The sequence below is a fragment of the Rhinopithecus roxellana genome, chromosome 18 (assembly GCF_007565055.1).
Source record: "Rhinopithecus roxellana isolate Shanxi Qingling chromosome 18, ASM756505v1, whole genome shotgun sequence".
Taxonomy (NCBI): Eukaryota; Metazoa; Chordata; class Mammalia; order Primates; family Cercopithecidae; genus Rhinopithecus; species Rhinopithecus roxellana.
In genome coordinates this window covers 54,898,201-55,042,379 of record NC_044566.1, presented here as the reverse complement: position 1 = coordinate 55,042,379, position 144,179 = coordinate 54,898,201, and the positions used below count along the sequence as shown (strand labels likewise).

The following is a 144,179-nucleotide window of genomic DNA, read 5'->3' as shown; positions in this document are numbered from 1 at the left end:
TTGTCAAAGAAAAATTGCAATAGACTAGTTAACCAGGCCAGGAGGACTTTATTCAAGACTATTACAATAGAGAGAACTAAAAACTCTATTGAAACAAAAGGAAAACTAACATAGGAACAGAAAACCAAATACTGTGTGTTCTCAGTTGTAAGTGGGAAGTAAATGATGAGAACACATGGACACAAAAAGGGGAACAACAGACACTGGGGCCTACGTGAGGCTAGAGGGTGGGAGGAGGGAGAGGAGCAGAAAAAAGAACAGTTGAGTACTAGGCTTAGTACCTGGGTCACAAAATCATCTGTACAACGAACCCTTGTGACATGAGTTTACCTATATAACACACCTGCATATGTGACCCTGAAACTAAAATAAAAATAACCATAATAAAAGAAACAAAAGGCAAGAGAATTTTCCAGCACTGAAGTGGGTTCCTGGAAAAGTCCTGGATGACATCAGGAGGGAGGTTGTCAATGCGGTTATCTGTGTTTGCTGACTATTGCTTATTGAAGTCAGACTCCAGAGACTAGGGTGTTATCACTATTGATGATTATACTTCAAAAGGATGGCCTTCAGTCCTTAAGGAAGACATTCCTGGCTTGTAAAACTGGCAAGTGGCTAGAGAAGATTTACATGTCAAAAGGGCATAGAAAGAATTCATACATTGCAAGTTTGCTAAAGTAAACACCTAAAGAAAAGGGAGGCCAGGGGCCAATAGTCAGGAAGAAATCTGTCTAAAAGTTTAGTCAAACTAAAGGAAACATTAAGGCCATCTTGGTCAGAGTAACAATGGGATGGAGAGAGGAACACCCTGTTTTAATACTGAACAGGAATCTTGTGAAGTAGATACTTTTATTGCTTTTTTCAGATAGAGAAATTAAGTTTTAGAGAGATTAAGAACCTTAAGTTACATAACCAGTAAGTAGAGCAGTCAGTATTTGAACTCAAGTATCTCAGATTTTATTGTACAAGGTGGATCATCTTAAATCTTATACATTAAAAAAAAATCCCATCTTTGTTTTCTCATCTAAATATAATAGATAATTTCTGGATATTATATACATATGTATGTATTCACACTCACTTTTTATTACTTAATTTTTTTAACATTTCTGAGTCGTCTCCCACTCATACTTGTGGAATACACTGGTTGAGTATTTATGAATACTTACAAAATATGCTCCTATCCAATACAATCTATGATCAGCATCTAGGATATTGTATTTTCTCACTCTATAGATCAGGGAAAGAAGACAGTGACTTCAATTGAAAACAATACTCTGATAATATAAGCATGAGTCTCATGATTAGCCTATTGTAGATGACATTCAATGATGATTGTTCACAGCAGTGCACGCCACAGGAACTCACATAATAGCATGAATTTCAAGCAAGAAAATCTAATTATACCTCCAGGCAAAAAGCTTAAAATGGGAAGACATATGCATTTCATCTAACATTACTATTGTATTTCATGGGGCAAATGAAAAAAAGTGCAGCCAACATTAAGAAAAATTTCCTGCAGGTGTTCTAGAATAAACTGTTTACACATTTTAATTTTACCCTTTCACAGTTATTTAAATAGAAATAAAGTGAGAGAAAAGCAAAGAATTTCACAATAACCACAGGTCATGTCTAATTTGTATCATGGTATCACCTAGTTTGGAAAGAGTATCATAACCAGACACAGTTGTCTTTACCCAATCAATATGCTATTCCTAATGATGTCCTGAATTGTAAATAATACAAAAACGTATAATTTCCACAAATATTTTAACAGAATTTCAATAATTAAGAAGGATACATTTGACATTTTAGATCGTGATAAACAGCCAAAAGTTATTTCCACCTAATTTTAGATAGATGCGTGCAGAACACACCATTTTGTAAAAGTTGTTTTTCTTTTATCTAAACTAAGTTTTATATTTATTTCTATTTTAGGTGTCAGTACTTATATAAATCCTTTCTACTTCTAACAGGAAATTCTCCACTTAATCCATTTTGTTAATTCATAATGCTTTAATGAAATGACTGTAGTTTTAATGTTTTTGAGTGATCATACCCCATTTTTGTATACCGGCTTTTGACGAGAAACATTAGGGGTGTGTGGCCTGTAGCTTTTTCCATTCCTTAATCTAGTCCATTAGCAGTTTGCATACTCATAAACTGTGGCAAAGTGCTGCTCAAGAGCTGCCAAATCCCCAGGCTCAGATTAGATGCCATGGTCTCAGTGCTCACGAGAGAGGAAAAGCAGAGGAGCTGTGAGCCATGGAAGAAGCACAGAAGCCGGAGGACAGGCTGGCTGTGGAGTCATTAGCGATACACAGACACCAACAATAAATAAAGGAATAAGATGAGATTGATCTAACCTCAGAGGATTAGCTCATAGTTAAATCTTGTTTACATTTTCTGTTAAAATATAGACTGCTGCATTTTAGAAATAACGTTTATTTTAATAATGCTGATATGATCGAGAAGACTGGATACAGAGAGAAGAAATGGAAAACTTCACTCTGCCCAGCAACAGCTTTCATGTTCATGAAATAAACTTATGATGGAGTTACTATAAAGTCACTTCTCATGTCCAACTTTTATCATTCCATATCTATAATAATTTATACTTATGTACAAAGATACATCTTACAAAGAATAGATAAAGTCAGAATCTGAGCTCTGAGTTTTTTGGCACATTGTCCATTTTTCTCACTCTACCTCTGTTTTACCCCCAAATTTCCCTTCTCTATTTCTCAGTCTTTCCAAATACTGAACAAACCTTCCATTTCCTTGTCACTCCTGGCACTGAAGAAGATCACTGTATTCAGAAAATTCTGTCGTACGGCACTGCCTCCAGAAGGAACTCTGCAGTGAAGTTCACTCAGCCTATGTCTCAGTAAATGTCTGGGATGTTGCTATTCTTTAAAGTGTTGCTAAGAGCAAGATTGAGGAATCATTTAAATATAAATATTGCATATAGAAACAGGGCTCAGTGTGAACTTTTAATTGTCAACAGGCAGATGCACACACAATTACAATATCATTTTTACAATGAAAATAAAAGACACAGAAAATAGAAACCATAGAAGTGTCATGTTTGTAAAGAACAGAATGCTGACCTCAGGCGATCCACCTGCCTTGGCCTCCCAAAGTGCTGGGATTACAGGTCAGCCCGGTCAACGTGGTGAACCCTGTCTCTACTAAAAATACGAAAATTACCCGGGTGTGGTGGCGCATGCCTATAATCCCAGCTACTTGGGAGGCTGAGGCAGGAGTATTGCTTGAATCTGGGAGGCAGAGGTTGCAGTGAGCCGAGATTGCACCACTGCACTCCAGCCTGGGCGACAGAGTGAGACTCTGTCTCAAAAGAAAAAAAAAAAAAAAAAAAAAAAAAAAAAAAAAATAGAATGCTTAGCCTTGCATTGTTTTAAATAAATAATTTACTGTTTTAGGCCGGGCGCAGTGGCTCAAGCCTGTAATCCCAGCACTTTGGGAGGCCGAGATGGGCGGATCACGAGGTCAGGAGATCGAGACCATCCTGGCTAACACAGTGAAACCCCGTCTCTACTAAAAAATACAAAAAAACTAGCCGGGCGAGGTGGCGGGCGCCTATAGTCCCAGCTAGTCGGCAGGCTGAGGCAGGAGAATGGCGTAAACCCGGGAGGCGGAGCTTGCAGTGAGCTGAGATCCGGCCACTGCACTCCAGCCTGGGAGACAGAGCGAGACTCCGTCTCAAAAAAAAAAAAAAAAAAAAATTCCTGTTTTTATTACTATGTTTCAGTCAGTTTTATCTTGGTTTTACTTATTGTAGCATTTAGTATCTAAGTACAGCGTTAATCTGAGTACAGATTACAGCGTGGAATCAATTTGGCGTTCTTAGTTTGGCTAAAAGACACATACATGTTGAGTGTTTACTTGGAGTTTGCTGTGGTTTGAATGTTTGTGCCCTCTAAAACTCATGTTGAAATGTAATCCTCCGATGTGGCAGAATTGAGATGTGGGATCTTGAAGAGATGATTCATGGATTAATGGATTGATGGATTATTATGGGAGTGGGGCTGGTGGCTTTTTAACAAGTAGAAGTTAGACCAGAGCTGACATGCTCAGCCTCCTTCCCAGGTGATGTCCTGTGCTATTTTGGGATACTGCAGAGATCCCAACAGCAAGAAGAACCTCACCAGTTGTGGTCCCTCAGCCTTGGATCCTCGGCCTCCATAACTGTAAGAAATAAACTTATTTTCTTTATAAATTACCCAGTTTTGGGTATTCTGTTATAAGCAACAGGAAGCAGACTGAGACAGGGTTCATTGACTCTGATGTATATGTTTCTTCTTTTTATCATTGTTCATATTGTGAACAGAGCACCCTTTTGCTGAGTTATTCTTCTATACTGAATAAGGGAACTATTCATCATGTATGTTTAGTACGACTTTGCCACTGGCTTGGCTCAATGAATTCTGTATTATTTTTGAATTGCCTTTCTTTTTACTATTTTCCTGAAATTTCAGTAACTTCTTATTTAGAAATTAGAATAGGGTGTAAATCAACACTGTGAAATAAATTTAAAAGAATAACTTAGGTTCATAAATCAGTATCAATGATATCCATGAAATCAATTTAAAAAAATAACAGGTTTAGAGTGGAACTATGCTCTGTCTCTCTCTGTCTCAATCCAAAGAAGTTGTCAAATCCTGGATTTTTTATATTTCCTTGTATCCATCCATCTCCTCCATTCTGCTCCTATGCCTCTCTCAGGCTTCCTTTGCCTATTATTTAGGTTAGTATAGGGAATAGCCACGCTATCTCTAATTTCAATTTTTTTCCCTTCCCATTCATTCTAGATATCTGTCAGATTAATGTTTCTGGATACCTCTGACTTACTAGAAAACCATCAATAGCTCACCATTTCAAAATAAATAAAATCTATACAATGTAGCCCAATATTACAGACCGAAATTTGTCTTTTACATTTGTTTCTCTCACTCTCCTCCTTCAGGTTTCTACTGCGTTAGAGAAGCCAGAACTGTACGAATTATGACATCTCTGCACATTTTTGTATGCTTTTCTACCTTCATTACTTTGTTCAACTTCTTTCCTTCCTCTGGAAAATCTCTCTCCTCCCATGTCTGTTTTCTCAAATTGTAACTACATTGGGCCCAGATCACATGCAGTTCCTGAAACTTTTCAAGTTTCTGCTCTTCTTTAGTGGCTTTAATGATATGTCTCTTGATGACACCCAGAACTTCCTGTATTCCACATTAATGATTTGTGTACATGAAGACTTTCTCCTGAGAGACTATAGCTCCTTGAAAATAGATAGGAGACTCCTTTATTTTGTATTTGTGGTTGAGAAATACTTATTTTTTTCCTAAAGTGCCTAAATAATAACTATCTAACAGATGACAGAAATACTCTTTGAGTAGACAGATGAAAAAAGAAATGAGGGAGGGCATTTTTAAATAGAATTTGAGAGTGTTTTGAGCTGATGGTCTTTTTATCTCTGAAGCAGTTATGAGATTGTTACTGTTGGGAAAGAAGAAAGATAATGGAGGAAAAGTCTTAGGCAATACATGAACAATTTTAAGAACAGATGTAGCTTGTGGTCACATTATATTTAATAAGAGAATAACAGTAAATTCTGCTTTCCCATGTGGTTAGGGAAGAATTGGAAATGGAAATGGGCCATGTTAACTCGGCGTATAAATTTTTTTCCAACAGCGTTTTGCTCTTTAGGCTCAGAATTTGAGGCAGTGTATGATAGAAAAAGCCTGTAAGTTTAATTCAAAAACTGTTTTGCCATACTTGAAAAATAGTTTTTGTAAAGTCTTAAAATAATTGCAGACACATAATACAGGGGAATATGGAATACAGCCAGGGACCAAAATAATATAAATGATTCTATTAAAATAAAAAAAAACAGCCCTCACAATTGTCAAATAGACAATGGATGCTGAATTTGACAGTATAAATCTATATGGCTATCTTCTATGTACTTAAAAAATGGTCAGAGTATATAGTGAACTGTTCAGATCAGGCAGGGAGCCAGGTTAAATTATTATCATTAGGAAAACAAATTCCTTGAACAAAGGAAGAGAATGATCTCTTCTGGAGAATCAAGGTGATTATTTGATAAATTGTGTCTCACTATTTCTTTTTCCTTCTTTTATTTGTTTTGAGACAGAGTCTCGCTCTGTCACCCAGGCTGGAGTGCGGCAACATGATAACAGCTCACTGCAACGTCTGCCTCCCGGGTTCAAGCAATTCTCCTGCCTCGGCCTCCCGAGTAGCTGGGATTACAGGTGCCCGTCACCACTCTCGGCTAATTTTTTGTATTTTTAGTAGAGACGGGATTTCACCATGTTGGCCAGGCAAGGGCCACTTTTGAATCATGGGACTAGTTTTAAGTAGAAAAGATATTCAATAGAAAGTTTAGTAAATAAAGAACGGACAAGGAGAAACACAGCTAAATAGAAAATAAGAAAAGGGAGAAGCTAGAAAAAATATCTCAGGTACATATACTTAAGATTTGGTTTCTGATAGTTCTTTAAGAAGGATGAAACATCAGGAGAAGGATCCCTGCACTAGGTTGAGGTTCAAGAGACCTTGGCTTTTGTCCCTGGTAAAACTTGGCAAAATGTCTCATGTGATTCTGTGATTATGTCTCTGAACTGACTCTGGTCCAGCACTCAGACGCTCTCTCAGGCCCATTTCCATCTCCTTTTTCTTTGTGTACTCCAGTAATATAATCCATTGGGTAACACTGAAACAGTGATTTTAGTTTTCAACTTGAAGGTCCAGATGGTTTAGCCAAAGTGTAAGTCAGTTCCTGAGAGCTGTAACAGCATGGGGTTATCAGAACTGTGTATGCTGTTACTCTCAGATGTCTGAAGGCTGTCATGCGAAAACCGGCTGTTCGTGGAAAGAATTAGCACATGGCTACAACTACTTATAACGTTGACCTAAAATAACAGTCTCAAACAAAATAGAGTTTTATTTCCTTCCCATGTAAAAGTCAGAGGAGAGCAATTCTACTCAGCTCTCAGATACCTAGGCAATTTCATCATGTGCTACACCATCTCTCCAGTGCTGTCCTCATCCTTGTGGTTTTCCAGGGCTTGTCACCACATTCATTTTTCAGGTAGCAGGATAGAGCAAGGAAAAGGAGATGATACATCCCTCCCACTTTAAGTTTCAGACATCTCATTAGCCAGAACTTGGTCACGTGCCACATCCATCTGCAAGGAAAACAGAAATATAGTCTCCATCCTGAGAGTTCAGTGATCTATAGAAAAACTTTATTACTATGAAAGGAAAGAATGGATTAATGAGGTAAACAAGTGTCTCCGTGGAAACATGGCCACCCATGCATAAGCACACACTCCCTGCCTGTATCTCTCTCTTTTTACTGCTGTAATTTTCAATAAAACCACACTCACTCCAGTCATTGTTTCATTTGGCCAATTTATTAAAGTCAGACACATTTGGGGCAGGCCATATGGGTGTGTTTAGCTGCAGTCAATCAGTCATTTTGAGTAAAGGAAATATTTTTGGAAGGACATTGCAGAGAGAGCCCAGCATGGGCTCAAAGTGATGAATGCTTTGTTTCGTAGACTACATTAGACCAGGTGATTTCGGGGGTGAAAGAATAAGGTGGGGAAAATCAACTATTCTAATTAGACAGCTGATGATGGATTATAAATTTCAAATAATTCTCTTAAATAGGCAAAGAGGAAAGGCTTTTCTTGATATAATCAGGAACTACCACAGTCCCAATGGCAACTGATAATGATTAAACTGACTGGGAAATGATGAGGAGACGTAGAAGGGAATATATAAAAATATCAGAAAGAAGCATCCATCATTAGCCAGGAGAAAAACCTGAAAACCATGGCAATAATAAAAATGAGAAAAACCAAGTGCTTCACTAAAGAGTCTGAGGTTGGCACAAATACCAAAGTATTCTCCACAAACTTCAATCTAGTAATATGCACTGATGAAGTGATATTCCAACCCATACATTTCACAATATTTTAATCTTCTCTTATTTCCACATTAGAAAGTAAGAATATCCATATTCAGAACAACTTTTCATCCTGAGTCTAGTCTTATCTTTGGCAATTATATTCAGCAACATTTTTAGGAGAATGTTATGTTTCACCATGATATCAAAAGCTGGAGATTATTTAAATTCTTCTTGACTCAATCCTTTGTACCTCTGAACATTAAGAAAGAGCTCTTTTTCTTGCCAGTGAAAGCACCTGAGAAAATAAGGCCCTTTGATTTTTATATATGGGCCTTTCCAAATATTCTACTGCACTTGACATTTTATTAAACTTGGGTTCACTAAAAAGGAACTTTCACACAAAGGTAGCTTTCATTCCTTGTACATCCATATGTGTACATCATGTACTTATGTGTGTGTGCATGTGTGCAGATGCCATGCAAGAGAGAAATGTAACTAATTGTTTAAGGATTGTTCCACACAAACTTTGCTGAAAGTACATATAAGTGCTGCTTTTACAGATTGTCTAATGAGTTGGTTTTTGTTTCATTATAGAAAGCAATGAAGTCTGCTGTGACATTTGAAGAAAGCCAGCAGGGTTTTCTTCTCAAATGTTTTCAGTTTTAAAGTCCAAAGAACTAGGATGAGAGTTGTGTTTGCCTCCAGCTATGAGTATTTTAAATGAACTGTGAGTAAGTAATATTTTGCGATGAGATTTTCTAATAAGCAGTAATTAAAATTTTCTCATTTATTTCTTAAATGATGACAGAAACAACTCCAATTCTAGTTCGGTTTAACTCTGTTGTATGTGTGAAATGCATTTTTATTTTTCATATTCTTTAAGGCACAAGCATTTACTATCAGCATTTTGTTTTTTATACATCTTTTTAGTCAAAATTTTATAACAGTGGTCACATAATTTTTTGGAATAAAGTAGTAGTCAATTTTTTTAAAGAGGCATTTGAGAGTTCACTGTGGATTATAATCTATTTCTGGAAGCACTCAGCTGGGAAAAAAGAAGTGAAAGCAATTCTAAGTTTTGACCAGCATCTCTAAAATATAAGAACATCATTTCCCAGGGAAACAATGAAAGCAACAAGTGGCAATGTCATTTAAAAAAAAAATTCAAGTCAGGCACGGTGACTCACGCCTGTAATCCCAACACTTTGGGACGCTGAAGCAGGTGGATCATGAGGTCAGAACTTTGAGGCTATCCTGGCCAACATGGTGAAATTCCGTCTCCACTAAAAATACAAAAATTAGCTGGGCTTGATGGGAGGTGTCTGTAATCCCAGCTACTTGGGAGACTGAAGCAGGAGAATGGCTTGAACTCAGGAGGTGGAGGCTGCAGTGAGCTGAGATCACACCACTGCCCTCCAGCCTGGGTGATAGAGTGAGACTCTATAAAATAAATAAATAAATGGAGAACTTCCACAAACATTTAAATGATCAAAATCAACTTTGACAAATGTTATTCAACTAAGTCTGTTTTACCTTAAAAATGAACCAAGGTAGTATGATATAATTTATGAGTAAAATCTGTTGAAATCTTGAGCTTTATGTAATAAGAGTTTGAGAATGCACAAGAATGAGGCAGCAAGAATGAACAAGCCTTGAAAAAGCACAGCCTCACTTTTGTAGGTTGATTTACTTCATGGCCCAAAACTGCTTTCAGAAAATATTCTGACAGTAACAAGAATGCTTTAAGAACTGAGATTTTTGTCTATTGCATTCATACTTACCAAATCAACCACTTGCAATGCTGTGTTGAGAAGCAGTAAAAATAAGTCGGGATTAGGAGTCTTAACAACTGGCTCACTCCCTTTTCTTCTTTTTGGCCTTCTGAAGTCACTAGTGTATACAAACAAAAACTTAGAAAGAAAAAAATCTCTTGTGAGAGTTAAATACAGTGTTGCCCAACAAATGCAGTATTCTCACCTCCTCACTCTTCAGAAAGTCCTCTGATTACCTCTGCTCACAAGCGCTCCTGTGGGAAGGGTGGCTCTCATCACACCTAGGCAGGGGACAGGCCATGTTTAGCAAACACTACTTCTTTCCTGTTACAAATCTTAAAACCACAATACCCAGCTGTATGAGTCCGTTTTCACACTGCTGATAAAGACATACCTGAGACTCGATAATTTATAAGGAAAAAGAGGTTTCCTGAACTCACAATTCTATGTGGCTGGGGAGGCCTCACAATCATGGTGGAAGGTGAAAGCCATGTCTCACATGGTGACAGACAAGAGGAAAGAGCTTGTGCAGGGAAACTCCCCTTTATAAAACCATCAGATCTTGTGAGACTTTTTCACTATTATGAGAACAGCACAGGAAGGACCCACCTCCATGATTCCATTACCTCCCACCAGGTGCCTCCCACCACATGTGAGAATTCAAGATGAGATTTGAGTGGGGACACAGCCACACTGTATCACCATTCCTATATGTATTTGTCATTGAAATGCTGATTCTTTTGTCAAAATTACCTAATTTTACCTTTTTTTCCTGATCCTTGATTTTGAAATAAGAGCTATGAATCTGTAAGTTATTAGCTCTTTACTTGAGAGCCACCTGCTTGTTTCCTGGTTGCAGAATAATGCAGCAAAATTATACAGGACGGAATCCCCTCAAAGACAATGCCTCTGGAGAGAGATCCAGCAACTTACAGGGATGGGCCCACCTTGTTCAGGGCAGCCTATAGTTGTGGAAAACCATACAGAACTTCACTCCAAACAAATTGATAATTAATGTGTTTGAACTGAGAAAGAGAACGCAAGTCTGTATGGTGACCATATTAGCAACATGGTTTTCAGAGAAAGAATGTGCACCCTAGCTCCTTTGGAGGGAGTTGCTTGACATTTTCCAGTATCTGAAATCAAAGTGGGGATCCCACTTTGAGGGGGATTCTGCCCAATCCCCCTCAAGGGGAGCACCTTTGCAGATGATCACTGCCAGCCAGAAGCAGCCTTGTGTGTTCTGTCTGTGCTAGGACAAGAAAAAGTTTGAAAACATGGCCACAAGGTATTAGAATACCTCTGTCAAAAAAGAAGTAGGGTCACTTACGATTGGAAATGTTTGAGCTGTAGAAACTGTTGAAAAACTAAAGGATGCTGCTTTTGTTTTTGAGGTATCACTCTTTTGTTGTCCTCAAAACAGAATGGAAAATAGACACCTACATGGGCATGCACACACACTCTCACACGCATGCATGTACACACACACATCCTTGTTTTCTCACCAGAAAAAAATGTGGTGTTGGAGAATAATGCAAACAGGCAAGGAACAAGCAGACCTTAGACAAGACATTCATTAGTTGTTACAAAGTGATTTGTGGCTACTCATTGCCAAATGACGGGAGCATGCAATAATGGAAACTTGGGAATTTAAAAAAAAACAAAACCTCAAAACACCAAAACCTACCTCCAAGTCCACTGATCAACAGTACACGTAATATCTCAACCCCCTACTCCCCACCAAAAAAACAAACTTTGACTCGGAAACTTCCTTTATATCTTTGAACATGGAAAAACAATGGGCTTTGCTGTTTTATTGGTGTTTAATTCCCAAGCACTGGTCCTTACTCAGGGATGGGGTTGCTCATGCAATTTAAATGTCCTCACATAAGTAGATTTTTGGCGATTGCCCCTGAACTTTTCATTTCAGTCAGCTGGATAGGGTTTCTACATCCTATTTGCCTCCCTCAGAGAAGAGGAAATTTCTGCAAATTATTTTCCGTTTATTCTTGTGGTAAAGGTAATTCACTTCCTCTAAGGCTCAACTTTTTGATTTGAAAATGAAGTGAAAGTCAGTGTGAATATTGACACGACATCAATGTTTTGGAGACTGAGGGAAGTTTCCCTTTGGCCAGTGGCTGACTGAAAGATGTAAAGAGTCCAGTGTGGGGCAAACCGAGTCCTGGTCCAAACCAACCTTCCCCTTCAGATGGTTTGGAGACTAGGCTGTGACACATGCTATCTGATTTAGAGGTTTTTCTTAATCCTGCTATTTCCTGTTATACATCAGGGGCTGTCAGAACATTGCACATGTGTCTAGGAAAAACTGTAAGTGACACAACCAGGGCAGATCTAAAGACCTAAGAAAATGGTGAGCAACTTTTTATTTTTTCATCTTGCCCAATTATCCAAAGTGCCTCTCCACCAAAAAAAAAAAAAAAAAGATTAGCTGTTCACTTTGACCACATTTTTTTTCACTCAAAATGAGTCATTGAATTCCATAGATTAACTGTGAATTCTTGTATCTTAGGCTGCCTTCATTGAATAGGCAGATTTTAAAGAAAAAATTGGCACTCACTCAAGCAATAAAATGGTAGCATTAAAGAACCTTTAAGAATTAGGATCCGGGAGGCAATGGTCCATTATTTCATCATTTAAATTTATTTGGGTTTTTGCGAATGTATGAGTGAGTTTACACCCATTTTCATTTTATTTTCAAATTAGATGATTGAGCCCTACAAAGAGGTAGTGATTTAACCTCAACTCACACAATGAACTTCCTCAAAGAGGTGTGGTTGGAATTAGAGCTTGTTCTACTCATGCCAGTGTTCACATAGCAAGTGTGCTCTCTAATAGCTTATATTCCTATAGTGTTTTGTAATGGCCAGTTTCCACATACATCTATCTTTTCTTTTAAGTACACTCATACTGTGTGACAAACATATTCTCTTTTACAGACTAGAGACCATAGGTTATAGGCTACTGCAAAGCAGGGATCTTGTCTACTTTGTGCACCATGCTGTTCATATGGCCTGCTGTGTTGTAAGTGCTTAGTGTCATCTGTTGATTAGACAAGTAAATAAGGGAGAACTTGTCCCACAGTTGAGAAGGGGTGCTACGGCCTCTTATCTACAAATTGTTATTAGACCTCTGCTCAAACATTTTCAGTGATGAGAAATTCATAACCTTCCAAAGCAGCCATGGTACATATCCTTTCTTATTTTAGTATAGTTTAGTTTTGTCTGTTTGTTTTTGCTTCACAGCTCCTCAGTGTCTTCTCTTCCACTCAGAGTGGTTCTGTTGATGTCAGTTATGGTTGCTGGGCTCTTGGGGGTAGATACACAGCCTAGGGTAAGCCTTTCACAGCATCCATCCCCCATCTACAGTCACTGGTCCAAGCAGTGACCACTTTGGGAGCCAGTCATGGTTGTCCATCATATCTGTCAAATGGATGATGAAGGAGAAAGGGTCGCTTTCTTTTTTTCTGATTTCAAACTCTGGTAAACCTGGTGCTTCCAGTGGCCCTCTTTACTTTTGTGTATCATGAGGCTGCCTGAGAAAGAAACCAAATGCAAGACAAAAACCAAACAGAAATGGAGAGCATGATGGCAGCTATTGAAACCTCTAAATCCTCTGTTCCTAGAGCTAGCTCCACCTTTGGGTTTCTCAATTGTGTGGCTAATACCTTTCTCTTTTTCTTTCTTTTTTTTTTTTGGTTTTACTACTTATAAGCAAAGGAGGTCTAACATGACCACCCATTCCATGATGACACAGTTTTGACTTTTGAAATATTCTTATACGGGGCCCAGATCCCCTTTATAGAGACAAGAACAGTTGTAACTCTTTTGTATAACAGTGTTTCTGACACTCGGAGAAAGCTACCCTCTCTTTTCCTCAGCTTTTGCTTAAGTCTTCTGTCCAGATTCTGCATACTATTTTGTCAACTTCTCTTCACATTATGTAGTGTCCTACACCATTTGGTTGCTAACATTTCATTACATCTCCATTTGCCCACAGCTATCTTAACATGAGGGAGGATTAACACAATGTTCAGCAACATAACATAGGATAATAATTTTCTTTCTTTCATACATTGTATTTTTTCACGCTCCTGAAGATCTCATTGGCCTTTATAAATATTATAATATATAATTGACTTGAAATACAAGTGTTATCAATTAAAACTCTCAAGCCTGACACATTTTTTGATAATCAAGTATGTCTCCCATAGCTTTTAATAATTTTGTTCTTTTTAACTGATTTTAGCTTTATTTCGAATTAGATATGTTCCACATTTTCTACTCATTGGTTTTTATTTTGGGTCTATCAGAAAATGAATTTGTTATTTCCTTTCATTTTATATTTTCAGAAAATTATGTTTAAAGATTGTGTTTTTTAAATTTTTATTTGTTTATTTATTTGTGATAGCATCAAGGAAGTTAAACATTTCTATGGTAGAATGCTATTTAGAAGTCCAAGATAGTTATTCAATAGTTTTCTTACATGAATGTAATGTCTATTTTTTTGTGGATCTTTTACTTTCCTAAATCTTTATTCATCTTGAAGCTCTGGTGACTATTCGTGTAAAGAATGTGATTTTCATTCAGTTCCTGTCTGAGACACTAGAAAAAAAAAAAAAAAAGGTTTCTTTGCTTCATTTGCCAAATGTTCTGCACAGTGCTTATTTTGTATTTTTTCCCATATTAAGTGTAATACAAGACTCATTGGCACATTATAAATAAGAAATTAATGCTGAAAAGGAAGCCACTTCCAAAAGCAGCATTTCCCCAGGAAATAAAGAAGAGGTGAGATCAGTATCCCCAGAGAGTCTACAACTGTCTTCTGTCTGTTCCCCTTCTTCTTTTACAGGATAAAATGAAAATTGAGAAATAATTCAGATAATTGAGACTAAAACATGCTGCCTTAGTTATTTCAATTTTTCATACAAAATATATGCTTGGCTTGAGGTATTATTATTATCTTCCATGTTTTCGTTATAGTCTTACTGAATTTTACAAGAAGGAAAAAGATTAAAAAACTAAAGTGGGCTGTGTGTATATGTGTGTGCCTACAAGTTTATTGATAACATAGAAACATAAATATTTTATAGAAAAATTATACCATGAGGATCAATTAATGTATCAAAGGGAAGGTAATGTTATGATAATCAGATTCATTTCACTGTGACCCAGATTAAAGCTTTTTACTCTTAACCCATGGTTTCTGCATTTACTGGGGTGGATTTTCCCTTTTTGTATAGCTGAATAGGAACATGTTCATGTCTTTTCACTTTAAACTTGCTCAAACAAAGCACTAAACCAAAAATGATACAGATTTAAATGAAGATTCTGTAGGAGAAAGAGAGAGGGTGACACCATGTACTACAAACCCTCGTCTTCATTAAATATTTTTATTTTCTGCAAGTTCTCACCACCGTCATACCACCACTGCTGGTTTTCATTATCCTCCCTTTGGTCACTCTGTATCCCTTCTTACTGGATCCTTTATTTTGTCATCCTTATTTTCCTCAGAACCTCGAATCCCCACGTTTTCATATACAGGGCAACTTCTTCACAGCCTTTTGTTAGTCAGGAAGTCCTTTTCACCATAATTGGTTTATTTTAGCTTAGAAATCTTTCTTCTAAATACGTGCAAGGCTTTCTCTGAAAAGGACTTTGTTTTATTTTTCTATCTTGTTACAGTTTCTTCCATCACAGTACATAATTCTGTAGTTGGGGATAGTTGTGAATAACAATTCAGAAAGCAGGAACTGAAACCTATTTCTCCAAACTCATTGATATTATTATCCTGTAACTAAACTCTAAGAGTTTTAAGAAATGTATCTGTATGGGGTCATCTATAGCAGTAAAACATCAATCATCAATAACTTTTATGTAGGCTTTGCTTAATACATGGTAAACTTTGATCTGATATTATTTTCTAGGTATAAGGGTTAAAAATAAGTGCCAGTCCAGATTTTGCTGAAAATAACTTCTGTTTTAACATCTTGTGATTTTCACCACAATCGTTCCCTTCATTGCCAAACAATGAATTGGCAAAGATTCCTGTTTAATTGAGGTTTAATGGAAACTGGTTGCCTTAAGAAGAAATAGACTTATGTGCATGATGTGTTCATTTGCAGGCAGGCTCAAAGATCACCAACTGTAAGAAACAGGAAGTGACTTTGAAGTAGATAACTTCTTGTGTTTTTTTCACATATTCCCTGGTGGAATTTTAGTTTTGTATTATGCTTTTCCAAGTTTTTCTCCAGATGTTACATAGTTTTGTTTTTGTTATTTTTTTCTGGAAAAGTTTAGACATCTTGTACACAGACATCAAGATCAAAAAACAGAGGCATCAGCTTTATTTTACAAAAATATCTCATAGAATCTTATTGAAGAATGTTGGAATCATTTGAGTGACTGCTTCTGTCCAGTTTCCTCGCCATCTAAAGATCCTCCTTGAAATCCCGTATAACCTTTAGTGTAATGCCCATGTTAAGAAAAGTGAGTCAGTAATTAAAGACATATTCAATCATGTTTCTGGCTTTTTGTGTTTATAAATTATGTATATAATTATAAATATAGTATTTATATAGAAATATAAATGTATACGTATGTTTATGTTTATAAATTATTATAAATAATCAGTAAAACATCAGTGGAACAAACATTCTCTGTACAATTAATTATGCAGATAATAGAGTACCTAAGAATCTCTTAAAAAATGAGTGAAACATATGTTTGTTTAGTACACAGTCTGTAGAACAGAGTTGTTGGTAATGTACTGTGGACTGGGGTCATATTACCCATTCCCATGCATTTTCCTTGGAAGATAAAGACAGCTTTCAGGTTTCAAGTCATTCAAGACAGAGACACAAGCAAAGGCACAGATATTTGAAGGTAAATAAGTAGGCAAATTTGACTAAGGAGGATGCTATGCTAGTAGATGTTGTAGCATTAGTATTAATATAAGGTTGATGCATGTTAGTTAGAAACAAATAATGCAAAATTAATCTTCCTCTCCCATTTGAACTATATAATTAAATAGTACATTCATCTTAATATTCAGGTAATATTTAACCAGCTCATGTTAGGTTAGTCATATTAATAAAACTATCACAAAAAGCTGCAAACAAAATCAAGAGAAACCAAAACAATGACTTTTAACTCCAATCTTATACTTACTTTAAAATATTCAAACAGGAGGCTTTGGGAAAGAGAGTGACTTGTATTTAAATAGGGGTAGGAAGAGTGAAAGAAAAGAGTACTGCTCTGCCCCAGGCACTATGCCAGTCATCATGCCCATACTAACTAGCTTACCACCTCATTTAGAAGTGACATTAACCAACATGAATGGGTTCTAACCCTTGGTGCCTACCTTTGCCTTGCCAGGACATGATGGACAGGGCCCCGGGAAGCCTCTGAGAAGATAGTGAGGACACAACACACTGTTCACTCTGAAACTATAGACAAGGTGTAGGATATGGCTTTGATTTATTAGTATATGCTTGTAGTCATAAACCTAAAGCTTGTAGTCAGTGGCTTTAGGTTTCAGAGAGGACAGTTTCAAATGTATTTCTGTGCTGATTCCAAGGTGTTTTCAATTAATGCCCTGAAAAGCCTTCAGTTTCTCATTAACTTGGCTGATGGATGGCTCCTTAGACGTGTATTGGCTCTTGAAGGGTTTCTCTGTCTCTGAACAAGGGTGAAATTAAAGAAGCATTTTGTAAAGTGGAATTTTTGCCCTGGCAGGAGGCACCAGACATTTCAACAAATAAACACATGCATCTGTGAATCTGTAAATGGATTGATTATTGTTTTTTCTCTCAAGTGACTAAGAGCCTAGGGCTAGTTAATTAGCAGCTAATGAGAGAGAGAGAGAGTGTGTGTGTGTTCTACGGTGAATCTCTCATTGTCAAACTAAAAGAGGTTTGAATCTCTCATTGTCAAACTAAAATAGGCCTAAGGGTGTTGATGCAAAAAGAAGGTACATGCACTGGACTTAGAGAAAGAAACAATAATTCTTGGCAAGAAAACAGAAGTCTCGCGTCTATGAAAACATTTTGATCAGCTGAGATCAGGCTGTTAAGTTCAAAATACCATCTTCACCAACAAAATCCTAATAATGTTAGCCAAAAATGGGTAAGGTTTATGTTTAAGAAAGAAATAGAACAACTTTGTGGATCCTGGTCTGCCAAACGTGGTTCATTTGTTAATTCATTCATTCAACAAATCTTATCGCATGTCTCTATGTCAGGCACTCTTCCAGGCAGTGAAGACACACAGAATAATGAACAAGACTAATAAGAACCGTATTTGCCTTGAAAATTAATGTAAAATTAAAAACGTAAATTAAAATTTACATTTTACAAGAGGATTTTTATCATCTTTGCTGAAAAATTCCCCGAAATATCTCTAAAAAGTAGTGGCAATCTACATTTTTTATTTCTTTTCTTCTTTCAACAATTTTTTTCTATCGCCAATTTTAATGCCATTTATAAATATATTTAAGAGAGAGAAAGGTGATTTTTAAGTTAAGTACCAATATTGAAGACCTCTGACTTTTCTGCTTAAGGCATAATCCATCTTTTGTCGAGGGAAGAAGCACTACGTTCCTGTGGTCCTGGTTGACTGCTGAAATGCTTTCACAGGTTTGGTGGCATCCAGCATTAAGAGCTAGTGCTCCTTTTTTGGTCTGCATGACTTATCTCCCTGGGCAATCTTGTACAGGCCTTGACTTCTGCCTCCTTAAATAGGCTGCTGGGTCCAAGCTCAATTTCCAGTCTGGAATTCCCCTTCCCATAGCCATGAAGTGTTTCTAAATCTTTCCCAAACACTGGGAGAACTCAAAGATAGAGGGAAATGTTGGCTCGAAATGATAGTATCTGTTGTCTTACAATTAAATATCTAATGCTTACCATTTTTCTTAATAGTATTTACATTGGGTTAGACCGTAGTTTAAATTTATCATCAGAGACTTTGTATTTTTCTTTGTACTTGAAGTAGTGTTTATGCTACTCAAATCATGGAGAAAAAAATATTAAAACAGGTTGGATGCTGCTCAAGCCAAGAATGAGTTGTAAATTAGAGGCAATATGATATCACAGTTAAGATCATGCCTCAGGGGCTGTGCTGCCTTGGTTTAAATCCCAGCTGACCTTGGGCACACAATTTGCTCCCCTATCAATGAGAATAATAATACCATCTGCTTCACATAATTGCTGTGATGGTCAAATTAGTTGTCACATGTGAAGCACATAGAACATTGCTTGGCATATAGCAAGCTCTATATTACTTTCATTATTAGGGATAAGTGATTTGCTTTAATGCGACTCCCAGAGCAAATGCCAGAGAAAAGGCAAGTAGGCAAGGCAAAAAAAACTTTATTAACTTGCCAATGTGAAGGAGGGGCGAGGTTCACCGGTCTCCGGCGGTGGAGGCCTACGAAGTCGCTCCGGCGTTCTCATGCAAGGTTCCTAGGTCCACACACTAGCAGGGGCCAAGGAAGTTGGCACCGCGCACCCGCCTGGAGCGGTTTTTATGTCCTGGGCCCGGGAGTGGGAGGGCAGTGGGCGGGACATAGGCGGGTCAGGGGCGGGGCGGTAGGCGTGGCTAGGCGGGTTCGGGTTTTTCTCTGTCAGAGGTCGGGTTGCGCCTGCGCAGTCGACCCTGTCTTTCCCGGGCGCGGGGAAAGTTGACTGTGAAGAACCCGGAACTGCGCCATCTTGCCTCCATTCGTCCAAACAGTAAGATTATAGTCAGGGATAGGGGAAGGACATTGCTAAATTAAGAAGATAGGCCGGGCGCGGTGGCTCAAGCCTGTAATCCCAGCACTTTGGGAGGCCGAGGCGGGCGGATCACAAGGTCAGGAGATCGAGACCATCCTGGCTAACACGGTGAAACCCTGTCTCTACCAAAAAATACAAAAAACTAGCTGGGCGAGGTGGCGGGCGCCTGTAGTCCCAGCTACTCGGGAGGCTGAGGCAGGAGAATGGCGTGAACCCAGGAGGCGGAGCTTGCAGTGAGCTGAGATCTGGCCAGTGCACTCCAGCTTGGGTGACAGAGTGAGACTCCGTCTCAAAAAAAAAAAAAAACAAAAAAAAAGAAGATAAAAGTTTAAGCCTTGACAGAATAGGTTAAAGTCTGGAACAGACTTGTATGTTACTTGTGATTGCATTGATCAATTTAAAAAAAGAATTAGTATGACACCAAACAGAAAACTAACTGTCATTAATAATATGATCTCATAAAAAGAAATGGAATAGTGAATGAGCATGTTGAACTAGGAATTACATAACTCATAATTTGAATTTCTTCTTCTGTCAACTGCCTCTTCATATCCTTGGGGAAGTTTCATTTAGTGTTATCTTTTTCTCATTGGATTAAAAGATTTATTGTGTGCTTGGCTTATTAGGGGAAAGTCTCGGCCTCTCTGGCTTCATTTTTCCATGCGGTGAATTGTCCCCAGAGTTGACGCTCTTGGTCTCTTGCCCACCTCCTATTCCTTCCTCCAAATGAATTATTTCACTGGTAAGATTAGGAGTATCTGAGCACGTCCTGTCCAGCTCTTTTTGAGCTACTCTTTTCTTGGAAACAGGAAGAATACAGGACAAGTGCCTGGGTCTGCTCTGTGCCGTGGAGCAAGGACCCTGCTCTTGTAGGGGAGACCCATATTTATCCAGCTGTGTCAGTGTCACATGGCTAATTCTAATAAAAGATGAAGTATTAAGAAACGGCCGGGCGCGGTGGCTCACGCCTGTGATCCCAGTACTTTGGGAGGCAGAGGTGGGCAGATCATGAGGTCAGCAGATCGAGACCATCCTGGCTAACATGGTGAAATCCCGTCTTTACTAAAAATACAAAAAATTAGCCCGGCATGGTGGCGGGCGCCTGTAGTCCCAGCTACTCGGGAGGCTGAGGCAGGAGAATGGCGTGAACCCGGGAGGCGGAGCTTGCAGTGAGCTGAGATCGCACCACTGCACTCCAGCCTAGGCAACAGAGCGAGACACAGTCTCAAAAAATATATATATTGTAAATGGAGTATCTGGCACACATTTTCAAAGCATCTGAAAAGTATTTGAATACGTTTGTTACATTATTTATCATAGTATTCTCTTTTCTCTTGCTGTCACTTAGGAAAAAAAGCCATATTTAATGTTGATTTTCTCGACTATCTCTTCCATTAATTTGATTTAGCTTGAAACAAAATAGGGTTATTGAACTGACTGTTTCATTTTAAAGTACGTAAGAAAATTATGATTTACGAAAACTCTTCTGTGAATCACACATTTTTCCAGAAAATTTTGATAGCTAAGTTTCCAAATATCACCCACATCTTTGAGAGCGGGAAATGACTAACAAAAGATCTTCATATCTAGATTAGAGTCTGTCTATTGAATGAAAGGATAAATTTTAATGTTTATAGTTTTACGCATTTTTTACTTGTTAGCTAATGAACATGAAAAACTGCATAAAACAAATGTCCTGATGAAATTCTTTTCATGGAGTTTACTATTTATTTATTAAGAACAAGTGTGCTGTTAATGGTTATTCATTTTTTTCTCTCATTCCTATGGCATGTTATAGTCAGACATTGAACATGCAGAAAAAGTTCTATTCATTGTGAATCTTGTTTTCACTCTCAAAGTCCAAATAATCTTCTACCTAAAGTTGGAGACATGTTAATACAGATAAAATTCTCAGTAACACTTGACTTTTGAGTAATTAAACATCATTAAAAAAATCAGTAGTCCTTCCCATCACTGGAGCTCTAGCTAAAATAATAATAATAATTTATATATACTAACACCTTATGCTTTTATCTTATTATGTTTAGGGATAGATAAGCGACAATGTCAAGTTTTTAATCCTCATTTTTAATAAAAATATTTCTAATGATGTAGACATGTTAAAATTTTATAATTTCTTAAATTTCCTCTGATTCTCTAAAATTAGTTAAATCCAAATTCTCTAAAATTATATTAGAATTCACAAAACAAAAATTTCAAAACCCCAATACACAATTTTTTTAAATTAAATTTTATTTAGTGCAAGATTGATGTATCAAAACCTGAAAACTTTTATATTGCTGTCAGTGACGTTAGCCAGCCTGATATTTAAAAAATTGCATCAAAAGCCAAAATCAACAAATGGGATCTAATTAAACTAAAGGGCTTTTGCACAGCAAAAGAAACTAGCATCAGAGTGCACAGGCAACCTACAGAATGGAAGAAAATTTTTGCAGTCTGTCCATCTGACAAAGAGCTAATATCCAGAATCTAGAAGGAACTTAAATTCATAAGAAAAAAAAAAAAAAACCATCAAAAAGTGGGCAAAGGATATGAACAAACACGTCTCAAAAGAAGACATTTATGTGGCCAACAAACAAATGAAAAACAGCTCATCATCACTGGTCATTAGAGAAATGCAAATGAAAACAATGAGATACCATCTCAAGCCACTCAGAATGGTGATTATTAACAAGTCAGTAAAGAGTAGACACTGTAGAGAAATAGGAATGCCTTTACACTGTTAGTGTGAGTGTAAATTAGTTCAACCATTGTGGAAGACAATGTGGTGATTCCTCAAGGATCTAGAACCAGAAATACTGTTCGACCCAGCAATCCCATTACTGGGTATATACCCAAAAGATTAGAAATCATCCTACTATAAAAACACATGAACAAGTATGTTTATTGCAGCACTATTTACAATGGCAAAGACTTGGAATCAACCCAAATGTCCATGAACGATAGAGTGGATAAAGAAAACGTGGCACATATACACCATGGAATACTATCAGCCATAAAAAGAATGAGATCATGTCCTTTGCAGGGACATGGATAAGGCTGGAAGTCATCATTCTCAGCAAGCTCACATAGGAACGGAAAACCAAACACTGCATGTTCTCACTTATAAGTGGGAGTTGAAAAATGAGAATACATGGACACAGGGAGGGGAACAACACACACAGGTGCCTGTCAGGGGTGGGGGCAAGGGAAGGGAGAGCATTAGGACAAATACCTAATGCATGTGGGGCTTAAAACCTAGACAACAAGTGGATAGGTGTGGCAAACCACCATGGCACATGTATAACTGTGTAATAAACCTGTATATTCTGCACATGTATCTTAGAACTTAAAGTTAAAAAAAAAATTCTAGAATGGCTTACCAAATGTTGGTATTGCAATGATTTCATGATTTGTTTTTCTTACTCTAAGGAAATAAATGCAATTCATACTTAACAAATAAATCAAAATAGCTGACTGATTCTATGAGAATTTTTAAAAAGATGGAAAGGACTAAATCCATTTTCACTTTAAGTAGATTGCTTAAGAACAGCAAATCGGAGACCTGTTTCTTAACTTTGGCTCTGTTATTTACTGGATATGACTTTAAGCAACTTAGAATTTTCCTATGTATAAAGTGCACTAATAATAGCTTCATCAAAACGTTATCAAGATCCTTAAATGAGCAGTATATTTAGTTCATAGCGAATACTCAAAAAGTAAGCAGTATCTATTACTATTGTTGCTACTTTTATGTTAATTTCTGAAATCTGGACACTTATAAAAAGGTGGTGATCAATAAAACCTATGGTGTACACAGGTTTTTTTTTGGAAGGTAAATATACTTTATTTAGAAACAGAAATATTCCCAAATACACAAATTCTAAATATAAAGCTTGTTTTATATTCACTGACTAATTAATTAAGAATATGTTGAAAATTACATAATTCCAGATCCATGTAAATGAAGTTAACACGAACATAATTTCAGAATGGCTTCTTATTTTTTATTTTGCATTTTAATTACTTCATTTACATGCATGCAAATTCTTTACCCTGTTTTTGGGTATCTTTATGTTAACGTTTTTTATGCCTACTTATATTTAAGTTTGTAAAACTTTAATCAAATGCTATGAGCGCATATATCTATATTTTTGGCTCAAGATTCTGATTTGTTCTGGGACATTAAGAAGTAACTTCTTTAATGAATGTTACCATTTTGAAAAGTGTTCAGAGTAAATTTTCCTTTGAAAAGAACACCAAAGGAACCACAGACCCTGAAGACAAAAAGGCAAGGATTAGATTTCCAGCCCACTGGCCTTTTTTCTTACTTTAAAAAGATGGGATTGCCAAGATCTGAAGAAGTAGTATTTAAATAGTTTAGTTTCTGTTAATACTCATGAAAAATAAAATAGCCTTTGATGACATGGAAATGCTTCTCCATATACCTTGTTTTCCAGACATGTTTACCTAATCCAAATTTTTCCCAGGAAAGAATATTGAGGCATGGAAATGTTGTCTTGTTTACTATTTCTCATGTCCCTTTCTATTTGGTGTGACCTCTTCAGTTTTGGACATATGACACAGTCCACATTTGGCAGCCAGAAGTACTTGGGAAGGATTATTTCCAACTGTTTGCTTTTATACATCATTTTAATACATGGAGCAGAGGACTCAGCCTCATGCAACTAAGTACTGATGTCTGTCTTTATATATATATATATTTTGTTATTTCCTCCATTCTCCCATTTGCCATGTATTGTAGTGGAAAACTTTTTATATACACAATTTTGCATTGATTTTAAGATCCATAAAGACCTTCTTTACCAAATTTCAACTTCATATAAAGGGTTCTGTTCTGCAGTGCAGTTTTCTCTTCCCTAATAAAAATTTAATCAACTTGACTTTGGGAGGCCAAGGCCAGCAATCCCAAGAGACCCACAGACCCTCCGAAGGAAATGAACTGCTCCTGCAGGACCCGGGAGACACCCCAAATACTGTGAGTGCCCCAACTGCGGAAGTGGGAAAGGGAGACCCCCTCCCTCCCAAACACAAACCCACACTGGAGAAGCTGAAGGTCTGTTTACCGGGGAAGTTTTCGACTTTACCTGGAACTGAGTCAAGTTAGAGAACCAAGATAAATACAGGGGTAGAGGAAGCAGCAGAAATACCCTGGGAGCTCACCGGGTCCCCAGACAGCCCATTCCTGCCTGGCGCCACAGGAATCCATTAGTAGTGTGGCCCAGAGGAGCAGGGGATAAAACTCCACAGGGAGAAAAAATTCTCTCCTGAACTTCATAACAATTTGTAACAAAGTGAGAAGCCTCCTGGTCAAAACTAAGGGGAGGGTACAAATCAGCCCTGCAGATTTCACAGTCAGTGGAAGGACTAAAGCCCTTTTCCTTTGCAGCTGGGAGACAGATAGCCTCAGGCAAGTTTTCAAGCCCCTCTTGCCCTCTGCCTGGAAACAGACTTGGGGTTATTGGGGGGTCACCAGGGGAGTGAGACTGGCTCTTCAGTTTGCATGGGAGCTGGATGAGGCTTGTGACTTCCGGCTTTCCTCCACTTCCCTGACAACCTGCATGACTCAGTAGAGGCAGCCATAATCCTCCTAGGTACACAACTCCAGTGACCTGGGAATCCCTCCCTCATCCCCCGCAGCAGCTGCAGCATGTCCTGTCCAAGGAGAGTGTGAGCTCAGACACGCTGAGCCCTGCCCCAATCTGATGGTCCTTCCCTCCCCACCCTGATAGTGGAAGACAAAGGGCTTATAATCTTGGGCGTTCTAGGGCCCCGCCCACCACCAGTCCCTATCCACACTAGTACAGCTGATGCTTTCTGGAAAGTGCCACCTCCTGGCAGGAGACCAACCAGCACAAAAATAGAGCATTAAACCACCAAATCTAAGGAGCTTCATGGAGTCCTCCACCACCTCCACCAGAACAGGCACTGGTATCCATGGCTGAGAGACCCATAGATGGTTCACATTACAGGACTCTGTGCAGACAACCCCCAGTACCAGCCTGGACCCAGCTAGACTCACTGGGTGGCTAGGCCCAGAAAAAGGACAATAACCACTGTAGTTCAGCTCACAGGAAGCCACATCCATGGGAAAAGAGGGAGAGTACTGCATCAAGGGAACACCCCATGGGACAAAATTATCTGAACAACAGCATTCAGCCCTAGACCTTCCCTCTGACAGAGCCTACTCAAATAAGAAGGAACCAGAAAACCAACCCTGGTAATATGACAAAACAAGGCTCTTCAACACCGCCCCCCTCTTCCCCCCGCCAAAATCAGACAAAACAAACTTTAAAGCAACAGTGGTTAACAGAGACAAAGAAGGACAGTATAAAATGCTTAAAAACCTTGTCTGACAGGAAAATATCACAATCCTAAACATACATGCACCTAACACTGGAGCTCCCAAATTTATAAAACAATTACCACTGGTTCACCAGCAATGGATCCAAACCAAGAAAAAATTCTTGATTTAGCTGAAAAAGAATTTAGGAGGTTAGTTATTAAGCTAATCAGGGAGAGACCAGAGAAAGGGGAAGCCCAATGCAAAGAAAAAAAAAATGATGTAAGAATTGAAGAAAGAAATATTCATGGAAATTTTTTAAGATAGCTTAAAGAAAAAAACAATAAAAATTCAGGAAACTTTGGACACACTTTTAGAAATGTGAAATACTCTGAAAAGTCTTAGCAAATAGAATTGAACAAGTAGAAGAAAGAAATTCAGAACTTGAAGACAAGGTCTTCAAATTAACCAAATCCAACAAGGACAAAGAAAAAAGCATAAGCAAATATAAACAAAACCTCCAAGAAGTTTGGGATTATGTTAAATGACCAAACCATAGAATAATAGGTGTTCCTGAGGTAGAAGAGAATTCTAAAAGTCCAGAAAACATATTTGGGGGAACAATCCAGGAACACTTCCCTGGTCTTGTGAGAGACTGAGACATCCAAATACAGGAAGCACAAAGAACACCTGGGAAGTTCATCGCAAAAAGATCTTCACCTAGACACAGTGTCATCAGGTTATTCAAAGTTAAGAAAAAGGAAAGAATCTTAAGAGCTCTGAGACAGAAGCATCAGGTAACCTATAAAGAAAAATCTATCAGATTAACAGCAGATTTCTCAGGAGAAACTCTACAAGCTAGAAGGTACTGGGAACCTGTCTTCAGCCTCCTCCAACAAAGTATCATCCAAGAATTTTGTATCCAGTGAAACTAAGCATCATATATGAAGGAAAGATTCAGTCGTTTTCAGACAAACAAATGCTGAGAGAATTCACCATTACCAAACTACCACTACAAGAACTGCTAAAAGGAGCTCTAAATCTTGAAACAAATTCTGGAAACACAGCAAAACAGAACCTCTTTAAAGCATAAATCACACAGGACCTATAAAACAAAATGCAAGTTAAAAAGAAAAAAAACAAAACAAAGCAGAAAACCAAAATACACAGGCCACAAAGAGCAGGATGAAAGCACTAGTATCTCACATTTCAATACTAATATTGAATGTAAATGGCCTAAATACTCCACTTAAAAGATACAGAATCGCAGAATGGATAAGAACACACCAACGATCTGTTGCCTTCAGGAGACTCACCTAACGCATGAAGACTCACATAAAGTAAAGAGGTAGAAAAAGGCATTTTACGCAAATGGACACCAAAAGTGAGCAGGGTGCACCAAAAGTGAGCAGGACACCAAAAGTGAGTCTGATTCTTACATCAGACAAAACAAACTTTAAAGCAACAGCAGTTAACAGAGACAAAGAGGGACAGTATATAATGCTAAAAAACCTTGTCTGACAGGAAAATATCACAATTCTAAACGTACATGCACCTAACACTGGAGCTCCCAAATTTATAAAACAATTACTAATAGACCTAAAAAATGAGATAGACAGCAGTGCAATGATAGTGGGGTGCTTCAGTACTCCACTGATAGCATTAGGTCATCAAGACAGAAAGTCAACAAAGAAACAATAGATTTAAACTATACCCTGAAGCAAATGGACTTGACGGATATGTAAAGAACATTTCATCGAACTATCACAGAATACACATTCTATTCAACAGCACATAGGTCTTTCTCCAAGATAGACCATATGACAGGCTATAAAATGAGCCTCAATAAATTTAAGAAAATTAAAATTTTATCAAGCACTCTCTCAGACCACAGTGGAATAAAACTGGAAATCAACTACAAAAGGAACCTTCAAAACCAGACAAATACATGGAAATTAAATAACCTGCTCCCGAATGAGCATTGGGTCAAAAACGAAATCAAGATGGAAATTAAAAAATTATTTGAACTGAATGACAGTAATGACACAACCTATCAAAACCTCTGGGATACAGCAAATGTGGTGCTAAGAGGAAATTTCATAGGCCTAAATGCCTACATCAGAAAGTCTGAAAGAACACAAACAGACAATCTAAGGTCACACCTCAAGAAACTAGAGAAACAAGAACAAGCCAAACCCAACTGCAGCAGAAGAAAGGAAATAAGTAAGATCAGAGCAGAACTAAATGAAATTGAAACAAAATACAAAAGATAAATGAGACAAAAAGCTTGTTCTTTGAAAAGATAAATAAAATTGACAGACCGTTAGCAAGAGTAACCAAGAAAAGAAGAGAGAAAATCCAAATAATCTCATCAGGAAATGAAACAGGAGATATTACAACTGACACCACTGAAATGCAAAAGATCATTCAAGGCTACTAGGAACACCTTTATGCACATAAACTAGAAAACCTAGAAGAGAAGGATAAATTCCTGGAAAAAATGCAACACTCTTAGCTTAAATCAGGAAGAATTAGATACCCTGAACAGACAATAACAAGCAGTGAGATGGAAATGGTAATTAAAAAATTACAAACAAAAAATGTCCAGGGCCAGATGGATTCACAGCAGAATTCTACAAGACATTCAAAGAAGAATTGGTACCAATCCTCTTGACACCATTCCACAAGATGGAGAAAGAAGGAACCCTCCCTAATTCATTCTATGAAGCCAGCATCACCCTAATACCAAAACCAGGAAAGGACATAACCAAAAACTACAGACCTATGTCCTCGATGAACATAGATGCTAAAATACTTAACAAAATACTTGCTAACCGAATCCAACAACATATCAAAAGATAATCCACTGTGATCAAGTGGGTTTCATACCAGTGATCCAGGGATGGTTTAACATACACAAGCCAATAAATATGATACACCACATAAACAGAATTAAAAACAAAAATCACACGATCATTTCAATAGATGCAGAAAAAGCATTTGACAAAATCCGGCATCCCTTTATGATTAAAACTTTGAGCAAAATCAGCATACAAGGACATACCTTAACGTAATAAAAGCCATCTATGACAAACCCACAACCAACATAATACTGAATGGGGAAAAGTTGAGAGCATTTCCTCTGAGCACTGGAACAAGACAAGTATGCCTACTCTCACCACTCTTCTTCAACACAGTACTGTAAGTTCTAGCCAGAGCAATCAGACAAGAGAAAGAAATAAAGGGTATCCAAATCAGTAAAGAAGAAGTAAAACTGTCACTGTTTGCTGAAGATATGATTGTTTACCTTGAAAACCATAGGACTTCTCTAGAAAGCTCCTAGAACTGATAAAAGAATTCAGCAAAGGTTCCAGATGCAAGATTAATGTACACAAATGAGTAGCTCTTCTATACACCAATGACAACCAAGCAGAGAATCAAATCAAGAACTCAAGTCCTTTTACAATAGCTGCAAAAAAAAAAAAAAAAAAAAAAAAAAAAAAAAAAAAAAAAAAATTTAGGAATATACCTAACAAAGGAGTCGAAAGACCTCTACAAGGACAACTACAAAACATTGCTGAAAGAAATAATAGATGACACAAACAAATGGAAACACATCCCATGTTTATGGATAGGTAGAACCAATATTCTGAAAATGACCATACTGCCAAAAGTAATCTACAAATTCAATGCAATCCCCATCAGACTACCACTATCATTCTTCACAGAATTGGTAAAAACAAATCTAAAATTCATATGGAACCAAAAAAGAGCCCACATAACCAAAACAAGACTAAACAAAAAGAACAAATCTGGGGGCATCACCCTACCTGATTTCAGACTATACTATATGGCCATAGTCACCAAAACAGCATGGTACTGGTATAAAAATAGGCACATAGACCAATGGAACAGAATAGAGAACCCAGAAATAAACCCAAATACCTACATTCCACTGATCTCCAACAAAGCAAACAAAAGCATAAAGTGGGGAAAGGACACTCTTTTCAACAAATGGTGCTGGGATAATTGGCTAGCCACATGTAGGAGAATAAAACTGGATCCTCATTTCTCATTTTACACAAAAATCAACTCAAGATGGATTAAGGACTTAAACCTAAGACCTGAAACTATAAAAATTCTAGAAGATAACGTTGGAAAAACTCTTCTAGACATTGGCTTAGGCAAGGATTTCATGACCAAGATTCCAAAAGCAAAGGTAATAAAAACAAAGATAAATAGCTGGGACCTAATTAAACTAAAGAACTTCTACATGACAAATGGAATAGTCAGTAGAATAAACAGACAACTCACACAGTGGGAGAAAATCTTCACAATCTATACATCTGACAAGGGATTAATATCCAGAATCTACAATGAACTCAAACAAATCAGTAAGGAAAAAACAAACAATCCCATCACAAAGGGGGCTAAGGACATGAATACACTATTCTCAAAAGAAGATATACAAATGGCCAGCGAACATATGAAAAAATGCTCAATATCACTGATGATCAGGGAAATGCAAATCAAAACCACAATGTGATACCACCTTACTCCTGCAAGAATGGCCATAATAAAAAAAAAATTGAAAAAAAACAGTAGATGTCAGTGTGGATATGGTGAACAGGGAACACTTCTACACTGCTGGTGGGAATATAAACTAGTACAGCCACTATGGAAAGCAGTGTGGAGATTCCTTAAAGAACTAAAAGTAGAACTACCATTTGATCCAGCAATCCCACTACTGGGTATCATGTCAGGAACAGGTCCCCCAAAATCTGGCCATATACTAGCACCAAAATTGGCCATAAACAAAATATCTGCAGCACTGTGACATGTTCATGGTCGTCATAACACCCACGCTGGAAGGTTGTGGATTTACCAGAATGAGAGCAAAGAACACCTGGCCCACCCAGGGTGGAAAACTACTTAAAGGCATTCTTAAACCACGAACAATAGCATGAGCGATCTGTGCCTTAAGGACATGCTCCTGCTGCAGATAACTAGCCAAACCCATCCCTTTATTTCGGCCCATCTCTTCATTTTCCATAAGGGATACTTTTAGTTAATCCTCATTCCCATAAGGGATACTTTTAGTTAATCTAATATCTACAGAAACAATGCTAATGACTGGCTTGCTGTTAATAAATATGTGGACAAATCTCTGTTTGGGACTGTCAGCTCTGAAGGCTGTGAGACCCATGATTTCCCACTTCACACATCTATATTTCTGTTTGGTGTTTTTAATTCCTCTAGTGCTGCTGGGTTAGGGTCTCCCAGACAGAGCTGGTCTCAGCAAGTGGCGTCCATCGTGGGGGCTCGAATCCAGGTCTAAGGGTCGCCGGAGTGATGGTTGGAGAACGTGGAACTAAGCTGGAGGACACCCAAGTACTCTTAAAGCAATCCCCATGGTAAGTAAGAAGGGGAGCTTGGAAGTGTCAGGGGAACAAGGGGACAAGAGTGGAGTCTGGTTCATTCCACCTTGGAACTTTTTCACACTGATGATGAGGAGGAAGGAGAGTATAACAAAGTAACAGAAGAAGTTACAGAGCATGTTTATTTGCCAGCTAAAGCTAAAGAGGCAAAGGAGGGAGAGGTTCATTCCTACCCTTCTGCACCTTCTCATTATTATTTTGAACAAAAAGACCCTCCAGATCTTTCTTTTCCAGTGGACACTGGGCAAAAATTAGTTGTCCCAGTGACTGTTTGAGCAGTGCCTCAAGCGACGACTGCTCTTAGTTCTATTTAGGCAGGAATTCAGCAAGCTAGACGAGAGGGTGATTTAGAGGCTTGGCAGTTCCCTGTTAGAATACACCGCCCAGATCAACAGGGAAACATTATAGCTACATTTGAGCCTTTTCCTTTTAAATTCGGGAAAGCACATTTAGTTGATTATATCAAGGCCTATGATGGTATCGGAGGTAATCTGTGTAAAGCTACTTTTTTGGCACAGGTAATGGCAGGACTGAGAGTGGATAAAGGAAATATGCCATTTCCTGGAGCTTGTTTTAACTGTGGGAAGCAGGGTCATACTGTAAAAGAATGTAGAAAAAATCAGCGAGTCAGGCCGCCAGATAGGGGAAAAAAGAAAACTGCTGATCCTGAAATATGTCCAAAATGTAAAAAAGGAAAACATTGGGCTAATCAGTGTCACTCTAAGTTTGATAAAGAAGGGAACCTAATTTTGGAAAATGCCATGAGGGGTCTGTCCTGGGCCCTGTTTTCTTAAACTGGGGCATTTCCAGCTCAGGCCATTCCCTCACCTCTGTACAATGTCTGTCTCCCACCACAGCCAGAAGTGCCACAGTAGATTTATGCTGCACAAAAGCTGAGTCTTCTCCCTGGGGAACCCCTGCAAAAGGTCCCAACAGGAGTCTGTGGACCCTTGCCAGCGGGGATGATAGGATTACTTTTATGAAGGTCTAGTTTAAATTTAAAAGGGGTGCAAATACATACAGGAGTCATTGATTCAGATTGCAATGGGAAAATTCAAATTGTTATATCTACTTCTGTTCCCTGGAAAGCAGAACCAGGAGAGCGCATAGCACAGTTCCTGATTGTGCTGTATGTGGGATTGGGAAAAAGTAAAATTAAATGAACAGGAAGATTTGGAAGCACAAATAAACAAGGCAAAGCAGTTTATTGGGTAAATCAAATTACTGATAAACCTGTGAAATAACTATTCAGGGAAAGAAATTTAAAGGTTTGGTAGATACAGGAGCAGACATTTCAATCATTTCTCTACAGCAATGACTGTCCACATGGCCAATTCAACCCGCTCAATTTAACACAGTTGGAGTTGGTAAAGCCCCTGAAGTATATCAAAGTAGCTATATTTTGCATTGTGAAGGGCCCGATGGACAACCTGGGACTATTCAACCAATTATAACTTCTGTACCTACAAATTTATGAGGAGAGATTTATTACAACAGTGGGGAGCACAAGTTCTAATTCCAGAACAATTATATAGCCCTCAAAGTCAACATATAATGCATGAAATGGGGTATGTCCCTGGAATGGGGCTAGAAAAAATTTGCAAGATTTGAAAGAACTGCTTCAAGTGGAAAGACAATGTTCCTGCCAAAGATTAGGATATCATTTTTGATGGCAGCCATTGTTAACCCTTCAGAACCTATACCTTTAAAATGGTTAACAGATAAGCCAATTTGGATAGAACAATGGCTGCTAAGTAAAGAGAAACTGGAGGCTTTAGAGAAATTAGTTACTGAACAAGTAGAAAATGGGCACATAGCTCCAACATTTTCCCCTTGGAATTCTCCAGTTTTCATAATTGAGAAAAAATCAGGTAAATTGAGAGTGTTAACTGACTTAAGAACTGTTAATTCAGTTATACAACCTATGGGAGCATTACAGCCAGAATTGCCTTCTCCTGCTATAATTCCAAAAACTTGGCCTTAAATAGTCATAGATTTAAAAGACTGTTTATTTACTATCCCTTTAGCTGAGCAAGACTATGAACAGTTTGCTTTTACAATTCCTTCAGTAAACAACCTGCAGCCTGCTAAGCGTTTTCATTGTTTTACAGATGGGTCTAGTAAAGGTAAAGCTTCTTATTCTGGCTCGAAAAGTAAAGTTTTCCAGACGCCCTATACTTCAGCTCAAAAAGCGGACCTTGTAGCTGTAATTGAGGTATTTTCTGCTTTTAAGCAGAAAATTTCTGATTCTTCATACATGGTTCATTCCACACAGTTAATTGAAAATGCTCAGTTATGATTTCATACAGATGAACAACTGATGACAAAAACAAAAAAGGGGGAGAAATAGGGATTACAGGACAGCCCATACACAATTGAATCTAGCATTATTAACTTTAAATTTTTTGAGCCTGCCCAAAGACCAGATGTTATCAACAGCTGGGTAACATCTCCAGAAACAAGATGCAAAGACAGAAGCAGAACAACTGGTTTGGTGGAGAGATCCAATAACAAAAATTTGGGAAATAGGTAAAATAATAACTTGGGGTAGAGGTTATGCTTGTATTTCTCCAGGTCAATATCAACACCCGATTTCGATACCATCAAGACACCTAAAACCTTATCATGAGCCAGATGCCAAGAAGGAGATTCCAAGAGGATCCCGAGGACCCCCTAGTTGCAGCCATGTCGAGACTGACACTGAGGAGGACTCCAACTGTCAAGAGCAACACCCATTGAACACAGCCACCCACCTGGGGACAGATCAAGAAGATGTCACAGATGGCAGAAGAAAACCTGAGGAAAGCAGGACAGCCAGTCACAACGAGTAATTTAATGGTAGCTATGATAGCAGTGATCACCATTGCTGTGAGAATTCCTTCAATAAGGGCTGACACAGAGAGCAATATACTTATTGGGCCTATTTATCAATGTTGGCTGGTAATAATGCCTGGATGTAATCACTCTATGACACAGTTACACATGCTTTCTGATCTCAGTATTTACCATAATAAATCTGCTCCTATAATTGAGGAATACCACCCTCAAAACCTATTTGTAAACAAAATTGAACCTGGCCAGAAAAAATGAACGTATTTGTTTAGGAAGATTGCATTGCAGAACAGGCAGAGGTGCTGCACAATGATTCCTATGGAATCATTATTAATTGGTCCCCTAAGGGGATGTTTAGCTTAAATTGCACCTCTCAGTCTGCGTGACACGGCCACACCATGTTCAGATGATCTGAACAAAATGGTCAAATGATAAAAATGGTAAGAAGTACGGCAAAAGTTCCTATTATCTGGAACCATGGCAGTATAGTGGCACCTCAACCTCAAATGATATGGCCCACTGTAGGAGCTAAGCATAAGGATTTGTGGAAACTATTAATAGCTCTTAATAAGATCAAAATGTGGGAAAGAATAAAAAAGAATAAAAAAGCCTAAAAAAAGAATAACAAAGACACTCTATAAACTTGTCTTTGGATATAGTAAAATTAAAAGAACAAATATTTAAAGCATCCCAGGCACACCTGACCTTAATGCCAGGAACTGGAGTGCTTAAAAGGAGCCGGAGACAGATTAGCAGCTAGTAACCCATTAAAATGGATAAGAACACTTGGAAGCTCTGTTATTTCAGTGATTGTGCTTTTAATCTGTGTTGTTTGTTTCTGTCTGCAGATGTGGATCCCGATTACTGGGAGAAGTAGCTTACCATGACAAAGCTGCCTTTACTTTTATGGATTTGCAAATCAAAGAAGGGGAATATGTTGGGAACAGGCCCCCCACCAAATCTGGCCATATACTGGCCCCAAAACTGGCCATAAACAAAATCTCTGCAGCACTATGACATGTTCATGATGACCATAACGCCCACGCTGGAAGGTTGTGGGTTTACTGGAATGAGGGCAAGGGACACTTGGCCCACCAAGGGCGGAAAACCACTTAAAGGCATTCTTAAGCCACAAACAATAGCAAGAGTGATCTGTGCCTTAAGGACATGCTCCTGCTACAGTTAACTAGCCCAACCTATTTCTTTAATTCAGCCCATCCCTTCGTTTCCCATAAGGGATACCTTTAGTTAATTTAATATCTATAGAAACAATGCTAATGACTGGTTTACTGTTAATAAATACATGAGTAAATTGGGTAAATCTCTGTTCGGGTCTCTCAGCTCTGAAGGCTGTGAGACCCCTGATTTCCCACTTCACACCTCTATATTTCTGTATGTGTGTCTTTAATTCCTCTAGCGCCGCTGGGTTAGGGTCTTCCTGACCAAGCTGGTCTCGGCATACCCAGAGGAAAATAAGCCATTATTCCAAATAGATACTTGCACACACATGTTTATAGTGGCACAGTTCACAACTGCAATACTGTAGAACCAACCCAAATGCCCGTTAATCAATGAGTGGATAAAGAAACTGATGGAATACTATGCAGCCATAAAAAGGAATGAATTAACAGCATTTGCAGAGACGTGGATGAAACTGGAGACTATTATTCTAAGTGATGTAACTCAGGAATGGAAAACCAAACATCATATGTTCTCACTGATATGTAGGAGCTAAGCTATGAGGATGCAGAGCCATAGGAATGATACAATGGACTTTGGGGACCTGGGGGGTAGAATGGGGGGTGGCGAGGGATAAAAGACTACAAATGTGCTGCAGTGTATACTGCTCGGGTGATGGGTACACCCAAATCTCACGAATCACCACTAAAGAACTTACCCTTGTAACCAAGTACCACCTGTATCCCAATAACTTATGGAAAATTTTTAAAAATAATTTTAAAAATAAATAAATTTAATCACCTTAAGAGTAAAGACTGTATCTTACTAATATTATGTGAAAGGCCTGACACCACTGCCCAATGTATAGTTGGTCCTCAGTAAATTACAATTTAATTAAGGATGGAAGACAATCTTGGCAGCATCCTCCATTTATCAGCCTGTTGTCTATGGAATTACACATGGCAAAGCAATATTCTATGTACAGGATGTAGCAAGCAGAAGTTGAAGAGAGAGAAATATCCAATAATATGAAACATATGCATTAGCATTGGCTTGAATGTACATAAATATTCTTGTGGAAAGATGACAAATGGGAGAATCTTATAGAATGACTTCAGTCTAAACATACAGAAAACTTATTCCTGACTTTTTGGGTATGTGAAAATGCCTATAGCCCACCAACTGCTTGGAATTCCAGGACAGATACTATTACAACTTTTTCTCAAAAATCATAAGTTAAAGTTAGAAGTTATGATTGTATGATTGTACCTGTGATATTTTATTCCTTTCTTCTTACCCAGTTTGACCTAATTTCAATGTCTCGTAATCAGATTACTAGAAATAGTGAAATAATAATTTTCATTAATTCTATGATGAGCAAGGAGGGGAAGAGAAAGATTATCCAGACTTTAGACAAATTTAAACAGGAGTCTGCGTGATGCATTAGGAAGCTCTGGGAAGAAGCCTGGAATTTGAAGGAAAAAAATCTTTGACCACGGGAGATAAGATAAGTTAGATATATGAAACTTTAGATAAAAATAAGGATATTATCTAAGGAGAGTTTTATTTTCACCAAAAACAAGAGATAAGGAACAACCTCCTGCAACATGCTTAAACTTCGGAGGGAGTAAACAATGACTTAAATAGAAAAGGTGAACCTAACACTCTTTCCTTTTGTGGAAATTCATGGCGTTATGATGACATTTCAATGACTTGTCTGGAGGTATGTGTGTACTAAAGAAATTTATGTTTCTTAATCTCCTGTGCTTTTTCCTTTAAAGATTCTAATTTGCTATTCTTGGTTCAAATAACCTGGGCATACCCCCACTGCGTCTCTCCTAGTGATGCTCCCTTCTTTGCATTGTTCTCAGTTCTTTACTGTGATTCTTCCATCTGTTATCCTCCAACTAACTGGGAAGTTTCAGACCACGGCAGAATCAGATGTCCAGAATCTGCCAGTGGTTTGAGCAGCCCCTGAGATTAAGAATGAGAAGTTTGCACTTTCAGGTTCTTTATGAAGAGTAGGAAATTTGATCTTCTTGGCTGAAAAGGGACTCTAAACTTTTAAAACTTTAATGATAGCTGTAGCATTCTGACTCTCGCCGCATTTGTTGTTTGCTTCGTGCAGTGTAAAAGATACCAAGGAAAGAGAAGTTGCAGTCTTGCTCTCTAAGGAATTAAAATCTTATTGTGAATAACCACTTTGCTTTTATGGATTTGCAAATCAAAGAAGGGGAATATGTTGGGAACAGGCCCCCCACCAAATCTGGCCATATACTGGCCCCAAAACTGACCATAAACAAAATCTCTGCAGCACTGTGACATGTTCATGATGACCATAACGCCCATGCTGGAAGGTTGTGGGTTTACTGGAATGAGGGCAAGGGATGCCTGGCCCACCGAGGGTGGAAAACCGCTTAAAGGCATTCTTAAGCCACAAACAATAGCAAGAGCGATCTGTGCCTTAAGGACATGCTCCTGCTGCAGTTAACTAGCCCAACCTATTTCTTTAATTCAGCCCACCCCTTTGTTTCCCATAAGGGATACTTTTAGTTAATTTAATATCTATAGAAACAATGCTAATGACCAAATTAATAAGGTGAAATCTGGTATATGAGTGCTGAATATATGACCCAAGATTAGAATGAGCTGCAATGAAGAGGTAGAAAGATGTGCTCAGCAGCACCCTATGTTATAACAGGTCCACCCTACTGTTACAGTGAATGTGAATAAACTCAGGAGCATAGAAAACAGTAAAATCTAGTAAAATAACTAGGGAGTAATGAATTTTTTGTATTTATTAAATTTGACATTAATATAAGTTAACTTAATTATAGATTTATATAATTTACTTGTTATTAATGCCTGTGTTTAACCACCAGTTCTCAAAACTCCTGAAAATGTGGTAATTAATTGATTCTCCTGAGCTGCTATGAACTAGTTTCATCATGTCCCTGTGCCATGTCTACTTTCTGGTTTTCACTGGTTATGCAATGACAAGTGTGCACCTAAAGCTTTAGATTTAACATGTTCAGAATGGATTAAGTTAGTAAAACTTTTAAACTACATGCTACACTGCTTGAACGCTGCATATAACAGACATACTGGAACCTAATTATGTTAGTGATACAATATTTTTCAATGAAAGGGAAAAACATCTTTGCATAAGGAAGCAATAGTAACAAATCAGCCACAATTAGGTCATCAAATCATGGCATTGATTAATATATTAGGAAAAATAGATACACAATTCTGTAATATTACATATAAACTATTGAAGATTTGCTTACTAAAAGTAAAATCTAATACAAAGTCTGGCTAACAATTCCTTTTCTTTCATTTGTTCAAAATTTTTAAGTATATACTTTATCTCAGGCACTCTGCTGGACAGTGGTTTAAAAGGATTATATGAGTTTAGTAGGAGAAATAGGAAACATTTAGCAAGCAATTGCAGTATTACAGGTCCTTTGAATGAGGGATACAGGTGCTATAGAAGCACGAGGACTTGGTGTAGTAAGTCCTGCTAGTGCGTTTTCCCAAAATCTTAATATTCATTAAAACCCACCCTCATCACCATCACCACAGACTCAACCTGGACTCTAATATCAGGAGGAAACCTATGGTCAGAATAAGACTGGAGTATCAGAAAGCCAGAGAGTAAGAAAAGAAATGAGAACACTTCACATGGAGAGAGCTCCAGGTGAGGCCAAAAATGAAATGTCCTTCAAAAATAGATCTGAGCAAGCAATTCCCTGTTTGCCAGCAGATAATGATCAAGAGTCAGTGGTGATCGCAAGATGAAATGCCAGATCCCAGGATGAGGCATATTTGCTGCAAAGTTAACAAAATTTAAGCTTTAAGGCCCCTCATTTGTGCAGACTTCTAAGACCCTGTCCTTATTATTATTACTTTTTACAAAGGATCACAAAATATTTTGAGCATTTTCATGCTCCTAAATGTCATTGTTTTCCCCTTGCAATTGATGGGTGGTTTGTTAGGATATGGCTTTTTGGGTTGAAAGACATTTAACTACTGATTGTGAAAACACTGGTCCATTGTCTTTTAAATCTTAATATTCTTTTTGGGACATTCAAATCTGTGCTCTCATTACTCAAGTCTTTCTGGGCTTTTGTGACCCAATCAGCCTGCTTCTAGCATTCCCTAATTGATGGCATTTGGCATTCTCTGATAGGATAAGCAGAACACCACTGTTCAATGGTTTCACAGCTTCCAACATTTGCTGAGAGGTCTTCTCCTATTGCCTTTGATCTCATGCCTCTTCCACAAAGGCATCAATCTGCAAGGACAAGGTGGATTGAAGAAACAGTATAGAAACCACAAAGAGGAAAGAACGTTGAAGTTTTCAGGAAAGAAGGGATCTGCCCTGAGCCTAAAATGCAACTTTGGTGCTATAAGTCTGTCATGTTTCTTAAGAGAAGAAAAGCTAACATTTTTGAATAACCATATGCTGGGTTCTTTACATATGTAATTTTATTTAGTCTCTCCAATAATTTTAATGAAAGAAACAGGTGCTCAGAGAGATTTATCAATTTACTGTAAGAAAGAAAATGCCAGAATTTGGATGCAGATTCCTTTCCCCAAAGACTAAAATAAAAGATCCTCAGTCCAAATAAAAATACAATGTCTAGAACACAGAGATGAAGTCCTAACTCTGCTGTGTCTAGTCATGGCTCACATGTGTTCTGACCAACACAAAAGGGGTTTTTGCACCTTTACCTGTTGTTACAGGTGATTGAAAGCTTTGTGACAGAAAGTATTTTTTTTTGTCTTCAGTTTCATAGACTAGATACATGTCTAGTCTAGAAAGACTTGAGTAATGAGAGCACAGATTTGAATGTCCCAAAAAGAATATTAAGATTTGAAAGACAATGGACCAGTGTTTTCACAATCAGTAGTTAAATGTCTTTCAACCCAAAAAGCCATATCCTAACAAACCACCCATCAATTGCAAGCACTGAATCTTCTTTCGAAAAATCCTTATAGGTTTTTTTTCTTTACTATAGTAATATTTTTCTATGGCACCAGTGTGGTGAGGTTTGGGAATGTGTCTATTGGATAATATGTTACAACATTTTCTTACTCTTTCCCAATACTGCATATGAATCGACATTCCCATTAGCAGCCATCAGCAGTGTGATGTTTCTCAGAGAGAACTTTTACAAAACAGGAAAAAAATATCACAAAATGTAACAGCGTCAGAAGAGCAAGGCAGCAGAAACCACATCCTTAATTCAGAGTAAAGATGACATCTGAGAAATAAAGAAAAAAAAATTCTTCGTTATGGGTGGAGAAGTTGGGAAAAGTTCATTCGTTGTATGTATAACTCATTAATGGGAAAAAAAAAATCTATAAATGGTGTGATAGTCCAACTATGGACTGTCATCAGACACATGTAGTCATCTGGTAAACACTTGTGGCTGGACAGAATGTGTTTCATTGCTGGGTGGGACTCTTTGGGGTTTATGGCCAACTTATGATTCTCTTTCAGGTTTCAAGTTCTGTTCCACAATTTTCCAGTGACTCTACAAGCAGCAAAATCCATAAGCAAAAGGTTTCAGCTAAAATCATCATCACCAATAAATATTTAATATGTATTAATTTTGTGTTGTTTTGTTTTCTTCCTGCATGATATTTTAGGTAAAGAAAGTCTGAAAATTTTAATTTCACTATGTTCTTGAATGATAGGGTATGTCTGAGTTTTACTTCTAATATATTGATTATTTGGGAAGGTATATTCTGATTTTCCTTCTCTTGTGCCATTTTTCACCATGATACTAGTAGGGAAAATAAAATGTAATTTCCATTGGATATAAAGATAGACTACATGTAAGTCAACAGACAGAACATAGCTTTTGGCCTCTTTCTCATGATATGACTGTTCTGTGCCTGATTATTTTTTCCCTTTGGTGGACCCCACTCCACACACAAAAAATCTGACCTCAAATAAGAAAAAAGAACATTTCGTATAATCTACTCCAGAAAAAAAAATTACTGGAAAAATTTGTATGAATTTTTTTAAAACCCCTCAACACATGATTAATTCATGCATGTGAGGAGAAAATTGGGGAAAAAAGTGATTTGTCCAAACCACATAAGAGGTACTATTGAAATCTTGAATGTCATAATCCAAAATGATAGCTTCATCAGAAAATATGGAGACTACAAATTATACATTAAATAAGGAACATATTAAAGGTATAAAATAAAATTATAATATTAATTTTAAGCTAAAAATGTGGTTTTTTTCAGACTGTAGTTGCAGAAGCAACTAGTAATTTGACAGTCTTCCTTGGGATAGTTGATTAATCTGAGTGAAAATTCAAGTAACTTAGAAACCTTAGTGAAAATTCAAGTGACCTCTGCCCTCTTGCTTCAAGTCCCAGGATGACAATGTCTCAATGGACACCTTGGAGAATTTAGAGTCTCTTTCAACTTCAATATACTCTGCAGTTAAGATTGAGTATTAAGATGCTGATCTTTGAAAAAGGGATGACATTAAGAGTATGAATGAATAAGTAGATGGGTGAATATACTATGGAGTCTTTGGCACCAAGAAGAAACTATGAGATCACCAAAAATAGCAATAAGATGATCCACTTCACAATTCGTACAAGGCTTAAGCACTATGACGGACTGATCATCTCCGATTATTTGAGAAGGAAGTGCACATTTATTCTGCTGCTTAACTGGTTTACAGTCCTGGACTGTGAAAACATGTGATCCATCTGGGCAAAACCAGGAATTTGGAGGTCAACTTGTTCTATAAGGTAGGTTAGGAATAAAATTAATTTCATCTTCCTCAGTATGAACATAAGTTCTGATGATGTCACCATGGGGTTGGTTGCAACTTTTCATTCATGCCACCAGGGATAACAACTAAATCACTCAACTTTGGTGAGTCTGTTCTTTCACTGTTTAGGTACAGATATAGGAAATGTAATAACTCACATGTTTGCTGGGTATTGTGGAGATCCCCGATGTCTATTCCAGATGACTGTCAGCCAGTCCTCTATTAGCTCAGCCATCATTCTTTTCCCTCTTTCTCTCTCTCTCTTTTTTTTTTTTTTTCTTTGATGGAGTCTCGCTGTGTCACCCAGGTTGGAGTGCAGTGGTAAGATTTCAGCTGACTGTAATCTCCACCTCCCGAGTTCAAGAGATTCTTCTGCCTCAGTCTCCTGAGTAGCTGGGACTACAGCTAATTTTTGTATTTTTATTAGAGATGGTGTTTCACCATATTGGCCAGGCTGGTCTTGAACTCCTGACCTTGTGATCCACCCGCCTCAGCCTCCCAAAGTGCTGGAATTACAGCCATGAAACACTACGCCCAGCCCTCTTTCTTTTCTTTGTTTTTCTTTTTTTTTTTTTTTAATTTAAGGGGCATATACAATTACATCTTTAGGGGACGTTCTCATTCTTAGGAACTGTTTTTCTGTTTAAAATTAAGTATTGTACCAATTTTTGACCATCAATTATGAATGGAATCACAGTGATATGCTGCTTATTGAACCTGATCTCATCAGCACCTTGAGCTTTGGCAGTATAATTTTGAGCCATGTTGAAGGAAAATGGGATTTTATCAATTTTTTTAAAATTAGGCCAAGCATGGTGGCTCATGCCTGTAATCCCAGAGCCTTGGGAGGCCGAGGCAGGTGGATCACCTGAAGTCAGGAGTTCTAAACCAGCCTGACTAATACGGTGAGACCCCATCTCTACTAAAAATACAAAAGTTAGCCAGGTTTGTGATGGCTAACGCCTGTAATCCCAACTACTTGGGAGGCTTAGGCAGGAGAATCGCTTGAACACAGGAGGTCGCAGTGAGCTGAGATCGCATCATTGCACTCCAGCCTGGGCAACAAGAGCGAAACTCTGTCTCAAAAAAAAAAAAAACAAAATTTAATAAAATGTATAATGGTACTTTTCCTCCAATGGAACTACATGATATGAGAGATTAAGTGTATATTTCTGAGATACTGATTTTTGTCACTTTTATAACAGTCTGCTCGACACAAATCTGTCATACCAGCCAACTAAGAAAAATTGTTTTTACCCCTCTGAGGACAGGGCTGGATTCAGGTTTTGTAGGGCCCACAGATTCATAATATGGAGTGATCCTTTGTAAAAACTAATAATAATAAGGACAGGGTCTTAGAAGTCTGCACAAATGAGGGGCCTTAAAGCTTAAATTTTGTTAACTTTGCAGCAAATATGCCTCGTCCTGGGATCTGGCATTTCATCTTGTTTTTTTTCTGCAATCAGAATGAAATGAAGATTCTAATACATGGGCATTTTCCTCACTTTGGGTTCTGAAACGATTTTGTTTTGCTTTGCAAGAAAATATTGAATGGTGGCTTTTCCTCCTACAATGTTATTTGCTTTATTAATATCAAATTTACTCCCTGCTGTTTTTTCAATGACTCTAAGAACAAAATAACAATAAGTACAATATTTTGAAGATATTTTAGATGCAATTATACCAAGTATGTGTAGGACAGCAAATCACATAACTAAAGGCATAGGGATGAGCAAGTTCACACATGTGAGATGTGAGACGGTGACAATTTCATCACAAGAGCTGCCTAGGTGATAATGATTATAGTCATCATTGGCTATAAGATGCTTCCTGATTTCAGAGATGTTAAAATATTGAAGAACATGTACAAGTTAGAATTGATAAAGTATGATCATTCTCTTTGTGTTGGATTTATAGTTTGACTTTTCAATTGAAACTTTTAAGTGTTAATGACTTTTTAGAGCTTCATTGAGATATAATTTTCAACTCATAAAGTTCACTTAAATGTTTATGATGTGATCATTTGTAGTACGTTTACAGACTTGTGCAAGCATCATCGTAATATAATTTTAGAATATTTTTATTATCCATCAAAAAAACCTCGTATCCATTAGCAATTGCTCTCCTTTTCCCTGACTTTCTCTCGTAGATTTAATGACTATTTTATTTAAATATTTTAAATTGTTTTATTTACATATACACTTGTTTTATTCTGCCTGTTTTCATTTTATAATTTGTTGCTTAAATTTAAAAAGACAGCTATTTGAGGACCCTAAACTCTGATTGATATTTCATGTCCATTTGAGAAGAGCGAGTCTTCTCATTGTTAATTTCGTTGGCTTTCTCAGCATTAGTTTTCATCACATGTTTTGGGATACGGATGAGTGCGGGACTATGTTGTGTTAAAGTTTGTTCTTCCCTCTCCCTTTTTCTTTAAGCTTTTTCTCACATCTCTGTTGGTCTTAGAAGTTACCTTTTTGATTGCCAGCTTCATGCCCCATCTGAAAGTGATAACAGTATTATAGACTCAGGCACTGAACTAGTGGGTAGGTTGGCTCAGGTGTGTGTTGTGAAGTTACTTCTGCTTCTTCTAGTTTATAGATGTAGATTTACTTACGCCATAGCCTAGAAATAATATAGCCAGTTGGTTTAGCAACTTCTTATGAAGAAGGAAGCTTTACTTCAGTCCCTAGTGTTAAACACTGGGCCTGATTCTCACTCCAATTTTAGTACTGTTATCCATAGAAAATGAATTTCTGGCAGCTATTCCTGCCTTCAGAGCTAGAACTGACCTCAGTGGACATGGATGCAGCCCTGCCTACCATATTAAATGTTTATTCCATTTCTTGTCATGATTAGATTTATTGTATTTTAAATCATATTTATATCTCTTTACTTTTAAAGATGCCATCTATTAACACTATGTGTGTTGCCGTGTGTGTGTATATATGTGTATATGGGGGTTATGTATATCTGGTGCCTCAAAGCAAGACATTAAAAGACTATTACAACTCTAAATCAGAAAAGTTTCTAAGCTGTCACATGATCCTGGAGCTACAGGCTTCTCTCTGATTACCTCTGGAATGTTTTAGATCCACTATACTGTTGATATGTTTAAACAATTTTGTCTTTGATTTTTTTTTAAAGTCTAATTTTTAGTTTCTGGTTTTGGTTTGTCAAAAAATAAAAATCTGATAAAATTTTTTATGCGGGATTTAGCAGGCAAAATTTTGTTGCTTTAAAAATGACTATATCAATAGTATGCTGGATGCCTTGAAGTTGAAGATGTAAGGTTAGAAAACTTGCAAAGATGTTGTTATATTAACCTGAATTACTAAAGATATGGAAAAATTATTAGCAATGAAAGGATGACACTGAATATCAAGAGAAATGAATGAATTATTGGCTATCCTAGGACTGGAAAAGATGATGACAATTGTCTAATTCCCACTTTCTCTACGATTTAATTCATCTCTCCTAGTTTATGAATCTAATTATATTGAGGACAAAAAAAAAAAAAAAAGACCCAGCCCACAGAAGGTAATCAAGATTAGAGAAACTCAGAAATAGACACATAGGATCCAGGATTGAAACCAGGTAATTGTGTTTCAATGCCCATTTCATTTTGCTATTCGATGAGGCTTTAAAACATTTTTACTTTTTGAATAGAACCTCCATGGAAAAACCTAAAATGCATTCTTTATTCCATCACATTATCCTGTTACATATGAACTATTCCCACGGCCCTTATCAAGTTATTCTCTGCCTTAGATGGTTTCCCATTTTAGGACATTGATGTCAGCTTCATGGGTGTAAGAACACTGAACAGACATGTTAGAATATTTTATACCCAGGATATTTTCATGTCTTGCAGAGGTATAAGTCAACCTTGCCCTGGAGACTAGTTTTAGAATATTTTGTGTTCTGGTTTGTTTTGTTTTCAGGAAAGTGAGATAAGTGGCAAAGTTATTAAGCTTTGCTCATTATCGAACAAAAACTGGAACTCAAGTCTCTGCACACACTTTCTACAGGGTTTTCCTCCTTGAGTTTTGCTGTTCCCTCATGGGGAATGTCTTCTCCTTTCCAACTAAATCATTCATGTAACTCATCCTGATAATGGTAACCCAAATTGCTTTTTCTCATTCTTTCCTATTCGTAGGTAACTAATGAATATTTTGGAGTTTCATTATGATCTCTCCTATAGTAGACTTTCACATTTGTCTTGTTTCCACTTAGACTGTCATACACATTAACTTTAGGTATCATTGCATGCATTAAAATGCACTGATTTTAGCATATAATTTCATGTCTTTTGACAAATATATATACCTTAATCAAGATAATGAACAATGTGCTCACCCTGCAAAGTTTTCTGTGCCGCTATTTAGAGCATTCTCCCTAATCCCATTCACAGGCAAGCACTAATCTGTTTTTTTGTCACTGTAGATTAGTTTGCATTTTTCATAAATAGAATTAGACTATATTCTCTTTTAAAAAGTCTGCCTTCTGTTACTCAGCACAATGTTTTCAGAGTTATTTATATTGTTGCATGTCAGCAGTTTCTTTCTTTTATTGCTGAGTGGTATTCCATTGCATGGCTAGACCACATTTTGTTTATCCACTAATTTGTTCATAGACATTAGCTTGTTTTTGACTGTTACAAATCAGGTTCTGTGAAGTTTATGTTCAAGTTTTGTATGGATGTATATTTTTAATTCTCTTGGATAGGTAAATACCTGAGTGAAATGGCTGGATTGTATGATAGGTCTATCTTTAATTTTTAAATAAATTACCAAGCAACTTTCCAAAGTCATTTACCATTTTACAGTCCCACAAGCAGCCTAGGAGAGTTCCAGTTGTTCCATATCCGTAAACTTGTTGTTGCCAGCCTTTTCGATTTTAGCCATTTTAATGGTGAGTAGTTCTACTCATTGTCATTTTATAAGTTGCATTTCCTTGATGGTTACTGATTCTAAGCATCTTTTCATGTGCTTACTGGATGTTCATATATGTTTTTAAGTGACATTTCTGTCTGCATCTTTGGCCTATTTGTTTACTGAATTGTATATTTTCTTACTGAGTTTTGAGATTAATACATTTTAACTACAAGTCTTTTGTCATGTATGCATTTTGCAAATATTTCCTGGAAGTTTGCGGTTTTTCTTTTCAATCTCTTTCAAAGATAAGAAGTTTTCAGTTTTGATAAAGTCCAACATATTGTTATTTTTTTCTTTTATGATATGTTTTCTTATTTTCTTTTCTCTTATTTTCATATTTTCTTTTATGATATTCTTTTATTTATTTTTTCTTTTATTTCATGTTTTTGGCGTTGTATATGCATCATAATTTTTCTCTTACGTTTTCTTCTAGTAATGGTTCCAACTTTATTTGTTGAAGAGATTTCTTTTTCTATTGAACTGACTTTGCAACTTTGTCAAAAATCAGTTGTCTATATTTGTGCTGTTGGGTGAACATTCATTTATACTTGATATATCTTCTTGACGATTTGATATATTTATCATATCATTATGAAATGTTCCCTTTCACCCCGGTAATATTTTCTATTCCAGTATCTTCTTTGTTTAGTATTTTTTAAAATAAATTTTGTTGTGCATATTTAAGCTTTGGTTTGGTATTATTATAGCTGCTGCAGAGCTCTTACCATTAATGTTTACATGTTGGAGCTGATTATTTCCCTGTGTTTTCACCTAAGTCTGTGTGCGTGTATGCATGCACACACATGTGCAGAGTTTAAATTTATATTACAGCAAATACTTGGGCCTTGCTTTTATGACCTGACTGATGTTCCAGAGTTTACAATTTGCATCTTTAAATTATCACTGTGTATCTCCAGATAAGAATGTACCATTTCACATATATTGTAAGAACCTTGTAACAGCAGTCTCCTGTTTCTCCCTCTCTTCCTTTGGGCTGTTGTCATCATGTATTTTACTTCTTTATATTATAAAAATGACACAATACAATGTTTCTAACTTTTAAGCAAGCAATCATATTTTAAAGGATTTAAAAAGCAAGAAAGTTAATCTGTTGCATTTATCCACGTATGCACCATTTCTAGCACTTTAAATTTCTATATATAGATCCAAATTTCTATTAAGAGTCATTTTGCTCTTGCCTGTATAGCCGTTTTATTATTCATTGTAGTGTAAATCTGGCAACAAATAATCCTAGCTTTCGTCAGTCTGGAAGTGTCTTTATGCAGTATTCAGTTTTGAAGGATATTGTTTTTGGCTACACAATTCTAGCTTTGCTTCCTCATTTTCTTTCTGCTTACAAAATTTCTCATGAAGATTCTGTGGTAATTTTTAAAAAAGTACTCAACTTTAAAGTTCAGGGATACATGTGCAGGATGTGCAGGTTTGTTACACAGGTAAACATGTGCCAGGGTTTGCTGCACAGATCATCCCATCACCTAAGTATTAAGTCCAGCATCCGTTAGTCATTCTTCCTGATGCTCTGCCTCCTCCAGCCTTCCCCAGAAGACCCCAGTCTATGTTGCGCCCCCCGCCATGTACCCATGTGTTTTCATCATTCAGCTCCCACTTACAAGTGAGAACAAGTCGGTATTAGTTTGCTGAGGATAATGGCTTCCAGCTCCATCCATATTCCTGCAAAGAGCATGCTCTCATTCCTTTTTATGGCTGCATAGTATTCCATGGTGTATATGTGCCAGATTCTGTGGTCATTCTTATAACTGTTTTCTTTTTTTAAATGATTTTGACTGATGTAAGACTTTTTTCATTACCACTGGTTTCCAGCAGTTTGATTGTAATGTGTGCTGGTGTGAATTATTTTGTCTTTATTCTGCTGTGGTTGATTGATCTTATTTGATCTATAGGTTGATAGTTTAAATTTTTTTAAAAATTACTATTATTATTATTAATTCAAATAATTTTTGCCTACCTCTCTGTCATTGACACATACAGATTTTTCTGAGGTGCCAACTACATGCATGTTAGGCCACTTATTTTCCTACTGGTCACTGAAGCTCTGCCCATTTTTTCCCATTGTTTTCTCCCCTTTTTAAAATTTTGTTGGTGTCTACTGTTATGTCTTCAAATTCAACTATCTTTTCTTCTATGATATCAAATCTAGTGTTTATTCCATCCAGGAATTTTCCATTGTGGACATTTGTTTTCATTCTTTTATTTTTAAATAGCTTGCATTTCCTCATATTTTTCTTTTCAATCTTTAAGATATTTTGGCTAATACTTTAACAACTTTCACTTTGGGGTCGATTCTATTGGCTGATTATTTTCCTACTGGGCAAGTTACCTTTTCCTGGTTTGTGGTATATCTAGCAATTTTTGATTTGGTACTATATATTGTAAATGTTATGCATTTCAGTGTCTGAATTTTTACCTTTTTAAAAAGAATGTTAGACTTTGATCTGGTCAAAAGATAAGTTACTTACAGATAATTTTTATCTTTCTGCATCTTGATGTTAAGTCTTTACAAGACAGGTCTATAATAAGCTTATTCTAGAGATAATTAAACCTCATGACTATGATGCAATGTTTTGGGGGTTTTTACTAAATGTTCTGGGTAACCCATGAGATCTCTCACTCTGGTTAGTGGGAGTTCAAATGTCTTCTTGTCCTTTTCTACCTCTGAAAATTTGCACCTTAATCATAATTTTCTTGGTCTTGTGGAGTTTAAGCTATTCATACCTGGGTCGGTATTTAATGCAGATTCAGAGATAACTCCATTCTAATTAATTTTTGTATCTTGTTTGCTGTGTACTCTCTTGTAATTTCATCTGTCAAAATTTTGATTTTAAACATTGTATTCTGAGTTATAACATTTCCATTTGATTATTTTTAATAGTTTTTATAGCTCTCCTTTAATTGTCTATCGCTTTACAAATCCAATGTTTCCAAATCATTTGGTAGAACATAGAGTTACCATATGACAGCATGTTTAGGCTATATTTGCTTTTTTTTTTTTTTTTTTTTTTTTTTGTCTCATTTTGTTTTTTTGAGGTAGGGTCTCACTTTGTCACCCAGCTTGGAGTGCAGTGGCACGACCTCAGCCTATTGCCACTTCCACCTCCTGGGTTCAAGCAATTCTCCCACCTCAGCCTCCCAAGTAGCTGGGATTACAGGTATACGTCACCACACCCAGCTAATTTTTGTATTTTTTGTAGAAACAGAGTTTCACCATGTTGGCTAGGCTGGTCTGAAACTCCTGACCTCAAGTGACCCGCCGTCTAGGCTTCCCAAAGTGCTAGGAGTACAGGCTGAGCCACCGTGCCCAGCCATATTTAGGCTACATTCATGTCATTGCATGTGTTAAGGGTTATGGTTGGAGGAGGCTGATTAGTCGTATCCCTTCTTTTCAGGTTCCAACAAAGTGAGAAACAGACAAGCAAGCAGATTAGGGTGAAAATTCAGCTTTAACAGTGGCAAAGCTTGGTTGAAGAATATGGCTTCAACTAGAAGTAAAAATGGGCTGCATACTATGACCCATCCTGTCCTAGGCTGTACAACTGGAGAGTTCTTCGTGTCAATGGGAGCTAATAAAATGCAAGGGGGTGGGCAAGGAGGAGAGGCAAGTTCCTTGTAGAACCAAGGGACTCTGTCAGACACTAATATCGTCCATTTCCTTAGGTCACACTTTCATGAAAAAGAATGAATGAATGGTGGAGATGGAATAAAAGCTTCTTCCCAAGGATTTTACCAAGACAGTGGAAGACTGAAGAGAGACTGAAAGGAGTGGAAGGAAATATTGTCTCTTCTAATATCCATCTTGCTCAAAGTTGGTTGAATTAAGGCTCTGCTTGTTAACTGTCAATTACAATCTATTATGAAATATAAGAAAGAAAAACACCAATAAAAAGTGTCATGAAATTGTGTTGAAATTCAAGTTAGTAACTTTTGTTTTAATATTTACATGTTTGAATTTTTCAAGTATCTTCGAGTTTTTAAGAAGTTAAATCGTCAGAATAATTAGTTGCTATATTTATATTGTAAAAGTAAATATAATGGAATTTTTTCTAAATTGCTTGTAATTTAAAATTATGGATTCTTATAGTAAACTTTGTTTTATTTTATTAAATTTGCATTTTATTATATATTTATATTTAGTTATATATTTAATTTACATTAAATTATGCATTTATTTTTTATTATCTTAGTATTATTTTTTATTGGCTGAAGGGAGAAGAAATAAATATTACAAATCTGAAACCTGTCTAACAATAAAATTCAGATATTAACATGCATATATTTATATGAAGTTACAGTTCAATATTGGGCTCATTTAAAGAACAATTACTAGACATGGCTGAAAGAGCGATGATCAACTTCCACCAAAGATAACACAAATTATCTAGTGTTAAGAAGAGTATACACCAAGATCTTGAAAAATAATATTGAAATACATTTTTTAAATTACAGAAAAAGAAGAGTGGAGTCATAATTATAGTAAAGATGTAAATCTACAACTGCCTGTTTTTTCTTTAACATGGGTCTGGAAATATATAAGAAGTGTATATACTTCAATATCCTGTGCTTCAGTTTAAATAATTCTAAATTGAAATTCAAATACCATGTTTACTGTCATGAAAAGTTTTACAGTCTACAAGAATTTACCTTAAATAGGAACAAGGCCAGTCCTTGCATTAGAGAAGTAGTAATGGTCTAGACCAGTTCCACTGCCCTGAGATATCCACAGTAGCACCTATTTTTTCACGATTATTGTTCCAGTCTTTCAGGACCTCAGTGTCTTCCCTTTTTATAAAATCCCTTTTAAAACAGAAATAATCCTTGGAGGAGTCCTACATTCAGATATTGTTAGGTAACTTAAATGATTAAGCAACATTTTGGAAAGAACTGACTAGATGGTTTGGAGTAAGAAGGGCCAAAATAGCTTTCCAGAGAAAGGCACAAGGGCACTAACAGAACAGGCAAAAGTGCCAATTCATTTTGATATGAATTGTTCCATGAAGAAGAAAATGACAACCCAAATAAAATGATAATATGACCATATACAGAAAATCGATAAAATGCCATTTAGAAGTATCATTATCAGTGAAAAAATGTTTGTTTACAATATGTAATAAAGTGAAAAAGGTATTATTAAAAAGTGTCACATTGTGATTGTATATTTTGTTGAAATATGTGTATACACATATGAATAGAAAAAAATGGAAAATATATACACTAAAAAATGTGTGTTAGCACTGGAGTTGAATATATTTGTGCTTGATATTTTAAAATTTTTGAAGCATGTATTACTTTTATCATGTAAATGTTTTAATTGAACTATAATAAAAATTTACAAAAGTACATAAATCATAAGTGTATAGATCAGTGGCTTTTTAAAAGTTAACTATACCAAAGTACTCAACACCCAAATCAAGAAACAGACTTTATCAGCACCTCAGAAGCGACTCCCTCCTCATCCCTGACCCCTTGCAGTTGACTGCCCTGTAATAATGTTATTAAAGGTTTTAACATCTGTCTTAGGTAGATGTCTTACGTGAACATGTGGTACTATGTTTGTGTGCAAATCACTATATTCCCTTTGTGGTTATCCTCATACATATGGAGCGCACAAGATTTCAAATATTTAATTGAATAAGTATTTGTGAATGTATTTTGTGAGCCCTAAAATACATCATACAAATACAAATGCTAGTAATTATTATTTTAAACTTCTGTGACCTGTTACACAAAGCCCATTAACTGTCTGTATGATTTCCTTCCTCGCTCCTTTCTCTCTCCCTCCCTCCCTTACTCTCTCCCTCTCCCTCTCTTTCATTCTCCCTTTTCTTTCCTTCCTTCCTTCCTGTCTTCCTTTCCTTCTTTCTTTCCTTCTTTCTTTCTCTCTCTCTCTTTTCTTTCTTCTTTCTTTCTTTCTTTCTTTCTTTCTTTCTTTCTTTCTTTCTTTCTTTCTTCTTTCTTTCTTTCTTTCTTTCTTTTCTTTCGTTTCTTTCTTTCTTTCTCTTCTTTCTCTCTCTTTCTTTCTTTCTTTCTTTCTTTCTTTCTTTCTTTTCTTTCTTTCTCTTTCTTTCTTTCTTTCTTTCTTTCTTTCTTTCTTTCTTTCTTTCTTTCTTTCTTTCTTTTTCTTTTTTCTTTCTTTGGTAGTTGACTAAAATACATTTCAAATAATCTCAGCTTATTCATGTAGCTCAGAGAACCTACCAGAATGTGTAGCTCAAGGCTCCTCACATGATGGCTTTTCTCTGTTCCAGCTCAGTGACCACATTTGGCCATTTTTGTCCAAGTGGTTTACTAGCCTGGAAGGATTACAGTTTAGTTTGGATGCTCTTTTATTAAAGAATCTGTGTCTGTCAGCTTCCCAAACCAGTCAAGTCAGACCAAATCCCCACGAGACTATGCACACATGCAAATGATATTTGTAGAGGCTTTCAGAGCTAATGGATATGAAATCCACAACAGTCTCTCAGCTGGGTAACTAGTTTTCTGTCTAGTTTATGGATGCCAGTTTTAACCTAGTAATTACTTCTCCATATTTCTCCCCATTCCTCTAAAGGCAGAGGATTTTCAAAACTGGAAGACAGCCATACATTATTTGAAATCATGGTTCTCAAACTTTGAATTAATAAAGGAAACAAAAGAAAATTTTGCCAATTTTGAAAATGCATTAAATTATTATATATGGTAAACATGAAAAGAAGTCAGTTATGGGACTGTGGAAGATACTCACCAGCAGCTAAACAAGTGCATTTTTAAATATTCCTCTTTGATAAAAAAGTTTATGGACAAACTATGAGAACACATCGTGACAAAGAAGAGATCTACAGAGCTTAGGAGGATTAAAACAGAGTGAAGTAGCTCTGTATATACTGATACAAAAGATCTTCATAATGTATTACTGTTAAAAAAGATTGGCATGAGAAATAGGTTTAATATCCTACCTTTTATGTATAGGATGGATTAATCAATCAATTGATCGATAAATAGGCCTACATACGCATTATATATTTGTTGAAAACAATGCTGAAACTTGGAAAGAATGAGTAGGGATAGAGAGCAGATTTATGTTTTAACCGTATGTTCATGTGTTCTCTGTATTCTATACCATGTTTATTCATTACCTCTACAAAATCATATTTTTTTAAAAAAAAAGAGTGCTCCGTACTATACAAGTTAGGACTGTAAGCTCAAAACCAAACTGATAACCCCTTTGTTGTCAGAAAAGAGAGTCCCGATCCAGACTTCAAGAGTGTGTTCTTGGATCTCATGCAGGAAAGAATTTGAGGTGAGTCACAGAGCACAGTGAAAGAAGCAAGTTTATTAGCAACTACTCCGTTAAAGGTAGAACATCCTTGGAAAGCAGGAGGGGGGACGTGCCGTCCTTTGTTACAAGTGTCTCTACTGATAAGAAACTATAAGGGGCTATAATCAAACTTAAATGTGCGAATGTGCTCATTAAAGGCAGTGGCTATTAATGTTACCGATGACGATTAATTCTTCAACCTAAGCTTGCTCATTAACATTAGTTTCAGGTAAAGTGGGCAGTAGTTTAGGACATCTGGACATTCTGCCTGGTTGTGGGAGATGTCCTGTATGGCCATGTATATTCTGTAGTTACAATTGGTGGTCAGTTTGGGATGTGGCTATTTTCAGACCATAAGTATTAACCTTACAGATGTCTTGTGAGTACCTAGTTCTTCACTTCAGGATGGAGTCACTCTGGTCAAGTTTTATTAAAACAGAGACCTGATAAGCAGGGGTTCCTCTAACACCTTGATTCAAATATTTAAACCTTGTTTCCTGATGAAATTATCTTCTTTCCATTTCATCACACTGTGATGAAACTAGATTCTTTCACTGTGCTCTGTGACTCACCTCAAATTCTTTCCTGCACGGGATCCAAAAACCCACTCTTGGAGTCTGGATCGGGATTCTCTTTTCTGGCAACAAATAAATGGTTTCCATTTTTACTTGTTTCTTCCCAAGTGTTTTTCCTAATACATGTTAATTATTGTCTGTGACCAATCACCCATGATAGAATCAGGCATATGGAAAGACAGTGGACCCAATTAATGAAAGAGCTTTGGACTCACAATAGTTTTTTATTTTATCACAATTGATGTCAGAGGCTACATACGAAAGTCAATAATCTATTGCTTAATCACTTTATAATCTTTTCCATGCGTATTATATTGCACAAACAAATGGTCAGTATTTCCATATCCTATAGACTTTGTTCTGCATTATTCCATGGTAAAAACTTTGGTATTGTTTGGTGTTTAGTATTCTGCTTTTTAGTCCCTATTTCAAACAATCAAACTTATTTCCAGCCTACATTTTATTTACTATTTCTAGATTGTTTGTGTATCATCTAAAAAAGATTTAATAAAATATAAATTACCTAATCCAAACAAAATAATTAAAATCAAGGTTTCTGTTTTTCCACTTGCTTACTCTTGTGAATCTTATTTTTCTATGCCAGTGAGACCTCTTTATTTGGTTTCTTATTTAGCTCTTAGCTTTTGATCAATTCCACAGAGGCTTTAATCTGCTTTTCTAGCACTGTTAACTCTCAAACTCTGACATTTTCTTTTGTTTCTGCTATCTTAATCACCCAAATTATACAATAAACTTAGTCCCTCCTCCTGGCTGTTATGAGCTAATGAGAACATCACAAAAGCTTTGGAACTGTTTCCAGGATAAATACATGTTCTAAACTGGAAAGGGATTACCAACAGCAGAGGGCATGTGGAGGAACCCTTAAAAGGAGGATGGATACGGATCTTGAAGGCTGATGTGGCATATTTCATAAAACGTAATTAAATATTCAGAACACTAAAAATTATAAATTTTTATTAGCTTGGTTTGATAATACAAATCACAAGAGTCGGGGTCAAAAAATTTCAAAGCTTAAACAATTCGGAAAGATAATTCCCACTTCTTGGTAAGATGAAACAGCTGATGTCAGAGCAATATTTCTATTAAAACACACACACACAAAATCCTCAATAAATTACATAAATCATTTTCCACAGAGAACTTTATAAAGAATGAGTACGGGATGAAATAATGTTCCAGAGAGTGAAGAACTATCTGTGCTCTAATGGATTTTCAACCCCACCCACCCCACCCCACCCCCACCCCAGGGGTTATTTGCTGATTTAGTGGGCAAGCTAATGGCTGAGCTTAGTCCTGACAGACAGCTTCTGTTGGGAGGAGAGGAAGCTAAAGTAGCAATTTTAGTGGTCATGTTAAACTAGAATAATACTTTGGAAACTTGAGGCTGATACTACCCAAGGGTCATTTGTTGAATCTGGGGCTCTGTGGAATGTGAGAGAGTTGGGATTAGCCTTCTAAAAAAGCAGAATGAAATCTCTGGCGATTTTACATAGTTTAGGAAGCCAGCCTTACAGGAGAGGAGGACAGCCTGGATCTCAATGCCAATTTTCTTCTCAAAATATTTGCCAGATTTTGAAGCCATATTGGTAAGAAGTTGGAAAGCTGACTGGAAATCTGATATTCAGAGGTTAATCTTCTGCAGAATTTAGAGACTGATGAGATAGATACTTGCTAATTTCTTTTTCTAAAACAAAGGAGGTATATGGTAGAACAACAGTGCTGACTTGGGAGTAGATAGATCCAAACTAAATCTCTAAGCCAATCTGGAGATAGTTTATCCTTGGATTTAATTGATAGAATCAGCAACTCAAATTATTGCCTAACAAAGAAAAAGAGAAATCCTCTGGTGGAATATAACATCATACAGAGTCTTTGATTTTTTTTTTTTATACACAGTGTTTGTCCTGTGATCAAATATCTATAATAATCAGATAATTACAAAAATGTGATTACCAGTGGGAAAAAAATAAACAATAAATAAAAAAATAAACAAAAAAATTTACAACAGTAAAGACACAGGTAATAGAGATGTTATAGTTAGCAGTCAATGACTTTGAAATAAACGTTTAAATATATTTAAGAAATATGTTTGAAATTTATTCAAGAAAATGGAGAAAAAGTTGTACAAAATAAATGAGAGTATAAAAATATCATTAGATGTTTATTGATGGAATGAATCAAATTGATAATCCGCAAATAAAAAAATCTAAAATTATCAAGTAAATAGATGAGTTTATTTACTTGTTTATTAGTAGATTGTGAAATTGCCTCTGTAAACTTTACAAACTGAGGGAGGAAGGAAGGGAGATAAATGAAAATAAGCTAAGCACACTCACCATTAATTGTTAGGTCAGCTTGCTCTTGGACCCACTTCCTCATAGTTGTTTTCCTACTATCCCAGAAGCACGAAAACCTTGTTTACAAGGTTATAGATCATCTTAACTGCCCTATAGACAACAACTTGAACATTGTGAAATGTAAAGTTTTCCATTTCAGATATTCTTTCAGGTCCTGCATACCAGTGAAACTATTGAAATAAGCTGGTCTGAAGGATTCCATGAGAAGCCGACTCACCAAAGAATGCAGTTTCCACATGCTGAAGATTTTATCCCCTTTACCCTGATCGATCAATGACCCCAATTTTCCAGCCCCTCACCCTACACAATCCCCTTAAAAATCCGAGCCCAGATCTTCTCAGGGACATGGAGTTGAGGGTCTCCTCACATTTCCTTGCTTAGGTGCCCTTGGATACTTACACTCTTTCTTTGCTGTAAACTCTGCTGCCTCAGTGTATTGGTTACTACACAGCAGATGTAGGAAACTGTTGGTCCTGTAACAACTGGGTGCATGAGAAGACAAGATTAGTAAAGTGGAAAAGTGAAAAATAAAGAACATAACTGAATAGAAGCACAGAGAGTAAAAAGCACGGAAACCACAGAGCGGAGTTAAAGCATCAGACATTACATTATTCTAGTATTAGAATAATGTAACATACATCTTACTGATGTGCCAGGAAAAAAAGAGAGAATAAATCATAAATAATATTGAGGAGTTTACATCCAAGAATTTCTCCAAACCTTTGAAAGATATCAACCTTTATATCCAAAGCTCAGGAAACCCAGAGTATTTAAAAAAGGTAACCACACCTGGATATAAAGTGATAAATCAATGAAAACCAAAGACAGAGAAAAATCTTAAAAACAGTATGAAGACAAGCTGTATTTCTATTAAAACTAAAATTATTAATTTCTCAAGAGAAACATTGAAAACCAGAAGATAATATAATGACATTGCTAGGTGTTGAAAGAAAATAATTACCAAATTATAATGTAATATACTGTCAAGCTATCTTTCAAAACTGCAGGTGAAATAAAGCATTTTCAGACAAACAAAAATGAAGAGAGTTTATCAGCATTCAGCTTGAACTAAAGAAAATAAATGAAGGGATTTTTTAGGCAAAAAAAAAAAAAAGTTCAAAACACAGAAGAGCAGAAGAGAATAAAGAGCAAAATGAGAGTAAATTCCTGTAATTCCAGCACTTTGGAAGGCTGAGGCAGGTAGATCACCTGAGGTTAGGAGTTCGAGATCAGCCTGGCCAACATGGTGAAACCCCACCTCTACTAAAAATTAAAAATTAGTTGGGCATGGTGGCACACACCTGTAGTCCCAGCTGTTTGGGAGGCTGAGACAGAAGAATCACTTGAACCTGGGAGGCAGAGGTTGCAGTGAGCAGAGATCACGCCACTGCACTCCTGCCTGGGTGACAGAGCAAGACTCCATCTCAAAAAAAAAAAAAAGAGTAAGTATGTTGGTTGATATAAATGAATATTAACTATAAAATATTACTGATATGCCTAAATTATATGTAGAATTTAAATGGCTGACAACTATAATGCAAGAGGTCACAGTTTGGGAAAATAAGACTTACAGCTTCTAAGTTTTTAGCTGTATGAAGAAATTGGCAGCTTTCTTTGCCATTATCTCTGTGATTCTTCTAAATATCCATTATTGTTTTCTCACTGTCTGCCCAATGCCTTTTAGGTGATACTCGATGACTCTTAACCCCATTCCAATAGATGAACTTGCTTTCTATTAATAAAGATTATTTTGCTGCTTCCACTTTTATAGCTACAATTAAATTATAGACTATGTATAGTTTGAATATGTCCCCAAAAAGCATGCATTGGAAATTTAATCCCTAATGCAACAGTGTTAAGAGGTAGGGCCTAATGAGAATCAATTATGTCATGAGGCCAGAATGAATGGATTAAGGCCATTATTGCAAGAGTGGGTTTGTTATAAAAAAGGGGAGCTCAACCTCTTTTGGCTTTCTCTCTTCCCTCTCTTTGCCCTTGTACCATGAGATAATACAGCGAGAAAGTGTTTGCAAAATCCCAACACCTTTTTATTGAACTTCCCAGCTTCCAGAACTGTGAAGCAATACATTTTTTCATTATAAATTACTCAGCCTGTAGTCTTCTGTTATAGTTGCAAAAAACAGACTGAGATAGATTATTACCAAAAAAAAAAATCTGTTTTTCTTCAGAAATGGCATATGGTAGACATGCATTATTTATACTGCAGTAACTTATGATGTGCCATTGCATTGTAAACTCTTAGCAGGTTCTTTTTCTTTATTCTGTATTAAAGCCAGACACTTCCTCAATTGATATTGGCTTTCTTGATGTAGTTTCTAGACTTTTCACTTTTTGTTTGTTTTTCTCATCTGTGTATTATGAAAATATTGATGGCTGTTGATATAGTCTTCCACATCTTCTCAAGGTTTAGCTGAAGTATACTACTTCATATCCTCTGAAACTTGAAAGTGGTTAATCTATAACCCTGTACAGATGGTATCAACTAACATTTAGATTGTTTTGATCCCAAAGCAAAGATCTCAGAATGGAATGGCTCTTTTGATCATGGTTCATTTAATTTGTGGATGTTCAAAAGCAATATGGTTATTTTTTCAGATAACTGAAAAATGTTGTCCTTGCATACGAAAAAAACCATGGTTAGAAAACACTTTACAGAACTTACACTACAGCTACAGGGAGATCAATGCACTATTTTCTAACATATTTTCTTCTGCTTTTGGTTTTTCACTCTTTCTTCTTGTCTTTTAGTACCAATGAAACAGAAAACTGGATTTAGTCTTGATTTTTTAATATAATTATTCCAATTATCCATTTTACTTCATTAAGTGTCACAGATAAAGATTTAGTATAATTTTGATCAGAAAAATAGTATTTAAAAAAACCAGAGTGTTTGAATAACTTAGTTTAAAAGTGCTTGTGTTTGCCTAAATATTCCAAATGAAGATCTTGTCTGTCTCAAATAAGCCTGACCATAAATAAAATAATGTTAAAAAATAAATATCAAACATATAAAAGGAGAAATAAAAGCAAATCACATATCCAAAACAAATATTTCAAAAATACACATCTAGCCAGAGGAAATTGTTCTAGGAAAATTATTTTATGAATTTAATTTTAATAATTTTAATATCCTTAATGTCCTTCCAGTAATGAGAAACCTATTTTCCATATGGTTTCTAATTTTTTTTATATTCAATTACATTCTTGGAGGAAAGCTTCATTTGTTGTCATTTGTGGAATAATGCAGTCTCATCGTGGTGGCAGTTCAGAGTTCTGTGATTTCGACCTGACTCATTATGACACAGTTGTTTTAAAGAGTATCAAACACGATATCCCTCAATTCACTTCTCATTTATGTCTGCGCTTGGCTTAGCAATAGGCTCAGATCTGAGTATGCGATGTGAGTGCGGGTTGAGATTCAGGAAGGCTTAGATATGGAAGGGGAGTGAGACAAGGACAGAGGTGGGTAAATAAATGAGGTGGCCTCAAGGTGAGACGTGGATTAGACATGAAATCATTGACGCATTTCAAAAGTGGAAAGGCAGGAGAAAATAAAATTCAATTTGCTTCATTTTAAAAATTGTAGCTGTAGAATTGTATTATCCAAAAGGCATTAAAAATTCTAAATATTTTACTGTGGTTTTATTCTGTTTTTCTGTAAAAAGATGGTCTGTCCTCTCAAAAACCAACAATTTAGTAAGCATAGTATCATGACAAATAATTCTGAAAATGACAATCAAGTAATCAAGTTCTGTAAGTTTATGACCTATAAACAAATGAGAATGAGAAGTAAAATATACTCCTTGTTTTCCCTTGCTCTTACAATGTAATCTGAATTTCAGGAGTAACTTCTGAATGTATTTATAGCAGACAGATGGTTCTGTTGCCTACTATTACTTTGAAAAGAATAGAAGAAGGTATAGATAGGTGACTGGAGAAGGAAAACACTTTACTAAGCAGACATTAATAGAATGCAGATTTTTAAAGCAGATTTTAAATGCAGTTTTGAAAATGTTTACATAAAACTGTGCAAAAGAATTTCTCTAGTTTTTTCCTGTATTATTTAATGGTTGAAGCCTGTAGACTTTTAATTTAATTTAATTTTTTTTTTTTTTTTTTTTTTTTTTTCCTGAGACAGAGTCTTTCTCTGTCGCCCAGGCTGGATGCAGTGGCGCGATCTCAGCTCACTGCAAGCTCCGCCTCCCGGGTTTACGTCATTCTCCTGCCTCAGCCTCCTGAGTAGCCGGGACTACAGGCGCCCGCCACCTTGCCAGGCTTGTTTTTTATATTTTTAGTAGAGACGGGGTTTCACCATGTGAGCCAGGATGATCTCAATCTCCTGACCTCCTGATCCACCCGCCTCGGCCTCCCAAAGTGCTGGGATTACAGGCGTGAGCCACTGCGCCCGGCTGTAGACTTTTGTTTTGTTTTGTTTTAACGGTAAAAATACACCACTTCAAAACTTGCAGTGACAATTCCAACTGGATTAGCCAAACCATATGGAATAACGTGTTTTGTTTTCTTTGGTTTGTGTTTTTAAAAAAACCGTGCCGTTTATTTTGAAGAAAATATGGTTATCATTAATGTTGTTTTTTATTTTCTTTCAATCTCCTATCTGATTCAAGTAATGAATTTTAAGTTTCTGTTTAGTAAGTTTATTGCAAATGTGCCAAAATTTGACATCTGCAATTCTTAGTATATGCTATGTTAAGAAAAACAAAGTGTTATTTTAATTAGGTATGATTTCAGCTTCATAAACAAAATCATGAAGTATTGTTTTCCTTTTGCTTCCCAGGAATAGATGTTCATCCAGATTATAGTTCTCAAATAGGTAAGCATATTAGAACTGACATTCACTTGGGAAACTTCTATAAATTGTAAATCCTTCCTTTCTCTCTTCAACACTCTTTCCAAGTTTCTTCCAGGTGTTTTGCTATATCTTATGTTAAGCACAATTGCCAGCCATTGCAGTATGTTCTGCAGATACAAGGTCCGGGGACTACTACACCTACCTTCAAAGACTTTTAGTTTCTTTCAATTCTGATAAGAAAATAAATGACATGATACAGTGGGATAAGTGCTATGATGGGTAAAATGAACTTTATGAAGACAGCCTCTCAAACAAATTTATGCGATAAGGCAACTTATCAAAGGAAGTGAAAGCTAAGTTGAGGGTTGAAAGATGACTATAACTAGTTATAAAAGGGGATTTTATGTGTGAGGGTGTATGTATTTAGGAGTGTGGTTTGAATTTGAAGATTGTTGTAAAGAACATTTTAAGCAAATGTGTATTCTAAGAATATGCAAAAGTATGAAGGAAAGAGTCAGGATATATTGAATACCTTATTGTAGTTTCAAAAAATGGTACATGATTAATGAAGTGAGAGAAGATATTTAGGAGATTGAGGCTGATTATAAAGAGCTGGAGGAAGGAGTTCACCCTTTATCCCGAGAAGATAAAGTGAAAACTTTAAATAACAGACATCATATTTGTGGTTTTGAAAAAATTATTGATAACAGAAGCAAGAGGCTGGAGGCAATAGCCAGTAATGTAGTATCTTAGTCAATTTGTGTTGTGATGACAAAATGCCTGAAAGTTAGTAGTTTATAAAGAGTAGAAAATTATTTTCTCACCATGTTGGAGTCTGCAAAGTTCAAGATCAAGGTGCCAACAAATTCAGTCTGGTGAGAGCTGCTCTCTGCTTCCAAGGTGCCTTGTTGCTGTGTCCTCACATGGTGGAAGGTGGAAGAGCAAGCTAGCTGAACACTGTGTAAAGTCTCTTTCTTTTATAAGATCTTTAATCTCATTCCTGAGGAAGGAGCCCTCAAGGCCTAATCAACTCTTACAGTCCCCACTTCTTAATACTTTCACATTGGCAACACCTGAATTTTGGAGAAGACACATTCAAACCATAGCATGTGGTAATCCAGGTGATAAATTATGGTAAAAAAAAATCATGAGAGTGTTAATGAAGAAAAGATTATGGAAACAAAATATTGAGCTCATATTTGTCTCATCTGGATGTGTGGAACATTTTAATAAGGTATTTTAGATATATTTTTACTCTGTCTACCACCCAGAAAATTTTCCTGAACAGTTTATAACATGAAGTATCTTGCTTCATGTAATACTTATAATTAATGTATTTTAATAAATTATTTCAATAAAAATATTCATATGTTTTTCTTTAAGGAAACACCTCTCATGATTCCTTAACCCTTTCCAAGTACTTCCCATGTTCTATTCCCTTCAAAGGCAGATTTCTCAAAATTTACACTACCTTAATTGTCTGACTTTTATTTACTTGTTAATCTACTCTTGGATTCTGCTCCCAATACTTCTCTTGCCCATAATTGCCCATAATGACATCTACATTGGAATAGTCAGTGGATGTACTTCTGCCATCATTTGATCACTGTTATGGAAACATTTCCTTCTCTTGAAACTATGACCTTTTTTTTTTTACCTATCTCTTTTGCTTCTCTGTCTCAATCTCTTGTCCTAGATGCTCCTCTTCTTACTAACCTCCAGCTACTGAAGTTCTTCAGGGCATGCATATGTCTTCCTTCTTCTAATTTGTCTCCTAATCTAATTAATTTTATAATTCCAAAAAATATCAGTGTGGCAATACATGAACAGATTTTAGCTATTCTAGTTAAATTTTCTTATTTGAATTGTAAATTCTTGTGTTCAAAAACTTATTTGATATATCCATTTGATTGGTTATAAAGATCCCAAGAGTTTACAGAGGCACTAATCCTACTTATGAGGGCCCCTTCCCTATGATTTACTCACCTTCGAAATGTCCCACCTCTTAATATTATCACATTGGGGATTGGATTTCAATATATGAATTTTAGAAGGACACAAACATTCGGATTATAGCAAGAAACAATAGTATTGTACTAAGCAGGTAACAGCTCATATATACCTCAGTTTATGACTTAATATAGATGTAGTAGTCCTTCAGAAATTTGTCTTTGGATAAGAAGTTAAATCATATGTTTTGGGTGACTATTGCTAAAAATAAATTCCAAGTACTTTCTAAATTAGGAGGGATAATTCTTTTTTGAATTATATACTCCATTAAAACACTTTAGAGCTGCAAAAATAAAAGAAATTGATAACAATGAGTTTTTTTTTAGGTCACCCAGGCATAAATAAAGGATACTCAGCTATAAAAATGACTAAACAAGGACTTGATGATTTTTCATAATTGATATATGCTACTTGTATTTTCATTGCTTCATACGCTACTTGTAATTTCAGGAATGCTGTGTTCTAAGAGAATAAATTTTGCTTTAAAAGATATGAGAATATGACTGGGTGCAGTGGCTCACGCCTGTAATCTCAGCACTTTGGGAAGCCTAGGTAAGAGGATAATTTGAGCCCAGGAAATCAAGACTAGACTGGGCAGCATGGTGAAACTCTGTCTGTGCAAAAATACTTGGTGACATGTGCCTTTAGTGCCAGCCACTCAGGAGGCTGAGATGGGAGAATCACTTGAACCCTGGGAGGTTGAAGTTGCAGTGAGCTGAGATTGTGCCACAGTACTCCAGTCTGGGTGACAGAGTGAGACTCTGTCCCAGCCCCAAAAAAGAAAAAAAAGATAAGAGAGTAAGAAATTAAAATAAAAGCTTTTATGACTTACATTTCCTTCCCTGGATCAAGGAAAACTGTTTAAAAAAGCAGGGTAGGCAGATATAAGGGACGTTAGGTGAAGAGGCTATTGCTGCATAGGAGGGGAACATATCTACGGTGACAGATGAGGTGGCAGCTACATTTCACCTCTCGAGAGAATATCTGAACTATTATCAACCCACTTGATACCTAAGAACTCAGTTTTACCTAACCATATGTGTTAAAATAGTATCACACTATTAAGGTCCCCTGTTGCTCATCCAAACCTCACTATCCCCATGAAGGACTCTCCTAATTACTCCTCTATATTATCATGCACCGCCTCTGATGACATTAACACAGAAGTCCTCAACATGTTACAGATTGTTGTGCACTGCAGTAGCTGTTTTATGTGAGAGATCTAGGTCTTGGTAAGTTATGTGCATTCTTATCACCACGTACTCTTGCCCAGAATGACTGGTCCGAAGAGTGAACACGTAACTGGTGGAAGATAATTGCTCTCCCTTTTTTGGCATTGACATATAAAACAATGTTTTCATCTAGGATTTGTGGACTGAGATTATCAGTAGCCATGTTCCACACCCTAGGAACATACAGAGACAAAACAAAACAAAACAAAACAAAACAAAACAAAAATCTAACTAGAAAGAGATAGAGTCCCCAGTCCCCAGTCCCAATTCCTAAATTCCTGGTATGCAGCTCTTCCTTGACACCTGTCAGCTATTTGAGTGTATTTACTTGTATATAAACTAATAATTTTGTTGTTTTGTTCCATTTGTTATGGGTTGATTTTCTGTTGTTTGCCAGCTAATGGATCCTAATAATACATTAAAACGTAATGTGTCATATCCAATTAGATGATGTGAGAACATAACATTTAAATTATTTTCTTTATCTCCTATATGTCATGACTCATAAAATTGAGAGAAATAACATACCACAATAAATTTGGAATAAGTCTGAATTCTGTGTCCAAGCACTTTGGTGTACTCTGTGCATATATGTGACAATAATCTATTATTATGCTTAAGAATAGGTATTAATTGCAGTATTTGAAGAGTAAAACTCTACAAGTTGATGAATTATCAGTAACTTGTATTTGTAGTTGGATCTGCACTAGGAGATCAGTTTCATAATGGGACTATCATTTTGCGAAATGCAATAACAGTTATTAACAACACATTATTAAGAGCCAAATAATCCTTAACAAAACAAAAAAATCTGGTGTGAATTTAAAGCCTTATATCCATGTGAAGGGAAAATACAGTTCTGGAGTTCTCAGAAGTGTGTTCAATCTGGGATTGATGATAGTTTCTCACTTCACCAGTATAAAGAATGAGCAGGAAGATTTGAAGTAGGAAGCGACGTGTGTGTACATGAAGTGGGCTGGTACAGTCAGGGGCTAATCATGGTTGGCTAACATGGAGAGACTTTGAAGGAGAACTGACTAAAATACAACTTGTAAGCTCTTAGGCATTTTCCTGTGACTAATAACCACCACCAGATGTGTCCAGATGACAACAGCTTGAAAAGATTCTGAGACCATTTTTTTCCCCCTCTAAATGTGTTGTTTACAGCCTTATTGTCTACGAATGATTATTACAAATGGAGAGAAATTGGATGGAGTCACAATTGGAAACACTACAATTCTGATTCAGGAGAAATATTTGAAAGGCCTTTCAAAAATTTTTAAATAAATCTATTTCAGTCATTCATTAAATGTAATCCATATGAAACGTTAGGAGCCATGGGGATACAAGGATGAGAAGAAAATGTGGCATTTTATCTAAAGTCTGAAATTTTGTAGGAAAGATGACATAATACAGCTTCATGTTTGCTGAACAAACTAATTCTGGAGAGAGACAAGATTAGCTAAAATACGTGACAAAAGAGAGAGGTTTCACCAAAGCACTCTGTGAGATCAGAAGAGAATGAGATGCTTTTCTGGGCACATCCACATCCACATGGGTACCTGGGACGATGTGGGACTCGAGAGGAGTCTTCAATATAAAGAGGAAAGAAACATCGGAAATATTATGCCAAGCTCGCTGGGAAATGGGGAGTAATACAATTTATGTCAGCATGTACAGTATTTGTCAACTCTTAGAATGTCTGAATAGAAGTGTAGACTTTCTTCTATAGTTAAGTGAAAGTGTTCAAAGTCACTGAGCAATGGAGTGACGCTATCAGAGCAGGTTTTAGAAATAAAAATGAATTGAATTTTTAAAATGAAATAAGAGCAAGAGACACTCTAAGTAGGAAGTCCAATTGGGAAATTTGCCATAGTCTAGAAAGCAAATCATAAGGATCCAAAGGATAGTAATGGGAGCAAAGGCCAGATTCAGGGAAAACTGAAAAATAAAACAAATGCAGCAAACAGCAGGACAGGACTAGAAGGCAGGCTCTTCACTAAGACACTCTTAAAGTCTTCATGTGTATGCCCATGTGTTCCTGATACCACTGGACTTTTCATCCTTGTCTTGTGCCAGTTTTCAAGGGAATTCTTCCAGCTTTTTCCCATTCAGTTTGATATTGGCTGTGAGTTTTTCATAGATAGCTGTTATACTTTTAAAATATGTTCCTTTAATGCCTAGTTTGTTGAGGGTGTTTTAACATGAAGGAATGTTGGATTTTATTGAAAGCCTTTTCTGCATCTATTGAAATAATTATGTGGTTTTTGTTTTAATTTTGTCTATGTGACAAATCACATTTAATGATCTGCATATGTTGAAGCAACCTAGTATCCCAGGAGGAAAGCCTACTTGATCATGATGCATTAGCTTTTGATGTGATGCTGGATTCGGTTTGCTAGTATTTTGTTGAAGATTTATGCATCAATATTCATCAAGGATATTGATCTGAATTTTTTTTTTCATCGTTGTGTATCAGGATGATGCTGGCCTCAGAGAATGAGCTGGTGAAGAATTAATCCTCCTCAATTTTTGGTGTAGTTTCAGTAGGAATGGTACTAGTTATTTATTCTTTTACTTCTGGTAGACTTTGGCCATGAATCTGTCTGGTCCTGGGCTTTTTTGGTTTGTAGACTTTTTATTACTGATTCAACTTTAGAACTCATTATTGGTCTGTTCAGGGATTCAATTTCTTCCTGATTTAGCTTTGGAAAGTTGTGTGTGTCCAGGAATTGATCCATTTCTTCTAGATTTTCTAGTATGTCTGCATAGAGGTGTTCAAAGTAGTCTCTGATACTTTTTTTTTTGTTTCTGTGGGGTCAGTGGTAATGTTCCCCTTTTTATCTCTAATTGTGTTATTTGGATCTTCTCTCTTTTTTATTAGTCTAGCTAACAGTCTGCATATCTTATTTTTTTTAAAGAACCAATTCCTGCATTCATTGATGTTTTGTATGGTTTTTCACATCATCTCTCTTTCACTTCCGCTGTAATTTCGATTAGTTCTTGTCTTCTGCTAGCTTTGGGGTTGGTTTATTCTTGCTTCTACAGTTCTTCTAGTTGTGATGTTAGGTTGTTAACTTGGAATCTGTCCAACTTTTTGATGGGGGCATTTAGTGCTGTAAATTACACTGTTAGTACTGCCTTACCTGTGTCCCAGAGATTCTGGGGTATTGTATCTTTGCTCTCATTAGTTTCAAATAATTTCTTGATTTCTGCCTTAATTTCATTGTTCATCAAAAAATCGTTCCAGAGCAGGTTAGTTTCCATATGATTGTATGGTTTTGAGTGATTTTCTTTGTGTTGATTTCTATTTTTATTGTGCTGTGGTCCAAGAACATGGTTGGTATGAGTTTGGTTCTTTTGCATTTGCAAACGATTGTTTTATGTCCCGTTGTGTGTTCAGTTCAGGTACTGAATGTTTGTTAATTTTGCTTCTATTATGTGTCTAATACTGTCAGTGGGGTGTTGAAATCTCTCATTATTATTGTGTGGGAATCTAAGTCTCTTCATAAATCTCTAAGAATTTGCTTTATTAATCTGGGTGCTATGTTGGGTGTGTATATATTCAGGAGAGTTAGATATTCTTTTTGAATTGAATCCTTTACCATTATTGGTGCAATGGTCACTGTGGCTTCAGACCGTGAATTTTAGATCAGTATAACTAAGCTCAAACACATCTTTACTAATCAAAATAGGAACCATTATAATCAACACATTTTTGCCAATGAGAAATAAGTTTGTTTATTCCTGTAGTGTAAAAATCTGTGCTTTGGGATTTGACAAAGTCTTGGAAAGCATTTTCTGCATCTTGCTTGTTGTGAAAGCATTTTCCCTGCAAAAAGTTGTTGGGATGCTTGAAGACGTGGTAGTTGGTTGGTGAAAGGGAAGGTCAATATGGCAGATGAAGCAAATTTCATAGCCCAGTTTGTTCAACTTTCGAAGTGTTGGTTGGAAAACATGCAGTCGGATGTTGTCATGGAGAAGAATAGGCTCCTTTCTGTTGACCAATGCTGGCTGCAGGCGATAGAGTTTTCAGTGCATCTCATCAATTTACTGAGCTTACTTCTCATATAATGGTTTCAGTGGGATTCAGAAAGCTGTAGTAGATCAGACTGGCAGCAGACCACCAAACAGTGATCATGACCTCATTTTGGTGCAAGCTTGGCTTTGGGAAGTTCTTTGGATCTTCTTACCGGTCCAACCACTGAGCTGGTCATTGCCGGTTGTCGTGTAAAATCCACTTTTTGTCACACGTCACAATCCAATTGAGAAATGGCTCATTGTTGCTGTGCAGAATAAGAGAAGATGACATTTCAAAATGACAAGTTCTTTTATTTTTGTTCAGCTCATGAGGCATCAATAACTGGGTACTTATGGAGCTTTTTCACCTTTCCAATTTGCTTCAAATGCTGAACGATCATAGAATGGTTGATATTGAGTTCTTCGGTAACTTCTTGTGTAGCGTGAGAGGATCAGCTTTGATGATCACTCTCAATTTACCATATCCTTTGAAAAACTTCTTGAACCACCACTGAACTGTACATTTGTTAGCAGTTCCTGGGTCAAATATGGTGTTGATGTTGTAAGTTGTCTCCATTGCTTTATGACCCATGAACTTGAATAAAAAAATCGCTCAAATTTTCTTTTAGTCTAACATCATTTCATAGCCTAAAATAAACATAAAATAAACAGCAAGTAATAAGTCATTAGCAAAAAACCACAAGGTGAGAAATGCCCATTAAAATGATGTATAACATAACCACATTTATTTAGAAATATATCCTAATATCAAACAGCAATTTCCAACAATGCAAAAACTGCAATTACTTTTGCACTCACACAGTATAATGCTCTTCTTTATCTTTTAAAAATCTTTGTTGGTTTAAAGCCCATTTTATCTAAAATTAGGATATCAGTCCTTGCTTTTTCTGTTTTCCATTTGCTTGGTAGATTTTTCTCCATCCCTTTATTTTGAGACTATGGGTGTCGCTGCATATAAGATTGGTCTCTTGGTGATATCATACCATTGGGTTTTGCTTCTTTATCCAGCATGCCACTATGTCTTTTAATTGGGGGCATTTAGCCTGTTTACATACAAGGTTAATATTGATATGTGCAGATTTGATCCCATCATTGTATTGTTATTAGGTTGACTGGTTTGTGTGATTGCTTTATGGTGTCATTGGTCTGTGTACTTATGTGTGTGTTTTTTAGTGACTAGTAATCATCCTTTCTTTTCATATTTAGGGCACTTTTCAGGACCTCTTGTAAATCAGGTTTGGTGAGCATTTGCTTTTGCTCAGCATTTGCTTGTCTGTAAGGATCTTATTTCTCCTTCACTTACGAAGCTCAGTTTGGCAGGATACAAAATTCCTGGTTGGAAATTATTTTCTTTAAGAATGCTAATATAAGCTCTGAATCTCTTTCTGGCTTGTAGTGTTTCTCCTGAAAGGCCAGCTGTTAGCCCGATGGGCTTCCCTTTATAAGTGACCTGCCCCTTCTCTCTAGCTTTCTTTAACATTTTGTTCTCTCATTTTGACTTTGTAAAATCTCATTATTGTGTCTTGGAGATGGTTCTCCCAGGGGTTCTCTGCATTTTCTGAATTTGAATATTGGTCTGTCTAGCAAGGATGGGGAAGTTTTCATGGATGATATCCTGAAAAATATTTTCCAAGTTGCCTGCTTTCTCCCCATCTCTTTCAGGAATGCCAATGAGTTACAGGTTTAGTCTCTTTATATAATCCCATATTTCTCAGAGGTTTTGTTTATTCTTTTTTATCCTTTTTTCTTCATTTTTTTGTCTGAGCTATTGCAGAGAGTCAGTCTTCAAGCTCTGAGATTCTTTCCTCAGCTTGGTCTATTCTGCTGTTAATACTTGCAATTGCATTATGTAATTCTTTTACTTTGTTTTATAGCTCTCACTCTCAAATCAGTTTGTTTCTTAATGGCTTGTTTTTTTTTTTTTTTTTTTTTTTTTTTTTGCTTCCTTGGCTTTCTGTGATCTCATGAATGTTGATCAACTTTGTTTTTATCCTTATTCTGAATTCTATTTCTGTCATTTCAGCCATTTCAGCTTTAGAACCACCCTTGCTGGGGAACTAGTGTGGTCATTTGGAGAAAAGAAGTTACTCTGGCTTTTTGAGTTGTGAGAGTTTTTGCACTACTTTTTTCTCATCTGTGTGAGCTGGTGTTCCTTTAACTGTGGCATAAATTCAGTACAGTCAGTAAACTTCTTTTCTAGATGGTTTCAGAAGGCCGAGACTTTGTGCAGGCTGTTTATTTGCAGATGAATTATTGTCTTTGGTTTCACAGGGGGTATATTATAAAGTACTTTTGGTGTTGATATTTTGGACTATGATCCAGTAGATGGCACTTAAGCATAATGGCCAGTCAGTAGACTCTTGCACAGTCATATGACTTCTCTGTATTTCCTCATGATTTCAGTCATGTTCCCTCTCAATGCTCCTGAAGTGTGGGCTCATCTCTCACTTGAGTGCTGGCTTCAGATCTCAGCTTGGTACTCCCAGGTTACACACCACAGGTCTGGGGTGATCTCAGGCTTTCTGTTCCCTCCCCAGCTTGGAAGCAGCAGGAGAAGGGACCCTAGAAGTAGTTGTGACATAGGGTCTTTCACTTGTCTCTTGGGGGTCCACCACAGAGAGATATGGAGCCACTATCAATCAGTGTGATTGGTCCAGGATAGGGCATCTCTGCTAGGCCCAAACTGGGAGAGCCTTGCCTGGTGACTAGTGGCAGTGGGGTGGTGTAGCAGAGAGACCAGGGAAAGACAAGCTTCCTCTCCTCGTTAGGATGGCTGTATCTTGCTGAATGTGTGTGTAAAGCACTCAGGGTCTTTGCTTCTTCCCTGGTCTGAGGGTAAGGGCAGTACCGCTGCAGTGGAAGTTGTAGTGGGGCTTCAGTTGCCTCTGGGAGCTCCACCTCAGAGAAACAAGGAGTTGCTGCTACTGGGAATATTCAGCCAAGGGATGGGGCAGTTGCTCTACTGACCCAAGTTGTGGGTTCTGCTTGGTGAAAAGTGGGGGAACGAGGGCTCACAGGGAGAAGAGACTGTTCTCCTCTCCGTATGCTGACTGTAGTGTTCTGGAAGTTCAGATGAACTCCTCAAAGTCTTTGTTTTTTCTTAGATCAAGGGCAGCAGGGGCGGGACCATTGTTGTGGCAGTAGTAGGGGCGCCGTCACTTGCCTCTGGGAGCCTCTTAGGGAAACATCTGTGTGTGGCTCTGCCACTAGCAGTGGGAATGTTCAGCCAGGGATGGAGTAGTTGTTCTTGGTACCAAGCCAGGGACCCTGCCTGGTGAGGGGAGAAGGTGAGGGCTCACAGGGAAGAGAGACTGGACTCCTTTTCAAATGAGCTACCATATACTGGTGGTGCCAGAATAACAATTAGGCTCTTTATTTCTTCTCTCACCCAAGGGTGGTTAGGGCAGTACCATTGCAGCTGCAATGGCAGAGGTGTTGTGGATTCTCTCTGGGAATTCCTTTTCAGAGAGATGCAGAGCTGCTTCTGACTGAAATGTTCAAGGGGGAGCAAGGAAATTGTGCTGGAGTCAGGAGGTCCCACCCAGTGAAGAGAAGCAAGGACAGAAACCCACATAGAAAACAGTCTGTCCACTTTTCTGTGGGATGGCTGCACTGTGCTAGGGAGCCATGCCACTGCCTACTCACCACATAACTCCCCAGAACTCACAGGGTATAGTGGCAAGGGCTGTGAGACAGCAAGAATGGCATCTGGCTTCTCACTCTCAGAGCTCTGTCCCAGGAAAGTGCAGAGCTGCTACTGGCCCAAGATCCTTGGTTGGATGTGGCTGGAGTCCCAGTTTGGTAGGTCTTGCCCCATGAGGAGAAGGAGGAGCCATTTGGGAGCCACATAAAAAATAGCCTGACTGCCTTTCCATGGGATGGCTACACTGCAATGGAGATCCACGCCTCTCCCTAATCACTACTCGAGACTGAAGGCTATGGAGGCGGGGGCTGCAAGACAGCAAAAATGCTGGCCAGACTCTCTTTCTGGGAGCTTCATCCCAAGGAAGTACAGAGCTGTTACCTGCTGAGAACCCAGAGGGTTGGTGGCTGGAGACCCAGGCAGGTGGGCCTTAGCCTGTGAGATGCAGTGGAGGTGAGGCTTGCAGTCCATTGCTGCTCGAGACCCTGGATTTAGTTCTTTTCCTGGGGCATGTGAGAGAGCCTGTCCTCCTCCACAGCCAGAGTTGCCATCACTAATTCTGGGATGTCCAGGGAGTCAAGGCTCCAGGGACTCTGCATGTACCTGAGCGGCAGCTCTGCCCACACTCCACATAGCTCTCTGTGTTGGTCTGGGGCCCCTGGTTGGGGGCTCACTGGGCATCTCCTGAGTTCAGGGTTGCAAAGGTCCATGGAAGAATTGTGGGTCCCCAGGGACTCTTACTCATTCATCATTTTCCCATGTTGAGGAAGCCTCCTCTGACTTTGTGATAGTCTTGGGTAGGTGGTCATCCTGTCTTGCTCCTCTCTATTCTCCTTAGGTCGAGTTGTTTCCTTGATGAATCCCAGTTTGTCTACCTAGATGCTCCAGTTGAAGATCTAGTAATTAAAGGTATTCTCTATTCAATGAATATTGTAGTATAAACTATTAATTTCTGCCTCAGTCTTTCAAGACTCTATAAATTATTCTAATGCTGCTCCTATGTTTGGCAAGAAAATTGGTTAGAGAAATGTAGTTAGAGAAATAGTAGAAGAAAATCCATTGATTTTATTTTCCTCTTTATGTTAATTTTTTGAAGGTCTCTTTACACCAGAGCTAAGATCATGAATAAAGGAGCAGCTTTGGGTCTGCAGAGATTACATAGGACTGTATGTTTCTGGCAGGTCATTTGCCATCATTGCAAGGAGTGTACATAGATGTCATCATTGCAAAGGATGTGAGAGGTAATTGCTTTATTGTATTAAGAGAAGCAAACAGATATCCTGGTTCAAATGACTGAAACTCAAGTATTGGCAATATTAATGAACTTCAGGAAAAATTTAATTGAACTCTGTTAGAGCAAAATAAGTTAGTGACTTAATATTTTAATCAAATGTTGTATTGTTCTGCCATACTAAGAAAAAAATTCTGGGGTTTTTTTTGTAATAAAAATGGCCTAATGAACAGTTTCTAAAGTTAACCAAATTAAGTTTAAATTACTTTTCAGGAAAAATTTATTCAAAAAGTACTTATTAAAATTTCTTCACTCAGCTGGATCCTTAATTTACATACTTGTTTGTAGATTCTGTTTCTCTAAGTATTCTCGGAAAATTCATATAGAATATTTCTTGTAATCTCAAGTTTATTGTTGTTATGGTCAACCACTAATTACTTGAAGAATGTAATATAAAATTTTTTATCTTTTATGAAGTCTCTGAGTTACCTTTTGATACAGGTTGCCTGTGTACTCACCCAAGTCTCATCTTGAATTGTAGCTCTCATAATCCCCACGTGTTGTGGGAAGGACCTGATGCGAGGTAATTAAATTATAGGGGTGAGTTTTCCCGTGTTGTTCTTGGGATAGTGAATAAGTCTCATGAGATCTGATGGTTGTATAAAGGGCAGTTCCCCTGCACATGCTGTCTTGCTTGCTGCCATGTAAATGTGCCTTTGCTCCTCCTTCACCTTCTGTGATGATTGTGAGGCCTCCTTAGTCATGGGGACTGTGAGTCCATTAAACCTCTTTTTCTTTATAAATTACCCAGCCTTGGGTGTTTCTTCATAGCAGTGTAAAAATGGACTAATACAGTAAATTGGTACTGGTAGAGTGGAATACTGCTATTAAGATACCTGAAAATGTGGAAGTGACATTGGAACTGGGTAACAGGCAGAGGCTGGAACAATTTGGAGGGCTCAGAAGAAGACAGGATGTGGGAAAGTTTGGAACTTCCTAGAGACTTGTTGAATGGCTTTCACCATAATGCTGATAGTAATATGGACAATAAAATCCAGGCTAAGGTGATCTCAGATTGAGATGAGGAATTTGTTGGAAACTGGAGTATAGGTCACTCTTATTATGCAAAGAGATGTGGTGCATTTTGCCCCCACTCTAGAGATCTGTGGAGAGATGATTTAGGGTATCTGGTGGAAGAAATTTCTAAGCAGCAAAGTGTTCAAGAAGTAACAGGGCATAAAAGTTTGGAAAATTTGCAGCTTAACGATGTGGTAGAACAAAAAGTCCATTTCCTGGGGAGAAATTCAAGCCACTGCAGAAATTTGCATAAGTAACGAGGAACCAAAGGGTAATCCCCAAGACAATGGGGAAAATGTCTCCAGGGCATATGAGAGAACTTCACAGTAGCTCCTCCCATCACAGGCTCAGGGACCTGGGAGGAAAAAATAATTTTGTGGGCCTGGTTCAGGACTTCCTTCCTGTGTGCAGCCTAGGGACTTGGCGCCCTGTGTCCCAGATGCTCCAGTCATGGCTAAAAGTGGCCAAGGTACAGCTCAGGTCATTGCTTCAGAAAGTGCAAGTCGCAAAGTCTTGATAGCTTCCACGTGGTATTGGTCCTGTGAGTACACAGAAGTTGAGAATTGAGTTTTGGGAACCTCTGCCTAGTTTTCAGAGGATGTATGGAAACACCTGGAAGTCCAGGCAGAGGTGTGCTGCAGGGGTGGAGCCCTCATGGAGAACCTCTGCTAGGGCACTGCAGAAGGCAAATGTAGGGTGGGAGTCTCCACACAGAGTCCCTATTGGGATACTTCCTTGTGGAGCTGTGAGAAGAGAGCCATCATCCTCCAGATCCCAGAATGGTAGATCCAGTGAAAGCTTGAACTGTGCACCTGAAAAAGCCACAGACACACAATGCCAGCCCAGGGAAGCAGCCAGGAGGGAGGCTGAACCCTGCAAAGCCACAGGGGCAGAGCTATCCAAGGCTGTGGGAGCCCACCTCTTGTATCAGCATGACCTGGATGTGAAACATGGAGTCAAAGGAGATAATTCTGGAGTATTAAGATTTGACTGCCCCACTGGATTTTTGACTTGCATGGGGCCTGCAGCCCCTTCATTTTAGTCAATTTCTCCCATTTGGAATGGCTGTATTTACCCAATACCTGTACTCCTATTGTATCTAGGAAGTAACTAACTTGTTTTTGATTTAACAGGCTCATAGGCAGAAGGAACTTGCCTCGTCTCAGATGAGACTTTGGATATAAACTTTTGAGTAAATGCTGAAATGAGGTAACACTATGGGGGACTCTTGGGAAGGCATGGTTGGTTTTGAAACGTGAGGACATGAGATGTGGGAGGGGCTGGGGATGGAATGATATGGTTTGACTTTGTCCCCACCCAAATCTCATCTTGAATTATAGCTCCCACAATTCCCATGTATCCTAGGAGAGACCCAATGGGAGGTAATTTAATCATAGAAGTGGGTTTTCCCCTCCTGTTCTCATGGTAGTGAATAAGTCTCATGAGATCTGATGGTTTTATAAAGGGCGGTTCCTCTAAACATGTTCTCTTGCCTGCCACCATGTAAGATGTGCCTTTGCTACTCCTTCACCTTCTGTGATAATTTTGAGGCCTCCCTAGCTATGGATACTGTGAGTCCATTAAACCTCTTTTTCTCTGTAAATTACCCAGTCGTGGGTATTTCTTCATAGTAGTAAAAAAATAGACTAATACACCTTTTATGTTTCAGACTTTTCTTTATTTTTGTAACTTTTTGTGAGACTACGTAAAAGTTAAGAAAATGCATTAGTTAATTGCATTATTGCTAAAAGTGAAAGTCATCTAGCAGTCTTATTCACATATGGCCTAGTTTTTCAAGAGTTTTTCAGAACCTAGGTTGGCTAGTAAATCACCAGTATTTTCTCATTATATTGTAGAAATTTCATCAATGAGTATTATCAGATGTTGTGTAAGACCTTACAAAGACCCCCCCAGAAGTAAAGGCAATAATCCTATTTGTAAAAAAACAAATTGATAACAAAAAACAAAACAAAACAAACTAAAAAGTACTTGAAACTTCAAGAAATGTTTTTCCAATAATTGAAAATAAATAGCTGTTCAGATGAATATAAAAAATAAATCTCAATAAATTAAATTCAGCTGCCATTTTTGAATAAGTAATTGGTATATGTTTGAGTATGTGTGCATATTGTGTAACAATGATACTGGCTGTAAGATAGCTCATATTGGGTTCTTTTTCTGCTACCTATAATAGATTTGTGAGTGTCTTCAACATTTTCCAGTCTGGTTCCTCTTATATTTAGCATTTTCTAGTTGGCTGCTCCTATGTAAAGGTGCAGCTTATGATTATAAAATGGAGTTAATGTAACTAAATGCCATGGCAGAGGATGTTGCACTTCTGCAAAATGGAATAACAGGTACCATATTTTCTCTTCTGAGTAAAACAATTTTTAAAAAACAAAAATAAATTTAAAAAACAGAGCTGGGAGCAGTGGCTTACACCTATAATCCCAGCACTTTGGGAGGATGAGGTGGATGGATCACTTGAGGTCAGGGGTTTGAGACCAGCCTGGCTAACATGGCAAAACCCCATCTCTACTAAAAATACAATAATTAGCCGGGTATGGTGGCATGCGACTGAATTCCCAGCTGCTCAGGTGGCTGAGACACAAGAATTGCTTGAACCCGGAAAAAAAATAAAGAACAGTTTTCAAAATGCTGGGCATCAGACAATGAATCACAGTGATTCTTTGGATATAAAAAGAAATGTGAGATGAGCCCTGTGATTGCCCCAAGCTTTCTGTCTTTTCCTAGGCTGTAGTGCAGTAAGGGGAAATCCAGGTGAATCTTGGCAGACAAGATGGAGCTGAGCATTGAAGGAGGCCAAGAAAATATAGTTCATAGTACTAAGAACCAGAGAGGACAGAGCTGTAGAGAGACAGAGAACTCTGGAGATCTGTAGAGGGTTCACCTAAGTACTCAGCAGAATACTGATCAACACATGCATATGAGAAAACTAATAAAGGTCAGAGAAAGAAGCATCTGAAAAATTAGAGAAAACAGTTTCTCACATAAAGCCTTAAATAGCACCTATTCCCACCATCTAGATTTTGAAACTTCACAATTCACTGGAAATTGGGAATAGTTCTAAGAAGAGTCATGCCTAAGTTGGAGGGAATAACTAACTCCAGATTATACACAGATCTGACTCTGCTTAATAAATCTTAAAAACAAGACCCCAGTGAATTAAACTGTTTTCATAACCAAACTACATCTTAGAACAAAGTGCAAGAATATTTATAGAAGTACAAAAATATCCAGCACCCAGCAAGGCAAAATTTACAATGTTTGGCAATCAAAGATTACCAAGCTTGAAAAGAAACAGGAAAATACGGTGCAAAATGAGGAAAAAAAATAACCAACTAAACTTATCCAAATCTGGCACAATTGTTAGAATTAGCAGAAGACATTAAACAGTTACTATAATTATAGTCCATATATTCAAAAAGTTATGTAGAGACATGAGACACAAACACACACTCACAGTTTAGAAACTAAAAAATAAAGATCAAATTGAAGTCAAATTAAGTAGATGAAAGGCAATGACACATATTATGGTGGAAATGAGCAAAACAGAAAACAGGAACGTGATACCGAAAATTCATGAAACCAAACGATTGTTTTTTGAGCAAAATCAACAAATTGATTGAAGGCTTAGTAGATTGGTTAGGGAAATAAGAGAGGACACAAATTACCAGTTTCAGGAATGAGAGAGGTAATATCACTAAAGATATTTGAAGGATAATAATGGAATATTTTGAACAATACAATAAATTTGACAATTGTGTGAAATAGACAAGTTTCATTCCTTGAAAGACACAAACTACAAAATCTCACTCAAGAAAACATAGGTAATCAGCATAACCCTTTATTTATTAAATAAAGAGAATTTGTAGTTAGAAACCTTCCCTCAAAGACAATTGCAGGCCTAGATAACTTCACTGGTGAATTCTACCAAACATTTAAGGAAGAAAACAACAAACTTAAAGTTGAAAGACTGAATGCTTTTTTCTAAGATCATGAAGATTCAACATGTCTACTCTTACCACTTCTACTCGATACTGTTCCACTATTCAACATCAACCTGTGACAGAAGAAAATTTAAACAGCATCCAGATCACAGAGACAGAGGTAAAATTATCTTTATTTGCAAACAGCATAATTATCTATGTATAAAATACTATATAATCTTACTAGAATTAATCTAATACTAGAATTAAACCTTGAATTTAACAAGGTTACAGAATACAAGATGAAAATACAGAAAGTAAATAATCAGAAATTTAAATAAAAACAATGCCATTTGTAATTCCATCAAAAATATCAAATATTTAGGGAGAACTTGACAAAAGATGTGGAAGACCTATGAACTTAAAATGATAAAGCATTGGTGAGAAAATAAGGAAGACCCTAAGTAAACTAACAGATATGTTTTGTTCCTGGTTTGGAGACTAAATATTATAAAGATTTCAATTAACTCCAAACTGATCTGTAGATTCAGCACATTCCCAATTATTAACCCAGCAGATATTTTTATTTTTTTACATAGAAATTGCCAAGCTGATGTAAACATTCTATGGAAATGCAAATAACTTAAAATAGCCAAAACAACTTTGAAAAGGATGAGTGAAATTGGGGATTTACTCTTTTTGATTTTATGACTTACTTCAAACCTACAGTAATCAAGTCAGTGTGGTATTTGCACTAAGATACACAAATAGATGAATTAAACAAAAACAAAGAATAGAAAGAAAGTAACAGAAACAGACTCACAAAATGTGGCCCTTTTTACAAATATGCAAAGGCAAATCAGTAGAGAAAAATCATTTTTTCAGAAAATTGAATTGGAATAATTGGTAACCTATAGAAAAAAAAAAAAAGAACCATTCCTTTAACCATGAACACTTTTTGTTTTACGTTACACTTAACATAAAAAAAAAAAAAGAATAAAACTTAGAAAATGTATTAGAATATTTTTGTGACTTTCAGTGAATATAATATTTCTTTAATGACTCGAAAAACACAACCCATGAAAAGAAAAAAAGAGATAAATTTGACTTCAGTCTTTTGAAAATACTGTTAAGAGAATGAAAGGAAAGTTCACATGCTTGGAGAAAACATTTCACCCTATATATCTGATAAAAAATTTGTATTCAAATTATGTATAAGAAACTCTCAAAACTCTATAATATTAATTTAGAAAATGAATCTAACTAATATTTGGCAAAAGTTTTGAACAGATCACTAAAGATGCAGAGGAAAGGGGACTCTAATACACTATTGTTGGAATGTTAATTCTTACACCCTCTATGGGAAACAATATGGAAATTTCTCAAAGTACTAAAAATAAAGTTATCATTGAATCCAGCCATCCCTCTATGGTGTATCTACCCAAAGGAAAATAAATCAATATATTAAAAAGGTACCTACACTTGTATGTTTATTGCAACCCTATCAACAATATCAAATATGTGGAATCAACTGAGGGTCCATCCACAGATGATTGGATAAAGAAAAGGCAATACTTCCACACAATGGAATACTATTTATTCCATAAAAATGAAAGAACGTCTTTCGCAGTAACATGAATGAAACTGAAGATCATTATCTTAAGTGAAACAAGTCAGATGCATAAAGGCAAATATTGCGTGTTCTCCTTCATGTGGGAGCTAAATAATTTGTACACATGGACATGGAGAGTGTAATGATCGAAAATGGACACTTGGAAGGGTGAAGATGGGGGGAAGATGATGAGAAATTAGTTAATGGATACAATGTGTGTTATTGGGGTGACGAATGTCCTAAAAGCTGTAACTTGATTCCTATACAATCTATGCATGTCACAAAATTGCACTTGTACAATAAATTTATACAAATAAAAGATACACAGATGTCAAATAAGCACATGGAAAACATGCATTAGTGAAATGCAAATTAAAACCAGAATGAGATTCCATTACATACCTATTAGAATAGTTAAATTAGAAAGACTGACCATGTTAAGTGTTGGTAAAAGGAACTGGAACTCTCACATATTTCTGATGGGAATGCAAAATAGTAGAACTTCTTTGGAGTATCACCTGATAGTTTCCAAAAATGTTTGTCTTATACGTTTTATATGATCCAGTCATTCCACTATTACATATTAACTCAAGAGAAAGTAGAATCAGACCTAAAAGAAACTATACATACTGTGTAATTCAATTTGTATAGAAGTTGGAAAATGTAATTATTTGTCATGATAGAAGGTAGATATGTGGTTGCCTGGAGCTGGAGCTGGGGCATGAAGGGGTAGGAAGGTAGGAATTAATAAGGGCATAAGCAAACTTTTGGTGATGATGAATATATTTACAAGCCTGAGTGTAGTGATGGTTTTCACAGGTATATAGTATGCCCAAACTTATCAAATTGCACAAAAATATTTTCAATTCATTGTAATGTAATTTTACTTTAAAATAGCTATTCAAACAGACAATAAAACAAAAGCTTTAGTGTTTATAAGAATCACAGGGACTTTGTTGAAGATCAGATGGTCATAGGTGTATGATCTTATTTCTGGACTCCTTATTGTGTTCCATTGATCTACATGCCTGTCTCTGTATCAGTACCATGTTGTTTTGGTTATCACCATCTTCTAGTATAGTTTGATGTTAGTAATGTGATTCTCCCAGCATTGTTGCATTTTTTTTTTGTTTTTTTTTGTTTTTTTTTTCCTTTTTTTAACTTGGAATGGCCTTGGCTATTCAGGCTCTCTTTTGGTTTCATATACATTTTAAAATAGTTGTTTTTCTAGTTCAGTGAAGCATGCCATTGGGAGTTTAACAGAAATAGTATTGAATCTGTAAACTGCTTTGGGCAGTAAGGCTTTTTAAAATTTTTTTTTAATTTTTTAATTTTTTTTAATAAGGAATCTCACTCTGTTACCTAGGCTTGAGTGCAATGGCATGGTCTCGGCTCACCACAACCTCCACCTCCTGGGTTCAAGCAATTCTCCTGCCTCAGCCTCCTGAGTAGCTGGGATTACAGGCATGCACCACCATGCCTGGCTAATTTTTTTGTTTGTTTGTTTGTTTTTGTGTTTTTTTGAGATGGAGTCTCACTCTGTCACCCAGGCTGGAGTGCAGTGGCACGAACTTAGCTCACTGCAAGCTCCGCCTCCTGGGTTCATGCCATTCTCTTGCCTTAGCCTCCCAAGTAGCTAGGACTACAGGCGCCTGCCACCACGCCTGGCTAATTTTTTATATCTTTAGTAGAGATGGGGTTTCACTGTGTTGGCCAGGATGGGCACGATCTCCTGACCTTGTGATCCACCTGCCTCAGTCTCCCAAAGTGCTGGGATTACAGGCATGAGCTGCCGTGCCTGGCCTAATTTTGTATTTTTAGTAGAGACAGGTTTCTCCATGTTGGTCGGACTGGTCTCAAACTCCCAACCTCCGGTGATCCGCCTGTCTCCGCCTCTCAAAGTGCTGGGATTACAGGCATGAGCCATTGTTTCCTTCTATCCATGAGTATGGGATGTGTTTTTCTTCTACCCATGAACATGGGATGTTGTTTGTGTCATCTCTGATTTTTTTGAGCAGTGTTTTATAATTCTTATGGTAAGATCTTTCACCTTTCTGGTTAGCTGTATTCCTAGTTATTTTATTCTTTTTCTGTGAGTCATTAATGGGATTACCTTCTTGATTTGGCTCTCAGCGTGGCTATTGTTACTGTATAGGAATGCTCCTGATTTTTGTATGTTAATTTTATATCTTAAAACTTTGCTGAAATTATCAGCTGAAGGAGCTTTTGGACTGAGACTATGGTGTTTTCTAGATATAAAATCATTACGTCTGCAAACAGGGATAGTTTTACTTCCTCTCTTTCTATTTGTATGTCCTTTATTTCTTTCTCTTGTCTGTTTGCTCTGGCTAGGACTCAACACTATGTTGAATAGGAGTGGTGAGAGAAGGCATCCTTGTCTTGTGCTGGTTCTCAAGGGAAATGCTTTCAGCTTTTGCCCATTCAGTATGTTGGTTGTGGGACAAAAACAGGTAATGGGGAAAATATTCCCTATTCAATAAGTGGTGCTGGGATAACTGGCTAGCAGAAGACTGAAGCTGGACCTTTTTTTCATACCATATACAAAAATCAACTCAAGATGGATTCAAGACTTAAATGTAGGAGATCTAGACCATCCTGGCTAACACAGTGAAACCCTGTCTCTACTAAAAATACAAAAAATTAGCCGAGTGTGGTGGTGTGCACCTGTAGTCCCAGCTACTTGGGAGGCTGGGGCAGGAGAACAGCATGAACCTGGGAGGCAGAGCTTGCAGTGAGCCAAGATTGTGCCACTGTACTCCAGCCTGGTTGACAGAGCGAGACTCTGTCAAAACAACAACAACAACAACAACAACAACAACAACAACACACCCACAAACTGTAAAAACCCTGGAAGACAACCTACTGATACCATCCTGGACATAGGAATGGACAAAGATTTCATGACAAAGACACTCAAAAGCAATTGCAAGGAAAAGCAAAAATTCACAAATGTGATCTGATTAAAATTAAGGGCCACATAGCAAAACAAGCTATCAACAGAGTAAACAGACAACCCACAGAATGGGAGAAAATATTTGCAAACTATGCATCTGACAAAGGTATAATATTTAACATCTATAAGGAACTTAAGCAAATTTATAAGAGAAGAACAAATAACCCCATAAAAGAGTGGGCAAAGTATGTGAACAGCTACTTTTCAAAAGAAAAACAAGCATATAAAAAAAGCTCAATAGCAATGATCATTAGAGAAATGCAAATCAAAACCACAACGAGATACTATCTCGCACCAGTCAGAATGGCTATTATTAAAAAGTCAAACAATAACAGATGCTGGAGAGGTTGTGGAGAAAAGGGAACACTGATACACTGTTGGTAGAAGTGTATATTAGTTCAGCCATTGTGGAAAGCAGTATGGTGATTCCTCAAAGAACTAAAAACAGAACTACCATTTGACCCAACAATCTCATTACTGAGTATATAACCAGAGGAATATAAATCATTATATTGTAAAGACACATATGTGTAAGTGAATGTTCATTGCAGAACTACTCACTATAGCAAAGACATGGAATAAGCCTAAATGCCTATCAAAGATAGATTGGATAAAGAAAATGTGGTACATATACATCATGGAATATTATGCAGCCATAAAACAGAATGAGAGCGTGTATTTTGTGGGACCATGGATGGAGCTGGAAGCTATTATCCTTAGCAAACTAACACAGGAACAGAAAACCAAATACCATATATTCTCACTCATAAGTGGGAGCTAAATGATGAGAACTCATGAATACAAAGAAGGGAACAACAGACACTGGGATCCACTTGAAGGGGGAGGATGGAAAATGTATCTATTGGGTACTAGGTTCAATACATGGGTGATGAAATAATTTGTACAACAAAGGCCCATGCCATGAGTTTACCTATATAACCAATCTTTACATGTACCCTCAAATCCAAAATAAAAGTTAAAAACGAATCACAGGGGAGGTGTTGGAGGCCGAAAGATTGAGGGTCATGATCAACTCAGTATACCACTGGAGGCTATATGAGTAAACAGCAAACTGTTCTCATAAATCCAGAATGTTGGCAAACTGACAAACTGCGTCTGCTGCTCAGAAGGAATGCTGAGTGCAGTCACATCCCAAGTGCAGTGTTTCTTGTGATTAGGCGCATCTGAAGTCTGTTAGTAATTATAGGAACCTGTGATCAATTGAGTAGCTGACCAATCATTACCTCCTCCTCCCTGCTTATTCTACCCAATAAATATAAAGGGCTGTGGAAGCTCAGGGGCTGCAGCTGCCCTTGCTTACTAGAGGCAGGGAGCTCTCTTTTTCTTCGCTCTTTCTTCCCTCTTTTCTTCCCTGGCTCCTCCTTTAAAATAGTTGCTTTTGTCTTAAGTTTTTATTTCTATGCTCTTCCCTTTGTTCAATCTCGTAATGACAGTCTCAAGTAATAACAGTAGTAACTGTCGTAGTGATGGTCTCAAGTAGTAACCATGGTGGTCTGCCAAAAGAGTGGCACCCAGACAGGGACGAACAGAGACCTGAAGAGACCTGAAGTAGGCCTGCAGGGACAAATAGAGATAAGTAGGGATAAATAGACATAAATAGAGATGAGATAGAAATAGAGACAAATAGAGATAGGTAGGGAAAGACAGAGACTTGAAGGAACTAACAGGGAACATAGAGACAGACAGGGACAGATAGTGATAAAGACTAGCAAAAACTAGAAGAGACTAGCAAAGACTAGCAGTAACTTGCAGGGACAGACAGGGAAAGATAGGGACAGATAAGGTCCTATGGGGACTTGAACTAGGAAGGTCTGCTGGAACAGAAAAAACTGAAACCAACCAGATGAATCAGAAACCCAGTTACAAGTCTGCTAGCAGCAGCATAAGGTCAGTGCCCTAGAGGTACAAAGAATGGGAATTTTTTGAATCAGGATAACATGGGGGAATACTTTGGTTATTTCTTTTCTCTTATTTGTTTTGAGTTTGGTACGTACTATCTTTTTGTCATTACTTAAGAGCTTGAGAGAATTTTTTTGCCCCACTTACAGCACCTATTGAAAGTGGTCAACAGGAGAGGCTGTACCATCTTTTGTGGCTACAGAAAGGCTAATTTTAGCTTTGGCTTTCATGGATTGTAAACCTACCGGCACCTGTGAGATGTGCCGAGGCCTTGGGAGGTTTTCTCACAGCTTGTCAAGATGTGGTAGCTGAGCTTCATCACTCTACGGTGTTGACTCAGGCAATGGCTAATTTGGTAGCTGACAGATCTAAAAGAAGCCAAGGGTTAAGCCCTAAAGAGGGAAAGTGTTATAAGTGTAGAAAAATTGGACGTTTCAAAAGAGAATGCTGTCAGACCTCTGGGCAGAAGGGATCTTATAACACAGTTCCCCTCTCAACAGAAAAAAATGCCAGGACTTTGCTCTCATTGCAATAAAAGAAATCATTGGGCTAATCAATGCCACTCAAAATTTCATCAAAACAGCACCCTCCTATTGGGAAACAAGAAGGTGGCCTGGACTTGGACACTTGAAACGATGAAGGCATTCCCCGTCCTGACCACAGCTCCATTTCAGGGGTGGGTTTCCAGAGGCTCATTGATTCGCTCGCCCCGGGAGCACCTGGAAGCGCAGGATTAGATCTCTCAGAGAACAGGTTACGTTAGTTGGAGACAAACCCACCAAGATTCACACTGGTATTTGGGGACCTTTGTCAACAGGACACTTGGGATTAATTTTGGGCAAAACCTGTCTTAACTTACAGGCCTAGGTGTTGATTCGGATTATGAAGGAGAAACTCAGGTAGTGGTAATGTCACAAGATATCTGGGTTTTGAACCAGGAGAATATATTGCACAACTGTTGCTTATTCCCTGTAAATTGCATCCTTCTCTACGTAAGGAGAAATGAGGTCAGGGATTTGGAAGTACAACTAGGAGAGAGGTTTTTGTATCACAACCCATAGCATCTAGTGGACCCACCTGTAGAGTGCAAATTGAAGGTTTAAGGATTGCTTTTTTGCTATACTGTTGTACAAGAAGGATAAGCCTTGATTTGCTTTCTCTGTGCCTTCCATTAATCAGAATATCCTGTTTCTCATTATCAGTGGAAAGTTTTACCCCATGGCAATTAACCAAAGAGGCAGAGGCTGAGTTGCAGCTTGTAGAGCAGATGCTTCGGGAGTGGCATGCCTTGCAGCTACAGCCATGAAGCCTTTTGCTTCTGTTTCGGTAGATTTACTAACATAGGGACAAGGGGTATGCTTGTGTTTTCACGGAAAATGAACAAACCGTGTGGGTGCCCTCGAGGTGTACTGACCATGGAACAGAAGACTGGAGGGACCCATGGATCCCAACCATGGGCCTGGTTTCCCCAGTGAGAACTGAGTGCCAAGATGGAACGAACCACCAACTAGCAATTGAAGGCTGCACATTTTGCAATTGCCTTTCTCAAATTAATTCAAAACAGAAAGGGAAATGTTGGAGGCTTGAAACATTGAGGGTCATGATCAACTCAGTATACCACTGGAGGCTATAGGAGTAAACAGCAGACTGTTCTCACAAATGCAGAGTGTTGGCAAACTGACAACTGCATCTACCACCCAACAGTTATGCCCCAAGTGCAGCATTTCTCGTGATTAGGCACATCTGAAGCCTGTTAGTAATTATATGAACCTGTGATCAATTGAGCAGCTGACCAATCATTACCTCCTCCTCCCTGCTCATTCTACCCAATAAATACAAAGAGCTGTGGAAGGAAGCTCAGGGGCTGCAGCTGCCCTTGCTTACTAGCAGCAGGGAGCCCTCTTCTTCCCCTGGCCCTTTCCTTTAAAATAGTTACTTTTGTCTTAAGTTTTCACTTTCTACCTTTGTCCCTTCCTTCAGTCTCAAGCAGTAACGGTAGTAACTGTCATAATGAATGGTCTTAAGTAGTAACAGTAACTGTTGTAATGATGGTCTCAAGCAGTAACGGTAGTAACTGTCATAATGAATGGTCTTTAGTAACAGTAACTGTTGTAATGATGGTCTCAAGCAGTAACGGTAGTAACTGTCATAATGAATGGTCTTTAGTAACAGTAACTGTTGTAGTGATGGTCTCAAGTAGTAACGGTAGTAACTGTCATAATGAATGGTCTTAAGTAGTAACAGTAACTGTTGTAGTGATGGTCTCAAGTAGTAACGGTAGTAACTGTCATAATGAATGGTCTTAAGTGTAACAGTAACTGTTGTAATGATGGTCTCAAGCAGTAACGGTAGTAACTGTCATAATGAATGGTCTTAAGTAGTAACAGTAACTGTTGTAGTGATGGTCTCAAGTAGTAACGGTAGTAACTGTCATAATGAATGGTCTTAAGTGTAACAGTAACTGTTGTAATGATGGTCTCAAGTAGTAACGGTAGTAACTGTCATAATGAATGGTCTTAAGTAGTAACAGTAACTGTTGTAGTGATGGTCTCAAGTAGTAACGGTAGTAACTGTCATAATGGTCTTAAGTGTAACAGTAACTGTTGTAGTGATGGTCTCAAGTAGTAACTGGTGGTCTGCCACAGGGAATTTTGACCAAAAGATTCTTTTCTAAGTCAGAAATCTTTCTTATAAAATAAGCCCTCTTAGTCGATTCTGATGCAGGATGTCATAGCCCTAATCTTGAGAAACGATGCTTTATAGAGATTTCTGCTAAGACCACAAGTCTAAGTTCAGTGTGCCCAAACCAAAAGTTAATATGCCACTTAAATAGAAAAAAGAATGAGTCAAAATCAGGTAAGAAGAGTCATCACTATTGCAAATAACTTGTTTGCTATGCCCAAGTTTGTACTTGTTGGGTAATGGGATGTGGTAAGTTGATCAATGTCATGATTTCAGTACAAGGCAAAAGAAGAAAGAAAAGTTATGTAAATTGTTGGTCCTCATTTTTTTTTCCCACACAAAATTGGAGATAATATATCTTCAGAATTGTTAAAAGATTATTGTATGAAAAATCACATACTACAATGCCTCTTCAACTTTTAGAAAGTGTCTGAATAGAATTAGTATTTAGTGGTTATTTTTTAGTCCCGATTTTAGGGTTTTAAATTGTTCTTTGTTATACTTTCAATCTTATTTCTTTTGATTTATATTACTATTTAATTCTTAATATTTTTTCTCTCTAGATTTTATTTGTAAATATATTACATGTGTCACTCAAAAGACTGTCTTTCACCAGAAAGGCTGGATTTATGTGTACGCTTGAGCCATTGCTGAGTTTTCTTCTATGGTAAAAAGCAGAGCACTTTTTCTTCTATGGTTTAAAAACAAAACAAAACAAAACAAAAAAAACAAAAAAACCAGTGCCTGAGTCAGCAGTCTAAAAAGACCTCAACATCAGTCTTATTGTCCTGGATTACCACATTCAAAGCCCAATCTTGGAGCATTTAGCTTATTTTCAAACAAAAATCTTGAAGGTGGCTAAATCAGTGGACCTATTTATTGCCCCTTCTGTGCAAGTAACTGATTATCTTCTCTGGCATCCTAAACACATGGTAATTGTTTTAGGATGATATTTTAATCTATTCTACCAGTACCACCTTATGTAACCATCTCTTCTGAATCATCTTGGGAAGATCATAGCCACACCCTTTCCACCTGAGATTCTCTCCATTGGCACAGTTAGTAGGGTATTTTCTAAATGGTAGAAATAAATCTCTCTACTCTCCCAGATGAGAAGGCATTCTCGAAAACCAAAGCTATCCGGCACTTCTTTAGTCAGTGACACTCTCACAGTCTTATACCTCACTTCCTCGCCCTAATCACTAATCAAACAAGAATCTTTCAGTTACCCAAGCCCCTTTCTAGGTCCTTTGTGCTGAGCCCAATTTTCTCTGATCTCAGGTGGGCATTTATGGCTAAGCCTTATATCTTCAGTCTGGCCTTCCTACGTTTTACAATCTCCCAATGACTGCCCTATAATGCATGGTATAATTCTGTTTCACCCTCACCACTCAGTTTCTCATCAGTATGGATTGTTTCCAGAAGGCTCTTATGTCAATCAGTCTAAGTTAGAATGACACTTGTTGAGGTCTGAGTTGATCAAGTCAATCTTTTCATCATTCCCAACAAACAAATTTCTTTGCCATGCAATGGACTCTGTTACATCAAATAAGTTAAGGACATCTCTGTGGCTCCCCCATGCCTAACCCAGGAATAATGAATTGATGCATCCATGCTTGTGTCGTGCTGTTTGATACTAGCATAGCCCATGGTGTATTGAGGATAATTGGTTATGTGTCTCCTTATCGTTTGAGGACAGTAAATGTGCCTGATTCATCCTTTCAATCCTCATGGCTTAGCACAGTCATAGGGTTATATTAATTTTCAGCTGATGTTTAACAATTGATTCATTCTCTAAAGATTTTTTTTTCTTTTTATTTATTTGACAGTGTCTGGCTCTGTTGCCCAGGCTGGACTGCAGTGGCATGATCTCAGCTGACTGCAACCTCCACTTCCTGGGTTCATGTCATTCTCCTGCTTCAGCCTCCCAAGTAGCTGGGACCACAGGCACCCACCACCACAGCCAGCTAAGTTTTTGTATTTTTAGTAGAGCCGGGGTTTCACCAAGTTAGCCAGGATGGTCTCGATCTCCTGACCTCATGATCCACCCTCCTTGGCCTCCCAAAGTGCTGGGATTACAGGCATGAGCCACCGTGCCCACATGTGTAATGATTCTTTATATAACTTAATCTATACAAAAACCCCCATGACACATTCACCTGTGAAACAAACCTGCACATGCCTGCACACCCCTGAACTTAAAAGTTAAAGAAAAACTCACACTGATTTCATTCACTTTCCTTTAATGAATACTTGTTACAGTAAAAGAGGTATAAAGTCCTGTTCCCAAGTCCAAACCACTTTTTAACTTAAATCTTGAGTTTTTCTGAATTACTCAATTTGAAGTAATTCTCTTTATACCTGAAAAATGGTTTTATTGAAACATTTGAGATTAAAAAATATACATTGCAAGAAGCATATGACAAACATTCTGAGAGTACAAAATTAGTTGTAAAAAATAACATAATTTACCAGTAAACCCACTCATATAGAAATGTGCAAAGCCTTTTTGATGTAAAAAGTTTTGTTGTACACCAAGCACCTATTTTTATAACTTAGCTTCCCATGGAGAGATAACTGCTTGCATACATTTTATGTATCCATAACATACATACAAGGCTCGGTCTTTTCAATGGGATAACAGTTCACAACTCTTCGATTTGAATTGTAATGAATCTGGTGACAAGCATTTTTCTCTGATGGATTCCAAAGTCAGCCAGAACTTTTAAGTTGAAAAAGCATGTAAGGTGTTATATTTTCTTCATATTCCTTTACCACAGGAGGCTAACTCCACAATTTCTCTCATTTCTCATTCCGAAAAAAAATATAAAATTTGTGTTCAGAATTATTTGATGTTTGGTTCTTTGTGCTGATGCTTCAGTTCCTGAAGTCAGCTTGGCTCTCACAATTTTCTAAGGACAGGTTGATTTAGGGTTGTATAAACATTTTTGTCTGGTTTTTGGATTTTCACTGAGAACGACCTTCCCTTGATCGTCTTCTAGATCCTAATTAGAAAGAAAGGAGAATGTATAGACTGTAAATGTAAGGAAATTTTAAAATTTAAGAATATATTATTCTCTGTACATCAGAAGTAATTATTTTTTATTGTAATAAACTTTAAATTGTTAATATCAACTTATGGTGAAGCAAATGTTTTGATCAAAAGTATATAAAAATAATTTGAAATTTAATAATTTTAATTCTTTAGAAAATTTGTGTGAATTTGGATATTTACATAGATTTACTGATAGATTCTTTAGTTAAAATCTGCGCAGTTGATCTTTTACTTTCAAAGGTCTATACATTGGATTGGCTTAAAGTAAGATGTTCCTATAGTGCATTGATAAGCCTTGCGTCTTCTTTTGACTACTAGTATGTAATTAACCCAGAAATTCCAAACTTGTAATTCCAAGCTTGCAATTTACTCTAGGTTCCACAAGGGAAATTCTTGCTCTCAGTGTATTGGAATGTAAGGTAACTTAAGTGGAGGAATTAGAAAATGCACATAGTGTAATTATGAAATAAATTGTAATGCATATGTGATATATAATCTACACATTTAAATGAACATTTTGTAAATAGCTGTATTAATGGTTTTTTGCATATATATATTTCTTTATGTCTCAAACTGTAGCATCGTCTCACATAATAACATTTTTGAAGATTCAGGTCCATCCACCTGCATTCTACATTTGTTTATCTGTTATTCAAAAATGTCTTTTTGACTTACTCATACACAAAATTACATGTATACTTGTACATATAAAAAATTACATATATATGTGTGTATATATGGAGATTATACACTTGAGTCTATCTCAAGGGTTAATATGCAGTCTACATTAGTATGTTGGCCTTTCCCTTAATATTTGTTGTTAAAGTCTACTGATAGTATAGAACATGAGATTTATTTTCTGATTGTTATCAAACTATTTTTCATCGAAACTGGCTAACTTTTCCCTCTGATCAATGGCAAGTTTCAATAAAATACTTTAAAAGACTTTTCTATTGGTTGATTTCTCTTCATATAACAGAAGAGGCCATATACACACATTCCTATAGCCAATACACTTACCTTGAATTTTTTTGTTGGCTTGTAACTTCCTCACAGGTGTGTCTAAAATTAAATTGTTGTAGTTAGAAATACTTTGCAATTATGGCTAAAATCAGACAGGAGACCACGGTTAAGCAGAACAGGGTAAAGTCTAAGTATCACTTAAACATGAAGATTATTTTTAGTAGTAAATTTTATGATCCTCAGTTTCACATTTTCTGACAAAGGACAAGTAGACAGGGTTTTCCATATATCATAATGAATGTTTCTTAGTTGCAAAACACATTGTTTTATTATGGATTTTGGAGCCCCACATAATGTGCCATTTTTGCAGAGTAAATGACTTACATGATTTTTTCAACTTTTTTGTAAAAAACATTGCCTTATGAAGGGTTATTAAATGTCATATAAAGTTCAACACAAGTATCTTCCCAGAGTTAGCCACCTATTTTTTGCAGTCATACCTATTTGTAATGTATGCCTTTGTAAAATTATTCAAATCAACTGGTGATTCCTTTATTGTACATGAGGACAACAAAGTAGCATTGACCTAATGATTCTAGAAATATTATAATAAGCAATTCAGGAAGAATATGCCATTACCCTTTTCCACCCCCCAACCTGATTCAGTGTCAATCCTATGAAATCCTTTTTGAAAAATCACTAATAAAAGCTTTTAGATTTAAGAACTGCAAGTGTTTCAAAACTGCTGTTTTGTGTTGTTATAGTTGTAACATATTTCTCAATTCTCCTGTTTTCCTTTTAGTTTTTTGACAAGACGACCTGGGAGGCCTAAATTCACATTTTCACTTAGTTTTTGGGCATTTGGGATCAAAGAGTGAATATGGTTTCTACAGTTACTTCATTTTTCTACTTATCTTTTTAAATTTTTTCTCCAAATTTTGACTACTTTTATATATATCATCTATACTCAGCATGAAGTCCAATTTTTTCTATTATATGTTTTCAATTCTCTGATATAAAAAGTAAGCAATGAAACAATCACCATGAATAGTTTTGGCTATATGATACCAAGCAAATTTTTTAAAAAGAAATAACATTAAAAAAACTTACATATTCTGTTCCTGTCTACTTAGCACATTTTCCCATGTCTTTTCCCCCAGAATATAAGGCATATAATCATTTATAAAACCACATTAATACTAGAGGAAAATATAGAACTATAGAAAAATCTCACTATGTTGGGTAATGGGGAGAAGTCTGTAAAACAGCCAAGTCTGAATTATGAAATATTCTCAGATATAAATAGATGTAAATATAAGTATTTCTTCAGGTTTATTTGGTAACAAAATAATGGCTTCTAAAAAATTGTCAAGAAGAGACAGATCCAACCTTTAACTGGTACACAGTCACACTGCTTATAGTGAACTTATTAAATTCCAAATAGCAATTAATTGTATAACTTAAAACTGCATCATAGAAGTATTTATCAATTTCTTTTCAAAACAAGCAAGTGTGCTCACTCAGATTTCCTTTCATAATGTTGACACCATCCAATTAATGAGGTTTTGCTATGATAATATTCCAGAATAAAAAACATTCAATGTGTCAAACACTTTGAAAGAACAGCTTGATTAATGTGTAGAAAACAGGTTTACTCCTAGCAGCTCTCTGCTACGTCAATATGAATGAGAGTTACATTAGATCATATTTAGATCAGCAAAACATGGGAAGATAAACCAATTACCTGAATAGCTTGGCACAAAGAACCACCCTACATCATATTTTCTAAAGCATGCAAAGTGCCCAGCTCAATTATTTGGACATTTTATTTGCGTGTTTTTTGTATGTTTCCATGGCTATGACTATGAAAATTTAAAGTTGAGTGTGAAACATTACTTAATTGACCATGTTAATGTCAATTGATGATTCTGACAGTAACATTTGATGACAGCTTACTTTGTGCTGAACATTGTTCTAAGAGCTTGTCATACATTAACTCATTTAGACTGTAGGTATGACAATCCTCACTTTCAGACAAAACAAGCAAGAAAAGAGTCAACTAATTTGGGATTGAGTTGGGGCTCAGATTGAATGCAGACCTACAACCCAATCTACTATTCTCTATAGAGGTTGCAAATCTTAACCTCTTATATTGGCAGATTTGCAAAAATCTTCAAAAATGACTTTTTGTTGTTGTTCCTTTCAACATAGTCTGTTACTCTCCTTGAATTGCTTGAGTCATTTCAGAATGCATAGTTCTAAGGTAAGCACAAAAATTTTATGCATTTAATGAGAAATTTTTTGTTAAGGTCTCGGGAATGTATCAGTGACAAATCACAACATCAGTATTCAAAGAACCACTTAGCCATGTTAATAGTCATGACTTAAATGATTTGATAATTTGAGTGTATTTCTCAAAGTACAAAATGTACTACATGTACCACAATGTATACAATAGGAACTGTTTAGATAGAAAATTGAGTTTTAGGTAGAACTTATTGAGATGATGCATATCTGAACCATGCTCTTCAATTGGTGAGACCTTGAAAAAAAGGTCTTACATAATGTAATCTTTACTAGCTTCTTTTATCAATGCCTTTTAGGATCTAGACAAGGGGACACTTGTGACTCAGTAATGACCTGATGGTTTTAGATAGCTAGAAAAAAAGAAAACAAGCAGGTCCAATTAATGCTGGTGCAAGTAACTCTACTGCATATAGTGTCTTTCCTACAAAAAGAAAAACCTTGGAGAAATGGTTTGATAAAAACTTTTCATGTTTTTTTTTTTTTCACAATGCTACAATAGTTGATGTGGCATTGTGAAAACTGATGCCTTACAGATATGTAGAGAGATCATACACTGGGTACTAAAGGAATAAACTTCTGGGATGAACAGAGACAAGAGCTAAGAAAGGAGTTCATTAACTAAAAATTGAATGTCATATACTTGACTTATAGCAGTTATATCTTTTCTTGGCTGAAGCAGTTCTTTAGTATTTAGCTGGATTTTTCATAGTGACCTCAATAACAGGGGTTTATCAAAGGGGAAGAAAATATACTTACCTGAAATTAAAGCCTAGATGAATTAAAGCAATATAAACTGATGCGGCTACTAATTTATTGATTCCCTAAAAAGCACTACCATTCTACAAAGCTGCTTACTGTGGCAAGGACTAAAAGAAAAAAAAGAATTCAATTTAATCTTCATAATGTGTTTGTCTCTTCCCTCAAATCCTTAGATTTTTTTTCCTAGCAGACAGTTGAGCATTTGTGGGTAGAGGTGAATTCATTGTTAGATCCTACAGGAATCTTTGGTTCCATTATGGCTCTGTTGTGCTACGTACCCTTGGAATTCTGGGAGGAAACTTGTATTTTTCAGACATATGTTTCTATTGAGGGAAAATTCAATCGCTGGTTGAATTAAAAATTTTTTAAACTGTCAAGTTTCTAAATACTATTTAAGAGATTTTATGTTTATTAAACTACAGAATATAGAAACAATAATTGCTAAAAATATAGAAAGTCCCAAGATAATTTACATTTTCTTGGACATAGTGATACAGTTTCAAAAATTTTATAAACTGAAAAGTCATCTGGACTGTTTTGGATAAACATCAAACTTCAATTATGTTTCTCAATTAATAGTATATTTCAAAGTGCCTCTTTGGTTTTTCTAAATAATTTAAATACATGTTTCACAAAAATAATTTTTCAGCTTAATACTTTCCTTGTTAAAAAATGAAGTAGAAATTTACTTATTCAAATGCCAATGATACAAATTATGTATCTATATAAACACTTAAAGCATCTTTGAATAATTACTATGTAGGGTTCATCTAAGATTTTGAATTCTTTTCTTTGTTCTTAAGGTCCATTAATGCCATAGACAGACAACATTCCATAAGATTAAGATTAATTTTATATGCAAAATAATTTGTATCTGCAGGTATAGATTATCACTCAAACTGTTAGAGGAAAAAGATACTCATTCCCAAGAATGTAGTTTTGGAAAAGAATGTTACTAAATGCACTGTTTTTGGCTATATCTATGCATACAATTTAAAGACATGCCTTGATTGCTCTTATGGGGGCAGTGAATATAATTTTTTAAATGTAAAACGTATATCAAATTTGGGCTTGTTTAACAACTAGCAATTTAACAATTATTTCCCTTTCACCTACTTAAAAGGTCCTTAAAATTATCTGAATCAAAGCAAAAAAATATTCATTGCTCCCCAAGCTTTATCCCATAGAACTTTTTAAAGACTGTTTAAACTAATAATCATTTCTTTGCAACTATTAACTACCATTGAACCAATCCATCTATTAAGACAACAGCAGATGTTGTCTCTTTTTTTTTTTTTTTTAACCTAATTAAAAGAAAAAATCTGCTTGCTCAGTCTTTAAAAAGTTGAACTCAGTCACTACAACCTGTTAAGGGGGTTAGTAGTTGTCCTTTTACTAACCTCCCTGAAGCAGTCTTTTAATTTCTTCATCTTCAAGTAAATGACCATCACCACCTTCAATGAATTTGGTGACCTTGGTGACCTCTGAGAGGATACATGTTTATAGTAGAAATTGGTTTATATAACAAAATAAAGACAGCAGACTTTATGTCATAAATAATGGCATCTGCCCAATAATGAATTCCAGTCCAACACTTGGTTCTTTCACAGCTTTTAGTGCTGTTTTCTGACATACCAATATTCTTATAAAGTTGAACAAAATACTGTATAAAAAAACAAATATGACTGCCATTTATGCTTAATTCCTTATTGTGCTTTTTTTCTTGTTGGTTTGGAAATGAGCAATAGAATGAGATAGAGTGGAAAACATGTAGAACGCCTCACAGATTATTTTAGACTTGTGTATGGATAGCTTAGGTAAAGTCACATTCTTGTTTTTCTAGAAATGCTGACCTTCTTGGAACAATTTCTTCAGTGTTTCTTCTGTTTCTCCGCCTCCAGTAGAAATCCTAGTGTATTTTATTTCAGGACCTATGAGAAAGACAGTGAAAAAGGTCTAAAACAGAAGTAGGCAAACTTCTTCTGAGAAGTGACAGTATTTTCCACTTGTGGGCCATGTAGTCGGTGTCGCAATTGTTCAAATCTGATACTTCAGTGTGAAAACAGCCTTAGGTATTATATAAGTGGATGGGCAAGACTGTGTTCCAATAAAACTTTATTTCCATAAATAGGTGGCACGAGCCATACTTGCTCACTAATTGTTTAAACAAATACTTAAAGAATAGCTGAATTAAGAATTTTAGGCTAATTTTAGGCTAATTTAGGCCAACTGGACACTAGTTTGGAAGTCTGATATGAGGTTTACTAAAATTATTGATCAATTGCTTTGTATAAACTTCTATTTTGGCATGTAGACGTACAGACCTTAAGATTAATGGAAGCTCAAATGAGGAAATGGCTTTTCTTCTCGGGTCCTCTAACTCATTAATAAACAGTAAAGTGAAAATGGTATATCAATGGTATATCATATTAAATGTATGTATGCATACATGTAATAAAAACAAATGCTTTTAGATTTGTCTACATATTTTCAATTGAGAGTAAAACATGGATTACATATTTAGAATAATATTATATCTGCCAAAATACGAAGTAACTTTAGTAATCACCATGAAAATGACTTTGTTTCTGTAATGATTCTTGTTTTGGGGGATTAACCATACTTTGATCTTTATAATCTAGGCATAGATTATATGGAATTAATGTCTACCTGTAATGATTCGTTCTTCTCGTGTCTCTTTTTCAGTTATTTCCACAGGCACTCCATCAATGATTTTGGTGTATTTTTTAATAATTGGCTCTAAAAGCAGGGGAATACAAATGCATTTGATTTACCCTCATATAGTGACTATACATCCATAAGCTACATATTATAACAATTAACTATATTTCTACAAATATTACCATTTAAGATGCAATCATAAACATTTTTAGGACATATCCCCCAAAAAATCATATCAATAGGGATCTAAAAGGTAATAGCAATGTCCTGAACCTTGGTTAAGAGAGAGGGCCATTTGACATGCTAACTCTCCATGTCATTCTTGTTTTCTGGATGTGGAATGAATGCTAGAGTGAGAATCCAGGGAGTTCTATATCATTGGCATGGGAGCCCTACCATAAATCCTAGCAGTGGAGTGGCTTATTAGACAGAGATTTAAACAATGGTCATTTTTTCCTACTGTTTCTAATGTTTCCTTTTATACTGACATTAGTGTTACAATTTTATTCCAAAATGACATTTTGCTGGGCCTGGTGATTTAATTGATAAATTAATTCCAACTAGATCCATTAAAAGCTAACTATGTTTTATTTCTGACCAGCTAATAACTCATAGCTGAGAAAATAATTCCCACAATTTTTATAAAATAAGAACAGAGAAAATATCAGATGTTCAATGTTTCTAAACCAACACTATTTCAAAATAATCACAGCGAAGGTAGTCGGCACCAGGTAACATGGAACGCACCTCCATGGATCACTTCAGTTATTGTTTCACCTTCTTTTATCAGTCTGAATTCAGGTTCACCTTCAATTTTGACTTTTGTTATTGTGGGTCCTGGGACATTATTTTAGGAGACAAATTATCATGTTAAAACAGTCCTTTAAATTTACCGGAATAGGACATTGATTTCAACATTCGGTGTTACTCAACTCAAATGTCAAAGTGGGTTTCAGGCTCTATGAAATCAGTTTTAAATATTTCCCATTGTCTTCAAAGTAGACAACAGTTATGAGAACAAAAAGTTTAGTCTGTTGGTGTGCTGCTAAAATTACTTTCATCTGCTTTAGCTTTTAAACAGATGGATAAATCCATCTGTTTATTGGTAGTTATAAAGTATGATTATGCAAAATATTATATGTGGCTACACTTTGCAAATCATGCAGTATGTACACATTTGTGTTTCTCTGATAACTGGTGTAGATCCCACTTTATCATACTGATATTGTCTATTTTTCCTTATTAAAATTTTTCATTTAAGTTTTAAAATCATTCAGTACCTTATATTTTTTATTTAGTGGGTATAGGAGTGAACATAAGAAAATGCCAAATGGATACCTACCTTTAAGACGCTGAATGTCAGGTTTTATGAGGAAAAGAATTTGAGTACTTACCTTCTATATGGGAATGATACAAAATTAACCAATTAATAGTTAAACAGTCCTTCAAATGCAAAAGTTAAACTAGTGTTGCATTTGACTTGCAAAATGATTTTGCTACCACAGAAAATCATTTTGAAGGTTAGAAAGCTGCTTTACTACATTAGTTAAGACTGTTTCACAGAGGAGTAAGAAAAATAAGTTCAGTACATTTAACTCATACTGTAATAACCTTCAATAGTGGAATGAAACTGTTGCTTGCTTATCTTTGAGAGCATTTTTTTTGCTTGTTCAGAAATTGTCAATGAACATGATTACCAAAACTAAACCAGTCTAGAACAATCTAAAATAATGAAAATAAAAGTAAAGTTTTTTGAAACCATAAGTATTTCATGCAATAATATTTGATATATAAGGCCAAGGGATATTGAGCACAAAACATAAAGCCAGGTTTTTAAGACATGGTAACTTCAAAAGAAAGGATGCCTAAGGAATTTAAGAACCAAAAATAAGTTAATAAAATATCTAAATCAATATTTCTTTAGAAAAGCCAAACTGAAATTTTGGAGACATCCTTTATAGTTAAGCTCTATGAAAGAAGAGATTTTCTCAATTGTTTTCCTATTCACTCCCAACACCTTGGAAAGTACCCAGCACAATAGCTGCTCACTAAGTATTTGTTGAATTGAATTTTAGCTGATTTATTCTTAATTCCAAAATACTGTTATACATCTTTTATAAGAGGCACTTTAAAATTGTGTCCTGGAGTTTATTTCATAAGAATTTAAAAGTCATCAATAAATCTATAATTGTTCAAACAGTAAGAAGGAAATGCCAATAGCAATCTTGGAAGCTGGACCATTGTAAATTACTACTAAGATAAATATTTGTTTCCTTCATTGTGCTACACAGGAGTGTAATTTCTGAACTCAAGTTATTAATGAGTAGGTGACACAACTCCATTTTTCATCCATGTTCCCTTTATAAGAAGCCATGTAGAGATGACAGTTCAGTGTGATCTTAACTGAATAAAGATTAGTAGGATAGAATCCTACTGAAAAAGATTGAGGAGATAAATGAGCTGAATAAAGAAGCTTCAAAGGAGAAGAATCTTTGAAAATAACAGTGGTATATGTAAATAATTTCAGGTAAAGAAGCTGTGCACAATTATAGTGCAAAATTTTAGGGAATCTGATTTTTAAAAACAGGACAAGATTTGATTTTAAAATCAATTGCCTTATCAAAGATCATTGTGTCATGTTTCATTACAATGATCAAGGAACATTTTTTCAACAAAAGTTTGATTTAATTTCTTTTCTTTTTAAAATACCAGATTCTCTTCACCACTATAGAAAGTCAATTATATAATTATAATTATACTATTTTAAAAACAAGGATAGATTTCAAGGAATAACTCAATTTTAAGTCTCAAGAATGAACACTAATATAGATAACTAATTAGCTAGGAAATAAGTTTTTATCTATGTGTTTTCAATGTATAAATTTAAATTAATGGCTTACTTGAAAAATATAGATAAAAGTATTCAATAGGTTACCTTCTCAAACCACCAAAAGAAATAGCAAAAACAAACATAATTACAATTATAGTTTTCTGAAGATTCAATCAAAGATATAATCTGTTCTCCTTTTGGAAGACTGTTTCCAGCTTTCTTATAGCACAAAGAAGATAACTAGTTCTTTTCTCTGGGTAAGTTGCTACATTAAGATGTTTATACATGGGAATTAAAAAAAAATTAAGTTGTGATCCTTGGACATAATTAAAATACATGAAATGAAAGTAACATCAAAGGTGTTGAAGTTGGCTAACATACGTAGTAGGAGTAGAGAGAAAAGTAACTGCTTATTTAATGTTCTAGTCTGAAACATCAGGAGAGAAGTGTGTGTGTGTATGTATTTATATATCTCATATAATGTGTACATCTGTATGTAAGAATATGTTCAGGACTGGAATTAAGTGTTTTAAAAATCAATCCACTGCATAAACTACTCATTTTGTTTTATAGTTCTGATGGTCTGATTGAAAAATATCTCATGTGTGGTTATAATTTTAAAAGCTTTCATTAAACATAGCTTCTATGCTATCTTAGGTTACAGAATGAAAAATGCCTGTGCCTTCTTTTTTTTTTTTTTTGGTTTTTTTTTGGAAGAGCTTCTTGTATTATAAAAAAGAACATGTGGGAGATTGGAAACAAAGCAACATAAAGAGTATAAAGCCTAAAGGAGTCTGACTAAAGTAAAAAAAAAAAAAAAAAAAAAAAAAAAAACTCATGATGTATTTGTTTACTGAGTATCTGTGTACTAAGTTAATGCAGTGCCAATTAGATTCAAATTAAGTACAAGCAAATGTACTGAAAGTATTAGGAATGCATAATCTACTTTGCTAAATAATTTGCACTCCGCATTCTGCAATTACATGAGCATGCCATTGGTACAATATTGGTTATATAACATTTAACATGTTAGTTTTTAAAAGAATGTAGATACATTCATAGAAATCAGTATTTTTATGGATGTTTTTACAATAAAAGCAACCATGTACAACATTGATTTTTACCTTCAGTTTTGATAATAGGCTGAAGACTGCCTTCAATCACTTTAATTTTTGGTTCCACAACTTTGGTTATAATTTTAGTTGCTGAAAGTATAGAAAGTGGAACATGAAAGATATTTATATAAAAACCTGAAGAAAGGTTTGTTTTTCCTTTTTTATCTCTGTAGGATACTAAGGTACAGTATGTGGTAATATGTTCAGGCAGTCAGATACAGGAAATATTCATGGTACATAATATATCTTCTGATGTCCGGGTGTTGAACTCTGAAGTCTAGTTACTTGAATTTGATCCAGTGAAATATATACTCACAAAGTGAGGAATTATATCTAGAAATCTGTAATTTTTAGTTGTACCACTAAAGCGCTTTACCTTCTTTTGTACTTCTTGAAAATACTGGCTGCATTGCAACAGAAGACAAATATGATTAATGTCATGCAATTCATAATATCTTAAATTGCATTGCTGGATTCTTTCTCAATTAAAAGAAAAAATGAAAGAAAAAGCCTTTTAAAATGTTTTTCATGCATCTGATAACAGTGACATAGAAAGGGAGAAATGAAACGCAGTTCAGAATACTTAAAAGTAAGACTACATTTCAGCCAGCCAGACATGAGCTCTTTTCAACAAACATGATATGATCAGTATTTAAGTTATAGGCTAAAATGTCTTTAATTTTCAGCTTTGTTATCACTATTCTTTTTTTTTTTTTTAATTTAAAGGTATATATTTTAAATGTGTGTTATCTACCTAAGTAAGATAATAGTCTTTGAACTAGGAACTATGTTTGCTGTTAGGGCGATGGGTTCACTAGAAGCCCAAACCCCAGCATTACTCTATGTAGCTATCTAACAAACCTACATGTGTACCCCTTGGATCTATAATAAAAGTAAATTAAATTAAATACCATTCAACTATTTGGTTGACTTTGGTTATACTGATTAACTGGAAATGTGCCTCTGAAGCCACAAAGCCAGAGCTACTGGCTTTTTGTCATTTCTAATGAAAAGCCTTGGAAAAGATGGTTCTATTAGATAACGGGCCACACTGAAGCTAACTGAACCCAGATCACATCGAAACAGCAGAGGTGAGATGCTAGCACAGCTTCGGTTTCTGCAGTTCTCACCTCATGCTGTAAGATGTTTAGCTGTGTCAACTTTTTGAATTAATGAGGGTTCTTAACCTTCATAGAGACTGTGTTTCAGCTTTATTAAGTTTTGTATTTTAAGATCTCAAATTGTGAAGCTCTAAAATATAACAAATCTGTGTGTTCAAGTATTGGTTCCAGAGGTGGTCTTGCCACAGAAGAAAGTTTCCATGAAGGTCGAATATACAGGGGTCTCTATTGCTACTATCAGAATGGATTAATTACTTTTAGCTTACATTTTTTACATCATGTTAAGGAATTTGACGTTTTGAATGTTCAGTTGGTTGGTAGTTTTCATTTCAATCTTGATTTTCTGCAGACTTAAATAGTTTTGACAGGTGAAGTTCTGAGGGTTAAATATTGATTTTAGCCCTCTCCAGGTCAAATGTTTCATATTTGACAACTTATACCAACACAGCTTCCTTCCCCTCAACTATACACTTTAAAATGGATATTATTTTGGGGATGAGGATAATATGCAGCAAAAAATTAAAGGCATTTTAGAAACAAGTCAACAAATATAAAAATAGAAAATTTGGTTTAATTTATCTTCTATTTAAAAATACTTCTTAATAACAGCATATCATCTAAGGACAAGTAAAAGAAACATCTTACATTGGAATGTAAATGTTAGAGCTGTTTCAAGGCCTCTGGGTAGGGAGGGAAGGACCATTGGACTTGTATATCTTAATAAAATGTGGCTTATTCTCTGAGTGAGGATGTAATTTAGTAGGAGAAAATAATTATGTTTTTGCTCATTGTAATCAAGATACTGCATTCACATATATAGAAAGTAGTGAAACTAACATGGGTAAAGAAGGAAAGCTAAAGAAATGTAGTGGAAATGTGTGTGTGTGTGTATATATATATATATATATATATATGTATATATACCTTTGAAGAAAGATGACATAACATGTCTGATGAATAGAGCCCATAAGGATTGCTTAATTTTCAGAAAACATATTTTTTACAAGATTGTATTCCCATGATGAATCATAATTATTCGAATTAAATCTTTAATACAGTGCTGAGCTGGCTTGATCCTGGAATTCACGTTATTATTACATAATTGAATCAACAAGAGCAGCAGACATTTTGTTTTGCTCCTTACATTGGCTTTACTCCTTTTCCATATCTAGTATAAACCTTAAGCGAAATTTTCTTAATTAAATGACTGGATGCTCATGGTATCAAATGGAATGATTTTCTAGCCAGAATAAATGTGGGGACTGAAGTAATGTTTTAGCTACTGATACATATTGAGTGTTTAATTACAGAGCCAAAACAAAATGAAAAGGATTTCTGCTTGAAAGCTACAGTGAAAGAAGAAAGAGATAAAAGATAAACAAAGAGAAAGCCATGATGGAAAAGATATCCTACTAGATACACTTATGAGAATGAAGTACCCTTTACCATTGTTAAGTAGTAGAGGTTTAATTTTGATAATCTGGTAGTGTCAGAGATCAAAGAACCCTGGAATTTGGAAACTTTAGATTTGTCACATGGCAGTTTTTTTGTTCTTTGTCCAGTTTTGGATGGGAGAGTTTTTGAACTGGCACTTCAGAAACATTGGTATTCTTTAACACGTGCTTCTCAGCCTCTCCTTAGATAGCTTGGGGCTTGAGCGTGGCATAAAACAAGTCTTTGTTAAGGTCATTTCTGCTTCCACACATCTGAATTTTCAGATATGTCTAGAGGGTCTTTTCACCATCTCTTCCTTTTGTATGTTGTTGTTGTTGTTTTTTTCCTGGCTCTTTGCCACGTTAATATTATATTTTGCCATCTTTCTCATGTCATATCATTCCTGTTTTTCCAGTGAGTAGGGAAGAAGTTCACTGGAGTTGAAGGTTATCTGAGACCACAAGCCTTTTTTCAAGTGAAATGAGATTGGCTGTAGTTTGGAATTCTAAATACCAGATTATCAATAATCTCTGTAAATACAAAGAAATGTATTGTTTTCTTTTTTCATACCTTGCAACCCATGTGGCCAATATTTATTATATACTTACTATAGACAGTCACGGGGATTTCTTTGAAGGTGCTACCACGAACAAACTGAAAATAAATGTTTATGTTTATTAGCATGAACTGCGATAGTTGTGTTAAAAAAACCATGGCACCATTTTAATTCTTACTAAAGTAAAAATAGTGAAGCTGTTATTACAATTAATAGAAGTGAAGTCCTCATATAAATCATCCAATTCAATGCTATCAGGTCAGATGGCATAAAAATCACTGGATTCATTACTCAGAGATTTAAAAATTTATAGAATAATTTATCCAAAGTTAAATGTTTATTAAACACTACTTTGTTTTCTGCTACTTTTACCCTACATTGACAAAGAAGAAAAATATTCCATTGCCTTCAATCTGTGATTAGTGACAATTTTTTATAAGTGAATGTTTCTTTCCTTTATATTCTGCAGTGAAAACATTGAATGATACAAATATTTTAGTTATTTATGTATCATCTTATTTTTCTAAATTGGACTGTAAACTTTTTGAATAAAGACCATATCCAATTTAAATACATATTTTTCTTTTCTTTTCTCTTTTCTTTCTTTCTTTTTTTTTTTTTTTTTTTTGAGACAGTCTTGCTCAGTCACCCAGGCTGGAGTGAGGTGGCACGATCTCGGCTCACTGCAAGCTCCGCCTCCCGGGTTCAAGCCATTCTCCTGCCTCAGCCTCCCCAGTAGCTGGACTACAGGCGCCCGCCACCACACCCGGCTAATTTTTCGTATTTTTAGTAGAGATGGGGTTTCACCGTGTTAGCCAGGATGGTCTCAATCTCCTGACCTCGTGATCCGCCCGTCTCAGCCTCCCAAAGTGCTGGGATTATAGGCGTGAGCCACCGCGCCCTGCCCTAAATACATACTTTTCATAACACTTTATACAATACTTGATCCTGAGTAGCTTTTGATAGATATTTGTTGAACAAAACCACGAAGAAATGATGTCATTTCTTTACAAGTGGTCCAGTGTTACATAAACAACAAAGAGCAATCTAAGACCAGTATATATTTACTTATTAATGCATACATTTCTAGCCTGTTATGTTAAACCTGTAATATGTGTTCTACACATTAGAAATAAATCAAGTAACTTTTAGTACCTTAATTTGGATGTATTTGATTAATTTATTAAGTATTTCCAGCAGTTGATCATTTCCAACAGGTGCATCTATGAAGAGGAATATTAAATAAATATTGGTAAAAAAGCATAAAATAAAAATCTAGGTTCATATTGAGAAAAGACTAGTCCATCAATGAGTTCAATAATTACAAACCTGCTGGATAGAGGAGTTTATCTACAACATGAATTACACCATTTGTTGTCATGATGTCAGATTCTTTTGATTTCAGTTCATTCACCAGAAGTGTGTCATTTACCTGTCAAAATAGGAGGCAATTCAATGAGGAAATTTAATTAAGGATGAATATTTAGATAACTTAATGATGGATGAACACTATCATAAATTCATTCTAGACAACTTACTTCTTTCAGAAAGATTTTGCTTCCTTGTGTGGTCTTTAAAATGTTAGTAACGCCAGGTTCAAATCCTTTTCCAATGAAAACTCCTGGTGTCAGGTGATAAAGAATGATGTTTTGAAGAGCATTTTTGTCCCCTAGGGGAAAATATATGTATATTTTTATTGACTAATGTGACTTTTTGATAGACAAGGACTAAGAAAACATTTGTCTTTATCTTTTTCCATATTGTACTTTCTCATAATGTCATTATTTTCTCAAGTAGATATCAATGCTATGTCAAAACACACAGTTACTTCAATTAGCCTAATCAAAAACCCAACTTACTGGGAGAAAAACATCTAATTATTTTGTAAATTATAACTTTTCTTCTTGGTCCCCTAATTACATGCTCTTTAATAGAAACCACGTAAGTGAACATCTAGCCCAACAGTAAGCAGTTTAAAAACATTACTGAGTGACCCTCCACACATCCTAAGTGGAGGAAATAAAAGGAAACTAAAGCTAGCCATGAATACCAGAGAGGGGGCGTTTTTAAGGCAGACATCTGGACAGGAAAAGCTTGAGAAGTAAGTGAGATCTCGAAATGAAAGGGAAAATATCTGGAATTCACTTCTACTTACGTATCAGAATTTCTTTTTCTTCACTAGTCATTCCCTTAAAAGCATCATTGGTTGGCACAAATAACGTCCAGTCTCCAGGTTGTGTCAGGAGCTCTTTCAAGTCTGCAGCTTCGAGTAGGCTGAGGAAGGTGCTAAGTGGGAAGAATGTGTATGTATTTTGTCAGATTTCGATTTAGGCAAGTTCACCTACAGTGCATGTAATAGAATAGAATCCATGTATTGTGGAAAGCATGAGAGAACTGCTCATACATTTTCACATGTTTCAAATACAATTCACCTGTTAAAAGTTTTATCAAGAAAAATGATTGAAATATACAATATAATTTTTAAATTTTCTCATCTGATTTCATCCTATAAAATTGACAAGTTCACACATAACAAAAAGAAGCATTTTTGCCATTTAATACTTCACAAAATACTTTGCTATATATACCATCAATTTCTAAAAACTATAAGAAAAATATCAAGGAGTAGTTTAGTCTGTTAGATTTGTTTTCACACACGAAATCATGTTACGGTGTACCAGAAAGTATCAGTGGAAACATATCAACTTTGAAAACACTTGTATGAATATTTTATTCTAAATTCCATTTTCAACCCTATAGGAGACTTGAATGCCTTTTGGGATACTGCCTATGAAAAAAAATATGCCAACAGCTCTCATTCTTTGTGGAGGTGCCACTGATAGGCTTACCTAAAGCGCTTATCTTGTTTTAACTTTTCATGGAGGGATTTCTCTGCTGGCTGGATGATCTCGCGGAATATGTGAATAGCACCATTTCTCCCTTGCTTACTCCCTCTCTCCATGCATGAATTTTCAATGCAGACAGCCTAGGAAAGGAAAGAAAAGTATGGGGTATCTTTTTCCTTGCTTGAAATTTCCCATATAGATGTAACTACATAATTCAATTTCCAGATCGGCCCTTCTGAGAGGTTGCCTAGTGTCTGAGGCCACAGGAACAGCTTCTTTCCTCTGGTTTCAATGGCTCACACAAACTCACAAGACACTTCTTACCTAGACAGGTTTTTTATTAAAAGTCAAGCTTACCCTATGGATCAGGCAGGTAATTTTGTCAACAAATTACAAAAGTTCCATGGAATCCCACTTCTACAATTTTTATAATTTCTATCCAGTTTTGAACTATTTCTCCAGACCCTCTTTTGGTCAATACTATCTGTAAGGCTTCCTCACTTTAGTGCTTTTATTGATCTTCATAAATATTAATTTTCTTGACTGTAAGACTCTATTCATCATTGTAAGTCAAATCTTTGACATATTTATAGCTTTTTGAACAAATGTGATATATATACACATATATTTGTATATATAAAATTTAAAGTGCAGCACGTTTAATGCATACTTAAAAATGTTTGGAATTGTGTAGCTGTAGGGAGCTGCTGACGTGTGCCAGATTCAGTTCTAGGTAATGTCTGACTTCCTGTGAAGTCTTTTAGCTATAGCTGTACGTGTTATCTGGACAAATACTGCACTGTAATTTTGATAAGCAATATTTCTATAAATTTTCCTGCAGCAAAAAGTACGTTAGGGCTGGGTGCAGTGACTTATGCCTATAATCCCAGCACATTGGGAGGCCAAAGTAGGAGGTTCACTGGAGGCTGAAAGTTTGAGACCAGGCTGGGAAATGTAGAGTGAGACCCTATCTCAAGAAAAATTAAATTAAAAAATCAGTCAGGGTGGTGTTGTGCACCTATAGTCCTAGCGACTCAGAAGACTGAGGTGGGCGGATTACTGGAGCCAAAGAGTTTAAGGTTACAGTGAGCTATGATTGTGCCACTGCACTCCAGCCTGGGTGACAGAGTGAAACTCTGTCTCTTTAAAAAAAAAAAAAAAAAAAAAAAAGTACATTAAGACCCTTTAATAGAGTCCAGAAATCTCTATGTGTCAATAAAGGTTTATCTTGAAAGCCATTCAAAAGATATTCAGATGCTGACTGGTTATTTTACAGTATGAGGCCACCTTGCATATTTGATTCATTATAATGAAATGTTTTGAAATGAACATTTTAGTAGAGACAATATAGTGCTAACACACTGTATGTGTAGCCAGTGCAGAAACTAATAAACACCTTGCAATAAGAAATAATATTTTACAAACAGTCATCATAAAGAAAAATGGTGTGTAGGCAGAGAACAGAATTACCTTAAAAATTGTAAAGTACTCTGCAAATGAAAAGTTTATTTAAAAAATTTACCGTTTTCTAGAATTTAAAATAATTGATGCTCTAGAACACAGTTACTCATAATGAAACACATGCGAACTATCTAACTGCCTGAGTTTTTAATACATAGCACTTGTTGTGGACTTTGCCCACAGTCTTTTCACCCACGCTACCCAGTTCCCTGATGCTTCTGTGAATATTCGCTGTTAGAACCACACTCATAAAATTCTGTGAAATATTCATTGAAACAGCATTCTTTGACCTGTCATTTGACAGACTATTTTGTTCTGATTCACTTACTGTACGATATACGAAGACTCTGAGCTGTTTGCCTCCAATGGTTTCCAGTATTTGTCCATTGTAAAGCTCATTAAGGCCAACTTTTACTTTCAATATGTGATTCTGCAAAATTAATTTAAGAAGGCGCTGATCCATGCTCAGAGTATCATCTGTAAATAAGAGCATTATTTTATTTAGAAACATTAAAGTTTCTCCTGGTAAGAGAGAATCATATAAACAGATAATCCCTGACATTAATAATATATCAATATAATAGTATATAATAATATATAATATAATATGGATTTTGCACTCATATAATACATGAGTCAACTAAATGCTAAAAGCTGACAATTCAATTCACCAAGTAGAAACTCTGTGACCTACTGTATCAAATGACAATAATACAGTTCCAACCAGTTCAAGCAATGAGCTTCACCTCTGTAAGGGCTACATAGTTTTATAGTGGTCACTGGCAAATGCTAAACCTTAATGGTGGCCAGGGTTTTGTATGATAATTAGATATCCATTAGTCACATGAAAAAACTATTGATGAATTCTTTGTAAATTAATATTGATTACTGGAAAGAGAATCAAAGGAAACAACCTCCTAAATATGGGTTATCATCAAAACACATGGGTAGGATTATTACAAAGAAGAAAGTCAGGATATCTAGGAATTCAATGTTTTTGATTAATCGTTTTTTATACCATAATTTAGCATTTGGAAAAACATAAAAAATGTGTTACCTATTTTTAATAAATTTTGCCAACAATTTAAATATGTTTGTGAAATCATTGTCCTGAGAAAGGTGGCAGATTGCATGAATCTGATCATGGTCTGTGAATAGCAACTACTAGGTGAAATTTTATATATACTATTTTACATCATGATATGGAAGTGTATAATGGTCTCTTCATTTTATTTATAATTTGACACCCTTACTGTCCAAATTTTGAGATGCAAAATCCACCTATTTATTTCTAAATATTATTATGTTAGTAGCAAATAAATCAGTTTTTTTTTTTTTTTTTTAAAGATCTATCAGTGCATCCTTATTGTGCTGGAAATATTAGATTCACAGAGAAACTGAATATGCTTTTTAAAAAAATTTTTTTTTTTGAGATGGAGTCTCACTCTGTTGCCCAGGCTGGAGTGCAGTGGCGCCATCTGCCTCCTGGGCTCAAGCGATTCTCCTGCCTCAGCCTCCCAAGTAGCTGGGATTACAGGAGCACACCACCACACCTGGCTAACTTTTGTAATTTTAGTAGAGATGGGTTCTCACCATGCTGACCTGGCTGGTCTCAAACTCCTGATCTCAAGTGATCCACCTGTCTTGTTCTCCCAAAGTGCTAGGATTACAGGTGTGAGCCACTGCGCCTGGTATAAATACTCCTAATTACAAACTTTCTCTGTAGGCCATTATCCATTATAATGAAATGTTTTGAAATAAAGAACATTTTAGTAGAGACAATGCAGTGCTAACACACTGTATGTGTAGCCAGTGCAGGAACTAATCAATGCCTCATGAAACATCTCTTATTTCTTATTGCAAACAATCATCACAAATGAAAGAGTGTAGGCAGAGAGCAGGAACAACAGTGTCCAGTACATACCAGAAAATGCATTATTCACAGGTGCCAGCAAAGTGTATTCTCCATCTGGCCTCAGAGCCGATGCCAAGCCTAATTGGGCCACAAGATCCGTGAAAGTGGTTTGCTGTTTTCCAGCCAGCTCAGTAACTTGTTTGGCTGAAAAAAAATAAACCATCACCATCCCAACAATGTCATCATTGCTATTATCTCCATCATGAAACTAGTAAGTCAATTCCTGACTGTTTTCTAATATTGTAAGCTATTTACTGCAATGTCAATGTGATAAGACATCCTCCCGCTCCCTAATAAAAGAGTTCTACTTCCATTTTTTGGTGGGGGTTGATAATCACAATGAATTTCTGAAGGAAAATATTTTTCTGTCTTCCTACTACATGTTTCTTTAATTCTGTATTGTTCATCTGTCATCTCTCTCTACACTGAGTTCCATAGCTTTTTCATTTATCCAAAGCTGACCATTTGGTTAGATCTTTCCTTCTGTTTCCAAGAAAAACTCTGGCACTGTGAAAACCTTTATAAATATTAGATGTCAGAAACCCTAGAACGCGAAAGATTCATGCATGGAGTGCCCGTCACTACACTGCCTATCTATGGAGTACGCAAGTAGCTCACTATTTGTTGTGTTAGTGCTTTGCATGGCATTCTTTATACTGCACATTCATTTTTCATGGACTTACTCTTTGAGACAGCATAATTAGTAAATTATAGTAAGTAAAATAAAACAAACAAAAAGAAACGTTGCTTACCAGAATCAGGAATTAGGACCTGATCAATCAAATGGATCACACCATTATTTGTCACAATATCCTTTTTGTTCACCATTTTGATTCCATTTACTGTTATGCTGTCACCGTCACATCCTATCTCAATTGTATTTCCTTCCAGCGTCTCAAAGACGGCTCCTCCCATAATAGACTCAGAACACTGGAGAGTATTTAAGATGTGATACTTCATAAGAGCTAGAGAACACAATAAAAAGTTAGCTTTCGGATCAAGGGAAATAACATTTGACCCTGAAAAGATGTGTTTCATTGTGGAACTAAGTAATCCTTAAAAGGTAGTAAGACCTAAGGATTCACTTAACAGCTTTAAAATCCTATTTACGTTCTAGAAGTTTTTTCCTATTAACTACAAAATAGGAACAGCTCAGCTTCGTAGGAATAATAAGAGGAGATCAACTTCAGGAAATGATTGGTGCAGCATTAGAAAACGTGGTAGGTTAAGTTCCAGCTATCATAAGAAAGTAACTCCTGGGTGAAAGCAAGAATTGTTCCTTTCAGAAGACCTTTGACTGGCACAATGGCTCACACATGTAATCTCAACACTTTGGGAGGCCTAGGTGAGAGGATTGTTTGAGGCCAGGAGTTCAAGACCATCATGGGAAACACAGCAAGACCCCTCTCTACCAAAAGAGAAAAAGGGAAGGCCTGTTAAATTCCAAAATGCCCAAGAACAGCATCTTGTAATAGCTGCTCATGGCAGAATATTTGTACATAATGTGTAATGTGGTTCATAGAGGCTGAGGATAAGACAAATTATTTCTGCAAGGCAACTTCTAAAAAGTAGCCAAATAAAGATTTATTGAAGGGCCTCTGGAAGGATCTATGCCTCAGCTACGTTGTATCTATCCTGCATCCTAAAACGTTCTCATCTTAAACTGGTCAAATGTATTTTGGGATAGGCTGAGTAAGTGAAGTATGCAAGCACAAAGTAAAACCTATCTGACAACAGAAAGGAAGCTTGGCAAGCCACCAAATTCTTCTGTGTATCAGTAATTAGAGGCCCAGGAGAACCATACGATTCTCACAACTCAGTATCTTTTGGCATAAATACAGAATTAAAAGCATTGCATACCATGCATACAATATTAAAATTTGATGATCTAATATTTATTTCCAATACCTGTTAATCTTTCTGAATATCTACTACTTATTTACTTGAAAGTAGTATGAAAGAATGTGATCTTAAGAATATTCTTATTATTTAAGAATTATACTCTGCCTACTCTTTCAAGGACTTTTGGAAGACTTATAGTACATCTCAGAATAAAAATTTTTCCTTGCCTTTGCTTATTAAAACTAATATTATTGGCAAGAACTAGCCTCTTTTTTATTCCCCTCTCAGAATGCTGGGAGACTTCTTAGAGAGGAAGAATTTTAACTACCTTCAGAAGCCACTTTGTCTCCCATGATCCTTTCTAGGACACCTCGTGGGAGTTTCTCAAAAGCCTCATTGGTGGGAGCAAAGAGTGTGAAGTGACCATCTCTTCCAAGGGCCTCCAATATGTCCGATGTGATGGCAGCTGCCTGAAACACAAATGTGCTTTTCAGAGACTTTCACATTGTAAATCCAAAAGAAAATTACAACACACTTAGCCTAGGCTGACATGAAGGAGCTGATTCCCACACTATAGAGGCTTGTTGTTGTTCGATCTTCAGAATATTACTTTTTGACACAACCATGTCTTTTCCAACTTTCTTCAAATTGTGTCTGCAAGAATGAGAATTCTGCCCGTGTTTGTGGGACTGTAGCAATATCCAGCAGTATATATAACAGATGAATGCGTTCTAAATGCACTAAATACACACCAGTCACATGACTAACCATGCTTACTGTCATTTCCACAGAAATATTATTTCATATGAGAATGTTTCTCCTGTGTAAAATGAAAATAGTAGCCATTTCAAAAAAATGTTTGTTACATTTTTGCCAGATTTAATAGCATTTTTATTGTTTTTAGGTTTTGACAGGAGAAGAGGAGGGATTTCAATGACTCAAGACAATCTGCTCTTGGACTTACTCTAAAAGATGAAAGGTCATCTTCTGCTTCAATGAAGTCTTGAATTGAGGTACCAATTTGTGTAAGGACACGGTCAATGACATGGACCACACCATTTGTTGCAATCTGGTTCCCATGGATAATTCGAGCACAATTAACAGTGACAACCTGTAATTATTTGGAAAAATCAAAGTGCTGAAACCAGAGACATCCATTGACCACTGAGACTGCAAGCCCATTCCCAGTTTTTCATTGATACTAGTAAATGTAACAAATGGGAAACTATATTCTAAATGGATATGCTGTGGATGAAGATTTACATGTTGTTATATCTAAAAAAGAAACTGTAAAGGAAAAGGGAACCAGTTGAGAACCTAAGTCTATTCATACTTAACGTATCTAGCAACATAAGGCAAAGGTGCTTTTCTCTTTCAAATTATTGCTTTTTTCCTCTCTTTTATACAAAAAGTCATAAACTTTTTAATGTGGGTAAATGAATTACATAAAGAAGTCTAATCTAGTCCTAAAAATTAAGTTTTGAGAAGGAGAAACAAATAATTATTGTATAGATATAATTAGTTCTAGTACAAGAACTTCCTAAATATTACTTTGTCACTGACTTCTTTTGTCCCTGAGAATCTGGCTGTGGAAAAAGTTCTATGACCCCATTGGCAATTTTCCACAAAAACTGATCCAAACACACAAGTACTACAGTAGCTAGAGGGGGGAGTAAAAGAACACTCATTCTTTGATTCTTTTTGCTACTACAATAAATGATTTCAAATACATCAACTACTAAAATTTCGTTTTTTAGAATACTTGTCTACTGTCAATGAACTGTTCATGTAATTTGTCCTTTTCAATCACTCTTTGGTAGAAATTAATAACCAGATTGGAAATTTGCATGCCCTAGATTTGAGGGTAAAGTCATAATATAGCACTTACCTTATTCTCACTAATATTTTATTATTTTTGTGAGCATTGCATAAAAAGTATAGACAAAATTAAAGAAGGTATTTTTCATAAGTGTACTTTTTACTGATAAAACTTACCCCATTAGGATAATGGTTAATGAAAAGCCCCAAATTGTTATACATTGAAGGAATAATCATGCCATTTTTTAAGTCCTTGGTCAACATTCTCTTATTAATCATGTGGCTATGTAAAGCATTCAGTAATTCAACATTCACGTTGCTCTCCAAACCTCTACGGATATCCTAGGAAAAATTGCAATGATAGAAATTCAATTTATTGTGGAACATTAGTAAAAGTCTTATGATCACCCTATTTCTACTCTCTTGCTATTTTCTCATTGCATTATCAGATGGTCATACAAAATTGACATAAATAACTTGAAATTATATTATTCAAATTGGGTAAGGAATTTTATAAGTTCAGATACTTAGTTAAGGATCCTGAATGTGATAGAGTACTTAGACAGAACTCACAATTTTTAAAGTGAATATGTTGATGAAGAGACAATCTTGATATAACACATAAAATGGTAAGAATTAGGGAGATATGAAATTATCACATATTTAAAAATTTTAAGTGGCAAACAAAACAAATATGACATTATATTTGTATGCAACACTTGAGTTTTAACAAGGGTTTCATATTTATTCCATAACAAATTCAAGAATTCAACCATCCTGTACCTTTTTATCTATCCAACACCATGTATTATATTATGCTTTACTCAATGCTATGGGAAATATAACGATAAATCAAAAAGTCACAACTGTTTATCAGTAGCAGCAGGTAAAAGTTAGACACAATAAGACAGGACAGAGGGGAAAAATGCTTTCAGGGCTCAAATAAGAAAGAACAGCTATTCAGAAGTAGTTTGTAGATAGACCATGATATTTAAATCAATAAGTATGATGTAGTGGTCTTCTAAGTCCAGTACTGACAGGGTGAATGCCAAGAGAGCAAAAGTTGTCCAGTTTGGTTAAAACATACTTTTATGTTTCTCAGATAACACTAAGAAATTCAGAAGGGTATGTTGGACAATAATGTGGATGACTTTAATGCCCTAAGAAGGAGTGAAATAAACTGGCAATGAGGAACCACTGAAGATTTTGTGGCACTGGAATTTAATAATTAGAACCAGGCTTCAGGAAAGTTGAGTGGTAATGTACAGCAGAAATGAGAGTATTAGGGGGATCACTTTAGATGAAACACGAGATAAGCAGTTTGTAAGAATTGGAGAAAGGGGCGGTAAGGATGGCTTACAAATTTCAAGCCTGAACATTGAGACTGGTACTGCCAATTGTGGGTTAAAGGCACTAAAAATACAATTATTTATGGGGCGAAAGAAAATTGCATATGTTTTAGATAACATTTGTTTAAAGATGCAGATGGTATATCCAAGGATAAATACTAAGATAAACAGTAGAAATATTCTACTGAGGTTCGAAGAAGACACAAGTCCAAACAACAAGCGTAGGCTTAATGTTTGTATGCACTGAAGTAATACCTGAAACCATGTTAAGTGCATTTAAAGAGCAGAGTCAAGTTGCTGGAAGAAATTCTTACAAGTTCCATTCTTTAAGGCAAGGAAGAAGAGGAGTCAGCAAAAGGGACTGGAGAAGGGGTTACAGATGTGGTGAAAGACACCCAGAAGACGGAGGTCTATAATCAAGCAGTCAACCACACAGCTAATGTAGCAAGATAATGCCTACAGATATATGCCTACATTTTATTAAGTATACTTGACTCTAGTAATAACTATCAATTCATCTCCATATCTAGTAGAAAGTAGGAATATATTTTTATATCAGTTTTATAGATTCGGAAATTGAGTAATAATTTAAGGCATTGTAAATTAGACTGTGCACAAGTCTAAAAATCAAATGTATTTTCACATTTCCTTTAACCACATACATGTATACAAATTTGACAACCTGAACATCCATGTATATTTACATATAATTAAACATACATAATAAAATAGTGCTATATAGTGCAGCTTATGATAATTTTAAATTTCAGTAGGCTTCTTAACTTACCTTTCTGTTAGACATGTTATCTGAAATTACATACATATCCTCACAAACAGGAAAAAGGAAAGGAGCAAAAGAGAGTAACAAGTGCCCTTTTAGCCGATTCTTGGTTCCCCTTCTTTAAAAAATTAATGTATAAGTTTCCTGGAGAGTTATTCTATTTGCGGATGTATTAACATATTTTACTTTCCTCAATAACTCATCCATTTAGATATCCTCATATATGTACAATAGAAAGATACACAATTTCTACTAATATCCAAGTTAATAAATCAGTTAAAATGAAATAACAATAACAGCAAAAAATAAATCTATTGATAAAAATACTGAATTACAGAATCCAAGTTGTCCCAAGCCTCATTACTCGGTGCGAAGTAAGTGAAGGATCCCTTTCCCTCAATCTCCTCCCTCAGTTTTGAGGCATCAGAATAGCTCTGCGTTGTGGTGGCTCCCACGATACCCAGAGTGCCGTAAACATGGTCAATGGGCAAAACTGAAATAATCAAGAAATGAATCAGTACTGGGGATGATATTCTCAGGATATGATTCATAATCATTTAAACTTGATGCTATGTTTCCCAAGACATTTAACTAATAATTTTAATAATACAATTATGTGAATAATCATTTTTATATAAAAGTTATCTCTTGAGTGCTAAATAATAAAATGCTACTGAAAAACATTATGTTACATATCCTTTGTGTTAAGGATAAATTTTAAACTCTTATCTTGGTTTAACATTTAACCTGTTTAGATGTCAATCCTGCTATGTCAATAATTCAATTATAATTCAATATTATCTATTATTTACATCTATCATTTGTATAGATTTGAGTCCCTAAAAATATGTAGGCCTGCTTGTTTTCATTATAACTTCTGGTAGCAAATAATTCAAAATATTTAATCCTTCCAGATTATTTCTTCCAAACGTCAGAATAAAGATTCATGCGTGAATGTCAGCCTAAAGGGATTTATCTAGTAATGTGCAGTCACCTTATTTTTTCTGACCCTATTTGATTTGAACATTAGTATAATTTGATTAATAGCATAGAATAAATGGTTATTAAATTTGTGAATATCCTTAGATTTGGTGACACAACTATTAAGTATAAAACCAGGATTTTAAAAGACCCTAAAAAGATGGAGAAATTGAGTCAAAATGAACAAGGTTAAATTTAACAAGCTTTCATGTAATTCCTATGCCTAAATTGAGAAAAACAAATCCTAGAGAACTGACTTAATGGTGTATGTAAAAAAACTGGTAATCAATTTTAATTGATTCCAAATTTGATATAAGCTAATGATGTAACACGGTTACCAATGACATTATCCAAAGTGCAAGGTCTCCCCAAATCAGGTACTTATCCTGGTATTGTCTTTTTTTTTTTTTTTTTTTTTGAGACGGAGTCTCGCTCTGTCGCCCAGGCTGGAGTGCAGTGGCCAGATCTCAGCTCACTGCAAGTTCCGCCTCCCGGGTTCACACCATTCTCCTGCCTCAGCCTCCCGAGTAGCTGGGACTACAGGCGCCCGCCACCTCGCCCGGCTAGTTTTTTGTATTTTTTAGTAGAGACGGGGTTTCACCGTGTTAGCCAGGATGGTCTCGATCTCCTGACCTTGTGATCCGCCCGCCTCAGCCTCCCAAAGTGCTGGGATTACAGGCTTGAGCCACCGCGCCCGGCCCCTGGTATTGTCTTAAATGCTCAGACCCACATGGATGGACTTTAAATATCAGTCTAGGTTTATACTCAGAAAAAAAGATTACTGGACTAGAGACTTTCTGTCTTTTGGTGTTATAATGGGGAGGGCTTCAAAGTCTATGTCATATTAAAATAATTGGGGATGATTAGCCCAGAAAACAGATTTTATTCAAGAAGAGAGGGTAGCCGGAGGAAAGGCGTGGTGATTGGCATGAAATATCTGAACAGCTGTCATTTCAAAGAGGAAATAGATGAACTATTTTTTTTTCTTTAGTTGGCAGAGGTATAGGAAACCAAATTTCAATATAAGGAACATAAAATCAGAGCTGTTCAACTAGAGAAGATGAGATATCACCAAGTAGTTAAGTTCCATGTTCCTAGACAACTTCAAAGAACGGGAGTTTATGAAGAGTTTTGTTCCTGAAGGGAAGCTGAACTAATTTAAATTTATGACTAAGTTTCTGTTGTATTGCCCAGCATCCAGTGTATGAGAAACGTGTTCTTACATTTCATCGTCGTGATAAATTCATGATTAACACAAACATAGGAGGGGATATATTTTGGATTTAGGATGGTGCTGTGTACACACATACACAATTGGCTTCTCCACAAGCCACCTCAACCCTTTCCTTGCATATAAAGTGTTCCTTATTTAATTCAAGAAATTGAGATTTTACCTGCTGGGCAGCCTTTCATTCCTTCCATTCTCATATAACCAGGGCAACATTCATACAACACAGTCCTGTACATTGGAAGAAAATTAATATTAAAATGAGAAACTAGGATACATTTTGACAAAAATTTGACAAAATATTTCACTTATTGCCTTGATTTGCTGAGATTCTAAAAATCAGGGTGTTTTTTTCCTCCCCTGATATTTTCTTTTTTCTTTTTTCTTTTCTTTTTATTTTTTTGAGACGGAGTCTTGCTCTGTCCACCAGGCTGGAGTGCAGTGGCCGGATCTCAGCTCACTGCAAGCTCCGCCTCCCGGGTTCACGCCATTCTCCTGCTTCAGCCTCCCGAGTAGCTGGGACTACAGGCGCCCGCCACCGTGCCCGGCTAGTTTTTTGTATGTTTTGTAGTAGAAACGGGGTTTCACCGTGTTGGCCAGGATGGTCTCCATTTCCTGACCTCGTGATCCGCCCGCCTGAGCCTCCCAAAGTGCTGGGGTTACAGGCATGAGCCACCGCTCCCGGCCGATTTTTTCTATATTTATATGAATCTGATTTCTCACTACAGTCTCATGTTACTATAGAAAAGTTCCAGAATGTTGATCCAGAAGAATGAAATTTGGGTCCCAGTTCTGTTACTTGGTTGACATGTGAACCTTGAGCAAGTCATTTAATCAACTGGAGTCCCTGTTTCCCCAAGTATTTAACATGAATATAGTAGCTATGATATCTACTCAAAGAGTAATTGTGAATCTCAAATGAAATAATGCTTTTGAAATCATTTTGTAAACTAAAAACGGGTATAAATGTGCTTTAATAGAAGTGGAAACATAAGAAAATACATTGAACTATTTGAATCCGTAACAAGCTATCTCATTGCTAACTAAAATAATGCTGTATTTGGTTTGAATTGCCAGTATAATTACTAACTGTATTATACTACATACAAACTTTAAAGTCTTGTTTGTGTAAAATTTGATAAAAGTAATCTAAGTAAGTTTATTTTAATATTAGAGCTTAGTATTCAAGAAAATGGCATCCTGTTTAAAGTTAACAAAGTGTGTTGAGTTATACAGGCAATAATTAAGGTAACAGACCAGAAAATTCAAGATATCAAGATATGCAAAAAATAAGTTTAATTTACTATATTTTGAGGGAAAATAGTAATTTAAAAAATATATATAATTGCTTACAAAATAAAACCTGATTATATTAATATATAAATATATTAATATTATAATATAATCCTAATTTTTATTTTTTCACATTTCATAGAATATTTTCTGGATTTCATCATCCAACACAGATAGCCTATTTTAACTAAAATTTTACATAGTTACTTATGTTTCTTTTCAATAGAAATATAAAGGTATGGCCAGGCGCGGTGGCTCACGCCTGTAATCCCAGCACTTTGGGAGGCCGAGGTGGGCGGATCACAAGGTCAGGAGATCCAGACCACGGTGAAACCCCGTCTCTACTAAAAAAAAATACAAAAAATTAGCCGGGCGCGGTGGCAGGCGCCTGTAATCCCAGCTACTAGGGAGGCTGAGGCAGGAGAATGGCATGAACCCGGGAGGCGGAGCTTGCAGTGAGCCGAGATCGCGCCACTGCACTCCAGCCTAGTGGACAGAGTGAGACTCTGTCTCAGAAAAAAATAAAAAAAAAATAAAAAAAAAAATAAAGGTACATGTATCAAACAATTAGAAACAGGGATTATTACAAGTAAAAAATAAATGCACATAGTTTTGTAATTTTTAATTGATACATATGGTGTCAAACAGATTATGACAATTATAGATTAGTTATTTTGTAATTCACTAATTAAACATGAATCAGCTAATTCAGATGCTATTTCTTTTCTGACTTTTTATCTAGTTGTCATAATTGTAATCAAGAAGTATGAATGAATCAAATAATTTATACATGAAAGAGATTGCCAAGTATAAGAATAAAATTTTTTTAGTATGATAAAAATGATAAAAGCAAACTATCAAGAAGCAAAAATTTTAATGATGTAAGAGATAATTTTATACAGTCGAGTAAAAGTAAATAAATGTTTTCAAATTGAACCCTGGTACATTAAGTAATTATTTAGGATTTGTAGTCCTGTTTATAACCTTGAATCCATATTCTCTATTTGTTAATAAAAAATTCCTGGCATGAAATATTGGCTTAAGAATCAAAGATAGCTAAAAATATGGACAAAATTAAATGGGAAATACCCACTTCAAGTTATTCTCTAATTTTAATATAGTTTGAAGAATAGTTGGTATTGGAAACATATACAAGGTACATAGGAGCCTTATGCAAATCATAATAGAGCCTCTAAATAATTTTATTTACATGAGCTCTTGTAAATAAATCTAATTATTGGATGTCAAAAGATTAAGAATTGCTTATATATTAGCTTTAGCATATGTTGTAAACAATTTAAAAAATGAGATACAAATGTGCTTAGTCCATAGATTGATATACTTACTTGAAGTAAAATAGTGAATAGAAAAGGAAATTTAACAAAAATGTGTACAGCAAATGCTAATATAACAAGGGTCAGTCATAATGTAGAGAATTAATGCAGTAGATAAGATAAAATTCCAACAGTTCATTGTAATATCAGCTGATAATTGAACAATATGGTTATCTCTGAGCAGATATTTTGAAAAGAAGAAAAAAGGAGTTTTTTTCAGAAGAACATTTATGCTACCCAAAACTCAATGTTCCCATATGGTCAGTAGGGCAAAACAAGAGTGAAAAAATATCATTGCTACACATAGCTCTAAACATGAGAAATTTATTTTTGCTTTCAGAACAGTATTTAATATTTCATGAGATGCCAGCTAAAAATGTCAGACATTCTCTAGAGGAATTTTCCAGAATACTATATTACTAGACCAATATATATTTTGGGCAATATCTTGACCCTAGGAGGCTTCATGTTTTTCATTAGGCCTGCTCAGTGTACTTTTCTCAAATCCCCAGAGCAACTGTTCAGCTGAAAGGCAAGCATTTCTGTCATCTGATCATAAAGTCCTGAAGATATCTCTGGAAATTTCAGCGAAGCAAGCAGACGGCAGACCAGTCTTCCTGTCAGTAGTATTTATTTCTTTGGTTATTTGAAATTAGCATTTACGTTTACTTCAGTGCCCAGATGTAACTATGTTTTTGAAAATGAAGCTACTTTAGAAAATTAAGCTGATAAAATTGAACAAAGGAGACACTGTTACATTTCTGGTTTAAAAAAAAAAAAAAAAAAAAGAAAAGCCAGGCTTCAAAGTAGTGATTTTTTTTTTTTTAATGGAAAGCAAGAAAGAATTTGGTATATCCTCCGTACGAGTCTTGACATCTCTCATATATTTAGATGGTTAAAGTAAATTGATGGCATTCTTCTCTATCTTCTAGGAAGGATGTAATAAGCATTCTCTCTAACATTTCAGGGTGAAGGTCCTTTCTTATCTAGTTAGTGTGCATTTCAAATATGCTTGATGGTATCCATGAATATAAAGAACAAAGAGGAAAACTCAGAGCCTTAGAATCCCTACTGGGGCCTAGCTTGCAGCATGCCAGAGACCATTGTAACAACTGATTGCATTATAATTGTGTGAATGACTCACAAGTCTAGCAGAAGTCTGCACAATAATAGGAATAATGTTCAGGTCAAAAGATAATATCGAGTCGAAACTCTATTAAGCCAATGAGCAGGGGGATGGTCAGCAAGGTCCTCTGGTGCCCTAGACTTGGTTACCATGTGGAGATGCAACCCAGCTAAGGTTAAATGCCTTGTATACATGTTCTTACTTAGAAATAAAGACAATCTTGTGCATTTCAAATAGGCATCTGGTCACAACCTCCTTTCCTGTCCACATCTATGCATTTGTTAAAAGAGTTTAATTTTAAGGACAATTGGTGTTATGCATTATGGGTACTTAGTAATTTCACATTTATCAATTCATTTTATCTTCTCAGAAATTCTTTAATACAGCTGTTAGATCCATGTTTTACAGGTAAGTCTACAAGAGGTTAAGTGATTCCATATTTAGTATGTTTTTTGAGATGGAGTCTCACTCTGTTGCCCACTTGGGAGTGCGGTGGTGCCATCTTGGTTCACTGCAACCTCCACCTCCTAAGTTCAAGCGATTCTCCTGCCTCAGCCTCCCAAATACGTGCCTGCCACCACATCCGGCTAATTTTTGTATTTTTTTTTAGTAGAGACGGGTTTCACCATGTTAGCCCGGCTGGTCTCAAACTCCTGGTCTCAAGTGATCCACCTGCCTCGGCCCCCCAAAGTACTGGGATTACAGGTGTGAATCACCACTCCTGGCCCATGTTTAGTATTTATACCAATATTATTAACTTAGAAATAAGTTTCCAATCAATTCTTTCACCCGAACTTAGGGTAACTGAATTTTAATGCTGATGTATTAAGCAGGTTCTTCCTGGGGTCTTTTGATTCTCAAGGCATCCTTCACTAAGGGTGGACTTCAAATTAATAGGAAGCAGGAAGAAGTCACTTGAACTGTTTTCTTGACTGGGGTGGCACCTAAACCTTTCTGATTGTATTACTTGCCCTATTTATGACTGGGCTCCCTCATTGTAAAACAAAGATTTTGGATCACAGGAGTGGTTCTTGACCTTAATATGCCCAGAATGTTTATTACTTTTCTTTACTAATATTTATTGGTAAAATAAACCAGAAGGCATGTCTATTAAGTAATAAATAATGCTTTCCAATTTTAAGGTAATCAGTGAAACATATGTTAAAACATAATCATTCTTTGGGCTATTGAGATATTAACTATAATGATGAGCTTCCATTACCACCTTGTGGACCTCTGGGGATGGAGCATCTTGAACTGAGAATCACTGGATTAAATAAAGAGATAAAGTCAAGTATTTTTTAACTTTAAACTTTGATGAAAACTCTGAGGTAAACTGGAATACTTTAGACAATTTCCAAATGACTGGAGGAAAACATTAACTTTTTGCCTCAGAAACTCTGATATTTTAAATCAGTTTGTTCTTCTGGCCCACTTTTTTATAAAACGAGGAAACTAAGTCAGAGGTTAAGTGACTTGCCTAAGATAAAAGAGGGCCAAACCAGGAGTAGAAACCACATCATACACTCACACAGATTCTATACCCAATCCTTAGCCATGTGATCTGCTTCCTTCTGGCCTCCACGTCACATGGATTCAGGAAGAAATCTGAGATCTAATAGTAATATTGGAGATGCAGGGAGAACTTTTTTATTCACGTGTGTATTCCTTTCTTTTCTTTAAATAACTCTCACAATTTGGGTCAGTCTTTTCAAGAAGAATGGTGTGTACACCCAGGGGGAAGGCATATACGTCACGATGTTGTTTTTGGAAATGACATGTTATGGAAAAAAAAAAAAAGAGACTTACGCTTTCTGTCCACAGATGGACTTTTTATACCAGTTCTTACAAGTGCTGAAGTATTTCTTTTTGGTGCCCAAAATCTGTTGAAGGGCACAGACATTCGGGCTGGAGGATAGAGGGAAAGGAAAAAAGTTAATGTCCTAATAATGACTAGTTTTTCATATCTAAAGATCAGATGATAGAAGAAAATGTTAAGATGTGGATTTGATATTCAAAGATATGATTCTAGCCTTGCACAAATCTGACTATTGACACGATCCTACTGAATTGTTGGAAAACCTAAAGTCTAAGGGAGATGGCGAGGAGAGAGAGAAAAAAATTACACATTTCTGAGAGTAAAAAATACAAGCATTTCCAAAAGTTAACCAAATAGAAATATTCAAACAGTATGAACATAATTTTATTTCTATGTGCCTTGTTACTCTTAATAGTAGATAATCTACTGACCCTTTTTAAACCAAACATGTGCTCACTTGGAGGATGGCCATAGCTTCAGGGCTCTCTGGAACAAAGAGAGGTCAGAGAGCAAAAGAGATAAGATTTATTATGTACACAGACACTATACTCTGTAATTTTCTAGGTTAAGTAATCACAGAAGTAAATGAGTGCTAAAATTAACTTTGAAACAATATGGTTGCACAGAGGAGAATTATCTTTTTGAATGGAAGTAACAGATTAGAACATCCTCTGTCACAACTTTAATGTTCCCCTTCCTCTCTTAAAGGGATAGAGGTCTTATTTCACTGTAAGTCAAAGAAGCTTGTGAACATGATGAAAATCCCTGTGGGGCATAGGAAGAAGTGCCAAGATCCACTTAAAAAATTATAAATGGTTGGATGAGTTACAAAATTGTGTGTGATTTTTAAAATGCTCAGTTGTAGTTTCATTAGTTCTGTAAAATATAAATTACTTTTGCAAATTTTACAGAATTCAGAATTTAAAAGTAACTTAAATGCTTCAAAGAATTCAGAGAACTAGTTACATTACCCAGAATTTAACCTTCATATGTAATTTAAATAAAATTTTCTCTAACATCATGTGAGATATTTCAAAGCTGTTCACATACATATGATAGCTCCTAACAAGAGATTTTTTAATTTTGAAAACTCAATTTCAGATTTTTTGGAAGAAAATAAAAACATAAGTAAATGGAGTCATAAAAGAATGCCCAGCTAAATTGTGTTACATTAGAATTATATAATATTTCATAAAAAAGCAATTATATTCAAGTTATTTACAGAGTAATTATGTCTTAAAGTTTGAAGTGCATAGAGAAATCACAGAATACTCACATTTTCCTTTTTTTCTATTACTTTATAATAATTAGAAAAAATAAACCCTGAGGCATATATGAGAAACTTTATGCATACTTGAACATATAACAAGCTAAGGAAAAAGAAACACAGTTTATAAAACCAAACCACTCACTTACCCTTGTTCCCGACCCCTGATACGACTATGAGTCAAGATCTTGTCATAATGACTGTTGGCATTTGCAGGGTTAACAACAAGCAGCAATAGAAGAGAAAACATGGGTAAGAAGGGAATCATCTTGAGTCTCTCCGTTGCAGTTAGTCCCCGAAGAGAACTGGCAGTGGGCTTTGCAGAGCTCTGAATTTATATACATGTCAGAGTTGTGGGAGGGAACACTGCATCAACCTGAGAATCTGAACTCTTTCCAAGAAACATCAGCAACTTCAAATTGCCAGCTAAGATTTGTTTTGGTTAGTTATATTTAAGGAACACATTGAGCTACTTTTCCTTTTCATTATAAAGAAGGTACTTATTTTTAATCATATGAACAATTGACTCACTGCATGTTTATGTCTCAGTTTTATTCTTTTGTATCTTAGAGAGTTTTTAAGAAAAATTCTTTTGTTGTAAGAGGTATTCTGCAGTCCGTTTCAGAGTAGAATGTATAATGTCTGTGTGCTCAAGATTATTGTTAGGTCTTGCTGCAGTTCACATCAGAACTGAAAGATTATTATTATTACTTTTTTTTACTAGGAAACAAAGGTAGATGCAAGTCTGACAATTACAAGGGGGTAAAGGCTGTTGATTAAAAACAAACTCTGGATAGATTTAAAACTTGTGTAAGATATGAAATAAGAATTCTAACTTTCTGAAGAATCATGTAGGAGAGTCCACATTTTCCTTGCTATCCTACAAAAGGAGAGCTACTTCTCATTTCCTTTTTCAAATATCAACATTTCCTTTCTTTTTCAAATATCAGGGAACATATAGAGTGAACATAAGTCTAATCTGACAAATTTCTCTAACATGAAATGAAGCAGAAAGGAAAAACATTTGTGCTTTGTTGTTTCTCATGACATACTTCACATGATGTTGAACATGTCTACGCAAGCACATCTACTGATAACTACTGGTGAAAAGCAGCCACTACTGGAAGCAAGTGTTACTAATCTAAAGATAACTAGAATAATTAAATACATATTAGGAAACAGGGGCATTGCCAAAATGATTCTTCTGATTTTATCAGGAGTAACTAAAGCCTTTCAATGTTACACTATGCAACCCCTAGCCAAAGGAATGTGCATTCTTACTACTCCACACATAAGTTAAATGTTCAGAAAACTTCGGATAAAGGAATCTGAATGTCAGAGGGAAACAATGAGCTGAAATGGTAACCACAATCAGTTTCTGTGAAAAAAACAAGCTGCACACCATCCTAAAGTGTAATCCCAATCCATTTTGTTACAAAGTGCTCCCTCTGTATTGTCATATCCATGTTCTTTTCCCGCTGGTGAGATAGAGAAATTTTGTCGGAATTCTCCCTGTTCTATTGGAAGGGCCTTTGGGGGAACTGGATTGGACCAGAGAGCATTCTCAGTATTCTGAGTTATGCTTGAACTCGCTATGGGATACTAAAATATTCTACAACTTGTTGCTTAGTTTATTAAGAAAGCACACAGCAAACTATTGCAAGAACAGAAAACCAAGCACCGCATGTTCTCACTCATAGGTGGGAATTGAACAATGAGAACACTTGGACACAGGAAGGAGAACATCACACACCGGGGCCTGTCGTGGGGTGAGTGGGGAGAGATAGCATTAGGAGACATACCTAATGTGAATGAGAAGTTAATGGGTGCAGCACACCAACATGGCACATGTATACATAGGTAACAAACCTGCACTTTGTGCACATGTGCCCTAGAACTTAAAGTATAAAAAAAGATGATAAAAATAAAATAGAAAGCACACAGTAAAACAAAAAATGCTGGAATATGATTGAAAGCCCATTTCAATATGAAAATCTTGGGATTAAGGTATAGAAAATGAAGGGGCAATTCAAAAGAAGAGCCGGAGAGGAGATAGCATAAAAGTTAAATTATATCCTGACCCTGGTCCTTTGTGGAAAGAGTGTTAGTCTATTATTTACATTTCTCTGAATGGAATCATTCTGACTTCATCTTTATGAAGCCATCTTTTGCTTTATATTATAGCTGTCTATTACTCTTATGTTGTGCATAAATGGTCAGTAACTGCTTATTGATTAGGATGGACAAACTATTAATATTATTAAATTAGCTGTTAGAACATTCCTGGTAACATGGGTATATAAAAATCTTCAACTCTAGACCAGTTAGACATTATGATATAGATTACACTGCTATTAATGCCACTCTTTTCATCTTTAGACTGCTGTAACTACTTACAGACCTTTCTGTAATGAAGCTGAAATCTGCTCAAATCCAATAGGGTTTGACTGGAGGTGAAGGATGAGGTACTCAGAGAAAGAGATATAGACTTGTGTAATGAGTATCAAGGGTAAAAAGATGTGTATTTTTAAATACAGTCCAGAATGATAACTGATAGACCTGATTGTGAACATAAGGAGTGAAGGAAGAATCAAAATTTCCTGCCATATTGCCTGCTTTCTAAACATTGCCTGGAATGAATGAAAATTTTATTGATTATTTTCAAGAATAATTTTAATCTAGTCATTCCTTGCAACCAGTTTTATGCACTAGAATTAATAACTTGCATTCATCGTGGCACTTGCAGTTGCCTAAATTGACAAATAATTACATGAAATGAGTAGTGAAGATGGAAATGCAGTCATATTTCAAAAGGTTACTTCTCCCTTCTGACAAGTGAGACAAACATACGCTTTTTTTGTGGAAAGCATGATATATGCTCATACAATTAAAAGAGAGATCTTAAATCTTTCTCTTTCACACTTCAAATAATAGAAACCAGAAGTCTATCCATCCTGAGCATCATTTCTGGAACTTGTGTAAGTCCCATGAAAATTAACAAATAGCAGCCCTCAGTATTTAAAGTTAGGATTAGTAATGACATCACGAAAGATCTTGAAAATGTGAGCCAGGTGTGCATACAGACTACCTGCACATTTAGAGGTTGGAGAATATCCCAAGAGAAGGAAAAAATTATGGTAAACATAAAAAGTTTATAGCACTGGAACTTAAAGAACTAAGGCCAGGTCAGAAGTGTGATATTATATGCCTAATAGTGGGAGGAAGTCTCAGCAAGTTTTGGGTAGGATGAGGGAAGGAAACAGTTGTAAGAAAGAGAATTAGAGAAGATATTGAAAATCTTGCAAGGAACATAATTCTTCCCTTTCAGAGCACTTAACAAGTGTCAAATTTTCTCTCTCTCTTCCCGCCTGTCCCCCCCGCCCACTGTCTCTCTCCACACAGGACCCTTATTCTTCTGCATCAGAAAAGGACACTGACCCTGGAGTTGTCCATGGAATTTTCCTAGGAGGTGAGAGGAAAATTGAAATGATGATAATTAAGTCTGACTTTCAGGGTTGCAAAATTTGACCCGGAAATATAAGTCATTCATGAAAACTAAATGGTTGATTATGTAACTGAAGAAAAATAATGTGACTGAAAGACAGGATCATTTATTTCTAGCTGTCAGGATGCTAATTTATTGTCAGTTTGCAAATTTTCTAGTGGATCTTTATAACAAGCCTTGTAGCTTCTGGAGACTATGAAGTCATTGTAATATCATGCTTACTGTCGCCAGCATGTAACCTTAAACTTGCCCTGCACACTCTAGGATTGGACATACACTATGGATTCAACAAACCTGGATACTTAAGCCAAGTGCAGATTTTTTAAAAGCAAAAATTTCCTTGGTTTTGCATGATCCAGAGTATCTATTTGCGCCAAATTATTTCTAAGCCCCTGCTTTTTAAGATACAGGTTACGGGATCGTGAAAACATTTCTTGAGTATCACTTTGCTTTCTTTCTGACCTATTTGCAAGCTACACGTACAGTTAGTGCCCCAGTTTCCTGGGGGTAGTACTCCCATGCCCAACTATCTTGTCTAGTGAGGGTCCCAGGCTTCCTTGACACCTAGGTAAACAGCCCTATGAATTGAAGTTCTGGCAAAGACCCAGTGATCTTTGTTTCTTTGGACCTAGTGAAAATGTTTTCTTAAAATGACTAGGTTAGGCTGAACTAAGCCTACGGTAGCTGGAATTCAAATTAAACAAAAGTTAGATTTCACGATTTTTTCCCTTTTTAAAATATGCATACAGCCCAAATAAAATTGGACATCAATGAATAACATGAAGAGACCAAAGAAGAAATATATAGGCTCAGATATTTGTGGCTGGACACATGGTATAATCTACAAGAACTGTAGGCACTCTCACGCCATCCTTTTGACATAGTACATCCAATGGATTTCCTCTGTATACTCCATAAATCTTCATGTTCTGGCCTAACATGTCTAAAATAATGAAATTATATTCAGAGAAAGAGATGATTAACTGCAGTCCAAAGTAGACATGAGGTGATGTTTCTTTAATGTTAACTCATTTAGCAGGAAGACAAAAGGCTTTCTGAAATAAATGTGAGTCCTATGCCAGCTTCCCTGTAGAACTTTAAGCTCTCACATCATTTAAAAGCCTATCAAGTGTCAGGTCCACTCTTATATTAAATAGTCAATCAGTGTAACTATTTGACCCTAATTGAACTGGGTACTTTCGCAATTTTAAAACTGGGTGCTTATTAACAGTATCTTTATTAGTAGTATTTACTTGTATTTCTCTGGAGACATCTAGTGGACAAAGTATAGTATACAATGTTTCTAGAAGCAGAGATACCATCCATAATATTTTGATTAAATTAATAATCAATATAAAACTTATATAAAAATGTTAGGCATTTTACCTGTGTTTCAACATGCCAATCAAATGAAGATTAATGATGCACTCTTACATAAAATATTCTACAGCTGATACATATGAGCCACAATAAGCGATGCCAAATCTGGATAAAAGTTGAAAAATCTAGTCCCATTTTTTCATGTACGTAGCCGATACATGAATAGCTTCATTTTTTAAATCTGGGTTTCTGAGGTTGTTTTCTACACTGGCATAAAAGAGTGACGTGTGGTTAGAAATTATGACTGAATTTTTTCTACTTCAAAGAAATAATTGGAAATAATCACTTCTGCAGTCTGATTTCATTCTTTGGTTCCCTCCACATTTATACACCCCTTACTTCTCACCCCCTGGCACTGTTGACATTATGCCATACATCTTCTCTCTCATTTGGTTCTGGATGATTTTGTTTGAGGGGTAATTAAGACCCTACTCATCATCTGTCTCCTGCCCACAAATAACTTTTAATATTCTTCCAGATTAGACTGTAAGATGAAGGGATGGATAATTGCTGCAATTAAAAGAACTCTGTAGCCATCCATCTTTCATAGTACTAAAATTTCAACATCCCATCTGGAGCATTTGGTCTGCTGAAAGAATGGTCTAAATTATGATAACGCCATAATTTGTAATCAACCATTTATCACTTTCCTTGGATCCTTTCCCTCTGAAATAGAAATACTCTCAGGTCCCATGCTTAGACCTCCATTTCTCCACTGATATATCCTCTCTGCTGATTTGTCTATGTCCAATGCTGTCCTCAAAATCCCTTTGTCTATTTCCAGTGTTTGTAGTACGTGGTCTATATCTGCTTCCTCTGTACATCTGAAAACCTTTTCAGATTTCTTCCTAGGAAAAGTGCCAACCAAAATTAAGTTATTCCTCAATTTTCAATCATAATCTTCCAGCTATTCTCAGATACATTGACTATATTTTGTTCTAAAATAACTTTTGTTGCTCCACTTCACCAGATAATGATATTATGTGATGAATTTCCAATTGCAGAAATCGAATATTGTTACAAAATTTCTTCTTGTTATCCCCATGTTTCTTCTTGTTCTCCCCATATATCATGAGGGTTTCTGCTTTCCTCTCTAAGAGACATGCATCTGATGAAGGTTTTTATTCACTTCTATTGTCCTATATATAAAACAATATTGGGACACTCTGTTAGTACTGCGGGGAATAATGGTAAAGACCTCCTCTTCTTTTTATGCTAACAAATATGCAACACTCTTTATATCTTTATTATTGTTCCCAAGGACACATACTTGTAGAGAAAGTGGAATTAGATAAGTTAAAGTGGAATTATGTGAGTTACAGGATTTCAGGCCATGTAGGACCTGAACAACAATTTGGATGTCATAGCTTCTCAGTATATAATGAACAACAAAAAAAGTGATCTCATTAGAGAAAGTTAAAGGGTAGAGGTTGGGGTGGAGGATGGAAAAGAAACTATTCCAGTGGGCACAGAAACTAATTCTGTGGTTCTTATTCAGAAAAAAAAAAAAGATCTGTAGTAATTATGGAAGCTTTGGTCTTTAAATAGAAAAACAATCTTTGATATTTTTAGTCCGCTTTTAAGTTTCATAGGAACACATGAATGCAGAGTTGTACATTTTTTACCTTTAGCAAATTATTTTCACTTTAAGGAAAACAAACACAAGTATGCAGACATTAGTTGAATAAAAACAAGAGCAGCATATCCATTATAATGGCTTAAGTGCATACTAGCACTGTTTGAAATTCATGTACAGCATACAGTGTGCTAAGGAAATCATTAGCTTGGATGTGAGTTGATAGTTCTGCTAAAATGAGAAACTGACTTTGTATCCGAACAGTATAAAACCATAGAGGTGGTGAATTAATAATTCCTCGGCAAGAGAGATTATTTGGGGAACCTCAATTTAGAAACAGATTTGTCAATTTTTCAGTTGCGCTTAAACATCTTTCAAGATGTATTTTTACCATGTGGCAGACAATCTTTTATACATTTTTTTCCTCTACCCTTACAAGATTATTACTCAGGGAGTAATTGAGACGAATAAATCATTTACCCAGGTTGACCCACATTTTACACATTTCAGCTTTGACAAAGCAGAAAGGAAGGTAGGGAAACTCAGTTAATTTCCCTGGATGTTCCAGTTATCTATTGCTGCCTGACACATCACTCCAAACTTAGTGCCATAAAATAGCAACCAACTTGATACGCTTACAGTATCAGTTGATCAAAGATTCAGATAGTGCAGAATGGGAGTTACTTATAAGCTAGCCATACCATGCCATGATGTCTGTGGCTTAAGCTGGGAAGACCAGAATGGCTGGGGTGATTTCAATAACTGCCAGTGATCAATTAGGACCCCTTGGAGTGCAAGATCCACTGCCAAGATGGCTTATTCACTCACATGTCACCAGATTGACAAGGATGTTTGAAAGGCTGAACTCTACTGGGATTCTCAGCCAGAGCACCTACATGTGGCTTCTTTAACACAGTGGTCTCAGAGGAGTTAGACATATGACAGCTCAGTGATCCAGCAAACAAAGCAGAATATGCGTGGTCTTTTATAAGCTGATGTCAGAGTACCCATGGCCACCTTCTGCCACATATGCTAATGGTTGAAGCCACCAAAAATGAACGCAAAAAGGTGAAGAGAGCATATAGACTCTCACTTAATGACAGAAGACTCAAAATATTTGTGTCCCGTACACCCTCCCAAGACTAAACCAGGAAGAAATTGAATCCCTAATAGACCAGTAACAAGTTCTGAAATTGAGGCAGTAATTAAGAGGCTAACAATCAAATAAAACCCAGGACCAGGTGGATTCACAGCCTAATTCTACCAGAGGTACAAAGAGGAGCTGGTCCCATTCCTTCTGAAAATATTCCAAACAATAGAAAAAGAGGGACTCCTCCCTAACCATTTTATGAGACCAGCATCATCCTGATACCAAAACCTGGCAGAAACGTAACAAAAAAAAGAAAATTTCAGGCCAGTATCCCTGATGAACATTGATGCAAAAATCCTCAATAAAATACTGGCAAACTGAATGCAGCAGCACATTAAAAAGCTTACCCACCACGACCAAGTTGACTTCAACCCTTGGATGTAAAACTGGTTCAACATACAGAAATCAATAAATGTAATCCATCACATAAACAGAACCAATGACAAAACCCACATGATTATTTCAATAGATGCAGAAGAGGCCTTTGATAAAATTCAACAATTCTTCATTCTAAAAACACTCAATAAACTAGTTATTGATGGGACATATCTCAAAATAATAAGAGCTATTTATGATCAAACCCACAGCCAATATCATATTGAATGGGCAAAAGTTGGAAGCATTCCCATTGAAAACGGGCACAAGACAAGGATACCCTCTCTCATCACTCCTATTCAGCACAGTACTGGAAGTTCTGGCCAGGGCAATCAGGCAAGAGAAGCAAATAAAGGGTATTCAAATAAGAAGAGAGAGTCAAATTATCTCTATTTGCAGATGACATGATTGTATATTTAGAAAACCCCATAGTCTCAGCCCAAAAACTCCTTAAGCTGATAAGCAACTTCAGTGAAGTCTCAGGATACAAAATCAATGTGTGAAGATCACAAGAATTTCTATACACCAATAATAGAGAGTCAAATCATGAACAAACTCCCATTCACAATTGCTGCAAACAGAATAAAATACCTAGGAAAACAACTTACAAGGGATGTGAAGGACCTCTTCAAGGAGAACTATGAACCACTGCTCAAGGAAATAAGAACACAAACAAATGGAAAAACATTCCATGCTCATGGATAGGAAGAATCGATATTGTGAATGTGGCCATACTGCCCAAAGTAATTTATAGATTCAGTGCTATCTAGCTACCATTGACTTTCTTCACATAATTAGAAAGAAACTACCTTAAATTTCATATGGAACCAAAAAAGAGCCCGTAAAGCCAAGACAATCCTAAGCAAAAAGAACAAAGCTGGAAGCATCACGCTACCTGACTTCAAACTATACTACAAGGCTACAGTAACCAAAACAGCATGGTACTTGTACCAAAACAGACATATAGACCAATGGAACAGAACAGAGGCCTCAGAAATAATAACACATGTCTACATCCATCTGAGCTTTGACAACCCCAACAAAAACAAGCAATGGGGAAAGGATTCCCTATTTAATAAATGGTGTCGGGAAAACTGGCTAGCCATATGCAGAAAACAGAAACTGGAAACTTCCTTATACCTTATACAAAAATTAACCCAAGATGGATTAAAGACTTAAACGTAAGACCTAAAACCATGAAAACTATAGAAGAAAACCTAGGCAATACCATTCAGGACATATGTATGGGCAAAGACTTCATGACTAAAACACCAAAAGCAATGGCAACAAAAGCCAAAACTGACAAATGGGGTCTAATTAAACTAAAGAGCTTCTGCACAGCAAAAGAAACTATCATCAGAGTGAACAGCAAACTATAGAATGGAAGAAAACTTTTGCCATCTATCCATCTGACAAAGGGCTAATATCTAGAATCTACAAGGAACTTAAACAAATTCACAAGAAAAAAAAACCCCAACAAAAAGTGGGTGAAGGATATGAACAGATACTTTTCAAAAGAAGACATTTATGCAGCTAACAAGAAAAACAGCTCATCCTCACAGGTCATTAGAGAAGTGTAAATCAAAACCACAATGAGATACCATCTCACGCCAGTTAGAATGGTGATCATTAAAAAGTCCAGAAACAACAGGTGCTGGAGAGGGTATGGAGACATAGGAAGGCTTTTACACTGTTGATGGGAGTGTAAACTAGTTCAACCATTGTGTAAGACTGTGTGGCAATTCCTCAAAGATCTAGAGCTAGAAATAGCATTTGACCCAGCCATCCCATTACTGGGTATATAGCTAAAGAATTATAAATCATTCTGCTATAAAGACACATGCATGTGTGTGTTTATTGTAGCACTATTCACCATAGCAAAGACTTGGAACCAGCCCAAATGCCCATCAATGTTAGACTGAATAAAGGAAATGTGGCACATATACACCATGGAATACTATCTAGCCATTAAAAGAAAGAGTTCATGTCGTTTGCAGAGACACAGATGAAGCTGGACACCATCATTCTCAGCAAACTTACACGAGAACAGAAAACCAAACACCGCATGTTCTCATTCATAAGTGGGAGTTGCATTAGGAGATATACCTAATGTAAATGACGAGTTAATGGGTGCAGCACACCAACATGGCACATGTATACATATGTAACAAACCTGCACGTTATGCACATGTACCCTAGAACTTGAAATATAAAAAAAAGTAAGTGGGAGTTGAACAATAAGAACATATGGGCACAGGGAGGGGAACATCACTGTATACATATGTAACAAACCTGCACGTTCTGCACATGTATCCCAGAACTTAAAGTGTAATAAGAAAAAGAAAGAAAAAAAAAATTGTGTCCATTGGGAAATGGCGTTCAAAACCCAAGACTCCTGGTAGACCTAGAAATGCTTACAGAGTTCTCTAAACTGTGGTTAAACTAGATCATGTATGTGAAAGTACTTTGAAATATGCCAACTGCTATACATCAAATAATTACTTTATTTATATTTTATTTTTAGAAAATCGTCAGAAAATCACCCTGCTGATGGTGTTCCTTCCATCTTTCTGCATTCCTGGATTGCATTTCCCTTTGGGATTTTGTGTTCAATTAAACACAGGGTAAAATATCCATCCACCAAGGCAGGGCATGCTTTGAGCTCTTAGAGAAGAAGGGACTTTTAGTAATAAAGAAAACTTAGAAAATACTTTGAAAATCAGAACACAGAATTCTCAACGGGATGATTTTAGCATTTAGTAATATGAAGTATCATATTGCAGATTTAAATGTCTGACCTCTAGTGGTTGCAACTTCTTTTTGCAACTGTGAACTAAAAATATTGTGAGTGATAGTGTTTAAGTTAATTGTCATTTAAACTATTTAAGAAAAGGGAAAAGTAATATTTATAAACACTTACCGCTTACCATTTGTGTGCTTTCCATTCCTTCTAGTAGGTTCAGATTTCCTGTTATCATTTTGCTCAGCTTGAAGAATTTCCTTTTGTATTTCTTATAAAGAGGCTTTCTAATGACACATTATCTCAGCTTTTACTTATTTTTGTTTCATCTAATTTTTAGAAGAATATTTTCTATTCACAGAAAATTCTAGGTTGACTTTTTCTTGTTGGCAGTTATAAGTTTTTTTCTCTTATTTTCTGGCTTGCAGTGTTTCTGATAAAAGTTGACTTTCATCATTTTCCTCTGAATACAATGTATCTTTATTCCTATGGATTTTTTTTCAATCTCTGGTTTGGGCAATTTCTCTATGGTGTGCTGAGATATGGATCTCTTCATATTTATCTTGATTGGGACTTGTGGAGGTTCTTGGAACTATTATATAAACTGATGTCATGAAAATTACAAATATATTTCCTGGCTTCAAATCTTGGGGCTTTTGTACTCTGTAATTTCTCAGAGAAAAATAATAGTAATACTACAATGGCATTTACAGGCTTTTGAAGGCCCTGACATGGTGTGTACCGGTCAAGGAATTTACAGAGATGTGACTTTTTCTTGTGCAATAGGTATTCATGTAAAAGTGGCTGGAGGTTGTTTTTAAAGTTTCAGTTGATTTAAAAGCAGAGTCAGTTGTTAAAGCAATTTGAAGGACTAAACTAAGAGTAGACTTTCAGTTTGAATATCAACCACACTCAAAAAGACATAGGGGACCCAGTTTGCTTTGTTTTGATCTAAATCGCCATGGAGAAGAAAAAGGAAGGAAACTTCATTCCCTGGTCTTACAAAAACCAAAACTAGTGCACTCACTTTAAGTCTGAGTGCTGGGAAAATTAACCATGATACCAAGAATACTAACTTAATTTTTCCATGTCCATGCCCTAATGTGGAACTCAAAAAGACGATTGAAAATCAGAAAAATCGAACAGCCTAAACTAAAGAAAATTTGATATGAAGAGCTGGAGTAAATAATTACGTAGGAATTATCACTAATAAATTCCGTTGTGTACATGTCAGTGGCTCTTCTAACATCTATAATAACTACTGATAAGTAAAAGAAAAAGTCAACCTATAATTTTTCATGAATAGAAAAGAGGATTGTCCCTGTTTGCAGATGACATGATTGTATATTTAGAAAACCCCATTGTCTCAGCCCAAAATCTCCTTAAGCTGATAAGCAACTTCAGCAAAGTCTCAGGATACAAAATTAATGTGCAAAAATCACAAGCATTCTTATACACCAGTAACAGACAGAGAGCCAAATCATGAATGAACTTCCATTCACAAATGTTTCAAAGAGAATAAAATACCTAGGAATCCAACTTACAAGGGATGTAAAGGACCTCTTCAAGGAGAACTACAAACCACTGCTCAGTGAAATAAAAGAGGACACTAACAAATGGAAGAACACACCATGCTCATGGATAGGAAGAATCAATACCGTGAAAATGGCCATACTGGCCAAGGTTATTTATAGATTCAATGCCATCCCCATCAAGCTACCAATGAGTTTCTTCACAGAATTGGAAAAAAACTGCTTTAAAGTTCATATGGAACCAAAAAAGAGCCCGCATTGCCAAGACAATCCTAAGTCAAAAGAACAAAGCTGGAGGCATCACGCTACCTGACTTCAAACTATACTACAAGGCTACAGTAACCAAAACAGCATGGTACTGGTACCAAAACAGAGCTATAGACCAATGGAACAGAACAGAGTCCTCAGAAATAATACCACACATCTACAGCCATCTGATCTTTGACAAACCTGAGAGAAACAAGAAATGGGGAAAGGATTCCCTATTTAATAAATGGTGCTGGGAAAATTGGCTAGCCATAAGTAGAAAGCTGAAACTGGATCCTTTCCTTACTCCTTATACGAAAATTAATTCAAGATGGATTAGAGACTTAAATGTTAGGCCTAATACCATAAAAACCCTAGAAGAAAACCTAGATAGTACCATTCAGGACATAGGCATGGGCAAGGACTTCATGTCTAAAACACCAAAAGCAATGGCAACAAAAGCCAAAATTGACAAATGGGATCTCATTAAACTAAAGAGCTTCTGCACAGCAAAAGAAACTACCATCAGAGTGAACAGGCAACCTACAGAATGGGAGAAAATTTTTGCAATCTACTCATCTGACAAAGGGCTAATATCCAGAACCTACAAAGAACTCAAACAAATTTACAAGAAAAAAACAAACAACCCCATCAAAAAGTGGGCAAAGGATATGAACAGACATTTCTCAAAAGAAGACATTCATACAGCCAACAGACACATGAAAAAATGCTCATCATCACTGGCCATCAGAGAAATGCAAATCAAAACCACAATGAGATAGCATCTCACACCAGTTAGAATGGCAATCATTAAAAAGTCAGGAAACAACAGGTGCTGGAGAGGATGTGGACAAATAGGAACACTTTTACACTGTTGGTGGGATTGTAAACTAGTTCAACCATTATGGAAAACAGTATGGCAATTCTTCAAGGATCTAGAACTAGATGTACCATATGACCCAGCCATCCCACTACTGGGTATATACCCAAAGGATTATAAATCATGCTGCTATAAAGACACATGCACACGTATGTTTATTGCGGCACTATTCACAATAGCAAAGACTTGGAATCAACCCAAATGTCCATCTGTGACAGACTGGATTAAGAAAATGTGGCACATATACACCATGGAATATTATGCAGCCATAAAAAAGGATGAGTTTGTGTCCTTTGTAGGGACATGGATGCAACTGGAAACCATCATTCTTAGCAAACTATCACAAGAACAGAAAACCAAACACCACATGTTCTCACTCATAGGTGGGAATTGAACAATGAGATCACTTGGACTTGGGAAGGGGAACATCACACACTGGGGCCTATCATGGGGAGGGGGGAGGGGGGAGGGATTGCACTGGGAGTTATACGTGATATAAATAATGAATTGATGTGTGCTGACGAGTTGATGGGTGCAGCACACCAACATGGCACAAGTATACATATGTAACAAACCTGCACGTTATGCACATGTACCCTAGAACTTAAAGTATAATAAAAAATAAATAAATAAATAAAAAAGAAAAGAGGATTCTAAAAATTAGATGAAGAAAAAATAAATAAAAACTGAAATAATGCATCATTAGTGACTAAAGGAAATTCTTTGGACTCAGCAAAATGATGACAGGAGATCTGGACCTACTAGTAAGAGTGGAAAGCACAGAAATGGGAAATAATAGGTTTTTTTGTTTTTTGTTTTGTTTGTTTTTTGTTTTTTTGAGATGGAGTCTTGCTCTGTTGCACAGGCTGGAGTGCAGTGGTGCGATCTCGGCTCACTGCAACCTCTGCCTCCCATGTTCAAGTGATTCCCCTGCCTCAGCCTCCTGAGTAGCTGGGATTACAGGTGCGTGTCACCACACCCGGCTAATTTTTTTGTATTTTAGTAGAGACGGGGTTTCACCATGTTGGCCAGGATGGTCTCTGTCTCCTAACCTTGTGATCTGCCTGCCTTGGCCTCCCAAAGGGCTGAGATTACAGGTGAGAGCCACCGCGCCCAGCTAATAGTAGGTGTTTATAAAATACTGCTTATTCCTTTTCTTAAACAGTTTAAAAGACAATTAATTAAACCACTATTAATCACAATATTTAGAATTGATGACATATGTAAAAGTAAAATTGAAGACATCACAAATGTAGGAGTAATGGATGTTTACTATTGTTAAAACTTAAGAACTGTAGGGACTTTATACTTACATAGGGAAGAACGTGTTTTTTACCATCATCCAGCTAGTTTGGAATCTATTGTTATAGGAATTGTCTACATCACTGCTTGTCATATCTAACTGCACATTAGGATGGTCTGAAAGAACTTTTAAAAATACAGATAGCCATGCAAGACCATCAACCAAGAAAAAAATAAATCGGCGCTTCCCCAGGAAACAACAACCAGACAGGATTTGGAACCAGTGGTTTAGGTAACCATGACAAACAGTGTATCGGTTGGAGCTTGTTGTTTCTTTTCACTTATTTCTATTCACTTCTCCAAACAAATGCTTTCAGCTACTATTTTCTTTTAGCACATAAAAATCTCCAGAGGAGATAAAATATTTAGAACTCAAGATAAAGACTGTGTTTTTAAAGGCTAATTCAAAATGAAGCAATTGGATTAGATTATTCTTAGGATCTTTTTTCTTTTTTTTCAATTCAAGTAGTGTTTTCTAACTTCACACAACTGAAACATATGAAGGTGAGATGGACAATGTTTGGGGTTAGCCTATAGAATGGTGTTCATCCAAGCCATCAAAACTACAGCACAGAAAGGGTAAAAGCCTGGGTTGAAAAATTCCTACAGAGTGAATTCTCAGAGACCAGCAGAGACACTCTTCATCCTTCTAACATCTTCCAACTACTTGATGATAGCTGAAATTCCACTATATGGAAGACATTATTTTAAAGCATTTCATCTGTTAAAGTACACTTTTCCTGAGAAGCAGTAGTAACACCTTAATCTGTTATCAGCTGTTTATTTTTTAAGGTTAAAATGAGTTTATGGTCTTCCTGTTTGAGATCAGATTCTGCTAGAAAAAGCTACGGAAAACCCTGAGCAAACTTGCTGTAAAATTTGTACCATGGGGTCTTTCCCTTAGCAGAGATTATTTTATCATTAATTCTCTTCTTTCATTTTTCTCTATAACCTTTCTATCTGATCATTCTTTCACAGATACTTACACATTCCTGTTAATGTTTAAAGGGAAGTTTGGATCTTAGCAAAAGCAAAAAAAAAAACTTAAAAAAATTAACAATTGAAGACATGAGGCCAAGAGAGAGATAGTGCTGTGTATTTTCAAGAGGCTGCTACTTTGGCAGTCAGATGGCTTGGGCTGAACCCTGAACTTTCCAGTCATCAGCTATGAGATCATTGGGAAATAGCTTGACTTCCCTGTGCCTCAATTTCCTTGGCTGAATAATCAGCTAACAATATCTGTCCTTTCAATTCCTCAGATGTGTTTTGAGACTTATTTATGAAGGAGGAGAGAGATTTTAAGTAAATGTCCAAATGGAATAAATCTCATATCCTGTCAAAGTTGACGGAAGTGAGTAGCACTATCAAAATTACCAAATTTGTATTGATTTATGTCAAATTAGGCTCTTAAAAGTCGCTAAGCTATATACTTTTCAGTCTTTATAGGAATAATGATTGACCTCAAGAAACTGTTGTACAGTGACACCAAAAATAACCATGCCAATACCCAGAGTTATTTTTTGTTGAAGGTGGAGTGGGCTGTGTGCAAAACTGTGTTTTAAACTACAAAGCAGAGAGATGAAGGAAAATATAAAGTTATAGGAATAAGACACCTCTGTGGGGAGAAAACCATGTAGAGGCACCTGCTCAAACTATTCAGAAAATGAACTCTCGGGAGATAACGGAACCTATCTAAATTAAAACGAAAAAAAGGACATATCTAAAATATTATTCAAATGTATAAGGATGATATACAATAACTTTCTATATCTCAAACTCTTGGCCTCAAGTGATCTACCTGCCTTGGCCTCCCATAGTGCTGGGATTACAGGTGTGAGCCACTGTATCTGGTCTTAAATTGAACTTTTAAAATCCCTTTTTAGTGTTTTCTCTAGAAAGGTGCAAGATACTTTGTTGTTGCTTTTGTGTTTTGATTGAAGACACAGAGAGTTGCTGCCAACTTAAAGAGTATCTTACAGAGTTTCAGTTCTGCTGATGTGCCCTAAAAAAGCAACTATGGCTTTTGTACCCTTATTACCATGTAAAAATGCATTGTCCAAAAAGGAGTTTTGGATGCTTTTGCATAGTGACTGCAAGGGTAAACCTTTACATAACCTCATTATGAGGTTGTGTGAAATTATAGCTTAGGTTTTCTGCTGAAAGTCTTTGCACATCTTATCTATATACTACTGGGGCTTATCGAGAGAAAAGTAATCCTATGACTATGTCGAGATCAGTGTTGCTATTTCTGTTGGGGATCGTGTTACCATAGTAATATATTCCCTGAGGCTTAGAAAAGACTTATTTTGCCTAAGTGCTATTTTTATTTTATTCAAAATGAAGTAGAGATAAAATCATAAAAAGGTTTTTCTGTTGCCCTTAGATTTAATGCCAATTTCAAGCAGAAGGATAAAAGGTAATCAATGCATATCTGTTTAGCCACTTTATTTTACTATGTGCTGGCTTCTCAGGCCAGCATTGATGTGAATGATGAGAATGGAAATTAGTTTCTGTGATTATTTTATTTTCCCTTTCGATTTGTGGTTTTTCTACAAAGGAAAAGGATCAACTCCACTCCGCAAAATTTGGACTGAATTTCAAGACTGATGCCACGCATATGTCAAAAACGTCTAAAGATGTACTACTCTCTTAATAATGCCTTCTCTAGAGAGCAGGATGGGCTCCCAGGAAGGTTCAAATGTGGCTTGAGAGATCAGGAGGAGAGGGACTGACTTAGGCTTTTATAGGAGTTAGAGTTCTCGGCCCAGGTGAGGGGTCTTGCATAAGAGTGTGGGTTTGCTTTGTTCGAGTTTCCCACCAGTGCTGAAAAAGGGAGTGTGTGTGGGCTTTCCTAATGGCTTGTCTCGATGTGAGGTGAGAGCGGAAAAGGAGTGGGGCTTGAAAGCTGTTAGAGGTCAGATATCGAAAATGGACCACTCACAATTTTTTAGTAATACCTTTATTCTCAAAGCAGATTGGAAAGACGTGAGTGAAATTTTTGTATACAAATATTTGTACAAATATGTATAGGTGTGTATATGTGTACATGTGAATTCAGATATCAATAAAATAAAATGACAAGTTTTACTCTCTAAAGTTCCCATGCAT

The 144,179-nt window shown here is 36.2% G+C and overlaps 1 protein-coding gene and 1 long non-coding RNA gene across 8 annotated transcripts; one reads left to right on the top strand and one right to left on the bottom strand.

Annotated features, from left to right (window-relative positions):
• Positions 1-61,214: 61,214 nt before the first annotated feature.
• LOC104677930 lies at positions 61,215-77,578 on the top strand. The gene is made up of 5 exons (XR_750108.2): positions 61,215-61,238; positions 62,117-62,152; positions 73,896-73,966; positions 74,154-74,298; positions 74,562-77,578. It is a non-coding gene; the product is annotated as an uncharacterized LOC104677930 (long non-coding RNA).
• Positions 77,579-90,729: 13,151 nt separating this feature from the next.
• On the bottom strand, positions 90,730-126,771 carry POSTN (periostin). Of its 7 annotated transcripts, XM_010383065.2 has the most exons (23): positions 126,535-126,771; positions 125,109-125,207; positions 119,713-119,777; positions 117,673-117,830; positions 115,385-115,549; positions 114,354-114,500; positions 113,718-113,859; positions 112,300-112,512; positions 111,557-111,691; positions 109,961-110,109; positions 108,175-108,311; positions 107,481-107,611; positions 106,864-106,994; positions 106,655-106,757; positions 106,481-106,548; positions 105,378-105,423; positions 102,224-102,304; positions 99,017-99,106; positions 98,258-98,347; positions 97,441-97,518; positions 96,988-97,071; positions 92,579-92,620; positions 90,730-91,508 (listed from the first exon to the last, which is right to left on the bottom strand). In XM_010383065.2, the coding sequence occupies exons 1-23, from the start codon at positions 126,651-126,653 to the stop codon at positions 91,471-91,473; spliced, it is 2,511 nt and encodes an 836-aa protein (XP_010381367.1). In that variant the 5' UTR covers positions 126,654-126,771; the 3' UTR covers positions 90,730-91,470. The 7 variants fall into 7 exon arrangements, with proteins under 7 accessions (XP_010381367.1, XP_010381371.1, XP_010381372.1 ...); XM_010383069.2 differs by lacking the exon at positions 99,017-99,106; XM_010383067.2 differs by lacking the exon at positions 96,988-97,071 and having other exon boundaries at positions 90,858-91,508.
• Positions 126,772-144,179: the final 17,408 nt, after the last annotated feature.

Excerpts from the sequence above, each read along its gene's own strand:
- POSTN (XM_010383065.2), bottom strand. The coding sequence starts at position 126,653 with ATGATTCCCTTCTTACCCATGTTTTCTCTTCTATTGCTGCTTGTTGTT. Across the intron at positions 112,513-113,717 it reads AGACAAAGTGGCTTCTGAAG|CTCTTATGAAGTATCACATC; the intron begins GTAGTTAAAATT and ends TGTGTTCTCTAG. Across the intron at positions 97,519-98,257 it reads AGAAGAACGAATCATTACAG|GTCCTGAAATAAAATACACT; the intron begins GTAGACATTAAT and ends TCTTTCTCATAG.